The sequence below is a fragment of the Hippopotamus amphibius genome, chromosome 15, assembly GCF_030028045.1.
Source record: "Hippopotamus amphibius kiboko isolate mHipAmp2 chromosome 15, mHipAmp2.hap2, whole genome shotgun sequence".
Taxonomy (NCBI): Eukaryota; Metazoa; Chordata; class Mammalia; order Artiodactyla; family Hippopotamidae; genus Hippopotamus; species Hippopotamus amphibius.
Window position 1 is genome coordinate 25,967,925 of NC_080200.1, and position 142,770 is coordinate 26,110,694.

The following is a 142,770-nucleotide window of genomic DNA, read 5'->3' on the forward strand; positions in this document are numbered from 1 at the left end:
CATGGAAGGTGAAGCCTGGCTGCCACTGAGTTCCTGAGCAGGTTTCCAAGCTGGAGGCCCTGTGGCTCTACAAGCTCGAGAGTCCTGCCTAGGACTTGCCTCTGGCAACAGAGTGGGGGCCAAGGGCCTGTGGGCTGCAGGGTGCTCGGAAGCCGCAGGGGAGGCTTTGGGCACCCAGTGCTCTGTGATGGACAACGCTGCAGGCCTGAGCCTCCAGGAACTCCTGCAGGGCTTTGGAGTGGGAAAGCTGTCCTTAGCAGAAGGCTCCCTGCCCAGGGCTGCAGGCCTTTGTGGCTGGCACAGCTGCAGCTTCCTTGCAGGCTGCTGGTCCAGGGGCGTGTGTGCCCTGGTCCAGAGTGCTGTAGGAGGAGGTCCTAGCAAGGGGCGAGCAAGCCCCTTGTTCCCTTGGCAGAGACTGGGCTGTGCACACAGAGGCCTGCCAGCAGTGAAGACAGTGCGGGCAGCAAGGGGGTGTGGCAGGCAGCACAGAGGTGGCAGGAGTCCTGCTTGAGAGTGGGGTCCTGACGGTTTTGTGCTCAGGCCCCAGTGACCCCGGGCACACACAGCCTCTGGACCTGCAGCTTCCCAGCAGTGCAAGAGACACACAGGCAACCCCTGGGGCCTACTCGAATGAACTGTGCTCTGTTGAGGCCCTGCTGGCTGGCAGTGGCCTAGGCCAGAACAGGCCCTAGAGCTGGCTTTGGCCTGCCATCCACGTTCCTCACTCGGGCCGTTCTGCCTGTCAGACCCACACTCCCTCGAAGTGTGCTCCTGAGGCCCTTGGACAGTTGGGGGAAGTGGAGGCTCTCCCAGCATGGGAGGCCTGCCTAGCACATTGCTCTGGGTCCAAAGAGGATTCCCTGCACCGCGGGCACCGGGGCTACATTTTCTGCACACAGGAGACACTTGGCACACACAGTGTTAGCCCATGGAAAGCGGGGTGCCAGGGAGGCACCCACCTGGGATGTATGGCCCTCTCCCATAGACGCCCTTCATGCAGCAGGCTGTCGTGGATTCGGCTGCAGGCCTTTGTGGCTGGAGAGACAGCAGCTCTTCTGGAGGCTCTGGGTCAGTGTGCACTCCCGTTCGAGGAAACGAGGCCTGTGGGGTGAGGTCCTTGCAAAGAATGGCAAGCAGCCTGCTCCTTTCGATGAGATGCACGTGCGGTGAGAGAGGCTTGGCAGCAGCGAAGAAGCAAGAGGGGCATCCAGGGAGGGGATGTGCATGCAGCTCGGAGGCCCCAGATCTCCTGCTTCCCAACCAGGGAAGGCCGGCTATGCCCACCAGGCCCCATTCTCAAGTGCACACCCAGCTTCTGGATCGGCCCTTTCCCAGCCCTGAAAACACACACAGGCCATACCCTGAGCCATGCCGAGGGGGACCTTTGCTCCCCGGGTGGGCCGAATGGCACGACTGTGTGAGGGCAGAGAAGGCGCCAGGAGGCTTTCAGGGAGCTGCCAGAGCAGAGCAGTGCTCAGGAAAAGGCACTCTTCTTTCTGCAGGCTGGATGCACCCTGGAGTTTCTGCTTGAGGCAGAGAGAGCTGAGCTAGGCGATTCCCTGGCTGAAGGCAAAGCAGAGAGTTTTTCGGTGGAGCGAGGGCTCCATCTGCTAGCCGACAAGCATGGAAGGTGAAGCCTGGCTGCCACTGAGTTCCTGAGCAGGTTTCCAAGCTGGAGGCCCTGTGGCTCTACAAGCTCGAGAGTCCTGCCTAGGACTTGCCTCTGGCAACAGAGTGGGGGCCAAGGGCGTGTGGGCTGCAGGGTGCTCGGAAGCCGCAGGGGAGGCTTTGGGCACCCAGTGCTCTGTGATGGACAACGCTGCAGGCCTGAGCCTCCAGGAACTCCTGCAGGGCTTTGGAGTGGGAAAGCTGTCCTTAGCAGAAGGCTCCCTGCCCAGGGCTGCAGGCCTTTGTGGCTGGCTCAGCTGCAGCTTCCTTGCAGGCTGCTGGTCCAGGGGCGTGTGTGCCCTGGTCCAGAGTGCTGTAGGAGGAGGTCCTAGCAAGGGGCGAGCAAGCCCCTTGTTCCCTTGGCAGAGACTGGGCTGTGCACACAGAGGCCTGCCAGCAGTGAAGACAGTGCGGGCAGCAAGGGGGTGTGGCAGGCAGCACAGAGGTGGCAGGAGTCCTGCTTGACAGTGGGGTCCTGACGGTTTTGTGCTCAGGCCCCAGTGGCCCCGGGCACACACAGCCTCTGGACCTGCAGCTTCCCAGCAGTGCAAGAGACACACAGGCAACCCGTGGGGCCTACTCGAATTAACTGTGCTCTGTTGAGGCCCTGCTGGCTGGCAGTGGCCTAGGCCAGAACAGGCCCTAGAGCTGGCTTTGGCCTGCCATCCACGTTCCTCACTCGGGCCGTTCTGCCTGTCAGACCCACACTCCCTCGAAGTGTGCTCCTGAGGCCCTTGGACAGTTGGGGGAAGTGGAGGCTCTCCCAGCATGGGAGGCCTGCCTAGCACATTGCTCTGGGTCCAAAGAGGATTCCCTGCACCGCGGGCACCGGGGCTACATTTTCTGCACACAGGAGACACTTGGCACACACAGTGTTAGCCCATGGAAAGCGGGGTGCCAGGGAGGCACCCACCTGGGATGTATGGCCCTCTCCCATAGACGCCCTCCATGCAGCAGGCTGTCGTGGATTCGGCTGCAGGCCTTTGTGGCTGGACAGACAGCAGCTCCTCTGGAGGCTCTGGGTCAGTGTGCACTCCCGTTCGAGGAAACGAGGCCTGTGGGGTGAGGTCCTTGCAAAGAAGGGCAAGCAGCCTGCTCCTTTCGATTAGACGCACGTGGGGTGAGAGAGGCTTGGCAGCAGCGAAGAAGCAAGAGGGGCATCCAGGGAGGGGATGTGCATGCAGCTCGGAGGCCCCAGATCTCCTGCTTCCCAACCAGGGAAGGCCGGCTATGCCCACCAGGCCCCATTCCCAAGTGCACACCCAGCTTCTGAATCGGCCCTTTCCCAGCCCTGAAAACACACACAGGCCATACCCTGAGCCATGCCGAGGGGGACCTTTGCTCCCCGGGTGGGCCGAATGGCACGACTGTGTGAGGGCAGAGAAGGCCCCAGGAGGCTTTCAGGGAGCTGCCAGAGCAGAGCAGTGCTCAGGAAAAGGCACTCTTCTTTCTGCAGGCTGGATGCACCCTGGAGTTTCTGCTTGAGGCAGAGAGAGCTGAGCTAGGCGATTCCCTGGCTGAAGGCAAAGCAGAGAGTTTTTCAGTGGAGCGAGGGCTCCATCTGCTAGCTGACAAGCATGGAAGGTGAAGCCTGGCTGCCACTGAGTTCCTGAGCAGGTTTCCAAGCTGGAGGCCCTGTGGCTCTACAAGCTCGAGAGTCCTGCCTAGGACTTGCCTCTGGCAACAGAGTGGGGGCCAAGGGCCTGTGGGCTGCAGGGTGCTTGGAAGCTGCAGGGGAGGCTTTGGGCACCCAGTGCTCTGTGATGGACAACGCTGCAGGCCTGAGCCTCCAGGAACTCCTGCAGGGCTTTGGAGTGGGAAAGCTGTCCTTAGCAGAAGGCTCCCTGCCCAGGGCTGCAGGCCTTTGTGGCTGGCTCAGCTGCAGCTTCCTTGCAGGCTGCTGGTCCAGGGGCGTGTGTGCCCTGGTCCAGAGTGCTGTAGGAGGAGGTCCTAGCAAGGGGCGAGCAAGCCCCTTGTTCCCTTGGCAGAGACTGGGCTGTGCACACAGAGGCCTGCCAGCAGTGAAGACAGTGCGGGCAGCAAGGGGGTGTGGCAGGCAGCACAGAGGTGGCAGGAGTCCTGCTTGACAGTGGGGTCCTGACTGTTTTGTGCTCAGGCCCCAGTGGCCCCGGGCACACACAGCCTCTGGACCTGCAGCTTCCCAGCAGTGCAAGAGACACACAGGCAACCCCTGGGGCCTACTCGAATGAACTGTGCTCTGTTGAGGCCCTGCTGGCTGGCAGTGGCCTAGGCCAGAACAGGCCCTAGAGCTGGCTTTGGCCTGCCATCCACGTTCCTCACTCGGGCCGTTCTGCCTGTCAGACCCACACTCCCTCGAAGTGTGCTCCTGAGGCCCTTGGACAGTTGGGGGAAGTGGAGGCTCTCCCAGCATGGGAGGCCTGCCTAGCACATTGCTCTGGGTCCAAAGAGGATTCCCTGCACCGCGGGCACCGGGGCTACATTTTCTGCACACAGGAGACACTTGGCACACACAGTGTTTGCCCATGGAAAGCGGGGTGCCAGAGAGGCACCCACCTGGGATGTATGGCCCTCTCCCATAGACGCCCTCCATGCAGCAGGCTGTCGTGGATTCAGCTGCAGGCCTTTGTGGCTGGAGAGACAGCAGCTCCTCTGGAGGCTCTGGGTCGGTGTGCACTCCCGTTCGAGGAAACGAGGCCTGTGGGGTGAGGTCCTTGCAAAGAATGGCAAGCAGCCTGCTCCTTTCGATGAGACACACCTGGGGTGAGAGAGGCTTGGCAGCAGCGAAGAAGCAAGAGGGGCATCCAGGGAGGGGATGTGCATGCAGCTCGGAGGCCCCAGATCTCCTGCTTCCCAACCAGGGAAGGCCGGCTAGGCCCACCAGGCCCCATTCCCAAGTGCACACCCAGCTTCTGGATCGGCCCTTTCCCAGCCCTGAAAACACACACAGGCCATACCCTGAGCCATGCCGAGGGGGACCTTTGCTCCCCGGGTGGGCCGAATGGCACGACTGTGTGAGGGCAGAGAAGGCCCCAGGAGGCTTTCAGGGAGCTGCCAGAGCAGAGCAGTGCTCAGGAAAAGGCACTCTTCTTTCTGCAGGCTGGATGCACCCTGGAGTTTCTGCTTGAGGCAGAGAGAGCTGAGCTAGGCGATTCCCTGGCTGAAGGCAAAGCAGAGAGTTTTTCGGTGGAGCGAGGGCTCCATCTGCTAGCCGACAAGCATGGAAGGTGAAGCCTGGCTGCCACTGAGTTCCTGAGCAGGTTTCCAAGCTGGAGGCCCTGTGGCTCTACAAGCTCGAGAGTCCTGCCTAGGACTTGCCTCTGGCAACAGAGTGGGGGCCAAGGGCGTGTGGGCTGCAGGGTGCTCGGAAGCCGCAGGGGAGGCTTTGGGCACCCAGTGCTCTGTGATGGACAACGCTGCAGGCCTGAGCCTCCAGGAACTCCTGCAGGCCTTTGGAGTGGGAAAGCTGTCCTTAGCAGAAGGCTCCCTGCCCAGGGCTGCAGGCCTTTGTGGCTGGCTCAGCTGCAGCTTCCTTGCAGGCTGCTGGTCCAGGGGCGTGTGTGCCCTGGTCCAGAGTGCTGTAGGAGGAGGTCCTAGCAAGGGGCGAGCAAGCCCCTTGTTCCCTTGGCAGAGACTGGGCTGTGCACACAGAGGCCTGCCAGCAGTGAAGACAGTGCGGGCAGCAAGGGGGTGTGGCAGGCAGCACAGAGGTGGCAGGAGTCCTGCTTGACAGTGGGGTCCTGACTGTTTTGTGCTCAGGCCCCAGTGGCCCCGGGCACACACAGCCTCTGGACCTGCAGCTTCCCAGCAGTGCAAGAGACACACAGGCAACCGCCTGGGGCCTACTCGAATGAACTGTGCTCTGTCGAGGCCCTGCTGGCTGGCAGTGGCCTAGGCCAGCACAGGCCCTAGGGCTGGCTTTGGCCTGCCATCCACGTTCCTCACTCGGGCCGTTCTGCCTGTCAGACCCACACTCCCTCGAAGTGTGCTCCTGAGGCCCTTGGACAGTTGGGGGAAGTGGAGGCTCTCCCAGCATGGGAGGCCTGCCTAGCACATTGCTCTGGGTCCAAAGAGGATTCCCTGCACCGCGGGCACCGGGGCTACATTTTCTGCACACAGGAGACACTTGGCACACACAGTGTTTGCCCATGGAAAGCGGGGTGCCAGAGAGGCACCCACCTGGGATGTATGGCCCTCTCCCATAGACGCCCTCCATGCAGCAGGCTGTCGTGGATTCAGCTGCAGGCCTTTGTGGCTGGAGAGACAGCAGCTCCTCTGGAGGCTCTGGGTCAGTGTGCACTCCCGTTCGAGGAAACGAGGCCTGTGGGGTGAGGTCCTTGCAAAGAATGGCAAGCAGCCTGCTCCTTTCGATGAGACACACCTGGGGTGAGAGAGGCTTGGCAGCAGCGAAGAAGCAAGAGGGGCATCCAGGGAGGGGATGTGCATGCAGCTCGGAGGCCCCAGATCTCCTGCTTCCCAACCAGGGAAGGCCGGCTATGCCCACCAGGCCCCATTCCCAAGTGCACACCCAGCTTCTGGATCGGCCCTTTCCCAGCCCTGAAAACACACACAGGCCATACCCTGAGCCATGCCGAGGGGGACCTTTGCTCCCCAGGTGGGCCGAATGGCACGACTGTGTGAGGGCAGAGAAGGCCCCAGGAGGCCTTCAGGGAGCTGCCAGAGCAGAGCAGTGCTCAGGAAAAGGCACTCTTCTTTCTGCAGGCTGGATGCACCCTCGAGTTTCTGCTTGAGGCAGAGAGAGCTTAGCTAGGCAATTCCCTGGCTGAAGGCAAAGCAGAGAGTTTTTCGGTGGAGCGAGGGCTCCATCTCCTAACCGACAAGCATGGAAGGTGAAGCCTGGCTGCCACTGAGTTCCTGAGCAGGTTTCCAAGCTGGAGGTCCTGTGGCTCTACAAGCTCGAGAGTCCTGCCTAGGACTTGCCTCTGGCAACAGAGTGGGGGCCAAGGGCCTGTGGGCTGCAGGGTGTTCGGAAGCCGCAGGGGAGGCTTTGGGCACCCAGTGCTCTGTGATGGACAACGCTGCAGGCCTGAGCCTCCAGGAACTCCTGCAGGGCTTTGGAGTGGGAAAGCTGTCCTTAGCAGAAGGCTCCCTGCCCAGGGCTGCAGGCCTTTGTGGCTGGCTCAGCTGCAGCTTCCTTGCAGGCTGCTGGTCCAGGGGCGTGTGTGCCCTGGTCCAGAGTGCTGTAGGAGAAGGTCCTAGCAAGGGGCGAGCAAGCCCCTTGTTCCCTTGGCAGGGACTGGGCTGTGCACACAGAGGCCTGCCAGCAGTGAAGACAGTGCGGGCAGCAAGGGGGTGTGGCAGGCAGCACAGAGGTGGCAGGAGTCCTGCTTGAGAGTGGGGTCCTGACTGTTTTGTGCTCAGGCCCCAGTGGCCCCGGGCACACACAGCCTCTGGACCTGCAGCTTCCCAGCAGTGCAAGAGACACACAGGCAACCGCCTGGGGCCTACTCGAATGAACTGTGCTCTGTCGAGGCCCTGCTGGCTGGCAGTGGCCTAGGCCAGCACAGGCCCTAGGGCTGGCTTTGGCCTGCCATCCACGTTCCTCACTCGGGCCGTTCTGCCTGTCAGACCCACACTCCCTCGAAGTGTGCTCCTGAGGCCCTTGGACAGTTGGGGGAAGTGGAGGCTCTCCCAGCATGGGAGGCCTGCCTAGCACATTGCTCTGGGTCCAAAGAGGATTCCCTGCACCGCGGGCACCGGGGCTACATTTTCTGCACACAGGAGACACTTGGCACACACAGTGTTTGCCCATGGAAAGCGGGGTGCCAGAGAGGCACCCACCTGGGATGTATGGCCCTCTCCCATAGACGCCCTCCATGCAGCAGGCTGTCGTGGATTCAGCTGCAGGCCTTTGTGGCTGGAGAGACAGCAGCTCCTCTGGAGGCTCTGGGTCAGTGTGCACTCCCGTTCGAGGAAACGAGGCCTGTGGGGTGAGGTCCTTGCAAAGAATGGCAAGCAGCCTGCTCCTTTCGATGAGACGCACGTGGGGTGAGAGAGGCTTGGCAGCAGCGAAGAAGCAAGAGGGGCATCCAGGGAGGGGATGTGCATGCAGCTCGGAGGCCCCAGATCTCCTGCTTCCCAACCAGGGAAGGCCGGCTATGCCCACCAGGCCCCATTCCCAAGTGCACACCCAGCTTCTGGATCGGCCCTTTCCCAGCCCTGAAAACACACACAGGCCATACCCTGAGCCCTGCCGAGGGGGACCTTTGCTCCCCGGGTGGGCCGAATGGCACGACTGTGTGAGGGCAGAGAAGGCGCCAGGAGGCCTTCAGGGAGCTGCCAGAGCAGAGCAGTGCTCAGGAAAAGGCACTCTTCTTTCTGCAGGCTGGATGCACCCTGGAGTTTCTGCTTGAGGCAGAGAGAGCTGAGCTAGGCGATTCCCTGGCTGAAGGCAAAGCAGAGAGTTTTTCGGTGGAGCGAGGGCTCCATCTGCTAGCCGCCAAGCATGGAAGGTGAAGCCTGGCTGCCACTGAGTTCCTGAGCAGGTTTCCAAGCTGGAGGCCCTGTGGCTCTACAAGCTCGAGAGTCCTGCCTAGGACTTGCCTCTGGCAACAGAGTGGGGGCCAAGGGCCTGTGGGCTGCAGGGTGCTCGGAAGCCGCAGGGGAGGCTTTGGGCACCCAGTGCTCTGTGATGGACAACGCTGCAGGCCTGAGCCTCCAGGAACTCCTGTAGGGCTTTGGAGTGGGAAAGCTGTCCTTAGCAGAAGGCTCCCTGCCCAGGGCTGCAGGCCTTTGTGGCTGGCTCAGCTGCAGCTTCCTTGCAGGCTGCTGGTCCAGGGGCGTGTGTGCCCTGGTCCAGAGTGCTGTAGGAGAAGGTCCTAGCAAGGGGCGAGCAAGCCCCTTGTTCCCTTGGCAGGGACTGGGCTGTGCACACAGAGGCCTGCCAGCAGTGAAGACAGTGCGGGCAGCAAGGGGGTGTGGCAGGCAGCACAGAGGTGGCAGGAGTCCTGCTTGAGAGTGGGGTCCTGACTGTTTTGTGCTCAGGCCCCAGTGGCCCCGGGCACACACAGCCTCTGGACCTGCAGCTTCCCAGCAGTGCAAGAGACACACAGGCAACCGCCTGGGGCCTACTCGAATGAACTGTGCTCTGTCGAGGCCCTGCTGGCTGGCAGTGGCCTAGGCCAGCAGAGGCCCTAGCGCTGGCTTTGGCCTGCCATCCACGTTCCTCACTCGGGCCGTTCTGCCTGTCAGACCCACACTCCCTCGAAGTGTGCTCCTGAGGCCCTTGGACAGTTGGGGGAAGTGGAGGCTCTCCCAGCATGGGAGGCCTGCCTAGCACATTGCTCTGGGTCCAAAGAGGATTCCCTGCACCGCGGGCACCGGGGCTACATTTTCTGCACACAGGAGACACTTGGCACACACAGTGTTTGCCCATGGAAAGCGGGGTGCCAGAGAGGCACCCACCTGGGATGTATGGCCCTCTCCCATAGACGCCCTCCATGCAGCAGGCTGTCGTGGATTCGGCTGCAGGCCTTTGTGGCTGGAGAGACAGCAGCTCCTCTGGAGGCTCTGGGTCAGTGTGCACTCCCGTTCGAGGAAACGAGGCCTGTGGGGTGAGGTCCTTGCAAAGAATGGCAAGCAGCCTGCTCCTTTCGATGAGACTCACGTTGGGTGAGAGAGGCTTGGCAGCAGCGAAGAAGCAAGAGAGGCATCCAGGGAGGGGATGTGCATGCAGCTCGGAGGCCCCAGATCCCCTGCTTCCCAACCAGGGTAGGCCGGCTATGCCCATCAGGCTGTCAAAAATAATCATTAGACATATCAGTCTAGAGCTCCCAGTAGAAATTATGACTGAAGATAGGAAATAGAATCCATTGCATCTATCTGGCCTTTTAAACAATGAAAGCATATAACTTTTGTTAAGCCACTATCTTATCTACTCAATTTATCTTTTAAGCCTAAAATTATTCTTTAAAAAATGCCTACACGTTTCTTTCAAAAAGGAATATTTAAGGGAAAAAAAGGAAAGATACAGGACAAAGGAGATCCAATCTCTAGTTCCGGAGAACCCCAATATTTGAAAGTCTTGATAAACAGGATGACTCCCAGCAAAGGAGAAAACAAAACAAAACAAAACAACAACAATAAACAGCATTGTGGGAGGGACCAGAAAATACTCCCCCACCAAAATTGAGAGAGAAAATGTGTTGAGGGAGTGGCCAGCTGAGAAGTAGGGTGAGAAGACGACAGAAAAATGACCCTGAAAAAGTTGGCAAGTGTGATCAATGAAGGGAGATGCTGCCCACGGAAATAACTATGTAGAAATTTTCAGAATTATCTTTATTAGGCTGAGCTAAAAATTGGAGAGTAGGAAATTAAGGAAAGTTTTTGCTTTGGTTTGGTTTGCTTTGAATTTAAGGGGAAAGGTCATAGGGCACATTTGTTGCCTAAAAGGAATGAGCCACTGTGATGAGAGATGAAGCCTGCAGGGATGATGGAAATGAGCAAAGAGAACAATTAGCAGAGGAAATTGTCTATGGCTGTGGGTGGGTTAAGACACAGGTCTGAGCTGTGCAGAGAGAAATAAGAATAGTGTGAATACTGTGGGATAGGAGTCCAGCGGGACTGCACAGACTCCTCTGTTAGATCCCCAGAGGCTCCTGCAGCTTTTAACTTTGTCCTAAGGGACATTACGGAGAATGGTTGCTAGGGAAGGGTTATAATGGTCCATAAGCAAAGAACCTGCACCGGCCAAGAAGAGAAGAAAAATGAAAATGGTGGAGGGATGATGAATGGATGGATATAGGATGCATTAGAGCTGGTGGTGAGAATGTCAGCAAGGGGTGACATGGAAATCAAAGGATTCGTCTTCATGATATTGATGTTGTCAAAGATACTGATGAGGATACAAAATGGCAACACTTTGGGGATGGTGTGGCAGTTGATTATTTACATTTAATACATTTAAATGTTCAGTTATCCTGTGACCCTTGAATTTTATCCTAGGCATACCCTAGACAACGTATTCCCACAGAAAAACCAGGACAAGAATGTTCTTAGTGGCCTTGTCCATAACGGCTAAACCTGAGCACAATCCAATTGTCCATCCGATGTCGTTCATGAGATAAACAATGGGATGCTATTTAGCCATTTGAAAATAATGACAAGAGCAAACTAATCAGAAAAAGCCATAAGTGGGGCAGTTGGAAAAATCTGGGTAGGATCTGGGGTTGTGATGTGGTTATTAAATAGTTTTCTATGAATCTTACTTTTCTGGTTTGATCCTATGCATTTCTTTATGCCATTTTGCAACTTCTTTGCAAGTCTGGAACTATTTTTGTCATGTGAATTGTTTTAATGACAAAAGGGTTTGGAATACATGAGCTAGGCTAATTGGCCAGCCAGGGAGTCGTTGTTTGATCATAATGGAGATGCAACGTGGGTGAGCTCCATCCCCACAGCCTGGACTCTACGGGGAAGGGGTTTGGGTGCAGGAGACCAGGGAGAAGGTGGGAAAGCAGCCTTGAGAGTTTTGAGGGAAAACAGACAAATAGTCTTTGTTAGAAATCTAACAGGAGCAGGGTTCCACTCCAGGAAGGAGGAAAAGAGACGTTTGGGGAGAAATCTGGGGCTTTGATAGTAGAACATGGATTCTATCAAGCTGATGCGGACAGTAGTTCAGGAAACATGAATGACTGGGAAATCCCAGTGGAGACCCAAGCAAACAACAGTGTATGGGGCTTTAGAATGGACAAGGGTGGGCTCTGGCTCCAGTGCTGGGGCCAAGTTGAAAACACAGCTTCTAGAACAGCTGGGCATCCAGCTGGTCCCCAAATGCCCTCCCTACCTCTCTTAGGGAGCCCAGGTGTAGACAGACCCTCCACTCATGTCACATGCTGGGGTCCTGAGAGTGTAACTGATCAGGAACAGATGGATCCTTCTAGGGACAGACATCCTCACCCCAAGTTCCCTGCCTGTCTCTTGTTTGTAGAAAACCTTTAGCATCCTAGGTCTTCCCCAAGTTTCAAAGAATAAATTAAATGAAAGTGAGAAAATGCAGAAACAAAGGAAAATAATCAATCAAGACAAAATAATAATAGTTTAGCCATTAAACAAAGTCTAGGACCCTTAGTTCCTCCTCAAGGGCTATAGATAATATTCTGAGCCATATCCTTTAAAATGTTTTGCAGATACTGAAACCCCCACCAGGTAGAAGAAGTTAACTACATGATAACCAGACTGTAGCCATGACATAAGCCTCTCCATCGTGCACAACTCCAAGAACTGCCCTCAAGAAAATGGGAACAAACCGACCCTGGAGTGAAGATTCACTATACCTAAAACAATCCAGGTGACACTGACCAGAATACCATGTGACCAGTTTCAAGATGATTGAGCTGACTGTGCTATTCTGCACATAGAACACCCCCCCCCCACAACCTGTACACTCCTGAAACTCCCCCTTAAAATCTCTTGCCTCCTGATTGAAAATAGGGAGTTGGGTTCTTAGGACATGAGTCCGTCTTCTCTCCAAGGTTGCCAGCTTCCTCAATAAAGTTATATTTCCTTTTATCCAACACTTGTCTCTCAGTATGGGATCCTTGAGCTACGAGCAGCCAAACTGGAGTTCAGTAACAAGAGCATCTAGAGGGACAGTGCTCCAGGCAGGAAAGAAGTGATCTGTTTGGGAAAATATTTGTCTCAGCATTGGGGTTGTTAAGATCTCTCTCTCTCTCTCTCTCTCTCTCTCTCTCTCTCTGGGTTTCCCCAATGGGATTCCTTAATGGTTGATACCACAGCTGTCAAGCATCACTCACATCGATGCACATGTGGTACCATTTGGTGTCCTGCCATACATTTCCATTTCTGCACAAGTCATCCCATGACCTCCCAAGTACCATTGTGTCCTCCTAGGTTCTCCAATGTCTTCCTGTGTCTCTGTCTCTCCTTCTGTCTGTCTCTCTCTGTTTCTCCCTGTCTCTCTCTCCCTCTCTTCCTCTCTATGTCTGTCTCTGTCTCTCTGTATCTCTCCATCTCTCTATCCTTGCTTATCCCTGTATCACTCTATGACTCTCTCTTACTGTTTCTTACTGTCACTTCCTCTGTCACACACACACACACACACACACACACACTTGGAGCTGCAACACTGGGCAATGAGCAGACCATGCAATGCACATGTTGTGTCTCCTTATTCCCAGGAGTCAGGCCCAGGCTCCCACCTGGAGTTGCCTTGCCTGTTCTGGGATGCACTGTTTGCATGGGGTTCCTGGCAGAAAACAGGGACAGCCAAAAAGAAAAAATATTCCCAGCGTGACTGTGGCTCCACCTACCCCAGAGACTTCCAAGTGCCCTCCATATGGAAATGTCAGGGGTTCAAACCCCTAAACCTGACCCTCTCCTCCTTCATTCCTGGACCCTGGCACCACAAACTCTCCATGTCTGAGGAAGGAAAGCGTGTCACATAGCTGCTCCTTGAGCAGGAACAGACCCACAACCCCAACAGATTTGACCAGGACCCTTGTATACTAGGCTGGGAGTGGTTCCCCTCCAGGAGATAGTACTGAGAGGTCCAAGTGAGGTATGAGAAGGCCTAGAACACAGGCACGTGTCTGGAGAGATTAGGTTGAAAGGGAATGATCCCTAAAGCCCACCAGCATGAACTCTGGGCCTTGTACAAGAAGGTGCTCTGGGCCCTCATCTTCCCGAAGGTTCACCTCCACCCTTCAGAGCCCCTGTGTCAGGTGGGCATTCTCCTGGACTGTGACTCGGGCAAGATCTCCTTCCACAGAGTGGCTGGCACATTCCTCATCTACTTGTCCTCTGGACTCTCTTTCTCCGCCCCCTGTGGCTGTTCCTCTGTCTCTGGACACATGACCCCAGTCCTCTAACCATCTGATCTGGATACTGGTACCCAGAGGCCATGGACTATCCCCAGGATGAGGGACAGGATGAGGATAGGCAGTCTCCTCTGATGGGGCACCATTCTCCCCAGCCCAGCTCAGCTCTGTGGCAAATATTTCCTAAATCCCCTAAATGTGTGGGAAATACTTCCTAAATTTCCTAAATCCCAGCTGGGCCATGTACAAGGATGCAACTTTGTGTATTATCCTGCCATCTTCTTTTTCCTCCTCTACAAAATGATGACAATATATTATGGGCTGAATTTTTTCCCCTGCCAAAATGCATATGTTGGAGCCCTAATCTCTAGAACCTCCTTATGTGATTATATTTAGAGAGAGAGACTTTAAAGTAGTTATCAAGGTAAAATGAGGTCACCATGGTCAGTGCTAATTCAATGTGACTGATGTCCTTATACAAAGAGGAAATTAGGGCACAGACACACACAGATTGATGACCGTGAGAGGACACAGAGAGAAGATGGCCATCTACACACCAAGGAGAAGGGCCTCAGGAGGAACCAACCCTGCTGACACCTTGATCTCATGCTTCCAGCTTCCAGAACTAAGAAAAAATTTTCTTGTTTAAACCTCTCAGTCTGTGGTATTTGTTATAAAGCCCTAGCTGACTGATACACCATATTATTATACACCATTGGGTGATTTTGTGAAGTGTACTTGGAAACACATGTAACATTGAGCTCATGGCCAGACATGTAGCAATTGTTCAGGAAATGCCAGCCTTCCTCCTCTTCCTCCACCACCTTCTCACAACCACCCAGATATCTGATCTACCTTGAGTCCCTCTCTCTTCCTCCATCACCATGACAGGTTAGCACAGGGTCAGGTGGAGCCAAATATTTCAGGGCTCCCAGGCTTGCCCTTGGCATCAGTCAGGGTCCAGTTGGGGCAGAGACCACACCGGTAGTTCCAAGAGAGACTACACTAGATGTAAGTGTTAACCAGGAACTGAAGGGCTCAGAAGATAGGAGGAAACACTGAGGGATGGCAGAGCTCATGCTGCCAGAAGTCACTTCCATCCCTGTGTCTGGGGTCAGAGGGGAGATGGGAGGAAGAGCATGGGAGCTTCTGAGGTCACTGTTCAGAGGGCCCAGTGTGGCTGGTTCCACAGAGTGCTGAAAATATGCAAATTGAGGCAGAACTGTGAGGACAGATGGTCCTAGAGGGACAGAATTGGGGCTGGTCCCCAGTCTCTGTGCTCCCCATTGCTGCCCATTGCCTGAGGTAATGCAGAGAAGTGGATCAGAGTTTTGTAGAGTCAGGGTCCCCACCCCAGACTGAAGCACTGGGGGTCTTGTAGTAGTGCCCTGGGGCTGACCTAACAAAGTACCCCCCACTGCAGGACTTAAAACCACAGGAATGTATTCTCTCACAGTTCTGGAGACCAGATATCAGAAATCAAGATGGCAGCAGTGTTGGTTTCTTCTGGATGCCTCTGAGGGAGAATCTATTCCTCTCTCCTGGCTCCTGGTGCTCCAGGCCTTCCTGAGATGGTGGCAACATCACACCAATCTCTGCCTCTGTCATCATGTGGCCATCTCCATGTGTCTCCATGTCTCAAATCTCCCTCTCCTTTCCCTTACAAAGATACTGGATTCAGTGCCCACCCCAACCCAGGGTGATCTCCTCTCAAGATCCTTAATTACATCTGCAAAACACTATTTGCAGAGAAGTTCCCACTCACAGGTGCAGGGGTTAGGGCTTGAACACATCTCTTGGGGGCCCTTGTTCATCTCGCCACAGGGGGTGTGGAGTTGGGACACAAGGGCTCAAGGACAAGCACACCTTCCTGCATGGCAGTGCCCTTTCAGAGTAGGATGAACTCAGAATACAAGGACCCTACAGGAATCTACAAATATTTTGCATAGTCAAGTTCCTCATGCACAGATGAGGTCAGTTTTATAAAAGTGCTTCCAAACAGATGATTGAACTTGGTGTACCCCCAAAAAAATAAAAAAATTAAAAAAAAAAAAAAGTGCTTCCATATCCAGCAGTTTGGAATTTAGAATCAGGAGCATAAGGTAGTCAGTGAGTGAAATGGTCAGGGCATGCCATGGAAGCGCCTCTTTTATTAAGGTAAGATTTACCTGTGACGAAACAAATTATTTTTAAGGCAGGACAAGAAAAATTGAAACAAATTTCTCTCTGAAGTGTGGGTCACTATCCCCTCCCCTGTAGGGTGCATTGTGCCTCTGCATTATACACGAACCAGATGTCCTTAGAAGATACAGGAGTGCCTGCTTGGTCGGAAAGAGCAATATTCTCCTGCACCAGCAAGGTTAACTCCCTAGGAGATAACATGCCTTTCTCAAACCTCTCAGGGGTCACATGCAGATGTGGACTGTGTAAACTATCAATACTGTGCTTTTGTTGCAGGAAGGGGGACCCTTTCCAGGGCCCCGAGACAGGGCTCTCGTCTAATACTCGGATGAATTGTCAGAGGATACACATGTGCTGACAAAGCAAGAGACTTTATTGGGAAGGGGCGCCCGGGCGGAGAACAGTGGGGTAAGGGAACCTGGAGAACTGCTCTTCCACATGGTTCGCAGTCTCGCGTTTTATGGTGATGCGATCAGTTTCCGGGTTGTCTCTGGCCAATCATTCTGACTCAGGGCCCTTTCCGGTGGTGCGTGCATCATCTCGCATCCAAGATGCACTTCAGTGAGGAGGATTCTGGGAGGTGGATAAGACACGTGGACTGGCATCTCTTTTTGACCTTTCCTGTATTCTTCCGGTTAGTGGTGGCTTGTTATTTCTGTGTTCCTTAGCAGGATTTCCTGTTGTAAAATAACTCATGCAAGTTGTTACTGTCTGCCTGGCCAGGGGAGCCAGTTTCAGTCTGTGTTTCCCCTAACACTTTGACCTCTACCTGGCAGAACAGTCCCCAGAGCTTTCTGAAAAGCTGTCTCCCAGGATATAATCCTCAGATTGATGCAAATTAAATTTTTCATTTCTTTCTTATATAGACTATTGATTAATTTTTTTCATTGACAGACATCTTTGGGGGACAAAATTCAACCCACTACAGTATCAATTTATGATATTTTATTCCATGATCCATTCAATAAAGATTTAGGATGGCTAAAAATGTGCACTGTTGGGGAGGAAGAAGTTTTCCTCTACCCTTCTAGGTTTTCTGGCTGCTAATTAAATTTACAAGAGACAGATTAACAGGAGAAAATCAATCAAAAGTTTAACAACATGTACATATAGGAGAGACGCAAGAAAACTAACTCACCAAAATGGCTGAAACCCTCACCTTAAATACCTTCTTCAGCTAAAGATGAAAGAGGATATTGGGGGGGGGGGGGGGGTTGGGACTTCAAAGGGGAGGAAGACAATTCACATGAAGGTGGAAAAGCAAATGTTTGGTAAATAAATGTTTGCTGTGCCCTGCAGGGACAATGGGACAGAGAGTAACTTTAACAAGCTAACTTAGCTTGGTTCCTCCCTGTCAACCACATTCCATTCATATTATATGTATCTATGGCAATAGTTCCCTCCCTATAATAGGCTCTCTACCAAAATTCTTTAGGCAGTTAAGGAAAGGTCAGTGTTTCTTCCTGAGTCTCTTGGGCCTAGATGATTTCAACACAAAATAATCCACATGCCAGAGACAGTTTGGGGTGGCAAATTTTGTTCCCCTACAAAGCTCATCTCCATCTCCCAGGTGGCATAGAGGAGGCCATGTGTGTCCAAGGGCAGAGCAGTGAGCTCTCCATACATCTGTGTGGTTAACAGAGAAATGAGATCCTGCCTCATTGTTCCAGTCTGCTTCCCTTGAAGATACACCACCTGCACCATCTTCTCTGGTGCAGGAAAGAAAAAGTGATGCTGTCACCTCACTGTGCCATTTTTATTTTGATACTTATGGAATGAGCATTTTTAGGCTTGGCATGTATTTGTATTATAAGGTCAAAGGCTAACTAATTCTCTTTCCAGTCCCACAAGCCAGGAATGTTTGCTTCAAGGAGCCATTTCCTTGAAATGTAGCAAGGAAAATAACACCTGTAGAGAGGGGGAAAAGTTTTTTTCCTCCCCCCGTTTTAGGCCCTCCTCTACCTAAGACCCTGTAAATTCACGCAGAGGCAGATTAACAAAGGAAAAACAAACAGAAGTTGATAAACATGTGCATCATGAATATGGGAACACTCATGGGAAAAGATTAGGGCTACTCTGGAGGGCATTTATGGCATGAATTTTGGGGGGAGGCTCTGCTTTAGACAGATAAGGGATTTCAAAGCCTCAAATGCTTTCATCTCAAAATAATTTTTATGCCAAAGTGGCATATTTTCTTGTGGGATGTCCTGATCCCTTTCATGTTCCCTCTCCCCACATCGATGGAGGAGACAGGGCTAACTTCAGTTCTTATCTGAATCCAAATTATAAACTCCATTCCCAAGTGTAGAGAAAATTAACACTTCATCTTGAAAACATGAATATAATGGCATGAAATTTATAAGAAATATGTATTTGCTCATTCAGATCACTAAAATATATTCCGCATTTATACTTGGTCTTTGTCCACAGTTCCTGGCCCACAGCTCCCAAAACCCTTGGAATTTCCTGCACAGTGAGAGCAATGGGAGCATCTTTTCTTATTAATATTTGGTCTCTCATCCTGAAAAGCATTTCAGTTCCTGAAAATGCTTCAGAGACACAAAGGTAAAGTGGGTGTCTTGTTACTCATAACTCACTTTACACCACAACTGGGTTTATGTTAACGGAGTGACTTTTGGAAATGCCCTAAAGATGGGGGCTTGTTGCCTGGGGAACTGATTTCCAGTGACCTTGGCCCGCAGGGGATTGAAGCAGGGTTTTGGTTCCCAGCCAGTGACTGAGGTTGAGTCTTGGTGGTGAGAGCACCGAATCATAGCCACTAGACCAGTGGTCAGTGACAAGGCCCTGGCCCTATGGCTTTGCAGAAAAGAATTCCCACAAAGATGGAAAGTAGTTAAACAAGTAGAGTATTTATTAGGAAAAAAAAAAAAGAGTACATTTAGATAGACACACGGACGGGCTTAGAGAGAGAGTCACACACTCATGGTAGTTTGAATCACTTTATGGGTCATTTCTTCTGTGTTTCCTTTGATCAATCATTTTGATTTGCCTGGTTCAGAGTCCATATTTGGTGTATCTCAGGATTTCCCTGTGTGTGCATGCACATCTCTTAGCCAAGATGGATTCCAATGAAGAGGCCTATGGGTAGGTTTGGCCTTTTGACGTCACACCCTTTTGACCTTCCAGCAGCCTTTCTGTGCATGTGTAGTTGGGTGGGTGTCTCCTGACTTCAAAAATGAGGAATATGTTGTCTCTCATCTTCTATCTGGTCAGGGCCCAGCATCCTCTCCCAATTGTCCTGTTATTCCTGTCTTAGAATATCGGTCCACAGGGAATGAACTCAGACTGTTTACCCTGGGGACCCATTTGTCTCCTACCTCAGAACCAACCTAGAATAACAGTTTGGGGCTTTCAGTCCCAGTTCCTGATTTCCAGGGAGGGGAGAGGGGTTAAACCCTAATCAATTACCAGGTGACAATAATTTAATCAATCACACCTACATAGTGAAACATCCATAAAAACCCCAAAGGACCAGTTTAGACAAAGCTGCTTTGTTCGGGACCTCACCCTATGCATCTCTTCATCTGGCTGTCGATTCATACCCTTTAACATCCTTTGTAATAAACTGGTAATATAGTGAGTATATATAGGCTTCCTGAGATTTGTGAGCTGCTCTAGGAAATTTATCAAGGGGGCCATGGGAACTTCTGATTTCTAGCCAGTTGTTCAAAAGTACAAGTAACAACCTGGACTTTCAACTGGTGTCTGAAGCTCAGGGAGGGGATCATGGGAACCTCTGATTTAGAGCTGTTTTTTCAGAAGCACAGGTAACTACCTGGCCTTGTGATTGGTACCTGAAGCAGGAGAAGGGAGCAGTCTTATAGGACTGAGGCCTTAACTTGTGGAATCTGATGCTATCTTCAGGAAAATAGTGTCAGAATTGAGTTCAATTGTAGGACATCTAACTGGTGTCAGAACATTGCTTGGTGCTATGGAGAAACCCCTTCAACACATTGAAAATTGGAGGCAGAACTTTAAATGAGTTTCGTCCACCCAGCTTTATAAAAGGGTGAGATTTCTTTCTGTCTTTGCAATTTCTTTAGGGGGTTGCCTGTGGTGCACATCACATTCTGCTTTACTGTATATTCAAATAGAACTATTTGCTTTCTCTTCCACCTTTGTGGGGGAATTTTCTGAGATGGGAGGAGATTTTGTTTGTAATTCTCCAGCATTCCTAGGGCTGAAGCCACAAGAACTGGATTCAGTCAACTACCTCAGTGATTCTGGGAGCAGATTCTCCCCAGAGCCTTCCAGAAAGAGCTAGCTCACCAAGACACCTTGACTTTGGCCTTGTGGAACCTAAGCAGAGCCCACTTGGACTTCTGACCCACAGAACTGTGAGATAATAAACAGATGTTCTTTTAAACCACTAAAGTTGTGATATTTTATTATACAACAATAAAGAGCTAATTCATAAAAGAAGAAAATATTACAATTAAAGGGCAGAGATTGTCAGACTGGGTTTAAAAAAAGAAAAGCTGTGACTATATGCTGCTTACAATAAACATATTTTAGATATAAAGACACAGATAAGTTAAAAGGAAAAGGATAAAGACATATCATGTTACACTCATGAAAAGGACACTGGAGTGACTACATTTCAGAGCAAAGGATATTACCAGAGTTAGAGGTTATTTTATGATAATTCACCAGAAGGATATAGCAATCTTAAATATCTATACAGCCAATAACAGAACTTTAAAATACATAAAGCAAAAACTGATAACACTGCAGGAAGAAATGCACATACCCACAATTACAGTTAGAGATTTATATACCCCTCTTCCAATAATTGGTAAATAAATAGGTAGCAAATTAATCAGCAAACATACAGAGAACCTTTGACAGACTATCAATCACGATTGAGTGATTTGACCAAACTGACATTTACAGAAGAGTGAATCCAACAGCAGAAGACACATCTTTTTCAAACACAAACAGAACATTTACTAAGACAGACCATGTTCTTAACCATAAAACAATTCTCACTGAATCTGAAAGGATTCAAATCATACTATGTTTTCTGATCACAATCAAATTCAATTAGAAATAATAACAGAGAGAGCTCTGGAAAATTCAAAAATCTTTGGATATTAAATAACATGTTTCTAAATAACCCATGTGTTAAATAGGAAATCAAAATGAAAATTAGAAAGAATTTTGAACTATAAAGTTAGGAAAATACAACTTATCAAGATTTGTGCGAAGCTACTAAAGAATTATCTAGGAAAACAATTATAGCACAAAATTTCCTATATTAGAAAAGAAGGAAGGTTTCAGATCAGTGACCTCAGCTTTTACTTTAAGAAACCAGAAAAGGAAGAGCAAATTAACCCAAAGTAGACAGAAAAACAATAATAACTGTCATAGTGGGAATTGATGTAACATGAAACAGAAAAAAAATAGGAAAAAAATTAGTGAAACCAAGAGTTGATTCTTTGACAAGATCAATAAATTTGATAAAAGTCTAGCCAGACTGGTCAAGAGAGAAATAAGTCCTACATTACTAATATCAACAATAAGAGAGGTGACATCAGGAAAGAGTCTACAGGTATTAAAAGGATAATAGTAGATCATTCTAATAAACATTTCTATATTGAAATAAATGAACTACCCAAATTCACTCCAAAAAGTATAAATAAAAGGAATAAACATTCATTTATTAAATAAATTGAATTTATAATAAAAAAATCTTTCCCACAAAGAAAACCAAGCTCTGGTGGCTTCCTTGGCAAACTCTGTCAAACATTTAAGAAAGAAACAATCCAATTCTGCACAAATTCTTCGTGAAACTTGAAGAGGAGGCAATGCCTCCCAATTCACTCTACCAGGTCGGCATTACCATGATATAAAAAAAAAAGATATAATCAGAAAAGAAAACTACAGACCAATACCCCTAACACACATAGATGTAAGCATTCTTAGCAATACATTAGCAAGTTACATCCAATAACATATAAAAATTAAAACACAGGACCCAGTGAAATTTCTTCTGGAAATAAAATGTTGGCCTAACTTCCAAAATCGATAGTTCAGCATATTAACAGAGAGGGAAAAGAGAAAAGAAAAGAGAAAGAAAAACCATACACTTACCTCATAAACACACAGCTTTTTTTTTTTTTTTTTGACAAAACCCAACATTATTCTGAATAAAACTCTCAGCAAGTTAAAAGAAAATTTACTTTACCCGATTAAGGGTGTCTATGAAAAACCTATGGCTCTTATCACATTTAGTGGTGAAAGATTGCATTATTTTTTTCTCAAATATCAGCTATAGGACAAAGACATCTGCTCTCACCACTTATATTCAGTGTTGTACCGAAGGTACTAGCCAATGCAATAAGGAAAGAAAGAGAAACAGAAGTCATCCAGATAGGAAAGGCAGTAAAACTGTCTTTATTTACAGATGATCTGATGGTCTATGTGGAAAATCCAACAGAATATACAAAAAAGCTACTTGAACTAATATATGAGTCAGAATGGTTGTAGGATATAAGATCAATATTTTTAAAATATATCGTATTTTTGTAAGCTTGTACACAATCAGAAATTGACATTTTAAAAACTGTATCACTTACAATGGCATAAAAAGTGTCAAATCCATAGGAATGAAAAGATGTGTAATACATGGACACTGAAAACTAACAAACATTGCTGAGAGAAATTAAAGAGAACCTAAATACATAAAGAGATGCATCTTATTCATGAAAACTTCTCCCCAAATTGACTTGTAATTTCAAGGCAATCCCAATGCAAACCCCAGGTAGCTTTTTGTCTGGAAGTTGAAAAGCTGATTCTAAATTCATTTGGAACTGCAAAGGACTTATAAGACCCAAAACAACTTAGAAAAGAAGGTCTAAATTTACATGACTTCAAGATTTATTATAAAGCTGCAGTAATCAAGACAGTGTGGTATTGATACAAAGATAAACTTAAAAATCAATGGGACAAAATAGAGAGTCTAGAAATAGAGCCACATATATGCATATTCAACTGATCTTGGACATAGAAGGAAGGATAGTCCTTCCAGAAAATGATGCTGGAATGATTTGATAAAATATATCCCCCAAACTTTGAATCTATAATTCATGTCATACACAAAATTTAACTCAAAACAGATCATAAAAATAATGTCAAATCTAGAACTATAAAACTCCTAAAAGAAAACATAGAAGAATTCTCAAAACTCAGTAAGGAAACTAAGAACTATATTTTTTAAATTAGCAAAAGATTTGAAGAGATGCTCTCCAATGATGATATACAGAGGCAAATAAGTACATGAAAAGAGGCTCATGGTTAGTTATTTGGGAAGTGGAAATTAAAACCACCATGCAGCAACATGCCACAACTATTAGGATGCCTAAAATGTAGAAGATAGCCCCGCCAGTGGTGGCAAGATGTGAGGTTACCAGAACACTCATACACTGCAGGTCAGAACCTAAAATGGTTCAACTACTTTTGAAAACACTGATAGTTTCTTTAAAAGTTAAACATATGCCTAACAGAAGGACTAGGCATTCCACTCCTTGGCACTCATCCTAGAGAAAGGAAAGCATAGGTCTACAGAAAGACTCACAAACATTTATAGCAGCTTTATTTGTAATAGCAAAACACTTGGAAACAACCCAAATGTCCATCCACAAGTGAATGGATAAACAAATCTTGGTATCGACACCAGTGAAAGGGATTAAGCTTCTGATAGATGCTGCAATATGGATAAATCTTGGAAAAATCAAGCTGAATGAAAGAAAGCAGACTAAAACTTGTATACGCTGAAGAACTCTATTTATAAAGAACTCTAGAAAATGCAAACTAATCAATATGGGGAAAAAAGTAGATCAGTGGTTTCCTGGAGGCCTGGAGTTGGGGGGTGATATTGTAGTTTATAATAAATACGTATTTAGGCTTCATCCTTATTCTTTACACAGATCCCTGAAATCTTTGAGATTTTCTATAATGGGAGCCATAAATGTGTATTTGGTTAGTCATAATGAGTCCTTGTCAAACACGCCTGAGTTATGTTAATGAGGTAACTTTTGGAAAACCCCTAAGGATGCAGGCTGGTTGCTAGGGGAACCAAACCTATGTTTAGATGGTTGGAACTTTCAGTCCCAGCCCTGATTTCCAAAGAGGAACTGGAGGTTGAATCAATCACCAAAGGCCTGTGACTTAATCAACCATACCTATGTAATAAAACCTCCATAAAAATCCAAAAGTGCTGGGTTGGGAGAGCTTCCCAGGTCAGTGAAAGTGTGAAGATTTGGAGAGAGTGGCATGCTTAGAGAGGGAATGGAATCTCTATGCCTCTTCCTACAAACCACGCCCTATGCATCTCTTCCATCTGGCTGTTCCTGAGTTACATCCTTTAACAATAAACTCATAATCTACTAAGTAAAATGTTGCCCTGAATGCTGGAGACACTCTTGCAAATTAATCAAACCCAAGGAGAGGGTTGTGGGAACCTCTGATCTACAGCCCATTGGCGAAAAGCACAGGTGACAACCCAGACTTGCAATTGGCACCTGAAGTTGGGGGACAGATTTGTAGGACTGAGCCCTTAACCTGTGAGGTCTGATGCTATATCCAAGCAGATAGCGTCAGAATTGAGTTAATTGCTTGGTGGTTTTGGAAAACACACACAGTGTAGGGGGTCTAAAGGGAGGGATGATGAAAGGACAAGAAGAAGCTTGGGACTGGTAAACACCTTAACTATCTTAACTGTAGTGACAGTTTCACAAGTATATATGTATGTTAAAATTTGTCAGAAAGTGCATTTCAAATGTGCAGTTTACTACACTCAGTCACCTCAATACAGTGGTGAAAACAGTAGTGAAAGCCCACATAACATCTGAAAGGAAATGAGTATGTGCACTGAGGCTCAGCAGAGGAGCCAGCTCACTGCAAGGGGTAGTAGAGAAAGTTTCCACTTAGACCTGGGATCCTCCAGCTTCTTGCTCTCTAGCTTGGGCAACTCATGCAGTCTCCTCATGCTTCAGTTTCTCCATGCATAAAGCATGCATGTAAATTAAGGCTCACATCTTCTAGGTCAGCTATGAGCATGAGGCAGAAAGAACAGGCAAGATGCTGGCCATCAGGCCTCTGATAAATGTTTGAAACAATTAATAGTTGAGGGATGGTAATGGCAAACACAAGATCTGCCATTGCCAGTTTTGTATATTGTACTCACATGTTCAACCCACTTAAATTCTGCTCTCAGGTAAGAACTATCATGACTGCTGTGTCAGTCAGCTCAGGCTGCATAACAAATACCACAGACTGGGCAGTTTAAACAACAGACATTTATTCTCTCACACTCTTGGAGACTTGAAGTCTAAGATCAAGGTGAGGGCAGAGCTGGCTTCTACTGAGGCCTCTCTCCTTGGCCTGTAGATGACCATCTTCTCTCTGTGTCTTCACATGGTCAAACTTCTGTGTGTGTCTATGTCCTAATTTCCTCTTCCTATAAGGACATCAGTAGTATAAGATTAAGGCCTTCCCCAATGACCTTATTTCAACTGATACTGTCTCCAAACAGAGTCATACTCTGAAGTCCTGGGGGGTTGAAATTCCAACATATGAATTTGAGGGGACATGAATCAGTCCATAACAACAGCCATGTTGTAGATGAGCAAACTCATGTCCAGATCTGTTGAGTAACATGCAGGAGGCCTTGAAGATAGTGACCATCAGGCTGGAATTTTATTTTTGGGCAGATGCTTGAGATGACCACTGCAGGGGCCATTCCTGGCCCCAGGTGAATAGCTTGGCATTCTCCCCCTCCTGGTGGAATAGGGATTTAAGTCCAAAGGAGAGAATGGTAGACCTCTCCTGGTCAAAGGGAGTGGGGGAAGGGGGGATTGAGGGGATAGGCAGAGGCCAAAAGAAGTAAGCCCAGTTGGGCACTCCCTGGCAGGTCAGGTGGCAGGATGGAGGGTCCCGCTTAAGCACCCAGACACTTCTCCAGGTTTGCACCTCCTCCCTTTCACCCCTGGGAACCCAGTTACTTGCAATTGACATGGGATCTGCCAGATGGGTCCTGTTGATAAAAAGAAACAATTGCAGCCAGTGGAGAGGCAGAGGTTGTGGTGCACTTCCTTGAATTCAGCAACAACCGACATCTACAGCATCCATCACAGCTCTTTGCCAGGCAGAGTGTGGATGAAGAGAGGGACAGACCTTTGTAAACATATACAACACTTTATCCATTCATCCATTGACAGATACTTATTTCTCCATGTCTTGGCTATTGTAAATAATTATGTTATGAATTATGTTATGAACATGGGGATGCAAATCTCTCTCTAACATAGTGTTTTCATTTCCTTAGGATATATTCCAGAAGTGGAATTTCAGGATGACATGGCAGTTATATTTTTTAATATTTTGAAGAACCTCTATACTGGTTTCCATACTAACTGCACTAATTTTCAACCCCACCAACAGTGCACATGGATTCCCTTTTCTTCACATCCTCACTAGCACTTGTTATCTATTATTTTTTTGATAGTTATTCTAACAGGTGTGAGAGGATTTCTCATTGTGGTTCTGATTTGCATTTCCCTGATGATTAGTGATGCTGTGTATCTTTTCATATACCTGTAGGCCATTTTTATGTCTTTGGAAAAATGTCTATTCACTTCCCTTGCCCACTTTTTAATTGGGTTATTAGTTTTTGCTATTGAGGTGTTTTATCAGCCTTCAAAAAGATGGAAATCCTGCCATTTGTGACAATACAGATGGACCTGGAAGACATTATGTTAAATGAAATAAGCCGAACACAGAAGGACAAACATTCCAGAATTCATCTTATTTGAGGCACCTAAAACAGTCAAAAATATAGCAGTCAACAATAGGACGATGATTACTAGGTGACAGGGGGACAGGGAAATGAGGAATTGCTCTTCAATAGCTATAAACTTTCAGTTACACAAGATGAGTAAGTTCCAGAAATCTGATGTCCAGCATAGTGTCTACAATTTACAGTACAATCAGCATAGTGAATTATGCACCTAAAAACCTATTAAAAGGATAGAGCTCATGTTATTTGTTCTTACCACAACTTTAAACATACACACACAACACAGGGACAAAAGAAAACTTTTGGATATGATGGATATGTCTATTACTTTGACTGTGGTGATGGTTTCAGTCCAAACTCACCAAATTGTATACATTAATTATGCATACTTTGTTTTCAGATTTTTTTTTTGATGTGGACCATTTTTAAAGTCTTTATTGTATTTGTTACAATATTGCTTCTGTTTTGTGTTTTGGTTTTTTAGTCGCGAGGCATGTGGGATCTTAGCTCCTTGACCAGGGATCAAACCTGCACCCCCCAGCACTGGAAGGCAGAGTCTTAACCACTGGACCACCAGGGAAGTCACTGAAGTTTTTTGAATATCAATTTTACCTCAGTAAAGCTCAAGGGTGGGCCGTATTTGACCACGGGATCTTTTCTTCATGTAAAGCCTAATAAACATGTCCTGAACCTGGTTTTCTATGAATCTTCTCATGGGAAACATGGCCTTAGCCAACAAAGAGGACTTTCAATTTCTTGAAGAGCAAAATGAAGAACAGTGCTTGAGGAATATACATCTTGGCAGAATTACGGAAAAGCTAGTGCAGTCAGCTGAGAATGGAGAGTCAGATCTGGTGGTGACTTCCATGACAGGAAAAAAAGGAAGGAAGAGGAACTCTGTTGGGGACATTTTAATTATGATGGTCAATGGAACAGATTCTAAAGTCAACTGCCTTACTAACTAATCATGTGATGTTGGACAAATGATGGAACCTCTCTGAGCCTTAGCAGCTGCATCCATAAAAAGGAAGGAAAAATTAGAAATTACTTATTGACCAGTTGTAGGATCAAACAAAATAATCTGAGTAAAATTGTGCATGAAATGTAGTGAGAATTCAATCACTAAAAATTATTGTGACTTTACCAACCATAATAATTATGATCACCCATGTGGGGATATTCTCAAACTACTGGGTATATAAATCTGATATTCAGGGGAAATGTGAATTAAAATTTTGCAAATCCTAAGGATGTGCCTCCTCTTTGCTCATGCCGTGTGTGTCCATCCATGGCCATCACATGGCACCAGTGTCCCTCTCATTCCAAATTCCAGTATGGCTCCCACCCTCAGGAAATAACCCAACACATATCCCTGGGCAGGGAACCCTATTTCTTTTAGGTCCATAACATTCTGTTTTTCCATCTTCAGCTCCTTATTATGTCATTGACAGCCTTCTCCACATCCTGTTCATGCATTATGTATTTCGCTACCTGGTTTATGACATTTCTTCACCTATGGATTCTTCTATGCAACTTCATTCTACCCATTGTTTACTTTGTTCAATAATTTTTTTCATCACCTGATACATTTTTACTTTGGAAGTATATAATAAGCTCCTTCACCAAGACCAACATGTCTCAAATTGCATCATTTTGTATCTTCTATTCAGGGTCATCACCATCAACTCAATCACTCAAGCTAAAAAGGTTGAAGTCACTCTTGCCACATTTCTCTCCTTCATTCATTCACATCAAGTAAATGACCAACCATACTCACTTTATCTCCAAAGTATATGGGTATATATATTAAATGCTTCACTTATAAATCAATATAGACACTTGTAAACATGATCTTTAAATGTATAAATTGTATATTCAAATTCTCCTTCCCCTGTTACTACCACAGTTCAAGTTCCATCTTTTCTCAACTGAACTTCTTAAATATTCTCCCTTTCACCTCCCTGTCCCTGGGTATATCCCCTTTAAACCCCCCTGCCCCAGAATCTAAAACACAAACCTGAGCCATCACGTTTTCACTTGACACATTTCAGTCCTGTCCCGCTGACCACAAAGGAGTTAAAGTCTCTGGTCCTGGCCCTAAGAACATTCTTTGCAGCCCCCAGCACATCCCCAGCCACTTCCTTCTTCACAATTCACTGCAGGGCTCTCAATTCCATGGGTCAATGAACATGAGGAGAAAAAAAGTAAACTTTTCAAGTTCACTAACCTGTAATAAAATTTAGCACTTCTTTGGTTATGATCGTAAGCAACAAACTGCAATACGATTAGCAATACCTGTGACTTTGTCACCCACAGAAACCACAGACATTTTCATACATGATTTAAAATATAGTTCCTACTGATATCTAAAAATCTCAGTCACACATATTTCTGCTGCAAATCATGGTGATAATCAGGGCTGAAATACACTGCACATGACTGAGTCTTTCTGTCTTTGGCAGCACATGTAACACAGAAGGCCAGCCAGGGGAAGAGTTGTGCCCACCAGATGTGAAATTACATGTTCTCAATTGCATGGCAAGTCTATGCTTTCTGATGTTCCCTGTCTATGAAGTTCTTTGTCCATATATTTGAAAGGGAAGTTTTGTAAATACTTGGAAACACCTCAGGACTCTGAAAAGTTATTTCTGTCTTGATGGCATTGACATTGTGCCATGAACCTGCAGTGCTTTTATTTGGCACACAGTATTGATGATGCTGACAGAATCAGAGGTGAATTCCTCAGTCTCAGGGCTGAATTCTTACTGCTACTGGAGTTCAACATTTGTAACCATCAAATCAAAATATGAACTTGATGGACAGGCAACATGACATGAGCATGGATTGTCAGCATGACCCTCCCCCCAAAGCACGTTGATATTCTTTTTCAAGCTAAGCAGCAATTGTTTTCACACTCTTTTAAAATGTGAATTTTAAATTGCCTATATTTTAAATGTATCACTTTGTTATTTAATGAGGTAAACAAAAGCCCATATATTATCATATTACAAAACTTTTAAAATATATTGCTGGTGAGAATGTATTTCAATACAATTGGTTTCTCTGAAAACACCATTTATTGATATGATTTCAGTTTTCTTAAATTTTCTGGGGTTTGTTTTGTGGCCCGGCATGAGATCTTTCCTGGATGATGTTCCATGTACACTTGAAAAGAATGTGTATTCTGCTGCTACTGGATGGAATGCTCTATAAATATCAATTAAGCCCCATCTGGTCTAATGTGTCATTTAAGGCCTGTGTTTCCTCATTGATTTTCTGCCTCAATGATCTGTCCATGTGTGTAAATAGGGTGTTAAAGTCCGCCATTGTTGCTGTGTTACTGTCAATTTCTCAGTTTATGTCTGTTAATAGTTGCCTTATATATTAAGGTGCTCTATGTTGATTGCATACATATTACAATTGTTATATCTTCTTCTGGTAACACTTTTTATTTGAAAGTCTATTTTGTTTGATATAGTATGCTACTCCAGCTTTCCTTTGATTTCCATTTTCATGGGATACCTTTCTCCATCCCCTCACTTTCAGTCTGTATGTGAAATCATATCTTGAAATCATTTCAAGCATCTTTTCTGAAAATAACACTATGAGATTAGAAATCAACTACAACAAAAAAACTGAAAAACCCACAGATATCTGGAGGCTAAACAATATGCTACTAAACATATCAAAGAGGAAATCAAAAATTACTTAGAAACAAATGAAAATGAAAACACAGTGATCCAAAATCTATGGGATAATTGATACAGCCACTATTAAAAACAGTAAATGGAGGTTCCTTGAAAAACTAAACATAGAAATACAATATGACCCAGAAATCCCACTACTGGGCATATACCCAGAGAAAACCATAATTCAAAAAGACACATGCACCCCAATGTTCATTGCAGCACTATTTACAATAGCCAGGTCATGGAAGCAACCTAAATGTCCACAACAGATGAATGGATAAAGGAGATGTGGTACATCTATACAATGGAATATTACTCAGCTGTAAAAAGGAATGAAACTGGTACATTTGTAGAGACATGGATAGACCTAGAGACTGTCATACAGAATGAAGTAAGTCAGAAAGAGAAAAACAAATATTGTATATTAATGCATATATGCAGAATATAGAAAAATGGTACAGATCAACATGTTTGCAAGGCAGAATTAGAGACACAGATGTAGAGAACAAATATATGGACACCAAGTGGGGAAAGCAGGGGGTGGGGGTTAGGGTGGGATGAAAAAAAGAAAAAGCAGATATTAGAAGAGTCCAAGAAAAAAAAAAATCTATGGGACATAGCAAAAGCAGTTCTAAGAGGGAAGTTTATAGTGATACAAACTTACCTCAGGAAAGAAGAAAAATCTCAAATAAAGAACCTAACCTTATGCCTAATAAACTAGAGAAAGAAGAACAAATAAGACCAAAAGTTAGTAGAAGGAAAGGAATCATAAAGATCAGAGCAGAAATAAATAAAATAGAGACCAAAAAAAAAAAAAGGAAAAAGAAACTATCAATGAAACCAAAAGGTGGTTCTTTAAAAAGATAAACAAAATTGATAAACCTTTAGCCAAACTCATCAACAGGAAAAGGAAGAAGTCCCAAATCAATTAAATTATAAATGAAAAAGAAGTTACAACTGACACCACAGAAATACAAAGGATCATGAAAGACTACTAGAGGCAACTATATGCCAATAACAGGACAACCTAAAAGAAATGGACAAATTCTTAGAAAGGTACAATCTCCCAAGACTGAATCAGGAAGAAGTAGGAAATATGAACAAACCAATCACTAGAAGTGAAATAGAATCTGTAATTTAAAAAAACCCCAACAAGCAAAAGTCCAGGACCAGATGGCATCACAGTCAAATTCTACCAAACATTTAGAGAAGAATTAACACCTATCCTTCTGAAACTTTTTCCAAAAATTGTAGAGGGAGGAACACTTTTGAACTCATTAAATGAGGCCACCATCACCCTGATACCAAAACCAGACAAAGCTATCACAAAAAAAGAAAATTACAGGCAAACATCACTGATGAACATAGATGCAAAAATCCTCAACAAGGATTCTTCAATATACAGAAATCATTCAATATGATACACCATGTTAACAAATTGAAGAATAAAAACCATCTGATCATCTCAATAGATGCAGAAAAATTTTGGTAAAATTTGACATCCATTTATGACAAAAACTATTCAGAAATTGGACAGAGGGAACATGCCTCAATATAATAAAGGCCATGTATGACAAACCCATAGCTAACATCATACTCAGTGGTGAAAAGCTGAAAGCCTTTCCTGTGGGAAGACATTCAGGAGCCTTTCTGAAACCTTGAAAATGTTAAAGTATGTGGGCCGAGCGATGGGATTCAGAATGTCCTGCTTGAGCAGTGGAGGAGCTGAGGGTGCGGGGCATGGAGACTAATATCACCCTGTTTGGTCCTGAAGGATGGCTGGTTAGCCAAAGATGGGTAAGATTCCTCAGAGGAGGAACAACCTAAGACAGGCACAGCCGCAGAGGGGCCAACAGGGGTGGTGCATAGAGCCTTCCTTATATCACCCTGTTTGGCCCTGGAGGATGACTGGTTAGCCAGAGATGGGTAAGATTCCTCAAGGGATGAACAACCTAAGACAGGCACAGTCGCAGAGGGGCCAACAGGGGTGGAGCACAGACCCCTAATATCTGAGAGAGGTCTCCTGCCCCCAGGGCTGTTTTGCTCTCCACGCCCAGCTCAAATCCACACCTGCTCAACTCGGACCCAGGAAGCAAACAAAGATAATTGCCTCAGTCATGTGAGGCCTTTGATTGTTTATGGGTGTAACCTGAGAATGTTAGTGGAAGAACTCAATAAAAGCAACGTGGGATGAGTCAGCAGCGCTCTTGATCAGAGAGGTCTTGAGCCCCCCCGGTCCCACTTTTCTCTTCAGTCTGTGTCTGTGTCTTCTTCAAGCTTGCGGCACCCGTCACTCACCTCGAGTCGCCGAGCTGGTCTCGGCAAGTGGCGCCCAACGTGGGGCACAAAAGGCTTGAGTGACGAAGGCTCACGGAAAGTGAAATTGATAAAAGTAAAGAATTGGGAAGTGCCGTGAAGCCCCCAAGAGGAGAGTAAGAGGCCTCTGAAAAAATCCTGCCAGTAAGTAAATCTCTTGGGTAGTTTGTGTTCGGGGTAAAATATGGGAAATAAAGTTCAGATTAATATTGACCAGATGTATGCCTGTTATGGTAGCTCCTAAGGGCAGGTAGAGTAAAAAGCAAGTGAAGGTCTTGTAAAAAGCAAATGAAGGTCGATTGTTAGAAATTCTGTAAATAATTGAGAATATTGTACGTGGTTTCCTTCTTCAGGCTAACACTGGATTTATGTACTTAGGGATAAGGTTGGGAATGAACTTAAAAAACTGCATTCTAATGGGACTCCCATACCTGTTTCTGTTTGGTCAATGTGGTCTCTGATTAAGTCAGTATTAGAGCCTCTATGGGCTCCTCAGGGCTCAGATGATAGCTTTGATGAAGAAGCCGGTCCATCAGAGGACCGATGGGCATGTGCGGTGCTGGACAAAACTAAAAACAAAAGGGAATGCAAATGGCTGAGGAATTAAGACTCTCAGCTCCCTCCCTTGTGGAAGAGGGCAAACTTCCTATACTGCCCCCTCCTCCACCCTCTTTAATGCTGCCTGGGGGAGCTTATGCCTTTCCTGTGTCTAAAGGACACTCAGTTTTATCACACTTACAGAAGGGCATTTTGCAGGCTAGACAAGAGGGAGATCTGGAAGCTATGCAAATGGCATTTCCAGTAACTATTCATGAAAGTGTGGCACCTGGAGTGGATCCTAATAATCCCAATGGAATTTATGAGGCAGTACATGAGCTGATACCCTTCAAAATATTGAAAGAATTAAAACAAGCAGTACAAAATTATGGAGTAAATTCTCCATTCACCATAGGTATCATACAGGGAGTAGCCGAAGGCTCTCATTTGATTCCAGCTGATTGGGCAACGTTGGCTCGTGCAGTACTAGCCCCAGGAGAATTTTTACAATTCAAAGCCTGGTGGTATGATCATGCTGAAACTATGGCAAACCAGAACCAAGCAAGGCAGATTCCTATCTCCTTGGATCAATTGATAGGTAGTGGAAATTGGGGCGGAATTCAAGATCAGATTCTGATGGAAGATCAGGCCATAGAACAGGTGAGACATTGTTGCTTAAGAGCCTGGGAGAAAATAGAAGCTAAAGGGCAAGCTCCTGTCTCTTTTCAAAAGATCATGCAGGGGGCAAGAGAGCCCTATACTGAATTTATTGCCCGATTACAGGAGGCTATCAAGCGGCAGATCAGTAATGCTGAGGCTGCTGATACTATTTTGCAATTATTGGCTTTTGAAAATGCAAACACAGATTGTAAGAAGGCCATTGGACCTATGAAAGGAAAGGGAACATTAAGTGATTATATTAGAGTGTGTCAGGGAGTGGGAACTAAGAGCTTTAAAGCAACAATGATGGCACAAGCTATGGCTGGACTGAAAATAAATAACAAATTTCCAGGGAAATGCTTTAACTGTGGTAAACAAGGACATACAAAGAAACAATGTAGGAAGAGAGTGGATAGAAGGGCTGTTAATTTTCAAGATAATGTAATCAAATGGCAAAAACAGCCTGGACTTTATCCAAGATGTGGAAAAGGATTTCACTGGTCAAGCCAGTGTAAATCTAACTTCCATAAGGATGGAACCCCCTTGTCGGGAAACTATCAACAGGGCTCGCTCCTGGCCCCGCAACCAAAGGGAGCCTATCAGATCTAGAAACAGGCAGAAATGGCCTAATACTCCGCAGTGCCATGGAGTTATCACCAGCCACAGCAGGCAGCGCAGCCTTAGACCTTCCTTGTGCAGAATCTATTATTATACTGCCTGGAGAAACTCCAACATTGGTCAGAACAGGAATTACTGGACCTTTGCCAAAAGAAACCTTTGGCTTAATACTAGGAAGGTCTGGTTTAACATCAAAAGGAATTAGAATTCATACTGGAGTGATTGATAATGATTATACTGGAGAAATTAAAGTGATGATATCAACTTCAGTTCCATGGAAAGCCCATCCAGGTGATAGAATAGCACAGTTGCTTATTCTGCCATATTATAAGATTGGCAATAGTACAAAAGTGAGGGGAATGAAAGGCTCCTGAATGTCTTCCCACACTTTCCTCTAAGATCAAGAACAAGATAAGGATGCCCACTCACAACGCTTTTATTCAATACAGTTTTGGAACTCCTAGCCACGGAAGTAAGAGAAGAAAAAGAAATAAAAAGAAGTCCAAATTGGAAAGGAAGAAGTAAAAATATCAGTTTGCAGATGACATGATAGTATACATAAAAGTGATTCACTTTGTTGTACAGCAGAAACTAACACAATACTGTAAAGCAATTATGCTCCAATAAAGATAAAAATAAATAAATAAATAAATAAAATTACAAAAAGAAAAAAAAAGAAATTACTAAAGACACTACCAGAAAATTACTAAGGCTCATCAATGAATTTGCTAAAGGTGCAAGATACAAAATTAATATACAGAAATCTTTTGCATTTCTATAACAAAGAAATAGCAGAGAGAGAAAGAAAGAAAAGAGTTTCATTTACCATCATATCAAAAACAAAAAAAACAAAAAACACCTAGGAATGAACCTACCTAAGGAGGTAAAAATCCCTGTACTCCCAAAATTATAAGACAGTGATGAAAGAAATTGAAGACCACACAAACAGATGGAAAGGTGCACTGTGATCTTGGGTTGGAAGAATCAAAATTGTCAAAATGACTATGCTACCCAAGGTGATATACAGATTCAGTGCAACCCGTATCAAAATATCAAGGGCATTTTTCACAGATGTAGTACAAAAAAATTTTAAATTTGCATTGAAACACAAAATACATCAAATAGCCAAAACAACCTTGAGAAAGAAGAATGGAGTCAGAGGAATCGGGTTCCCTGACTTCAGACTATACTACAAAGTTACAGTCATCAAAACAGTATGGTACTAGCACAAAAACAGACACATAGGTCAATGGAACAGCATAGAAGGCCCAGAAATAAACCTCAACACTTACAGTCAATTAATCTTTGACAAAGGAGACAAGAGTATACAATGGAGAAAAGACTGTCTCTTCAATAAGTGGTTCTGGGAAAATTACATAGCTGCAAGTAAAATAATGAAATTAGAACATTCTCTAACACCATATACAAAAATATACTAAAAATGGATTAAAGACCTAAATGTAAGACCAGATACTATAAAACTACTAGAGGAAAACACAGACAGAACACTCTTTGACATAAAGTGAAGGAATTTTTTTTTGGCTCTGTCTTCTAGAGTAATGAAATTAGAAACAAACAAACAAAAATGAATCTAAACTTAAAAGTTTTTGCACAGAAAATAAATCATAAACAAAATGAGAAGATAACTTATGGACTGGGAGAAAATATTTGCAAATGATGCTACTTGTAAATGATTAATTTCCAAAATATACAAACAACTCACACAGCTTAACTTCAAAACAAAAAAACAAAAAAAACAACACAATCAAAAAATGGGTAGAGGACCTAAATAGACATTTCTCCAAAGAAGACATACAGATGGCCAACAGGCACATGAAAAGATGCTCAATATCACTAATTATTAGAGAAATTCAAATCAAAACTACAATGAGGTAACACCTCACACCAGTCAGAATGGCCATCATCAAAAAGTATAGAATAAGAAATGCTGGAGAGGTTGTGGAGAAAAAAGAATTCTCCTGCACTGTTGGTGGGAATGTAAATTGGAGCAGCCACTATGGAGAATATTATGGGGGTTCCTTAAAAATCTAAAAATAGAGCTACCATGTACTCCTGCAATCCCATTCCTGGGCATATATGCAGAAAAGATGAAAACTTTAATTCAAAAAGATACATGCACCTCAACATTCACAGCAGCACTATTTACAACAGCCAGTACTTGGAAGCAACCTAAATGTCCACTAACAGATAAATGGATAAAGATGTGGTATATATATACAATGTAATATTACTCAGCCATAAAAAAGAATGAAATAATGCCATTTGCAGCAACATGGACAGACCTAGAGATTATCATAGTGTGTGAAGTAACTCAGAGAAAGACAACTATGATATGATATCACTTATATGTGGAATCTAAAAAAAAATGATACAAATGAACTTATTTACAAAACAAAAATAGACTCTCAGACAGAAAACGAACTTATGGTTATCAAAGGGGAAAGGGGGCAATGGATAAATTAGGAATTTGGGATTAACAGATACACACTGCTATATATAAAATAAACAATGAGGACCTACTATAAAGAACAGGGAAATATATTCAATATCTTGTAATAACCTATAATGGAAAGTAATCTAAAAAAGAATATATATGTATATATAATAGGTATTTGTATAACTGAATCACTTTGCTGTATACCTAAAATATTGTAGATCAACTATACTTCAGTTAAAAAACACACACAGTGAGATATAACTTCTCACCCACTAAGATTGCTGTAATGAAAAAAAAAAAAAAAAAAACAGAAAATTACAAGTGTTGTTAAGGATGTGAAGAAATTGTATCCCCATGCATTGCTGGTAGGAACGTAAATGATGCAAATTCCAGGACCAGCATGTTGTCAGTTCCTCAAAAAGTTAAACATACAATTACCATATAACCAATGCTTACACATGCTTCAACATGGATGAATTTGTGCTCAGTGAAAGGAGCTATACATAAAATGCCATATATTTATGATTCCATTTAAGTTAAATGTCCAATATAAGCAAATTCATAGAGTTAGAAAGTAGACCAATTATTACCAGGGGCTACAAAGAGGGAGGAATGGGAAGCACCTTATTCAGCTCAGGCTGCTATAATGAATTTTCATAAACAACAACAAAAATTTATTTCCCACATTTCTGAAGGCTAGAAGTCTGAAATCAGGGTACCAGCATGATTGGGTTCTTGGTGAGTGCCCAATTTCTGCTTTTTAGAGGTCATCTTTTAGCTGTGTCCTCACATGGTGGAAAGAGAGTGAACTACCTTTCTAGTCTCTTCTTATAAGGGCACTGATTGCACTTATGAAGACTCTACCCTTATGAAATGCAAATCAAAACTACAATGAGGTTTTATCACCTCACAGCAGTCAGAATGGCCATCATCAGAAAAGTCTACACATGATAAATGTTGGAGAGGGTGTGGAGAAAAAAGAATCCTTATACACTGTTGGTGGGAATGTAAATTGTTACAACCACTATGGAGAACAGTATGGAGGTTCCTTAAAAAACTAAAAATAGAACTACCATATGATCCAGCAATTACTCTCCTGGGCATATATCCAGAGAAAACCATAATTTGAAAAGACACATTTATTTATCTCAATATTCATTGCAGCACAATTTATAATAGCTAAGATATGGAAGTAACCCAGATGTCCACTGACAGAGGAAAGGGTAAAGAAGATGTGGTACATATGTACAATGGAATATTACTCAGCCATAAAAAAGAATGCAATAATGTTATTTGCAGCAACATGGATGGACCTGGAGATTATCATACTAAGTGAAGTAAGTCATGCAGAGAAAGACAAATATCATATGATATCACTCATATGTTGATCCCCCCAAAATGATATAAATCAACTTATTTACAAAACAGAAACAGAGTCACAGACTTTGAAAACAAACTTATGGTTACCAAAAGGGGAAAAGAAGGAGAGGGGGATAAATTAGGATTTGGGGATTAACAAATACACACTAATAAATAAATAAATAAATAAATAAATAATCAACAAGAACCTACTGTATAGCACAGGGAACTCTACTCAATATTCTGCAATACCCTATATAGGCAAAGAATCTGAAAAAGAATGGATATATATGTATATATGAATCACTTTAGTGTATTCTTGAAACTACCACAACATTGTAAATAAACTATACTCTAATACAAAATAAAATTTAAAAAAACATATATCCCAAAAGGACTCATATGTAGGATATAAAGAGAACCCTCAGATGTTAACAGAGAAAAATCAAATAATCCAATTAGAAAATGAGAAAAAGACATGAAAAGATGTTTCACTAGAGAGGATTTACAGAGGGCAAATTAGAACATCATAAGATTTCAACTCCATTAGGTGTTGGGAAATTCATATTAAAATCCTAAGGAGATATTACCATAAATACCAAAATAATTGAAATAAGAAATAGGGAGACTTCCCTGGTGGCACAGTGGTTAAGAATCTGCCTGCAGGGGACACAGGTTGGATCCCTGGTCTGGGAAGATCCCACATGCTGTGGAGCAACTAAGCCTGTGTGCCACAACTACTGAGCCTACACTCTAGAGCCCACAAGCCACAACTACTGAGCCGAAGCACTACTACTCGAGCACACACACTCTAGGGCCTGTGTGTCACAACTACTGAGCCCTCATGCTGCAACTACTGAGGCCTGCATGCCTGTGCTCCACAACAAGAGAAGCTACCACACTGAGAAGCCTGGGCACTGCAACAAAGAGTATCCCCCACTCAACGCAACTAGAGAAAGCCTGCACACAGCAACAAAGACCCAACACAGCCAAAAAAAAAAAAAAAAATAGGAACAATGACAAATGATACTAGCAAGGATGCAGAGAAAGTTGATCATGCACACATTACTGAAGGACATGTAAAATGCTATGGTCATTCTGTAAAACAGATGGGAAATATCTTATAAAACTAAATATGCAATTGTGGTAGGAAAAATAATGACCCTTCCAGACAGAGATGTAAAGAGATGAGCTTTTGTATGTGAATGAAGTTAAGTTGTTAAAAATTTAAAGTACATTGTTAAAAATGCAAAAAAATTATGTACTCCCCATGGTAACCACAAAGAAAATAACAACAGAAGATACAAAGAAAATGAAGAAGGAATCAAAGCCTATTAAAACAATCAATGAAATATAAAGAAAGGCAGCAAGAGAGGTAGAGAGACAAAGTAGCTATAAGACACCCAGAAAACAGTTAACAAAACAGCATAGCAAATCCTTCTCTATCAGTAATTACACTAGACATAAATGTATTAAATTACCCAATCAAAAGACACAGATTGGCTGAATGGGTAAAAAGACAAGATTCATTTGTAAGCTATCTACTAGAGACTCTATTTAGATCTAATGACATACATAGGCTGAAAGTGAAAGGGTGGAAAAAGGTATTCTATACAAATGTTAACCAAAAGAGATCAGGGGTAGCCATACTTAAATCAGACAAAATGGACTTTAAGTAAAAAATCATCATAAGAGACAAAGTAGGACATTATAGAAAAATAAAAAGGTCAGTTGAAGAGAGAAATAGACAGCTCCACAATAATAGTAGGAATATTCAATGTCCTACTTTCAATAATGGATAGAACAACCGGACAGATAATCAATAAGGAGAAAAAAATCTTGAACAACATTACAGAATAATTGAATTTAACAAACATACAGAACACTGATCTAACAACAGAAGAATACACATTTTCTGAAGGGCACATGGAATATTCTCAAGAATATTCCATTTGTGGCCATATGTTAGGCCATGAAACAAGTCTTAGCGAATTTTAAAAGATTGAAAATCATACAAACTATCATTTCTAATCACAATGAAATGAAACATACTCAGCAGGCAAAATAAAAACTGAAAAAAACACATGTAGGTGGAAATTAAACAGCACACTCTTAAACAGGCAATGGACCACAGAAGAAAGACCAAGGAAAATTAATAAGTATCTGGATATAAGTGAAAATGAAAACACAAAATACCAAAATTTACAGGATACAGCAAAAATAGCATTAAGAGAAAAATTTACGTCTGTAAATTTTACACTAAAAAGGGAGAGATCTCAAATCTACAACTTTATTTTACACCTCAAGGAATGAGAAAAGAAAGACAAACTAAACCTGGATCTAGCAGAAGGAAGGAAATAACGAAATTAGAACAGTGATAAATGAAATAAAGAACAGAAAAGCAATATAGAAAAACAACAAAAGTAAGAGTTCATTCTTTGAAAAGAACAATGAAATTGATTACTGAACTAACCATGATAAAAGGGAGAAAACTCAGATAATTAAAATCGGAAATGAAAGAGGAGACATTACAACTGATTCTACAGAAATAAAAAGTATTATGAGAGAATATTATGAACAATTGTATGCAAAAAATTGGATAACTTAGAATAAATGAACAAATTCCTAGAAACACAGAACCTACCAAGACTAAATCATGAGGAAATTAAAAAAAAAATGTGAACAGAACTATAACTAGTAAGGAGATTGAATCATTAATCAAAAACCTCCCAACAAAGAAAATCCCAGGACAGATAGCTTCACTGGTAAATTCTATCAACATTTAAAGAAGAATTAACATGAATCCTCCTCAAACCCCAAAAAATTAAAGAGGAGGGAACACTCCCAAACTGATTTTATGAGCCAGCATTACCCTGAAACCAAAGGAAACAGACCACAAGGAAAAAAAAAAAATACAAACTAAAATTCTTAATGAATACTCATGTAAAAGTTTGCAACAAAATACTAGCAAACAGAATTCAACAGCACATGAAAAGGATTATACATCATGACCAAATTGGATTTATTCCTGGAATGCAAGGATGGCTCAACATACAAAAATCAATTAATGTAATACAGAACATAACAGAATAGTGAAAAAAAACCCACACGATCATCTCAAGGAATGAAGAAAAGTCCTTTGAAAAAATTCAAACCCTTAAAAAAAAACTTCTCAATAAACTAGAAAGAGAAAGAAAGTACTGCAACAAAATAAAGGCCATATATAAAGCCCATAGGTACAAATCAACAAGGATTGAAAGGTTTTCTCTTAAGATCAGAAACAAGGAAGGCAAAGGTGCTTAATTTCACCACTTGCATTCTGTATAGTACTGTAAGTCCTAATCAGAGCAGTTCAGCAAAAAAAGAAATAAAAGGCATCTAAACTAGAAAGGAAAATGGACAATTATCTAATTTCACAGACAATATAATCTTATACGAAGAAATCCCTAAAGGTTGCACGCACACGTGCACACACACACACACACCCCTAACAAATGAATTCAGCAAAGTTGCAGAATACAAAATCATCACACGAAAATCTGTTGCATTACCACACACTAACAATGAAGAATCTGTAAAGAAAATTAAGAAAACGATCCCATTTAAAATAGCATTAAAAAGAACAAAATACTTATAAATAAACTTATCTAAAGAGGTAAAAGTCTTGCACACTAAAACTACAAGTCTTGTACTACAAAACTCACTAACAACAAATTATCTGAGATAGACATAAAGAAAATGACCCTATTTACAATAGCAGCAAAAACAATAAAGTACTTAGGAAAAATGTAACCAAGGAGTTAAAAGATCTCTACAATGAAAGATATGGAGAAGTATTCTGTGTTCATGGATTGAAAAAATTAATATTGTTAAAATGTCCATACTACCCAAAGCCAACTGTATCAAAATTCCAGAGGAATTTTTTTTACAGAAATGGAAAAACATCCTAAAATTTATATAGAACCACAAAAGACTCCAAAGAGCCAAAGAAATTCTGAGAAAGAAAAAACAAACCTGGACACACCACATATCCTGGATTCAATCTATATTACAAAGCTATAGTAATAAAACAGTATGGTACTGAATTAAAAACAGCAATGGAACATAATCAAGATTTCAGAAATAAACCCATGCAAATATGGTTAACTAATACTTGACAAGGGAGTCAAGAAAACTCTGGAGAAAAAACAGTTTCTTCAATAAATGGTACTGGGAAAAGTGGATATGCACATATAAAAGAATGAAACTAGACCCCTATGTTATACTACTCACAAAAATTAACTAAAAATTGATTAAAGACTTAAATTTAAGACCTGAAATCATAAATATTCCAGAAGAAAAAATAAGGGAAAAGCTTCTTGACACAGGTCTTGGTAATGATTTTTTATGAATATAACACCAAAGCAACAAATAAAAAAAAAGTGATACTACATCAAACTAAAAAACTTCTGCACAGCAAAAGAAACAATCAACAATGTGAAAAGACAACTTATGGAATGAGAAAACATATTTGCAAAACTATATATCTGATAAAGGATTAATATCCAAAACATATAAAGAGCTCTTACAAAACTCAATAGCAGGTAAATAATCCAATTTAGAAATGCGCAAAGACCTGAATAAATATTTTTCCAAAGAAGATATTCAAATGATGAACAGCTACATGAAAAGGTGCTCAACATCATTTATCAGTAGTAAAATACAAATCAAAATTACAATGAGATATAACCTGATATTTTTTAAAATGTCTATTATCAAAAAGATGAGATAACAAATGCTGGTGAGGATGTGTAGAAAAAGGAACCCTTGTGCACTGTTATGGGGAATGTAAATTGATACAGCCACTATGGAAAACAGCATGAAGCTTCCTCAGAAATTAAAAATAGAACTACCATATGATCCAGTAGTTCAACTTTGGTATGTATCCAAAGAAAGCAATATCACTATGTTGAAGAGATATCTGCACCCCCATGTTCACTGCATTATTTACAACAGCCAAGACATGGAAACAACTTAAGTGTTTTTTGACAGATGAATGGACAAAAAAAAGTGGTAATATGTACACACACACACACACACACACACACACACACACACACACACAGGAGGGGAGAGTAAATGAGTAAATGGAGCCACAATAAGCAAACGTTTCCACTTTTTACTGGAGTTAAGTAAGTTTGATCTGAAGTACTGTGATAAATTAAGATACATATTGCACCCCCTAAAGCAACCACTAAGAATGCCCTAATTTAAAAAAAAGGATTAAAGTGGACTGCTGGAAAATATTTATTTAACATAAAAGAAAGTGGTAAAGAATTACACTATAACACAAAAGACATGTGATAGAAAATAAATAGCATAGTGACAGACCTACAGCAAGCCATATAAAATAATAGTACACTAAATACTCCAGTCAAAAGGCAGAGATCATCACTGGGGAAAAAAAGCAAAAATAAATAAATAAGTGGTGTTTACAAGAGACACACTTTAGATTAAAAGACACACATAGATTGAAATTAAAAGGACAAGAAATGATATACCTTCTAAAGTCATTATACTAATAAAATAGAAAATAAACAAAATATTATAAACAAAGAGGGACATTTTATGATTAAAGGCCAATTAATTCATCAGAAAGATATAACAATTATAAACGTATATACACCTGAAATCAGAGCCTCAAAACCCATGAAGTAAAAATTGTCAGAATTAAAGAGACACTTCAACAAAAATAGTTTGAGATTTCAATAGCTCCCTCTCAATAACGAACAGAATAACTAGAAAAAATCAGCAAGAATATAGAAGACATGAAACACCATCAGCCAACTTGAGAAAACTGATATCCATAGTTTTTACTATGCGTTCTTAAGTTCCAGATTTGTCTATTTGGCCTCTGTGTGGGAAAAAAAAAACTCATTCTCCTCCTGTGTTTCTCCTTTACTCTCAGACTACTACCACATTCACAGCACTCTTCACACTAGATGTGTGAGTTTTCCCCCACAAAGCAATTGTGACATCAGTTGGGTGTCCTACAACTTAACTCAATTCTGCTGCTGCTACTATCTACCTGGAGATAGCATAAGATCCCACAGGAGCTCAGCATCTCCTCAAACACCAATAAAAAGTAGTGGGTACCCAGGTTACCCACAACTTCTCTCCAACTTGACTACAAATTGGAGATTTCCATGACTTCCTCCCCATGGATTCAGTTATTGGCTAGAACAGCTCATAGAACTCAGGGAAACTATTTACTTACTGTTATGAGTTTATTATAAAAGGATATAAAAAAGGATACAGATGAACATCCAGATAGAAGAAATGTGTAGGGCAAGGTATGTCTTGGTTCACCACTCTCCCATCATCTCCATGTGTTTACTAACCCAGAAGCTCCCCAAACTCCATTCTATTGGGATTTTTATGGAGACTTCATCACATAGGCATGATCAATTATTAAATCCATTTCCACTCCCTCTCCGCTCTCTGGAGAATTGGGAGTGGAGCTGAAAATTCCCTGCTTCTAATCATGGTTTGGTCTTTCTGGTGACCAGCCCCTATACAAGGGCCATCATGGAACCCACCAAGAGTCACTTCATTAGAAAAAAAAAATGCTGCTATCACTCAGGACATTGCAAGGAATTTAGGAACTTGGTGTCAGGAACCAGGGTCAAAGACCAAACATTAGAACAAAAGATGCTCCTAGTGCTGTTATCACTTTGGAATTTGCAAGGGTTTTTAGGAGCTCTGTGTAGGAACTGGGGTAGCTCATAGCATCCATTTATCACAGTGCCAATTATACTGACAAATTTCTTATTTTCTGTATTTTTAATGCTCTGGCATTTGTATCCTTACTGACTGGGGAGAAACTGCCCCTTCAAGGGCTCATCAATTTTTAGTGATAGCTAGGGCTCTTGGGAGCACATCTTTCATATGCACACTAACCAATCCAGAGACCACAAACCCAAACAACTTTTATATCTAACTCTCACAGACTAAGCCAAGATTTCCCTGCCCAAATCTACCTAGAGCCAGGTACCAGACAATGAGGGACAGCCTCTATGCCCCAAAGGCCACCAGAATTATTCAAACTAGTCAATCCTAAATGCTTTATTCTCTTCTGCTTCATCTTTCCCATAGAAACCCAAATAAAAGCTCTGGCTCTCTCCCATCATTCCTTTCTGCCTCCTGACTAAAACTGGTCCTTCCCCCATGTGGCCCTGTGTGGCATGGCATGCCTCATTCTCTTGAGAAATATAAAAGTAATACATTCTTTTTTCAAGGGTGTAGTTACTCAGTCACCTCCATAAATTAAAATCCCATGGGTACAATTATGGATACAATAGAAGACTCCACTGAACAGCTGTAGAATGAACATTCTTCTCAAGTAGATCTGGAGCATTCTCCAAGACAGGGCTACAAAACAACTAACATCATACTAAGTATGTGTTCTGACTACAATAGAGTTTAATCAGAATTCAACAACAGAAGGAAATTTGAGAAAGTCACAAATACTTGGAAATTAAACAACACAATTACAAATAATCTATGTGTCAAAGAAGAAATCATAAAGATAACTGGAAAGTGTTTTGAGCTAGATGAAAATGAAAACAGAATAACAAAAGCAATGGAATGCAGCTACAGCAGTGTGTAAAGGGAAATTCATAGCTACAAATGCCTCTGTTAGAACAAAATGATCTGAAATCAATAATTTAAGCTTCATCTTTAAGAAAAATAGAAAAAGAAGAGCAACCTGAGCCCAAAGCAAGCAAAAAGAAGGAAGTAATAAAGATGATTGTGGAAATCAGTGAAATTGAAAAAAAAATAGAAAAAATAGAGACTATCAAATGAATCAAGTTATTCTTTGAAACGATAAAAATAATTTTTGACAAAATGTTAGTTTTACTGACCAAGAAAAAAAAGCACAAATTGCCAAAATGAAAAATGAAAGAGGAAACATTATTACCAACTTTTTAATAATTAAAAGGATAGGGACTTCCTTGGTGGTCCAGTGGTAAAGAATCCACCTTCCAATGTAGGGGACGTGGGTTCGATCCCTTGTCAGGAAACTAAGATCCCACATGCCGTGGGGCAACTAAGCCCACGAGCCACAACTATTGAGCTTGCGCGCCTCAGTGAGAGAGCCCGTGAGATGCAAACTACAGAGTCTATGCACTCTGGAGCTCAGGTGCCACAACTATAGAGGTCACGAGCCCTAGAGCCTGCATGCCACAACTGTAGAGAGAAAATCCACATGCCGCAACTAGAGAGAAGCCTAAGTGCTGCAATCAAGAGACCGTGCACTGTAATGAAAGATTCTGCATGCCTCAATGAAGATCCCGTGTGCTGCAACTAAGACCAGATGCAGCCAAAAAGATAAGAAAAATAAAGTAAGTAAATATTAAAAATATAAAAGGATAGCAAGGGAATACCTTGAACAACTATGCCAGAAAATTAGACAACTTAGATGAAGTGGGCAAATTCCTAGAAAGACAAAAATCACTTAAGGTATGGAAAATCTGAACAAGCCCTAACAAATAAAGAAATTAAAATATAATTTAAAATCTTCCCAGAAAGAGAAGCCTAGAATCAGATGGCTTCACTGGAGAATTCCACAAAATATTGAACACGGAAACATCAGCAATCTTTCACAAACTCTTTCAGAAAAGCATGGAGGGAACAAAGACACCATAAGAAAACTACAGACCAATAGCCCTCTTAAGTATGGATGTAAAAATCCTGAATAAAACATTAGCGAGTGGAATCCAGCAACATATTAAAAGAATCAGATGGGATTTATCCTAGGAATGTAAGGTTGGTTTGATAACTGAAAATCAGTTATGTAATACATAGAATAGAAATAGGCAGGAGGGGTCTTTCTGAGGTGATGGAAATGCTCTCATCGTCGATTGTGGTGATGGATTTAGTAGAAATCATTGAACTGCACATTTGAAGCAGCTTAATTTTATAGCATGAAAATTACACCACAATAAGGTTGTTACAAAAAATGAGTGATAGGACCCACTGGGCTGCGTAGGGTCCATTGCAGACATCCTGGGCAGGGACAGGGTAGAGGGTCAGGGGCAGAGGGTGAGGTGGGCTCACAGGTGGCTCTGTGCCACCTCTGTCAGGAGGCATGGGGTGTGAGACGGGGAGGTGGGAGGATGTGGGGAAACACAGAGGGAAGGTGGCCGTGGAGCACACAGACTTCCGGGCTCAGAAGGGTGTGGGGTGCAGCACAAGGGACGTGGAGGACAGGGCCGAAGCAGGGATGTGAGGACGCAGGAGGGCCTTCAGCGCACGGAGAGGCAGAGGGCTCAGGGGACGTGAAGGATGTGTGGGGCGCAATGGGGGAGCGTGGAGGGACATGAGATGCACATGGAGGAGTGCTAGGCGCAAATGGTAAAGGGGTGGAGGTGAGGGTTGTGGGCAGGAAGGGCACACGGAGGGGGCAGGGGGGGAGGCGGGCACGGGGCTCCATGGGGGAGCGCAAGAGCCTGGGGACTCTCGGGGTTCCGGGTGTGTGTGGGGGAGGGGGGCAGTGCAGGGAATCAAGAAGCACCCAGCAGTCGCACCCAGCGCTAAGACTGGGCAGCCCTAGACCCTCGCAGCTCCACACGCCCAGGTGCAGGTGGGGCGGATCCTACCTGAGATGCCTTCGGAACCGCCGGCTGGGACATAGTTCTCAGGACTTTCGAATACTGGGGGCACTGCTGCGGTAGGGCAGGCGAGCAGGTGCCTCTGAAGATATGCGTGCCGGCTGGGAGGTCTCGCCCTGCAGGTCACTGGCCAGGCCCCACTCCGGGAATGATTCCAACATGCACCAAGAGAGACGGGATGCACAGGGCACATTCTCGGCCAGGAATTTAATGAAAATCACTGAATTGCACATTTACAACAAGCAAGTTGGGGATATGAAAAATAGGCCTCTGTTAAAAATCCCAGCTCTGTTCTGGACACTTAGCCCTCCCCTCCTGCTGTCTCAGGTGTGAAATGCGATGTTACCACACAGACTTGCTGTCACATGTGATGAGTTAATGTGGAGGAAATCAGTGAAAAAGGACCCTCTGTCTTTTAATACAATCTTGTGTATACATCACATGCCTAAGAGAGGTACAGATGGGGAAGCAAAAGGGACTGAAAGAGACTGACCACCCACATAGACCCGGGAGGGCTGTTTTTATTTTTCTAATATTCTTTTGGCCATCCTTACTAATGCCTTAAGTATTGTAGTAGCCACTCCCTCCTTCTGAGGTCTCTATCATACCACCCTGAATATCTGCTTCTTAGCACTGATCAACCCAGAATGCTTTTTATCTTCACAGTTTCTTTCCTGTCTCATTGGTCTGCTGAGTCACCTGGGCGAAGGGGTTCCGGGCATTTTAAAGCTTGATAGGCAATAGTCGTGGTTGTTTTGGAAGCCCCAAGAATGGCTGACCACATCCTACACTGTCCCGGCTTACTATATCCATCCAGCTTTATTTTCCTCCAGAATGCTCATCAACTATGCAAGTAGGAGTGCACCCACTGATAACTTTTGAGCTCAGCTGCTGCGAGTGTAGGAGATCAATTGCTAGTGTAAATCATCTATTGCTAGCGTAGCAATCACCAACTGTTAGCACTGACTGCCAACACAAGAGCTGCTCTCATGTTGTGCCAGTGTAGTTCACCTCCGCGAGTGTAGGGGCTCACCCACTGCAGGGTATGTCATAGATTGTTACCCATCACTCACAAAGATATCAGGGCACATGCAGGAGCCTGCATGTTCTTGTGGTCTCTCTGAGCCTAGAACATTGGGTGGTACCCTGGGGATGCAGGAGTAACATTTGTAAAGTAGGAGTAACATTTGTAAAGCTGAAAATCAGTCTGTTTGCCAACAGGTGTCACTGAAGCTCTTTTTTTTTCTCTCTCTCTCTCAACTGGTGAAGGGTAGCAGAATGTCACCGGAAAACATATCATTTGGCATAAAGATTATGTAACCAAGCAGGACCCTATGGGGCTTTCCCAGGACAGACCTCTCCCCCCATATCCTCTACTGTAGCTCCTCTCTGAAGTACCTAGATAATAGTATCTGATGCACATTTCCTGAGTTGTTTCAGATGCTAGAACCACCACCAAACGGAAGAAATTACTTGATGATCATGAGTTCCCCAGACCTGCTGGAGCCTGAGGTTGACAGTGTTGACCACCCTGTTACCTCCCCAATAACCAATCAGAGAATTGTCCAGGAGCTGATCACATACCCTGAGATCCCTCCTCCCTCACCTGGCCTTTAAAAATGCCTTGCGGAAACCCTTCAGGGGAGTTCAGGGTTTTAGAGCCACATGTCCTCCTTGTATTGGTGCCTTTACAATAGATGCTGCATTTTCCTTCACCACAACCCCGTGTTAGTGGATTGGCTGTACTACACGTGGGCGAACGAACCCAAGTTTGGTTTGGTAACTATTTTGAGCTGGAGGTGGTTGAGAAGCAAATACAAGCTCCCTGCCTTTCCCCTTCTGTCCAAAAGACACACATTTACAGAGGTATAGCTGTCCCCTCTCCACAGGAAAGATGGGGAGACAACTCTAGATCTTATCAGTCTGGAGATGGCATGGGGCTGGGGGTGGGTGGGGTAGGATCTACGTAAAACAAACCTTACTAACTAGCATTAGCTACCATTTACCTGCTCTGCTCATTTTACCACCCTTGGAAGCCTAAAACTGCTTTCCCTCCTGTCATTTCTCCATAAACACTGTTCTTTGTTGAAGATGCTATCTAAGCCAGAGACCTAAGCTGCTGCTGAGTTACTCATTTTCCTGGGGTTCCTCCCATGCATACCTGAAGTATATGTGTCAATAAACATCTTTTTCTCTTATCCTTTACTGCAGGGTCTCAGCCAAGAACTCAGAAGGGTTGAGGGAAGAATGATTTTTCCTCCCCTACACTTGTTCTAAAGCCACAGCCAGAGGTGTCTTGGCGTCCTGGGGGTGGCTGTGTGCTCATTCATTAAACCCAAGAAGCTGTCCCACAGGTTAGGTTTCCCGTGGCCACTGTGGAAGTCCCAAACCTTAAAGTCCAAATCTTGTTCCAGGCAGGAACCAAAGAGTACGCTCAGATTCTCAAGAGGAAGTAAAGCAGTGGACCCAGTGCCTGGGAAATCATATGGGAATAATTCCCCAGACAAAAAAAATGGCCAGACCCCTGACTCAACTGAGAAAATACTTCCCCCGTGTACATAATTTGAAGGAATTGTTAAAGATATTCAAAAGTGGTGTATACAGAGCAACAATAACAAAAATCCCAAGAATGGGAGAATGAGTAATCAAGTAAATGAAAAATTACTGGCTATTGAACACAGTGGAACATGGGAAATGTTTATCAGGTTATCCGAAAAAAGAAAAAATTCCCACAGTACCTGCATGAAATGAACACGTGTTAAGCCAAAGAACATGGGGACCATATCTGAGAGTTGCTGTGCTTATGTGGGCAGCAGCTGCATCCCTGACTTTGCCTGTGCACATCTTGCTTCTGTATCCCGTCCCTAAGGGCAGGCCCTCTGGAGGATTTCCCCACCGCCCCCAACCTTAAAGATAAGGGGACAACAGACAACTGTTAGTTTATTTACTGTGAGAATGGTCCTTACAATTAATAAAAATCTAGGGGTGCAGAGACGCTGCATCACACCTTCTTGAGAAGGGTGAAGAAATGTCAACACTTAAAGCAAAAACAAATCCTGGATTCTGTAAGCCAGGGCTGTCTGTGACCTCACCCCCTCCCCCAGGCGGGAGTGAGACTCTGGGTTCTGAGTTCAGGAATAGTCCCATATGCCACTGAAGAGACACCTGGGACGGCAACGGCAGCTTGCTGTTCTCAGTGCTGCTCAGATGGAAACTGTGCGCTTGTGTTATTTCCGAGCCTCACACTCACCTCCAGGCCCTCAGACCTCCCAGAACTGAACCTCTGCACTGGGGACCAGGGAAGGAGCTTTTCCAGGAAGCCCCGAGTGGGCCACACTCAGGGGGACTCGAGGGCATCTGTGTGTCCTCAGTTAATCAACCCCTTTGTTCAGTGACTTGCTCCCAGTTCCCTTCCTGTTGCCTTTCGCACAGCACTTGTCACCTGAGGATTCTGCTACACCCCAATTAACCTTAGGCAACTACATCCAGACTCACACCGCCCCCCACCAGTTTGGAACAGACCCCAAGAAAGGCTGGTGGGCTTTGAGCCACCCCTCAGCCAGCAGTCTCAAAAGACTGTAGCTTTCTCAAGTTGTGGCCCCAGGGTTTGGGGAAGGGGTGGGGCTCCGACTGTAGCCTGAAAAAGTTCTGCAGGCCCTGGTGTCTCACCCCAGGCAGAGGCTGGATGGGGCCGGCTGGTGAGGCTCCTGGAACCAGAGCTACCAGGGCCCTAGGCTCAGGGCTCTGCAAAGGACCGTGGGTGATGCACTGGTGAATGGGGTCTCAGCACCTGATGACCTTGGAGGGTCCCCAGGGGGAAGGACAGCCCAGCCCGCACACACTCACACATGGATTCCTGGGAGTGGCAGTGACAGAGTTCAGTTTGCTACACGTATCCGAGTGGTACTATGAGTGCTCTCCATAGCTCAGAGGACACGCACCCTCCTCTCAGGTTTTCCAAGTGTCTCAAAGACTCAGAAGGTAGGACAAGGGGCTATGAGAGGCCTGCTCACTGGGGAGCCAGCACGTCCCCAGGCCCGCTTTTCAGCCTGCAGATGGTCATAGGGGTCGGGCTGCTGGACAGAGGTGAGAAGAGAGCCCGCAGGGTCCCCGAGAAGGGCGTTTCAGGAAAGGTGTACAACAGCGACCCATCGTTGGCACTGTAGAAGGACAGATGTCCAGCCTCGTAGTCCAGAAAGATGCCCACGCGCCGGGGTGGGTCTCGGAGAGGGGCGAAAGCCCGCTCGGAGGAGTTGTAGTAGCTTCCCAGGAACACCAGGATCCAGAACCCGTTCCCAGCGAACAGCTCGCCCTTCTCCTTGCGGTTGGCGTTTTCTCTGCAGACGCCCAGGGCCCAGCTGGCCCGCTCCCCCACCTCCACCTCCCAGTAGTGGCGGCCCGAGGTCAGGGGCTCCCGGCCCAGCACACAAGGCCCGGGGTCGAACCGCTCAGGGCTGTCCGGCAGGGCCTGCCGCAGGTCCCCCCGCCGCACGCTCCTCCTGTCCTCCGACAGGACCAGCTCAGGGTTGGCGGTGTCCGGATCCAGGGTCATGTCCCCTGCAGACAGAGTAGTGGTCAACCCTTGAGGCTGTCTGCCCCAGGCCCATACACCCTTGCAATGTGTGAGAGCCCACAAACTGACCACGCTCCTTCCCGCTCGAAAAGATTACCTAACCACTTCTAGTTGCATCTTGGAAGGTTCCAGAAAGCAGTCCATGCTTCCTTGGGATTCATCACCCTTTAGAGGACAGAAGGAAACCCTGACTGCTTTCCGTGTCCATTCTTTCAGTCCCCAGAGACAAGTGTATGTGTTCCTGGACAGCTTTCATCCCAGGCTCCCCAAGCCTGGTGGCCACACAGGTGGACCCCAGGAGGGTGGTCCCACCTCTGCTTTTCCTAAATGCATCAGTGAAAAGCTTGGACCTGGCCTTCCCTTAGCTGCTATCTTCTGCCCGATGGCCCCAATCCCTCCTACTTGTTCATCCATGAACTGGGAGCCTGGGTGTTGCTCCTACCACAGACCCCAGCCCACCAGCAGAAGCTCAGGACTGGTACTTCCTCTGGACTGGAGACAGTGGGTGGGATCACTGCACAACACTCACCTCGGAACCTCCGCAAGGCCTCCACCAGCCCTGGGACCCTGCACACCGTCCTCATCTCCATAGGCACCACCTCGGGGGGCTGCAGCTTCACATCCTGGACTCTGGAGGGGCGACATAGGTGTCACCCCCACGCTGGGACCACCTTGAACCCTGCCCACCCTCCCTGGGGATAGTCCAAAGCTCCTACCTGCGCAGGGTGTCTCTGATATCCTGTGGGAGAGACACACGGCGTCAGCACCCATCCCCCGGGAGAAGGGCATGAAATGCAGCCAGGCCAGCTGAGACCACTCCCTCACTGGGACATCTCAGCTGAGACCCCAAACTGCATTTCATATAAACCTGTGGTTCTCATCTCACTTCCTAGGCCCACCCGTCCTCCTTCTAGAACCCCTGCTTCCTGCAGCTTCTCCAGCAACATTCACTCATCCTTGAGGGCTGCTGCCTTCCTAGCTGCCTGCCTAGCCCCCACTTTACTGACTACAGCCCACTTCTGCTGATTTCCCTCAATCCCTGCCACACACCTGCCAGGGGTTCTTCCTGCTTCCCAGGCTTAAAATCACCTGATGGCTCAGCAAAGGCCAAAGGACCAAATTTTAGCCCCAGGATGGTGGCTGGGAGCCTCTCACTGGTCCCAAGTCCACTCAGCTCTGAGGCTCCAAGGAGGGTCACCTCCCACAGGAAGCCCCCCGGGCTGCACATGCAGTGTCCTCGCTCCTGCCTGGGGGCACAAATTGCTGGGGCCAGGAGCTGAGCAGATTCTCAGCAGCAGCACTGGACCCATGCGGGAATCCCTACGGGAGACCTGCGAGCTTTTTCTCTCAGCCCAGAGGGCCCAAACCTTCTGAGAGTTGGGTGGTGACCCACAGGCCCTGGATCCTGGAATGCCACCCACTCTGTGGCCTAGCCAGTCCCCCGTGGGCTCCCAGACAAGCACTAATAGCAGTTGGTGCAGTTCAGCATTGGTGTCCACCCTCCACGTTTCACAGGAAGGAGACGAGCTGGTGAGGACCTGAGAGGTCCAGGTGACCACCAAAGTCAGTCAGCCTGCTCTGCACAGTGCTCTCCATCCCCATGCCTGGCCTTCCCCTGAGCCCCCCACATGCCCACCACCAGGAATGGGTGCCAGCTCACCTGCAACAGCCCCAGTGCTGGCAGCTGACAGCGGCCCTCCAGCTCGGTGATGAGCTCGGCCAGCTGGGCGCTCTGCTGTCCCAGCCGGGCCGCACTCTCCCGCAAGGGGGGCAGCACCTCCAGCTCCTCCTCCTCCAGCCTCTGCAGCAGCCGCTGTTCCTCCTCCACAAGAAGACGGCGCAGCCTCTCAAACTCCGTCAGCACATTCTGCCGCTGGGTCTCCACCATCTTCTGTGGGGGCCAAGGAGGACAGCTGAGGGCCTAGGACCTGGAGCCACCCTAACCCCCAATCCAGGGTCCCCCAGATCCATCCCTCCCTGATCCCCAAACCACTGCACCCAGGGCCCCCCATGCCTGGTCCTCCCTGACCCCCATTCCCAACCCCCAAACCCACCCTGAGGTGGGCTACACATGGGGTGTGGAGCAGTGGTGCTGCCCAGAAGTATGAAGGCTGAATGTGAACTGCTGCAACCTGCGTGAGGGCCCTTGTGCCCCCCGCCCCCACCCACACTGGGCACCTGGCCACCTGCCTGCCACAAGGAGCAGGTCTCCTCCGCCTGGGCCTGGAACAGCAGCGCATCCTCCATTTGCTTCCGCAGATGCTCCAGGGATTTCTCCAGCTTGCCCTGCAGGGAAGTGAGGCCAGAGTGACCCCAGCCAAGCCAGGCCTCCTCCAGGCTGGGCCTTACACCTGCTCCCACCTGCCCAACCCCAGCTAAGCCTGACTCAGCTGGTAAGGACTACTCGTGGAAAACTGGGTCTAGGACATGAAAGATGGAGCAAACTCATATTTGCTGGGAGATGCCCTCTAAGTGACGTGACCCTCCCACTGCTGCCCTAACCAGCATGGCTCATGGGCTACCGCCCCTTGACTGAATTTCCTTTCTTCTGTTGTTCCCACGCCTCCCTCATCTCAGGGAAACGTTCCCACAACCCAAATTCCCACTGCATCACCACCTTCTTTCTTCCAAACCCCTTCACTTCTCTGTGCCTGAACTGGGCTTGCTGGGTTTCAGAAATGAGCTTCAGGACGGGCACATTTGTATCCAGCTCCTTGGTCCTGATTTCAGGCCTGTGCCTGACATTTGCTTCAACCCTGTTTACAACACACTTGGCATCTGGGAAAGTCAGGAAGCCTGAGATGCAGGAGGGTCTGAAGGACCATCACGAGAGGGACAGCAGTGCTTGTGGGGATTTCACTATTCTCTCCATCCATGTTCTAGATGCACCAGGGCCCTGGGAGGTTGTGTTTTATAGAGCCAGCACTCCCAGGTTGTGCAAATACCAGCCACAGCCCACTGATGGAGGTAAGAGCAGTTTGCTGGGGCATCTTCTCCAGCACTAAGACAAAATAAGCACCAGTACAGTGAAGGGTCATGCCACCCCAAAACATGCCACTGTGGCATTAAGATTATTTAGAACTGAGGTGACTGAGGAACAGCAGATGCAGGAAGAGCTCTCTGCTCTCCTCCTTTCTGCTGAAAGGCGGGGCATAAATTTTCCATGAGAAAGATGCCTACTCTGTACCAGGAAGGGGAGAGCACTCATCACGCAGAGACGAGTTGTTGATATTGAGATAAGTCTATCTAAACAAACCTTACTCAAATAACCCTGATCCTCCATTAGTTCCCCTCAATACAGTTCCTTGTTCCTTTCCCACAAGTTATTGTCCCTAGAATCCCAAATCCCCTTTCCTTTGCCTAGTTGCTTCTCCACAATTTATCATCCTTTGTTATTAGTAAAATGGACTATAAGCCCGTGTCTAACCACTTGAGTTTTTCACTTCTTTTCTGTGAAACCCTTGTGCCATGTACAATTTAAATTAATTTATATGTTTCTTCAGGGACTTCCCTGGTGGTGCAGTGGTTAGGAATCCACCTGCCAATGCAGGGGACACGGGTTCCATCCCTGGGCCAGGAAGATCCCACATGCTGTAAAGCAACTAAGCCCTTGTGCTACAACTACTGAGCCTGTGCTCTAGAGCCTGCAAGCCACAACTATTGAGCCCACATGCCACAACTGCTGAAGCCCACAAGCCTAGAGCCTGTGCTCCGCAGCAAGATGAGAAGCCCGCGCAACTGCAATGAGGAGCGGCCCCCATTTGCCACAACTAGAGAAAGCCCGCATGTACCAGCAAAGACCCAACACAGCCAATTAAAAAAAAAAAAAAAAAAAAGGCATATGTCTTTCCATCTGTTGATCTCTTTTGTCACTTTAATTTGCAAGCCTCAGTTACAGGACATGACATGGTAGAAGAAAAGGCTTCTCCTCCCCTATGATAGAGAGGGTTAAGGGCTACCACATGGGAGTTTATCAGCTCAGCTGGGAGAGGCCTCTTGAGAGCTGCTGGTCATTCTCTGCTCTTTTGGTCACATTCCACATCCTGACTGGGGTACTCAGTGACAGGAGTGCAAATCTGCTAGACTGACATAAGGAGTGGGTGTTAAACCTCAAAGTTAGAAGAAAACCACAAGAATTGTGTCAGGACAAGCCTAGTGATGTGGATCGGGTATAGGTTTATTCTGTTGTCCCAGAAGCTTGTTCAATGATACTGACAGAGCACTGATTCTAACATTGACTAAACCATGTATCTGATGCACCTCAGCAGACACACACCACTGGCCATAAAGCAAAATGCAAACCACAGTCAAAAAGTTTGCAAGATGCTACCCATGTACTTAATATCTTGGGTTTCAGGAGCAAATCCACCCGCAGGCCAGTGAAGACTGTAGTAGACAGCTGGCCAGGTGGGCCAGATAACTGTTTGCCCTGAGGTTCTCAGCAAAGAGGGGAGTGCCGGTGTTGGTTTGGATTTTAAGGAAATGCATTTCCAGAACAGAGAAACAAGGCATCTCGGCCTGGGCTCAAAGCAGGGCTGAGCCCTGGCTCTTCAGCGGGCAGAGGAAAAAGCCTACTGGGAAAGCCTGGTGGGCCCTGGTGTCTGCCTCCCAGGTCAATCGCTCTGTCCCTGCATGGACCCCAACCTGGGACTCTGTAGCTGCTTCCTGGCTGTCTTCCCGGCTGCCTTACCATCTCTTCTCACCAGAACTTCTGCACTGGCATCCGCCCCATGGCCCTCCCCTGCCCACAACCCTTTGAGGGCTCAGAGTCCTCACCCATGCACGTCCACCTGGAACCAGCCACCTCTGAGGTTCCTTTCCCACTTTCTCCTGCTTCCGGCTCCATCTCTGCCAATGGTCAGTCCAACCTGCCCAGTCCCCGCCCCAGACAGCCCTCCCACCGTCTTGGTGGGACCTAGACTTCAGAAAGCACGCCCCCTCCCCCCGACCAGTCCCCAGGCTAGCGCCTCACTGGTGGGCAGTGCCCCAGTCCCTCCAGGGTACCGGTGTGGGACAGGTTGCATCCCCCTAAACACCCCCGAGACCCGGGTCAGGCTGGGACCCGAGCCTACACCCTGGGCCGGGATGCACCCCAACCCACCAGGCCCCGCCCCCCAACCCAGGCCGCGGCGACCCCCTGCTAGGCCGTGCTCTGCCCCGGACCTGCCCACACCTTGAGATCGTCGGCTGCGTCCTGCAGCGGGCGCACTCGGTGCGCCCAGTGCTCCCCCGAGCGCTCGCAGGCCGCGCACAGCAGACGCAGCTCATCGCCGCAGAAGGCGGCCAGTGGCTCGCGGTGCGCGGCGCACACGCCCTGCGGGACAGGCGACGGAGGGTGCAGGAGCCGCGCCATTTCAGCCATCTTGGCGAGCGGGCGATTGGGTCGCAGGTTCCTCTGCGGGGACAGCTCGCGGCACTCGGGGCACGCGTACGGACCCTCGGGCTGGCCCCAGCAGCGCCGGATGCACTCGCGGCAGAAGTTGTGGCCGCAGTCGGTCATCACCGGATCCGTGAAGTAGTCGAGGCAGATGGCGCAGGTGGCCTCCTCTTGGAGGTTGGTGGACAGGTCGGGGGCGGCCATGGCACCGGTGCAACGGAGGAGGGCAGCGTTCTCCGCCGGCTCGGGCGGTGTCCGGCCGCTGCCTGGACTTTGGGGAGCGCGCGGGGACGCGCGGGCTTCGGGGACGCGAGGTACAGGGTACCGGGGGACTCGGGGAGCTTCGGCGCGCAGGGGATCAGGGGTCCGAGGCTGCACGACTCCGGGGATGCGGAGCGTACAGCCTCGGGACTGCGGTAGCTCCGGGAACGTAGAGCCCAGGGATCCCGTACACAGGCAGGAAGAGAAGTACAAGCAGGGGCGGAAGCAGGAAGCAGCTGGGGTTTTTTTCTTCCCCTTTTGGAACAACCCACTTTAGCTCCGGATTGGCCATGGCCTGTCACGCGCTCCGCGGGCCGGACAGAATTGGAGGCTGCTCACCCTCTGACCTTGCGTCGCCGCCGCCACCTACGCGGGCGTGCGCCGCTTCCTCCAGGCTGCCCCGGGGTTGCAGTGCCAGGCCTCTCTGTCGGGCCCAGGGGTACCTGAGATGCAGGGGCCGGGGCCAGCCGGGTGCCCCGCACGGTCACTGGGTTCTCTGCGAAGCGCAGAGACCGCGAGGACAAGGGGAGGCCGAGGCTGTGTCGAAGTGTCGGGGAGCCCCAAGTCGTTCCCGGTGCGCTCCTGGGTGTCCTCGGGTGTCCTCGGGTGTCCCAGGGCTGGGAACGGTCAGAACTTGGGGGATGAGGGGCTCGGCCCGCAGGGACTTTGGCTTTGTTCGAGTACGAACACATTGACTAGAATTCTGGGGTTCTGCAACTGTTACCTGGCTGCTAACGCGTCTGCAACCGCGGGGGTCGGGGATAGGGGGTGGGGTGGGCGGTGGAGAGTGAGTGAAAGGAAAGGACCCTCTCTGATCCTCACTCTTTGAATTTTGACCCTGCAACTTCCCTGGGGTCGGAGGGATGGAGGTGGGCAGCTCTGAGACTTTTAGGAGTTCATCTTGAAAAGTCTTTTCACTTTTTCATTTTCCTTCTGTGAAGGACCCAAATACGGAGTTTGCAGAGGACAGAAAAGGTAAGACACTTGAGGCCTTGACTCTACATATAAAAACCTGAACCTTGATGAGCCAGTGAATGGCAGGCAGCATCTCTAAGTGGAGAGTAGGGGATGTGGCTAAAGAAGACTGCACCACACTGTGCCTGGTACATGCAAATGTATGGATTTAGAAACTGACCCACTATGAAAGGTTTCTCTATGAAGCATCTGTAAATATAGCCTTTTAATGTTTAACTGCTTTAATCATGATACGTTTCTGCTTTGTGAGACCACCTGCACGGCTGATGACTGTCACAGGGAAATAAGCCGGGCAGGTGGGCTTGCTGAGCTGGACCACCTCACCTTCTGGAGAAATCAGGGCTGCCCAGGCTCCCCCTGCTCGTGCCTCTATCCCTTCACCCATAGGGTCACTGTAGAAATGACCATCTGGCCTGATTTGGGGGCCCCAAGGCAGAAGAAGGGCTGCAGGGGGCCTGGGAAGGTGGGCTGGGAGTAGGTATGCAGGTGGGACCCATTGTTCACATTGTAGAAGGACACCTCTCCAGCCTCGAAATCCAGGAAGATGCCCACGTGGCTGGGGGGCTCGGTCACCGTGACGGGGATTAGGGCCGACGTGGCAGGTGCATACCTCTTTCCCTTGCATAGCTGCACCACCCAGAACCCATTTTCTGGGGACTTGAGGACCCTGCCCCTCCGGCTCACGTTGTCCCTGCACACGCCCAGGGCCCACAGTGCATCACCGGTGAGGTTCATGCCCACCTCCCAGTAGTGCCTCCCCGAGGAGAAGGTCTCTTGGCCCACCGCACAGGGGTAGGCTAGGAACCTGTCCTTGCCACAGGGTGTGCCATCCATCGGGGTGCTCAGGTAGCGCCTCTGGCGGCTCTCATACAAGAGGAGATAAGGGTATGCCGTGGAGGGGTCGGGTACCACGTCCTCTGGAGACAGGCCCAGGGTGGAGGGGAGAGGGAGACCTTTCAGGGTCAGGGTGGGGAGGGCAAGGCCCTAGCAGGGGCCGAATAATCCCCTGTTCATCCTAACCCCCACTCAGGCCTCCCTTTGGCTGAGTTCAGCTGTGAACCTGGAGTTACTACATGATCCCATACCCCAGCTGTGGATATTGGAGGTGCCAAGGAGGTGGAGCTGGGGAACCATCTGGGCATTGGGCAGTGTGGTTGAGACCTCTCCCCGCATTGGTGGCTCTTGCCTTGAGCGGCTAGGAGTAGGGTGGGGCATTGCCAGGAGCACCTGGGTCTCCACTGCTTACCTTGGAAACTCTTGAGCACCTCTATCTGCCCTGGGACCCTGCAGACGGTCTTCAGAATGGTGGGGGTGGCCTCTGGGTACTGCACGCTCAGGCTGTTCTTCCTCCAGTGGACACAGGTCTCACTGTCCCCTCTGGCCCCACTCGCAGTCCTCCCTGCACCCATCACCTCCTCCACTGCAGGTGGTTACGTACCTGCTGAGGAGGTCCTTCTTATCCTTCAAAAGACACGGAAGGAGGAAGAGAGATTGGCAAGGCCCCATTAGGGATCTGTGGCATTCCCAAGCACCCTGTGTCAACATTTGGCCAGTAGAGCTAGAAGGGCTTTAGGATGTTTTCCCATGGCCCTGTTTCCAGTTTCCAGAGTGTAACCCTGACTTTAGGCTATACACAGTAATCATATATCTGACTTGCCCAGGCCTCCTGTTCTTCCCCATCACAATGAATGAGGACACAGGGAAGCTGTCCTGCTCATGACAGACCATGAAGGTATGGGAGACCAAATGGTGTTTTCACCCTGTGGGCTTCAGGCCTTGAGTGGGTCAGGAGTCGGTTTAGTGGGTTGCAAACAGATTGATTTTTGATAGAAGACAAAGCAGTGCCCCAAAGGTAGAGTGAGGGCGTAGTCTGTTGTCTACACCAGGACACTTACTGGGGACAAAACTCACAGGATGCCAGGATAACAGGCATAAAATTGGACTGACCCAGGCACACTGGGAGATACCCTGCATGTGGCATTTGCTTCAGTTGTATAAACATGTTCCTGTGAATGTGTGTAAAACGGCTCTCAGTGTGAAATGTATTTTTTTTTGCTATGGATCCCATCACTCCGCATGCTCAGTTGATGAGTCCCTGGCAGGCCAGCTGCACGTTCTCCCCACTTCCATAGCGGGCAGGTGTCATCACGTGACTTGCTCTTGCCTGTGGTGTCACAGGTGCCTGTCTGGGCCAGTGTGTCCGTGCCCGGTATCACTGTGGACAACAGCTGCCTTCAGGCCACATCCCTGAGCTATGAAGGGAATGAACACAGGTCTCTAGGATTGGAGCTGGGCTGAGTTGGCCCCCTCCCCAAATTCATCTGTGGTGGATCCCTAACCCCCAGTACCTCAGAATGTGACTGTATTTGGAGATAGGGTCTTAAAGATGTGATGAAGATAAAATCAGGTCATTAGGCTGGGCAATCCAATCTGACAACGTCCTTGTAGGAAGAAGCTATCAGGGCACAGACACAGGGACGACCGTGTGAGGACACAGGGAGAAATGGCTGTCTATAAGCCCAGGAGAGAAGCCTCAGGAGAAACCAACGTTGCCCACAGCTTGAGCTCAGACTTCAAGCCTCAAGGAGTGTGAAGAATAAATGTCTGCTGTTTAAACCACCCAGTCTGTGATATTTGTTACGCAGCCCTAGCTAAGACAGAGCCTTCCCTGTTGGCCTGAATCTGTTGCCACAGGTCAGTCCACCCTGATCACACCTGAGCCAGAGCTCATGCCCCCATCCCCCACTCCCAGCCAGGGGAATAGGTGTGCCCTCCTCACCTGCAGCATCTGCAGTGGTGGGTGCTCATTCCTGTCCTCCAACTGCAGTAGCAGCATCTCCAAGGAGCGACTCTGCTGCTGCAGTGAGGCCACGCTCTTCTGCAGCTTTTCCACTGTCTCCTCCTCCTCCTCCTTCAGGGCCTGGAGGAGGCGCTGCTTCTCCTCCAACAAGAAGAGGCCAATCTTCTCAAACTCAGCCCCGATGCGCTCCCTCCGCTCCTTCACCTTCTCCTGTGGGGGTGGGGGGTGGGGTCCTGGAGGTGAGGTACCACCCCAAGTGCCCCGTTTTCAGACCCCATCTACCAACTGAACCCACCAGCTTGGAAGGGCTGCTATGGGGGCAATGGCACATCTCCCCTGGATCCCAGTGAGTCACAGAAAACCAGCAAACCTGGCAGGGGTGGAAGCCAGGGCCCCAATTAGGTCCTCAGCATAATTTTACTCTAAGCCCCAGATGGCAACTTCCAAGCATCCGTGTGCCCTTGCTCTCTGCATCTCTGAAATGGCTAGTCTATGCTGAGCACACCATTCTCAGTCCTGATTTGGCAGGAATTCTGTGACCTGGGAAATCCTTGCCTTTCTGGGGTCCCATGTTCTCATCCACACAGGACAGTGAGTCCCATCTCAAAGGGTTCCACAGGTGCAGGAGACCCTGTGGGTGCTCTAGGGCCTGGCTGGGCCTTCCCCACCCTGCTCAGCTGCTGAGCATGGTCCCCAGGACCTACCTGCCACTCAGCCAAGGTCTCTTCCTCCTTGGCCTGCAACTTCCCGGTCTTCATCATTTCCTCTCGCAGGTACCCCATGTCCTCCTCCAACTTCAACTGTGGGGCACCCGAACCATGGGATTTAGGGTCAGTGGGTCTGCATGCCCCACATCTAGATGGTACCCTCTGAAGCTGCATCCACCCCAGACCATCCTAAAGGGGTGCAGGGGATGCAACTATGCCAGCCCCGATTCTGCCCCTTTGGCTTCAGGACTATTTTGAGCAGGAGGCAACTGAGAATCAACAGATGCCAAAAGATGCCTTCCAGGGGCTCCCGCTATCTCACCAAAAGCACCTCGCTGGGGATGTTTTATGCCCATGAAGAAGATGGAAAGTTGGTGTCAAGATGGACCAGCACTAATAACCCTTATCTTCCTTTAGTTTCGCCTATATATTTACTTTCTGCTACGGTCTGAAAGTTTGTGTCCCTTCCTGCCAAATACATATACTGAAGCCTTAACCTCCATTGTGATGGTAGGAGTGGGGCCTTTGGGAGGTGATGAGGTCATGAGGATGGAGCCCACATAAATGGGATTAGTGCCATTATGAAAGTGACCCCACAGAGCTCCCTTGCCCCTTCTTCCAGGTGAGGACACAGCAAGAAGTTGGCCATGTATGAACCAGGAGGGGGCTCACCTGACTATGCTGGTGCCCTGATCTCGGACTTCCAGCCTCCAACTGCGAGCAGTACATTTCTGCTGATAAGCCACCCAATCTGTTTTATTCTGTTATAACAGCCCAAGCAGACTGAGACACTTTCCCCATAGTCTGCCACCCTTGGGAGCCTGAAACCTTTGCCTTTGTCTTGCTGCTTTTCTCAAAATGTACTATTCTTTGTTAAGATGCTAGATGAGCCCAAGTTCTAACTGACTGTTTTTTACTGTTGCTGCAGTTTCTCCCAAGTGACTTGCCTCGCACGTGTGTGTCAGTAAACAGTGTGCATTTGTCTTTGCTCAATCTAAGTTATGGGCCCCCAGCAAAGGAGCCTCAGGTGGATGGAGGAGAAAGGCTCCCCTCCCCTTGCCTAGCAGAGGGTTGCCAGGCCTGCCCGCACAGATGGCTGCACAAGGACCAGGGAATGTGGATGGGAATGTGGTGGGGACTTTGTCAGTCTGGACACCTGCATAACCAGAGTTGGCATCACAATCACCAGCCTGTTTTGTTGTGGGAGTGTGGGGACACTTGGACCTCCCTGTCCCCCTGCCCTGCCCCCAGCCCGGGCCCACCTTGTACTCCTGCACAGCCTCCTCAATAGGTACCACACTATGGGGCCGGTGTTCCTGGGACTCCCTGCAGATGACACAGATGGGGCTCTGGTCGTCCTCACAGAAGAGTTTGAGCATCTCCTGGTGCACCTGGCACAGGTCCCTGCTCCGTAGGCTGGGGTGCTGCCGTGCCATCTCGGCCACCTTGGTCAGCAGACGGTTGGGCCGCAGATTCCTCTGGGGGGATAGCTCGCGGCACTCGGGGCAGGGAAAGGAGCCCTTCCCCTTTCTTCTCCTTTTCTGGCCTTTGGCCTTTTCCCAGGTCAGCTGGATGCACTCTCGGCAGAAGTTGTGACCACAGGTGGTCATCACAGGGTCTGTGAAGTAGTCGAGACAGATGGAGCACGTGGCCTCCTCCTGTAATTTTCTGGCAAGTTCTACAGCATCCATGGCTCCTGGGGAAGGAACAGAATGTCCTGCACATCCTCTGCCTGGAGCTCTGGGCTCTCCACAGCACTCTCTCAGCATCCTTGTGCAGATGGAGTCTGAACACGGGGTTGTTAGGGTACTCTGACTTATCTTCAATAAGAGGCACAAATGCCTCACTGAAAGCTGACAAACACCCTCTCCTTCACCAACCCCAGTCAGCGCTCTCTAAGCTGTAGGCCTGTCTTTGCCCGGCCTTACCCAGTTTTAGTGAGACTTTCACAGTATTCCCACTGTGATATATGATCTACAAGGTACGTCAAAAATTATCCACACTCTGGCTGTAGAATTTAACTAACGTTTAGGAAAGACAAATACATCATTTTTCGACATAATCTCCTTGTTTTTCAATACACTTTGTCCATCTGTCAACAAGCTTTTGTAGTCCCTCAGAAAATGTTTTAGGCTGAGCTGCAAGCTCCGAATGCATGGCCATCTTCACTTCTTCATCAGAAGTGAATCTTCATCCTTATAGGGCTGATTTCAGGGGACCAAACAGGTGAAAGTCCAATGAAGCAAGATCAGGACTCTAGGGATGATACTTTAACACCTCAAAGTAATCCATGACAGACTTAGGCTTTGAAAAGTTTGTGCGAGATGGGTACCAAAACAACTCACGGAAGAGGATAAACAGAAGCATTTGGTTATCTGCAAACAAAATTTGGACCGATAACTCTAAGAAAGGTGAAAGTTTCTTAAAGAGAATCATTACTGGTGACAAGACATGGATTCATCACTATGAGCCTGAGAGTAAACGGCAGAGTATGGAATGGAAACGTCCTCAATTGCCGACCAAGAAAAAGTTCAATAGTCAACCATCAGCTGGAAAATTGGTACTTAAAGTTTTCTGGAATTCTCAAGGGCCAGTATTGGAACATTATCAGGAGAAAGTTCAACAGTCAACAGTGCTCATGACAGTGAGGTGCATATTGAAGAGCTGAAGCCCAAACTTCGGATTAAACGCAGAGGACTGCTATCCAAGGGTGCTGTGATCTTGCGTGACAATGCATGTCTGCACACTTCTGCCCACACTGTTGACACTCTGCAAAAACTTTGTTTTGCAGTGTTAAAGCATCCTCCCTAGAGTCCTAATTTTGCTCCATTGGACCTTCACCTGTTTGGTCCCCTAAAAGCAGCCCTATGAGGACAAAGATTCACTTCTGATGAAGAGGTGAAGACAGCGGTGCATTCGTGGCTTGCAGCCCATCCTAAAACATTTTTTAATGAGGGACTACGAAATCTTGTTGACAGATGGACAGAATGTATTGAAAAGCAAGGAGATTATGTCAAAAGATGATGCATTTGTCTTTTCTAAAAGTTAATTAAAATAAATTCTACAGCCAGAGTGTGGCTAATTTTTGACTCATCCTCGTAGTTCCTCATCCGCTACATTTAATGAATATATGTCCTTGACCCTCCTTAGGCAAGAATCCTGTTAGGCCAGTTTAGCAAGAAGCCCCTTCCTCATGGCGCCTCTTAGTGATTTTCCAACACTGAACCCCATCACCCTGCTCCTTGGCTACAGATCCACAGCTGTCTCAGCTGCAATCAGAGATGACCATCCCCACCCCCTGCTACTGCAATAGTCTTGACTAAAGTCTTGCTTACTGTTTTAACAAGCATCATAAACTTCTCTAACAGAACACCTGCAGAACAAAGGAAAAAGGGAGTTTAAGAGGAAAACTGTCTCTTCCATTAGGGAGCAGGGTTGACAAAGTTTCTGTCTTTAACCAAGCTCTTGCTCAGGCTCCCTGAGCTTTCCATCCAGGCCTTGGGCTTCCATGTTGGTCTCTGCATTGTTCAAGTTTAGCAAGAATCCCACTAGGTGGGTTTAACCAGACCCCCACACCCCCTGCTACTAAGATGTTTCCCCTTAGTAATTTCCCATAACTGACCCCCAGCCTACTCCTTGGCCATATATCCCCAGTGGCCCATGCTGTATTCAAAATTGAGCTTCACATGGGGTTCTATATAGGGATCTATGCTGATCACTTTCTTCCTATTTCAGTAGTCCTGAATAAAATCTGTTTTTACCCTTCTAAGTGCCATCCAGCTTCCTTGACAAGGTGCAGTACAGAAAACAAAAAAGAGGGCCACTGCATCCACACATGAACACAAACACACAGGCACACAAACACACGTACACATGTACGCATGCATGTTTACACAGGGGTGCACACACACACACAAAGGCACATGCAGAGGCACCTACACATGTGCACATTTGAACACACACACATACTTTGGGGTTGGAATACCCATGGCCTTACGTAGTGGAGATCCAAGTCTTCCCCTGTGCACTTCACAGGGTAGCTGTTAGGGCCAAGTTAAAGACTGAATTTATACATAATTTCTGAATTGCAGACACTGCCCAGGTTCCCTTTTGTGCAATCTGAAACTATGGCGGCTGGATTCCGCAGATTCCGGAGTCCCTGACTTTGGTTCACTTTGTCTGGAGCTGTCTCTGTTAAGAGCCTTAGGGATCAGTCTCTCCCTCTGCTCTCAGCTGCCCTTAGGCTCACCTGCTGCCCACCCAACAGAAGCTGGGTGAGAGTGGGGCAGTCTGATGGGCTGGGGCTCTGGCTCAGGTTCTGGGGGATGCTATCCAAGGGCTCTGGGTCAGTGATGGTGGACCAGCCTCCTTTGACTCCGGAACGTTCGTGGGGCTAAAATAGTTGGCTCCTCTGGTTCCAAATTACAACCACCTTCCAAGCTGGGACAGCCAGTCTACCAGAGGCAGGGGTACACAAGGTCCCAACCTGAGCCTCAGCGCCAACAGGGTGACACCTGCCCACTCCCTTAAGGGGCTGGTACTCACTGGGGAAAGGGGTGCACACTGCACCTCGCCAGGAGCGCTCAGCCACGCCTGCAAACACGGCCCAGGAAAGCCTGCGTTTGCGAGATGGAGACCATCCGGGTGGATTGCTAGGGCGCCAGGGCTGCTGGGCTTTGTGACGTCAGCGTCAGCGGGAGCCAGGGCGGTGCCCGTTATCAGGGTGGCGGGCGGGGAGGTTTCCTTGGCGAGAGCTTGTCAGCAGCCTGAGGAAGGGGGCAGCATCCTCTTGACAGGCAAGGAGCCCGTAAAGAGTTGGCCGGGGGGGGGGGGGGGGGGGGGGCGGGGGGGGAGGGGAATGGGAGGGAACGGAGCCGGGCAGGGCAGGGGGGTTGGTAGCCAGGCGGCGAAAGGGAGGGGTAGATGGGGATGGGAGTCCGTGGAGGGGGCGAAGACCAGTGGGGAGGAAGGGGGCGGATCCCGTGTTGGGAGGGAAGTGAGGAAGGAAGAGGCAGCAGGGGTCAGGCACCCCTTTGGGGAAGATGGAGAGGGTCGCTGGTTCGCAGGAGGTCTCCCAAGTCTCCCGCAGCTCCGCTCTCCCCCATACCACCCCACCACGCGTGGCTGGCTGAAGGGTGTTTCTTGTTTTTTGTAATGTCCCTAGGATAGAGGCTGGTGGTTCATGGTTCTGCCCTGTGTGTGCCAGGGCGGTGAATGGGGGTGGGGACCAGACAGCTTGTTGAATGAGGGAATACTGGTTGCTAATTCGAATTCCCTGGAAGTTCCTGAACCTCTTCTGCATGTAAGGTGATTCTGGGATGATGGTTTCTTTCAATTTAGAAAATGGAATCACAGAATTTTTAAAACGTTTCTTCCTCTGTCCTTTTCAAATGTGTGTAAATCTTTTTACTGGCTAAATAAGCCTGTTAGTTCATCTCACATAATCAGGAATGATTCAAGGACCTGGGAGCATCTCTGAAATGTAATCTTTTCCCAGAATCCTGGGAGGAGATGGGCCTAACTTGTCATCTGGCTTCAAATCACTTTTGATCATAATTGTAGGAGAAAATTAGCAACATTATTGTGAAGACATGAAAGTAATAGGTTGTATCCACTTAGCCACAAAAAAAGATAAGGTTCCCTTCCATCTTTGTGATCCCTTTAGCTTGTGATTAGTATCACATTCTGGTTGAATGCTCATTAAATAACAAATTTTTTTTTTTCTTTTCTGTCTTTGTGGAGAGGTTTTCTGGGTTGGGAGCAGATTCTGTTGTACATTATATCTCCCCAACATTAATGTGCAGCAAAAGTTGAGAACTAACGGTGATCAGATTCAGACTCACATGTCTTCACCAAGAATATTGTGCACAGGTGTAGGTGCGGTTGCAGGTGCTGCATATTCAAAGTTTTAATGAACTGGGAAGATTGTTAAACCTGCAACAGGGCTGGAGACCCTCGGGTCACTATTGAGAATTGGAGGCAGGGAGAGTGTGGCCTATGGTGCAGCATCACCTGTGCAGCTTGTTGGAGGCCCAGAGAGAGGCTGCTAGTACCTTAGCAGCTTCTACTACTGGCTGTGGCAGCATGGCACTTGCTCAGAAGGACACATGGACCCAAATGGTCCAGGTAACAGCATAGAACATGAATCCCCCTAGAGGCAGCTTCTGTCCCACAACACCCCCTATTCTCTTTCCAATGTGGAAGTAAATGGAAACAACCCAAATGAAAGTAAGCAGAGGGTATTTATTCATAGCTCTCTGCAGCAAGGGAGATGGCCACCATCCCTTGGCAGAAATTCAGAGGCAGTCAGTGGGGTGCAAGAAATTTCTCATTGAAAAAGAGAAGGTTTCAGGTGTTCCCTGATGGAGGTTGTGGGCCTGGGGAACTGGAGCAGCTGACTAAAAGTGGAGTGTCCTGGACTGTCACTGGAGATAGCAGCCTGATGTCCCACAGGTCTGACTGGCAGCAGGCTGGCTTCCTGGGCTGGTTAGTATAGAGGGTATGTTGATTTCCTGGACAGGTTTACTGTAGACTGAATGTGTGCCCCTAAAATTCATATGTTGAGACCTAGCCCCTGTGAGGTGGGGCCTTTAGGAGGTTGATTAGGTCATGAGAGTGGAACCCTCATCAATGGGATAAGTGCCCTTATAGAAGAGACACCAGAGAGCTCCTTTGCCCCTACTATCAGGTAAGGACACAGCAAGAAGATGGTTGTCTGTAAACAAGGATGCAGGCCCTCACCAGACACCACAAATCTGTTGGTGCCTTGATCTTGGACTTCCATCTTCCAGAACTGTAAGCAATAAAGGTCTGTGGTTTATAAGCCACCCTGTCATGGTATTTTGTTATAGCAGTCAGAGCAGATAAAGACAAGACTGCTGCACATTGTGGGTCAGAGTTCTATTTTTATACATGGTCTGACCATTGTTTGTATGTTCAGTCTCCCACTGGAATGAAGCTGCTGTTAGATCAGGGCTTGTTGGACCCTGAGAGAGCCTGTCTTCTCCCCTCAGTGGTTTCCAGAGGAACATTTTGAGACCACATGTGGGGCAGTGATTTCCTGCCCACCCCAAAGCTGTCTGGGGTGATTCCCTCACCCTGCCTGTGTGGAGAGCTCAACCTGGCAGGACAGCTAGCTACAGAGAATCAGCGCAGGCTAGGATGCCTGGAGACAGCAGAGGAAGGCTGTGGATCTGGAGGAAGTTGGATGGAAAACCTATGGGTAAGATGAAGGAGTGCTTGTTTAAGGGAACCATTGACTGAAACTACCCACCCTGGCCAGGCAGGATAATAACTGCCTGCATGAGTTATCTCACAACAGGAGGTCCCATTAAGGAACACAGAACTAACAAGCTACAGCCAGCCAGAAGAATTAGGGAGGGGCCAAAAGGAGGGAGGACATGCCAGCCCATAATATTCCTGCCAACCTCCCAGAAACCTTCATGCGGGCATCCATCTTGGCTGAGAATGCATGCACCACCAGGAAGGACCCTGAGTCAGATCATGTATAGGCACAAGCAAGATGACTGGCCAGAGACAACCTGTAAGACTAAACCCATCACCATAAAACATGAGACTGCAAGCCACATGGCAGAAAGGTTCTCCTGTGTTCTCTTACCCCACTGTTCTCCACCCAGGCGCCACTTTCCAATAAAGTCTGTTGCTTTGTCAGCACCTGTGACTCCTCGGACAGTTCATTTCTGAGTGTTAGACAAGAGCCCACTCTTGGGCCCTGGAAGGGGTCCCTCTTCCTGCAACACGTAGGTATCTGAGCCTGGCCTTCAAAGCCTCACCTCACTTCATGCCTGATGACATGGACTTACAATTTCATTTCTAGCTCTTTTTTCTACTTACCTTTGTAAAGTTTGAATCATTTTATTTTGAGTTTTTTGTTGCCATCCACATTTGCCACTTTTATTAAGAGGGACAGAAAAAATATTAAAAAAATCAAACAGACTTTTTTTGTGAAATCTACAAAACTAAGTATAAAAGGAAATATAAACTTTCAAATGATGCTGTTGACGTGTTTGTAGCATTTATTCTTCTGAGGTGTAGGGGAGGAAAATTGTTTCCTCTACCATCTTAGGGGCATGTGAAGTAAACTGATAAAAGAGAGAATAACAAGAAAAGCATACACATTTTATTTGATGTTGATTTTTTAAAAATTTATGTGCATGGGGGCTTCACAGACAGAAACTGAAACATCCCCCCAAAACAACAATAACAAGAACAACAACAACAAAAACAGACTCAAGGGCTTATATTGTTGACTGAAAAAAATCACGATGTGAGAGTTGTGAGTTAAGTTTTATTTGGGACAAAATGAGGACTATAGCCTGGGAGACAGTGTCTCAGCTCTGAGGAACTGCTCCAAAGAGGAGGGGTGGGGGAGTCAGAATATATGTGATTTTGGTGGAGGGTGATACATGCAAAAAAGCACGTATTTTTGCAGAAGGTTGCTGCTAGTTACGAGGAAAGGATGTCTCTGTCAATGATTTTAGTGCTTTTCTAGGTATGAAATGCAAGAATTTGGGCTCATCATCTTCTCCTGAAAATATCTAACTGTCCAAAGGTCTATTTTGCCAGTTTTTCCCAAAGTATAGAGTGCCTCATTCCTGATCTCCACCCTGAACTCCTTTCGGGGTGTGTTGGAGGCCAGCCACTGCATTGGCAAGTGACAATCTTTGTATAGGCAAATGGCACTTGCCAATTTTTAGTTGGTGATGTCAATTTTAACAAGCTGATAAACCGTGGAGAAGTAACAAGGAAAAAGAAGGGAGCTTGAACTTCTTGGCGTGGCGAGTTGTGGGAAGGTAAATATATGCGGAAACTGACGATAGGTAGGGGTTATTTACCAAGTTTTGCTTACGCAGACTCATCTCAGACTTGTGTCCCTCTTTGGTGATCGCCTTTTTCTGGTACAAGGGTAGGGGGACACCTACACAAGGGGGATTTATGCCCTGCTTTTAGGTGGAAGAGAGAGGGCAGAGAGCTCATTCTGTGTCTGTTTTATCTCAGTTGACTTCAGCTCAAAATAATCCTATGGCAAGGAAGCATTATGGTATAAGCTCTGACAGTTATTGTTTCTTTTTATAATGTAAGTGCCTGGCAAATTTTGATTGCTGAGACGCCCACTTCCAAGGGACATTCTGAAGCCTATCTCAAATAGATATACTGCCAGCCACATGACTAGATAAAAAGCCAGGACTTGAGCGTGTACCTCCTAACCACCCCCTCCCCTCCAAGAGGCTTCTTTGTTTTAGAGATCCTGGTTGGTTTAGTCAACCAGTGATTTGGGCTTCTTGGTTTTTATGTTTTTTTTCCTTTTCTTTCTTTTTTCTCTTCCTATGGCTAAATTCTTGCTCTTACATTTTAACTTTACCAATAAAAAATGAGCTAATAAAATACTAGGCCCCTACTCTTGACCCCAATAAAAGCAGAGCAAGGCCACCAGGCCATTTGTGTTCTCTCTCTCTCCCTCCCCCCCCCCACCTTGCTGTGTGCCCCCTGGCATGCTTTCTATGCTCCAAGAACTATAAGTAAAAAAGTTTTTTTCTTCAATATTGCCTAATTATTGCTGAAGAGCATCTTGCAAAATCCTAATAAAACCCACAAGGATTGGTCCAGTTGTAACACTGGTTTGGAAAGGGCTCTGTGGGAAGCTCACTGGGCTCAGGGGAGTGCCCCCTCCCCAGGCATTTCTAGGCAATAGTGTTACTATTGTCAGGCTGAGACTGGCACAAAGCAGGCATATGTTGGATGACATATTCAAATCCATTTCAAAGGTTATTGTCAAAGATAAAGCTGGACACGAGCTAAAGGTGGTAAAGACAGATTTCATCCAGTACTATTGCAAGAGGGGAAAGAGACCTCAACTCTGAATACAGCAAAGACAGCTGGGATTTGTAGCCAGTGAGTGGAGAGAGGTGGTCAGTGAACAGAAAATTACTAAGAGCAAACATCAGTGAGAAGGGGGTATTGACAGAAATAATCAATAAACAACCTATAATAAGAATAGAAAAGAGTTTTACTTCAGCCAGACTGAGGACTATAACCTGGGAGATAGCCTCTCAGGTAGCTCTGAGGAACTGTTCTGGAGAAGCATGTTTTTCTGCATAGTTTTATGTCATGTCAGAACAAAGAACCTCCAACAGATAGGGGGACATTCATTCAAGGTTTAAAAAAGGAAACCAGATCAGCAGTGAGTCAGTATGGCCTTGGTGCCTGGGAAGGGAGTCTTACAATCAAGGGAGTACTTTACCGGCATCCTAAGGAAGACATTTAATCTTTATCTTTAAAATAGACATTCTTTACTTCTGATCAATGTACCTTTTTCTTTAATGATTGAAGCAGATGTACAATGTATGTTTGATAGGCCACAAACAGGCTGTTCTAGTCAGCATAAAATTCAAGTTAAATCATGTATAAGCCAAAATGACTTCTCCATACATCAGTATGTGAAAATTCCATCCACCAGGGGGATTCTTGCTTAAATGAATGTCTTAGTCTGTTCAGTCGCTGTAATAGGATACCATGCAGGGGGTGACTTATAAACAACAGACACTTATTTCTCACAGTTCTGGAGGCTGGAAGTCTAAGATCAAGGTGTTGGCAGTTTTGGTGTCTGGTGAGACCCTACCTCATGGTTCATGGACTCGCTTCTCACTGTGTCCCCACATGGTTGTACTGATGGAGGAGCTCTCTGGGGTCTCTTTTATAAGATCAGTAATCCCATTCATGAGAGCTCCACCCTTCTGACCTAATCACCTCCCGCAAAGGCACCACCTCCTCATACCAACTCCTTGGGGGTTAGATTTCAATATATGAATTTTGAGAGGCCATTAAGCGGTCTATAGCACTGGCCTAACAGGATTCTTGCTCAAGGCAGGTCAAGGATATACGTATACACCAAAGGTGAAAGGTGAAGAAGAAGATCAGACATCATGGGTTGGAGGGGTGGGGTGCGGCATAGCTCTTACTAAACTGACTTAGCATGATCCTTGCTAAGGGCACTGCCAGGATGAACACAAGCCCAAGGTCCAGGCCTTGTTGAGAGGAGGGCTCAGAGGAGCCTGCCTGGAGTTTGGTCAAGGAGAGTCTTTGTCATTAACAAAGCTTGAACTTGCTTTAAGACTTTGGGGACGCTGCAAGTTGCCCTCTGGTTTGTGGGAGCTGATGAGCATTTGCATACTTTGCAGTGATGTCCAAAATGAGCAGGAGAACCATCAGCATTCCTATAAACTTTAAAGTTGGCATTTTTGGGATATAATATAGGGGAAATTTGAAATACATTCAGTATTGCTTTGGGGAGTCATTTCCACAGGGCTGTGGGATCTTGGTGTCATATGGGACCCTGATGGTCTACCCACCTTGCAAAAGTGGAATCCTTTATGCAATTATTCTCAAGACAGGTACCCACTTCCTCGTGAACAAGATGTGTGCCTGTCCTTCAGGAATCTGGTGGGAATGGGCTTAGGTCAAGTGTCTGCATCCCTGCAACTTCCAGGCCTGGTTCCAGTTTTACCCTTTGAAATAACTGAGCAATTCTCTCCTTCCTCTGTCTCATGTAGCCAGCCCTTCAAATATCTGGAGGAATCCATTTTGTTATCCACCCCACACCTTTCCCACTGGCCCCTCTCCAACAGGTTGTCCATTCTTCAGCCATAAAACCTGCACTGCTGCCACCATTCTTACTTGGCCTGGTCTCCAGACAGCTCACTAACATGATTGCTTTTCTCTGTAGTTACCACAGAGCCTGCTGTATCTGTCGGGATTTTGTCATCATAACAAACAGCCCCATATCCTGAGGACACACCACAGCAAAAGTTATTTCTCATGTCCACTACATGTGCATCATGGGCCTTGTCGGGGAGGGGAAAAAACTTTCCCCCCATCCTCTTATGTTTTCCTGAGGCCTATGAATTAAGCTGACACCAGATAGATGAATAGGAGAAAAAGCATACTAATTTTCTTATGTTTTTAATTCTATGTGTATGGGAAATTCCTAGAAAGAATTGAAAACACAAATTGGTGGTTAGACTCTGACACAATTCGACCATTTAAACAAAGGACAATAAATTGTGGAGAAGTGACCAGACAAAGGAAAGGGGCTCTGGACTTCTGGGGGAGGCGGATTGTGGGAAGATAACTCAGGAAATATGTGGGAGAAACTAATGATAGATGTGGGTTGCTTATGCAGACTCATCTCAGTCTCATCTTAGTTGATAAGTCCCTCTCCTTTTTTTGGTACAAGAAAGGGGCACCTTTACAGAAGGAAATTTTCTTTAAAAATGGGAAACTTTTGCCCTGCTTATAGACAGAGAGAGGACAGAGGGCTCCTCCTGTGTCTGCTCTTTCTCAATTGCCTCCAGCTCAAAATCATCAATATGCCAAAGGAGCATATTTTGGGGTAGCATGTCCCAATCCCCTTCAGCCTCCTGGGGATTTTACTGCACTGTGTCCTCCCTCAGGAGGGCAGTTCATGGCCTCTACCATCTGGAACATTGCCAATTGCCAGGATGTAGGTCACCAGCTCTTAAAGCCAGTTATTCCAGAAAATGCCAGGAGGTCACCCTCTGGCTTAACAAAGCCCTTAATTATTTTGGGCCACAGGGACCCGAGACTCGGTGCTCTTTAGATGTCCGGCAGCATCTGTTGGGGCCTCAGCTACCTTAAGAAGTGGTGGCAACCCAGCGGACATCCTAGCCAGGCAGCCTGAGAACATGGAGCTTGCCTGGGTTCCCCTGCTGGGTTTGTGGGCTCATTGCAACAGCCAACTCCCAGCAGAGGGGCTGTGCAGGGTCTCTCAGGAGAAAGGAAAAGACACCAAGATGATACACAAACCTTCAGTTCATGATGGTCCAGAGTTGTTTTTATTAGACAGTGGATTTTCCTGTTTAGGGATCTGGTGTTACCCACTGCTGGAGGCCCTTCTTCATAGCCGAGAGCCAATCCACCCCTCTGTCCAGTGTGCACCCTCTGTACCTGAATATGAGTCAGGGCTCCTGACTCTGCTTTGTTCTAATTTCTACCTGCATTCCTTCTCAAGGACCAGGCAGGTGGGCTATCAGAGAGTTCCTGGTAGGGTCAATTGGGCAGGCAACCTGCATGTCCTCATACAGAGTGGGCAGGCAGGCAGTGACCCATTGGAAAAACTCTGTTCTGCCTAAATCACAGTTCCCAGCTTTCTGGGCCCAGCTCCTGTGGAGAGGGAAAAAGAGTTGCCCATAATGTTTTGTAAGGGGAGATGCTGTTTAAGGTATAAACTTGTAAACAGTAGATAAATAAGTTCTAGAGGTCTAATGCACAGTGTAGTGATTACGGTCAACAGTTGTGTATTATAAATTTGAAGTTGCTAAGAGATTAGGTCTTTTTTTTTTCTTAAGTTTTTTGTTTTTATTTTTTGGCTGTGTCATATGGCATGTGGGATCTTAGTTCCCCCACCAGGAATCAAACCCTCACCCCCTGCACTGGAAATACAAAGTCTTTTTTTTTTTTTCCTTTGGTTGTGCCAGGTCTTAGTTGCAGCAGGCAGGCTCCTTAGTTGTGGCATGCATGTGTGATCTAGTTCCCTAACCAGGGATTGAACCTGGGCCCCCTGAATTGGGAGAGCAGAGTCCAAACCACTGGACCACCAGGGAAGTCCCAAGAGATTAGCTCTAAATTGTTCCTTCCACAAATAAGAACTGCTAATTATGTGATAAGAGGTGTTAACTAGTGCTACAGTGGTAATTATATTGCAAGATATAAATGTATCAAATCAACACATTGTATACCTTACACTTATGCACTGTTATATGCCAATTATATCTCAATAAAAATAAATTTAGAAGAAGGTTCTATGAAGTCTCTTTGAAGTAAAAAGGAAGGAACAGGTCTTGACACTGGGCAGCGTGTAACTCAGGAGAAGAACCTCAGATTTTGGCCCCAAACTTGGTTTGAAGGAGAGCTTCATGGTGTAAATCATGCCTGTTATTCTGTGGCCTCGGGGCACGAGTCTTGTCCAGGTGCCATGGAGGAGAAGTGGTGTGTGAAAGCTCAGGAAGGCCTGCTGGCTGAGTAACCACTGGTGACAGTGTCAGCTACAATTGGCATTTGCCATGGGCATTTGTCATCTGCCTCTACAAAGATTAAATCATGTGCTGCTGCAGCTGCTGACTGCCAATGCCCCCCTGAAAGCTGTTCAAGGTGGAGGGCTGAAATGAGGCACTCTGTGCTCTGTAAAAAACTGGCAGAACGGGTCTTTAGATAGACATTTTCAGGGAGCCAACTTTATGGGCCCAATTCTTGTATCTCCTCACATCTAGAAAAACACTAAAATCCTTCATGGTGATGACTGCTCCTTGTGACTAGCAGTAACCTTCTGTAAACAATATGTGTTGATTGCATGTTTTTCCCTTTCACCAAAACCCCATATATATATTGAGCTTCCCCCCTGCCTCTTTGGAACAGTTTCTCAGAGCTATCTGGGATGCTGTCTGCTGGGCTACAGTCCTAATTTTGCCCCAGATAAAACTTAACCAGCAACTTTCACGTTGTGCATTTTTTTTAAAGTAGACAACAGTAAGGGGAAAGTTGATTTTTATTTTAAGTAACTTCATGATGTTATCTGTTAAACATAAAACAGGAAAAGAAGGAACATCTGAAAAGGCAGACATTGACCTTTTGTTTAAAAATGTACCTGGATCGGTTTTATTCAGGTAAAGAGTTCTGTAATTTTGAGTGATACTTACCTTGTAATAGTAGAAATAAGGCATGTTTCAGAATTTACATGGGTGATGTTACTTAAATATTTATTTTCAGAAAGGGAACCAGGGTAATGGTATAAAACTTACGCATTCCAAAAGGTTTACAGTGAAATTTGAGTCTCCCTCAATTAGGGGTTTTCTCAGTTCCTAGTTTCCCTTTTGAGATTGAATTCCTAGTGTATTCTTCAAGAGGTGCATATTCAATCATCTAATTATCATTTTTATCTAAATGATGGCATATCATTTAGATACAACTTGCCTTTTGTTAAACCTAACAATTTATCAGGAAATGTAAGAGCTATCTGATTCTTCCTAATGACTTCACAGTCTTCCCTTTTGAAGATATTGATTGTTTCTAATGAGTTTATCATGAAGGTGATATACTTCTCAGCCCAATAACCTAGGGCATCCAAATAGGGCATTAATAATGAATGTCTGAGGCTGATGTAGCATTTTTACAAATATTTCTTAAATATCCCACATCACACAGGTATGGGGGCAACAGTCAGAGACCCGATGTATAAGGGAAAATACAAATTAAAAATAAGAGGATTAATTCTCCTTGTTGAAATTAAAGGGACCCTTGCTCCCCTTCTCCCTTTTCTTTCATAATTTCTTCCTTTGTCCTTTTCAAATGTATGTAAACCTTTCTAGTGGCTAAACTTGCCAGTCTTACATCACAGCAATGTTTACCCAAGCACCAGAAACTACCTCTGAAATGTAATTGTAGGGGAGGAAAAATTTTTTTCCTCTACCCTCTTAGATTCTGTACCGGTGGCCTGCAAATTAACATGACAAAAGACAGATTAACGGGGGAAAAGGCATACAAATTCTATTGATGTTAATATTTTTATATGCTTGGGGGGATTCACAGAAAAGAAGTGAAAATCCAAGAAATGGTTAGACCCAGAAACTTATATACCATTTTACCAAAAGGTGTTAAATTGTGAGACGGTGAGTAGGAAATGTATGGCAGATAAGTGTTGTTTAATAAGGTCTGTTTGTGTGCTCATCTTGGTGCTAACTTTCCATCTTCTCCATGCACATAAAATTCCCCAGGGAGTGTGGGAAAACATTCAGAAATCTTTCTGAAGCCTTGAAAATGTTACAGAATATATGGCTAAAAGTAAAAAAAGTCTGTGGGCCGAGCAACTGGGTGCAGGATGTCCTGCCTGAGCAGTGGAGAAGCTAGGGGTGTGGACTTCGGAAAACCGGGTCAGTGCAAGTCAGAAAACTGCATGCACACGCGGGGCACAGCCATCAGGGGCAGGTGCTGGGCGTGGAGGCCATGGGGGCATAGGCTACCGAGGAGACACAGAACTGACCCTCTCTGGGGGCGCTGCCCCTCCTTCACTTGCACACCTCACATCACCCTGCTTGGCCCCGGAGGATGGCTGGCTAGCCAGAGACGGGTAAGATTCCTCAGGGAAGGAACAACCTAAGACAGGCACAGTCGCAGAGGGGCCAGCAAAGGTGGGGCACAGACCCTCATCCCTTCTGAGGGAGGTCTCCTGCCCCCATGGCTGCTCTGCTTCCCTCTCCCAGCTCAGATGGGGACCCAAGAGGCAAACAGAGACCTGGCCAATAGCAGCTGCCCTCTCACCACAGCAAGGATCTGTACAAGCGCACGCACTGGTGGTTCTTCTGCTGTTCTTGCAAAAGTCCACTGCCCCCAATCATGTGAGGCCCTTTGCGCAAAAAGACATACAAAAGGAAGTTTAGTTACTTCAAAGAAAACCTTGATTGTGGGACGGAACTGGGAGTGTGAGAACCTTATGCTATCTTGCTTCCTGAATGCGGAGAGCACAATAAAAGCAACGTGGGATGAATCAGTGGGGCTGTTGATCCTAGAGGTCTTGAGTCTCCCTGGTCCCATCTTTCTCTTAAATCTGTGTCTGTGTTTTTTTAAGCTTGCAGCACCCGTCATTGCCCCGAGTCTCAGAGCTGGTCTTGGCAAGGGAGGGGCTTTATGACAGTCCTAATTTCTGAGAAGTTTCTGCTTTTAGTTAGATAAGGGAAACTCTGAGATGGTGTCTTTCTGCATCTATTGAATCTCAACTGCTATCAGCTCAAAATAATCCACATGCCAAACTGGCATATTTTGGGATGGCATATTCTGATCCTCTTCAAAATCTTCAATGAAAATAATGCCCCATCTCCCAACTACCCCAACTACCAGCTATCACCTGGCTCCAAATTGCAAAATGTACCTAAAGAATTGAATGGGTTGCATCTATTCCCCTCTGTAAAAGTGAGGTAGGAGATAGATGGGTTCCAGGCTAGGCATTTACAACCGGCCTCCTGTTCACACCTCCTGGGGTGAGAAGATGAGCTCCAGGCTGGACATTCATCATTAGCTCCTTGTTTACATTTCCTGAGGCAAGAGACAAATGCTCCAGGACTAAGTATTTATGACTGGACTCCTGTCTATATTTTGATATCTGCACTTTGATATAAGAAACAACAACAGGAATAGGGTAGATAACTGGACATTGGGCACTTTTATGGCAGGGACAGAGAGGGGCTAAACCCTGTTAAGAGATCAAGAGGTCATACACTCCCCATCCTTGAGGCAAGGGAGACAATACACATGCACAGAAAGTCTCCTTGGGGGTCAAAAAGGAGGGGGCACCACCCCATAATATATGATGCTAAGGCCTTCCCATAGGCCTCTGGGCTGAAATCCATCTTGGAAAAAAGTTGTTCACGCATAATGGGGAGGGTCCTAGGGCAGATCAGGTATGGAAAAAGAAACCAGATAATTGGCCAAAGGTAAACAAAGACCCGGAAGAACTTTGCTATATAAATGTCTTAGCTGCCTCCTTACTGTGTTCCTCCTCATTAGAGAGGATGCCCACACCCTTTCTCTCTGGGTGTGCATCTCTGCTTTGTTTCTATCTTAACTAGATAAACTGTTCATTGGTGTGCTCTCCCACTTGTTGTGCTATGTCTCTAATAATAAACTTTGTACCTGCTTTTACAGTTTTTGCCTCTGTGAGAAATGCATTTTTCACTGGGGGGCAAGAGCCAGGGTAAAATAGCTTCTAGCCTCTCGCCCTGGCTGGTCTGGTGGCTAGAATTCCTGGTTTTCATCCAGGCTACCCAGGTTCGGTTCCTGGGCGGGGAATTAAGATCTCGCCTTCACACCACCGCTCACTGCTGCCTGTCTGAGATCAAAAGAATGAGATTCCTTTCCAAAGACTTTCTAAAGGCAGTCTCTTAGGTTGCTGGTGATGTACACCACATTCTGCTTTTGTGCTTACTGAATAATAAGCTGTTTTCCTTTTCACTTCAAATTTGTCTTTAGTTATATTTCTCCAACAGGTGCAGGTGTGCATGTAATCAGTGGGCTCCTAGCACCACCACTGCCCTTCCTTCTATGGGGCCTTCTAGGTACTGGCCACCAGTGCTCGCTGTACTAAAGGGCTCACATTTTAAGTCCTTTATCTCCTGTAGTTGTGAATCATTAGAGTAAACCAGTCACTGTATGTCACAACAAGGACAGTGTTATATTTCTTAGGACTCTTGGTGACAAATGACAAACCCCAAGTCGAACTGGTTTAAAAGTATGGCACATTTATTAAAGGATATCAGGGCTCTCAGCAAGCAGGCCCCCAGGAACAATGAGATCACAGTCCCTAGCTCCAGCCTTCTCTGTCTTTCATCTCCCATCTCTTCTATTTCAGTGCCCACTGTTCTATTCTGGTTTTTTCCATGTGATGATAAAAGCTGTGACCAACAGCTCCAGAGTCTCATGCTTTTTCAGCTCTATCCACTCGAGCAAGAGTAAAGAAAATCTCTTTTGTCCCCAAAGCCAAAAATCCACCACTGAGTGGGAGAAAGAGAAATAACCAATGCTAATGCTAATTTTAATTGTAATTATTATAATTTATTAGCCAGCTCAAGCCATGTAACAAATACCCCAGACAGGGCAGCTCAAACAGCAGACATTTATTGTCTCCCTGCCTTGGAGGCTGGAGGTTTGAGATACAAGTGTTGGCAGCCCTGGTTTCTCCTGAGGCCTCTCTCCTTGGTGTGTAGACAGTGGGTTGCTGTGGAAAAACACACTTCTGTGTGTTTCCTTTACTATCAATTCTCTAGTTCACCTCTGACACTTCTGATCACTAAATGTGTGTGTGTGTGTGTGTGTGTGTGTGTGTGTGTGTGTGTGTGTGTTGGAGTGGTGTTTCCCCAAATCACCAAGCAATCCTCGACACCAGCTAGTGTCCTATAATTCAACTCAATTCTGATGCTATCCACCTGGAGATAGCATCAGACCCCCCCCCCCACACACACACACACACACACAGGTTAAGGGCTTAGTTGTAAAAGACTCCTCCCCCTTCAGATGCCAATCAAAAGTCCAAGTTGTCACCTGTACTTCTGACCAGCCCATGAAGATTCCCAAGACCCCTCTTTGGGTTCAATTAATTTGTTAGAATTGCTCACAGAACTCAGGAAACCCATTTACTCACTAGATTACCGGTTTATTATAAAAGATATTAAAGGATACACATCAACCGCTAGATAAAGAGATACATAGAGTTAGGTCCCAAATGCAGGACCTTCTGTTCCCATGGAGTTGTGGTGCACCACCCTCCTGGCACGTGTATGAGTTCTTATTAACCAATCTGGAAGCTCTCCAATCATACTACAGGGATTATCATGGGCTTCATTCCATAGGCACAGTTGATCGAATCATTGGCTATTGGTGATTGAACTCAACCTCCAGCTGCTGTCCCCTTCCTGGAAGTCAAAGGTGGCAATGAAAGTTTCAAACCTCTAATCACAGGGTTGATTCCGCTGTGCAATTAGCCCTTATCCTTTCCAAAATCACCTCATTAACATAAACTGTCGTGATTGAAAAGGGCTTGTTACGATTAACTAAAGACACCATTATCACTCTAGTCACTTAAGAAGTTTCAAAGGTTTTAGGATCTATGTACTAGAAATGGGGATGAAGACCACATATATATTTCTAATTGTAAATCACAATATTACAACTGTTTTCTCCCTGTGTGCTCACATGGCCCTCTGCATGTCATAATCTCCTCTTCTTATAAGCATGCCAGTCACATGACATTAGGGCCCAGCCCACCCTAGTGACCTCCTTTTAACTTGCTGACCTGAAACAAATAAACTGGTTTTTTCCAGCAAAGATGGGTTTATTCCTGATCAGCAGAGAATTGCAATTCTGGGTCTAGCAACCATGGTGAGCTTTGTGCAAGTCTCCCACCAGATAAGGGGGGAAAGAGAATGCTTTAATGGAGAGGAAAAGGAAGTTGGAAGGGTTATAGTGAAAACAAACAAACAAAAACCAACAACAAAACAAAGTCTATGTCTTTTCATTGTCTGAGTCATTGCTGGGAAAGATGAGTCTTTCTTTTCCCTGTTGGGCTCTGCTATCAGCTCAGGGCATGAGAGATCCTTGTTCTGGTCTCCTAACCCTATTTAACTGAGGTTTCGGTGTATTAATTTTTTACATTACTCCCTTTTGATTAAGATCTTTGAAATCAGCACTGATCAAGAGTCGGATTTTTTAGTTTCAGTGACTTTCTATCTCAATGTCAGGAAGGATCGTTCCTGGGTCCTTTCTTTCACATTAGAAAGAAAGTTGCACAGATTGGAAATCTATTAGGCTCACATTTGAGTAACAAGGAGGGGTAGGAGGGAGAACTCCCAGGAACTTTTAATCTGAAATCCATGTTACCAATATCATAGACATTGGAGATAATCTACGGTTTTAGGTCACCACCAAAGGCTTGGCAACAAAACTGCAACAGGCCTGGTCTGGATATCTTGGGAAAGCTTCAATTCCAAATGTCATTCAAGGAAATCTTTACTTTCAAGTCACCAGGTGGTGTGCAGATCCAGTCAAGAGTTCAGTGCTTTCTTTAGTTGTGTCATATGAATTCAAGAATCTATTCCCTGCAAGATAAAGACTTCATAAAGCACACACACACAAAAGCAAAAACAGAGTGCAGATTTGGATTTATTTAAATGCAGTCTAGTATTGAAGGCTAGAACTGACTTCAGAACCAAAACACAGCTGTCCCTGGACACTCTTGGCTTTTTAGATGGCCCTTCAAGGACTAGTCACCCATTAACTTACATATACTCTCTAAAGATACCAGTTTCAAACTTCAGAAGTTTTGTGTGCACTACTTTAACCGATGAAGATTTTGAACCTTAAGTCTACCGGATAACAAACGGAATCAACGAAACTTCAAAAACCCACTCTTGCATACTGGTAACATTGAGCTATCACTGGACTGAAGCACACCGCGCTGTTTTTACAGACTTCCTTCACTCAGCTCTAAGCATTCTGAAAGTGCAGACCAAACAGGGACAGTAGGGATGGATTTTATCGCTATTGACTATAGTGACTTGGCAGTGCTTGCCTAATTAACTTACCAGAGCCTCAATAAAAGCTCCCAAGCAGTGCCAGTAGAGAAAAAAAAGTCCTTACACTTTTTCTCTAACCCATAGCTCAAGTTATCTCCACACAGCTCCTGTTAGGAATGTTTGATTAACCACCCCGGTTACAGAATTTCTTAACCATTCTATGGGGTTATGAAACTTGTTACCAGATACACACACAAAGGTTGCTTAATGTCTTAGAGATTAACTTTCAAAGCAAGATAGTTTTAAGCACTAGGGACCAAACAGTGACTTCATACAGATAAACCCCAGTAAGTCACCACGCTATCACGTAGACAGCTACGTCTTTGAGCAATCACGAAGTAAAAACACCCAACTAGCTGAGCTCAGTGCACAGTCCCTTTTGTGAAGAAGAAGTGGCTCTGAAAAGAGCCTTTGGGGTGAAATAAAGATTAGCGTGCAAACAGCCTACACACGCTCTCCGCGGATACGGCGTGCCAGCTGAATATCCTTCGGCATGATAGTAACACGCTTGGCATGTATGGCACACAAGTTGGTGTCTTCAAAAAGACAGACCAGATACGCCTCACAAGCTTCCTGCATTGCCATCACAGCGGAGCTCTGGAAGCGCAAGTCGGTCTTGAAGTCCTGCGCAATCTCGCGTACCAGGCGCTGGAACGGCAGCTTGCGGATCAGAAGCTCCGTGGACTTCTGGAAGCGACGAATCTCTCGCAGTGCTACAGTGCCCGGACGGTACCGGTGAGGTTTCTTCACACCCCCGGTAGCTGGCGCGCTCTTACGAGCTACTTTGGTAGCCAGCTGCTTCCGTGGCGCCTTGCCGCCAGTGGACTTCCGCGCGGTCTGTTTCGTTCGTGCCATGCCTCTGCTGTCCCGAGAACTCTGGAGATGTTACAGCCTTCTCCGACGCTCGCAGGATGCCTAAGCGCGCCAGCCTGCCTACTTTTATACAGGCTGCCGCCCTCCCATTGGCCAGTTGCCGGGTGGCGTGATGGCAGGCTAGGCTCTGATTGGCCCGTGGGGCATTCCGCTTCGGCGCCTGCCCCTTATTTTCGGGTTGTGTGGGCTTGGTCCCACAGTCAGGCTGGCGCACTGGGGCTCCCGCGTCAGCTCGCAGACCAAGCCGGTCTGGGTCTGGGTGGGCCTTGGGTCTACGTTCCAGTGTGTCGTTGTTGGTGTTTCATCTCCGTGCACAGCTCTTTTGTTTTTCCTCAGCACTCTCCTCCTCCCTGTGAGCCAAGGAGGGAGGAAACTTCTAGAAGCTTGCCCTCCACTTTTGGCCTGTAGGTGGTGTCAATTTGAATTTTCCCCACAGATAGTTAAAGGAATTCCCTCACCCCTTGTGCCCTGTAGAGAACCATCTTCCCCATATGACTTGGATAAGACTCATGATGCCTGCTTGTTGACCCATGATGAGGCCAGGCACAGACCCTGCAAATCCCTGTCCTTGCCTCATGTATGATTACCTGAACTGCTGGTCCTTACTGATGGTCCTGAACAAGATGCTCATTTGCTCAACTTCGGCTCAGGGTCTGTCCTTCCCCTGGGCTCTAACCTTTGGCCTTTCCTAAGGACTGGCCAACCTCAGGGTCAAGCCGTTCCTGACCCACCATCCCTGCAACCACTCTGGCATCCCACTTTTTCTAGTCTTGTTCTCTTCTCCAAATAAAAGAGAACCCCTCATTGCCTAACTCTGTGAGATGCTTGCAGACCTTAAGGCCACAGCAGAATGTGCTATCCCAAAATATGGTACTTCAGCGGGAAAGATTATTTAAGTTAAAGTCACTTGAAAACCAGCAGATGCAAAAAGAGGCTTCTGATTTCTCCTTTTTCTTCCTGAAAACAGGAGTTAAAACTCCCGTGTGAAAGATGCCTACCCTGTACCAGGAGAAGAAACATTCTATCACCAAGGATGGGAAGACCAAAGAGGATTCTGCACAAACTAACCTTGTTAATTCTTAACTTTAGACCCTTGTATATTTTAGTTATTTTTCCATAATTACCTTTCTTTGTTCCATCTAACATAAAAGCATTTAAGTTTTGCTGTGTCTGTGGGTCATTTTCTTATGAGTGCTCTTGAGTCACAGTAAAACTTAAATGCTTTTCTCTTGTTAATATACCTTTTGTTACAAAATCCCAGCCAAGACCTAAGATGGGTAGAACAAAGAATTTTCCTTTTCCATTGTAATAGCCCTTTCCCTTCCCTTGCAATGATCCTTTCAGATAAAAGACTCTGCTTACTAAATCTGGATTTGTTTTTTATTTGACAGTAGTTGTTACACAGAAGCCCTGCCAGCCCTCCGCCCCCAAAGTTAGGTCTGGTTGGCTAGGAGAGAGGTAGAGAAACCAGAGGGACCAGCCTAAGCTTGCCCTGGTGTATATGACGTAGGTCTGACCCGGTGCAAACTCTTCATCTCACTGGGACACTTTGGTTAATCTTCTCAAAGCTGTCACTCCTTCAGAACAGGCAGTGTCAGAATCTCTGGGTGTCGCCAGGGTTAAAGGGACAATAATGGATGGATGGATGGGTGGATGGGTGGATGGATGGATGGATGGATGGATGGATTTCAGGTACCAGCTGTGACCTCTGCAGGAGCACCACAAAAAGAGCCCTTTGGGGCTCATGAGTAGAGCTACATAGGGGCCTCCGGAGGGGCAACTACTCAGTTGGCTCTTTGAGATTATTTGGGCGCATGTCCAAGGCCTCGCTTTTCTGGCCATGAGAGCTTTAGTTTTGGTTTTAGATTCTCAGGGGCCTTGAGCCCCAGCACCACCTGGACATAGGGCAGAATGTTACCTCATTCTATGTCTGAGCAAACAAACATACAAAACATGGAATTGGGGGCTGCCTAATGCACAGCAAGATTTGAAACCATAATCTACATTTACATGTAAAACCTCCTGTCTCAGCTGACAGTTTTCATGATCTCAAAACTGAGTTCCATGTGGTTCCTACTCCCTTAGAGGGACCAAAGCCCTGAGAAAAACATCTCCTAAAAAATCTTCCCAAGAGGAGAGATGTCATCTACAAACTGAAGAGAACTTCAGATGCAGACAGTCCCTGGAGGGATTGACTTATCTAGGATTCCCGCATTTCATAGATCAGGGTGTGTTTGCTTTGTGTATATACACAGGACCAATTACTAGCTTCTGTGCTGTATCTGAGGGAAGCCCTCCTTAATCTAGAAAGCCCTTTTTCTTGCTCTCCTGCTTGTAGTATTTGCATGTACAACTAAGGAAATAAAGGGTGTTGCATAATATTTTGTTGTAGGTTCTTTGAGATTTTGGGGGCGCAGCTGGTTAATCTTGTTTATCATCACTGTAAGATCCTTCTCCAATTAAAAAACTCCTTGTTCTTCATAGCCTGAGTGACAGCAAGCCTGGAGCCATCTGGACTTTCATGAGCTCACTGTAAAGGCAGAGTGGGGTTCTCAAAGGGGTAGGTGGTCCTGGGTAAACAGTGTATGAAGTGATGATGTGCTCTCCCAAGGCCCTTTCAGAACTGATGAGGAAAAACTGTTAGGAAGAACCCATTCTGAAACCCCAACTGAGACTCCATTTCTTTGGCTTCGTTTTCAGGAAACTCCTCAAAAGTCTTGTTTGTACCAACTATCTTCAAATCCTGCCTTCTCATTCTCTGGGCCTGGAGAATAGCAAGTATTCAGTCAAGATGACAAGGATCCCAGGAGGAGATGACACTCACTATAGGGGGATGGGGTCCACCCTGGACCCGCACATCATCATCCACCTTAAAGCATCCACAGAATGCATGAAGCATGAAAATGCCTCTGAAGCCACTACCCATTCTCCAATTTAAAAACTCTCCAATCCAAGTTCCTTATAACAGGGTCTCCATTGTGTTTATATCCATTTTATGAGGTTCGGCTTGAGGTTGTCTCCACCGTAGTGAACCCCCACTGCCTCAATGGTAAGAAAGAATTCTGCCACATCTAATGATCCTTTGTAACTTTTTGTTTTTTTGGGGGGTTCACTTTTGTTTAGTTTGAATAGATGGCAAGAATTTTAATCTTTTTTTTTTCTCGGTTCTATGAACCACTCTGGTAGTTTGGTAAAAGCTCAGAATACTTAAAAATATTTTTTAATGCATAAAGTAAAATGCCTTAGAATGTTTTTAAATGCATAAAATAAAAAAATTGCAAAGAATCAAAGTTATCAAAACATATACAAATTATCAAAATATATATAAATTTGTCATATAGTTATAAATGTGCACTTTTATCAATGCATTAAATAACAACTTCTAAATGGGGAAGATTTGTAACTACTATCATTTGAAAGTGGTTATGGGCATTAAGGATGTTTAGAAATCTCTGTCATGGCCGTACTGTGATATGATTCTATACCCTATCCTCTATTTAGCATATCAATGATACTTCTTTTTAAGCTTCTTTAAGTGATATCACTAGAATTTGAAATGTAGATTTATAACCAATCTCAGCCCACTTTCAAATGACACTATTTCACTTCATGGGTAATGCAGGTAACTTATAAACATGAATAACATACTATTACCATTTCTTCCCTTCCATCCTTTATAATAGGGGTCCCCAAACCCTGGGACCTACTGCCTGGTGATCTGAGGCGGAGCTGATGTAATAATAATAGAAATAAAGTGCACAATAAATGTAATGAATCGAATTATCCTGAAACCATCCCCTTCCACCCTGGTCCCTGGAAAAATTGTCTTCCACAGAACCGGTCCCTGATGCCAAAAAGGTTGGGGACTGCTGCCTTATAACACCACTGTCATTATCCAATATATTATTGCTGTTACCATCTGAACAGTTATCAGTTTTTAAGAATAGAGAAGTGAAGGATTTTATTTTACCCTTACTTATTCTTTCTCTAACGCTCTTCCTTTCTTTATGTAGATCTGTGTTTCTGAGCTTCATCATTTTCCTTCTCTTTGAAGAACTCCTTTTACCATTTCTTGCAAAGCAGGTCTACTGGTGAAATTCCATCCATTATTGTTTGTCTGAGAAAGTCTTTATTTCTTCTTCACTTTTGAAGAATAACTTTGCTGGATGGAGAATTCTAGGTTGGTGACTTTTTTTTTATATCATCATTTTACATATTTCATGCCATACTTTTTTCATTTTCATGATTTCCAATGAGAAGTCTTATCCTTGCTTCTCTATAGTTAAAGTGTTTTTTCCTCCTCTGGTTCTTTCAAGATATTTTCATCTTTTATTTTCTGTAGTTGAATATGATATGCCTTGGTGTAGATTTTTTTTTTTTTGCTCTTTTTCCTGCTTGGTTTTGTCTGAATCTCCTGGATCTATGGTTTAGTCTCCATCATTAATTTTGGAAATTTCTCAGCCATTATTCAAATATTTCTTCTACTCCCTCCTCTTCTTCTTCTTCTATTCTTATATGCTGTATACTTTATCCATTAGAGCCCTTAACATCTTAATCACAATTTTAAAATTCTAGTCTGATAGATAATTCCAAAACCTGTGTCATATGTGAGTCTGGTTCTATGCTTGTTTATGAATTTGGACTGGGTCTTTTTTTGCCTTCTGAAATGTCTAGTGTTTCTGGTTGAAAGCTGGACATGATGTACTGGGTAATAAGAACTATGGTTAATTGGCTTTGAGTGTGAGAATTTATGTTATTCTGGACTGGAGCTGGGCTGGGCTGTGTTTAGTGTTGATTTTAGCTTGAGGCACCAGAAGCTTCAAATTCTCCTGAGATCCTTATTTTTGTCTGTCTTGTTGTCTTTGAGCCTCTCTAAGAACTCTGTCTCAGATACAGTCTGCCTCTTACAGCTCTCTCAGACATGATCTGCCGTTATTCTACCGGAGCCCTGTTAGGGTGGTGGTAGGCTATGAGCAGGGGGAGTGTGCCCTAAGGCTGTGATGAAATCTCAATCTCTTGGTGATCTTGTGTCCCTGGGATATGACCTTCACAGGTGTTTCTTAGCTGTTTTGCTTTCTGTAGGTGAGGCAGGAGGGTTAGAGGGGCTGGAGTAAGAGGCATACCCTTCCCTGGTGGGCTAAAGCTGTGCTGAAATGTTCCCTTGTTGTGGAGAACACTCTGAGTGTATTTCACAATGGTTGCTTTTCTCCTCCCTTGGCCAGAACCAGGAGGGGAGTTTTCTCTTATTTTCACAAAGAGCAATTGGTGGGGTCGCTGAAATTGAAATAATGAAAGTGTGTGTGATCTTATGATTTATTGTAAAAGGTACATATTTGGTTTTTGTTCCTGTTTCTGGCACAGAGCTCCTAAAATGCCTAGAATTTCCTGTGATAAGAGCAATAAAGGTGTCTTTTGTTATCTTTATGAAGTGATTTTGGGAAGCCCCTAAGGATGGGGGCTGGTTGCCAGGGCAACCAACCATGTAATTAGAGGGACCCACTCCCCCCACCTCCAAGGAAGGGAGGGGGCTGGAGGTTGAATCAGGTGCCAATGGCCAGTGGTCTAATCAATCACACCTAGTAATGAAGCCTCCATAGAAACCCAAAAGGACAGTTCCAAGAGCTTCAGGGTTGGTGAACATGTGGAGATTTGGGGAGAGTGGTACACTAGGAAAGGGTGTGGAAACTTCACATGCTTTCTCTCATGCCTTGCCATCTGGCTGTTCTAAGTTATATTCTTTCATAATACACTGGTAATCTAGTAAGCAAGATGTTCCTGTGAGCTCTGTCAGCTGCTCTAGAAATTAACTGAATCTGAGGAGAGAGTCATGGAACCCTCTGATCTATAACCAGTCAGTCAGAAGCACAGGTGATATCCTGGGGTTGTGATTGGTGTCTGAAGGGGAGGAAGTCTCTTTTAAGAGAGAAAGATTCTTTTATGAATGACATCTCCTTCTGAGCACGTTCCTGCCTGGTGCCTTAGTAATAGGTGCTTGACCATCACTTCCAGAAAGGTGCAGGCAGCATGCACCTGGCTCTTGCCCAGCAAGCTGGCCAAATACATGGTGTCTGAGGGCACCAAGTGCACCAGCTCCAAGCAAGCATCAGAACCAATGGCTGTCTTCAGAGCTCCCTCTACTGTCAGGAAAAGAGCTGTGGCATCCATCAACTTTCACTCCAGTTTCCAGCAGGAAACATATCACCATAGGATACTGATTCAGAAAACAAGTTTAAAATTGCTTATTAATTCCTCCTCCATTATGGGTTGAATTGTGTTTCCTCCCAAATTCATATGTCAGAGACCTGACCCCCAGTACCTCAGAATGTGACTGTATTTGGAGACAGGGTCTTTACAGAGGTGATTAAGATAAAATGAGGTCATTAGGGTGGGCCCTAATTTAATATTACTGATGTTCTTTTGTAAAGCAGAAATATGGACACCTAGACACGCACAGAGGAAAGACAATGTGAGGAGAGACGGAGAAGATGGCTGTCTATAAAGGAGAGAGGCCTGAAACAGACACTTTCCTTGTAGCCCTGGGAGGAAGTGACACTTCAGACACTTTGATTTTGAACTTTGGGCCTCCAGATCTATGGGACAATAAATTTCTACTGTTTAAGCCACACAGTATGTGGCGTTCATTATCAGCCCTAGAAAACGAATACACTGCTTTATAAATTTCTACTTTAATGTGTCTCCTTTCTTATATATTGCCCATGGCCATCACCCTTCATCCCCAAAGGGATGTAAAATGGCCTCATCCAACACACTGGCCAACGCCGTTTATGCAGTTTCCAATTCCAATTTGTCACTGTCATTCTTTTAATGTATTGGAATCAGTTTGCTAATATTTAAGGTAGAATTTCTGTTTCCTTATTTATAAGTGAGTATGGTCTGAATTTTTTTTTCCTTTGGTGGATCATCATTCATTTTAATATCAACATTATATTTTCTTTAGAAGGAAAAAAAAGATTTTCTTTCATCCTTTATTTTGGAAGAATTTGTTTATCAGTAGAATTTTATATTTCTTAATTGTTCATCAGTAATTTGCCTGGAGGCCTGGCATTTCTTCAATACTTTAGGCCTTAAAAATTTCTAACTCATTTAAAACAACAATTTAGTTATGAGAAGTTTTATTACATATATAATATAAAATATACATATAAAATATAATAAACATATATATAATATAAAAGTTTTATTACAATCTTCCAGAAAGGGATAGGCTATATCACAAGGCAATTAAGGAATTTTCTTTTAAGAGAGATACCAGAAAAAAATGATAGAGGACACCATTAGCCTAGATTAGAAACAAACAGTTTAGTGACAGTCCCTAGGATTTTAAGTATAAGAGAACATCCAGACTGGAAAGGAAGAAATGAAATCATCTCAAATCACATGATCTTGTATACAGAAAATTCTTATATTTTAAGAGAATTTTCCCGCCTTCTCTCTATTTCCTTCTACAGAAATTTTATGACATTGTTTTTCAAATAACAAAGAAAATATTAATGGGATTATGTTGAATTTATAGATCAATTTAGGGGAAAATGGATATTTTCTTCAAACTTGTTTTAATAGCCAAGGAAGCAGGTCCCTCTGTTTTATTTAAACCTTCTCTATAAACTTCATATTTTTTGAGATTATCTTTGTTTACTGTATTTAGTATAATGAGTGAAATTTTCCCATTAGATTTTCTATCAACCCTCATCTGGAGACAGGAAAGATAATGTACTTGTCTGAATTTCTGAGTGAACCCTTCTGTTTGTGTTTGAATTGTTTCTCTAGGACACTGGCTCTCAAATGTTAACATTCATCCAAACACCTGAAGAACTTTGCAAAGCAGATGGCTAGGGCTCATCCTGTTCCTGACTCAGTTGGTCTGGGGTGGACCCAAGAGTTTACATCCTTAACAAGTTCACATATGACATCGATGATGCTGCCTCAGACCACACTTTGGATACACTGCTCTAGGATTTCCAGGTTTTAAATACTTTCAAATGCTTTGAAGTGTATACCACTTGCATAAAAAACCAAACAACCAAATCTCTTTTACTACGTTCTGTAATATTCTAGAATAAAGGTAATACTGGACTTCCTTGTCACTCAGGATGTATTTCACCATCACACATTATTCTGGGACTTGGAGAGCTACTTGTTTTATAAAAATAAGAAATCATGAATTTATTATTTTACTAAATGTTTACTATTTATTAAAAAAGGTAAGTATCCAATACTAGTAAATATTTATTTTCAAGAGAGAACTACCCAATATTAGAAAAATACTTTTAGTAATATTAAAAAGCAAAATTCAACTGAGTAAACTTGAAGATCTAATTAGCATAGATTCATGCATCAGGCAGCATTCCATCTTAGCAGATAGGAAAGAACTCCAAAGAGCTGTACAAATTGGAAGGCTATTATAGGCAGAAGCAGGCGGGACAACGAAGTTATTCTAGCAAAGAGCTGACTGTTTCAGAAAGGTCACCTTCCTTTAGACAAGGAGTGGGGGGTTGTCTATCACGGAAGTTACCTCACTAGCGCTGACCAGATAATTCTACATTGACTGGTTAAACTTGGGGTTTATTATTTCTTTTTAATGGTAATGATTATTAACTTTTTTCATCTATCAACATCATTTATGAGTCATAGTTACAGATTTCCCCACGTCGAAAATTCCCCGCATTCTTCTGAGCTTCAGTCTCATGACAAGAGGGCCAGGCAGGGGCGCTATTTGAAGGGCCTCTGGAAGTATCTGTGTTCTGATTGGCTGACATGCCTAACTGTTGTATCCAATTGGAGAGCAGAACTGCTCCTGCTTATTTAAATATTCTCTCAAATCCAATCAGATGTTGGATTTACCCAAGTCCTCATTTGAATGTAAAGCATATAAATAGACCTTCCGTGCCGTACACTTTTTCAAGGAACTGTGCTGTCTCCACTAGACGCACATTTCTGCACGGTAGTAAGGCTTAACAGTGAGATGTGACTGATGTTCAGAGGAATGAAAAGAGTGAGGCCCAGTGACTTTGTATCCCAAAGTGCTCAGATCTCCACCGGTTCACCAACTGCAAGGGGACACTTATTTCTAAAGCAAAGTGAATTCCAGGAGCCTCTCTATTAACACAAACTCTCCTAGTTATCTTTAAAACAGACTGCATATTAGTTTTCTATTGCTGCCATAACAAATCACCTCTAATGCAGTGACTTAAAACCCATTTTTTATCCTGAGGTTCTGCAGGTTGGAAGTGCAGGCACAGCTGAGCCATCTGTTGAGTCTCATTAGCTCAATTCAAGGAGCCTGCATGTTCCTCCCTGGGGGGTAATCGTGCCTCCAGGCTCACTGGGATTGTCCATTTGTCAGGCAGTTTCTTGTGACTGTAGGACGAGGTTCATTTCCCAGCTGACTGTGAGTGCTGGGCTGTCTTTTCCGCTAGAACCTGCCCACATTCCTTCTCCTGCTCTCCGGGTGATCCTTTTCACCACGGCAGGTCAGGTCCCTCTCCAGCTTCCAAATCTTTCTGACTTCAGTGCTGTATCTTTCTTTACCACAGCTAGAGAAATGTCTCTGCTTTTAAGGGCTCCTGAAATTGAACTGGAAAATCCAGATAATGTTTTTATGTTAAGGTTTGTAACTTTTAATGACAGCTGCAAAGTCTTGTTGGCTGTGTGACAGAACTTATCTACAGGTCCTTGGGACGAGGACATGGAAATCTTGGGAAGTAGGAGGTTGCAGTCTGCCTACCACAGACTTCTAGAGTCAGATTTCCCTTAGGACCTATTTAGTTGTCCATTATTCAAATCACTGAGGATATGTAGTAAAAATGAAGCTCACTCATCCACAGGTGGTAGGGTTTACATTCTCATCAGGGACATTCACCGATTGGCTCAACAAAAGGGGATTTAATAAAGCTGGACGTTTCTTTTTGAAAAAAAATCACACATTGAAACTGGGGGGTTCCAGAGAACCCTAATGAGATGCAGAATGTACTATTATTTCTCTGAGTTTTTTAAGGTCAGGGGATTTTTGCCTGTTTGTGTAAATGAACATGGCCATCATTGGAGACCTGTGGGAGGCTGGAGTGAGCGAATATTATGGTTGTACAGGGTTACAAAATGTGTTCAAGGCAGACCTCATCTACTCTCAGTAAAGAGAAATGGGGACAATAATAAAATTACACCTTCCTAGAACACATGCTAAACATATAGATAGCTATGACTTTGGTTATGACCATATGATTAGGGTCAGGCCAAATAAGGTGACCTCAAAGTCTTTGTGGTTGAGACTCAAGAGGAACCAAAATCATGTGTTAAATAACAGTTCTTTTCTTTAAAAAATTGAGAAATTTCAAATGTATACAAAGGTAGACAAAATAGTAAAATGAAGTGGACTTCAGCAATTATCAGCCTAAAACCAGTTTTGCCTCATTTATACCTCTGCCCTCCTCTTGCTTAGATTATTTCAAAAAAAAAAAAAAATCCAAAATGTTGTATCATTTCATGCATACATATTCCCCAGAGTTCTTAGACTGTCCCAGTTAGCTGAAAGAATTTGGTTTAATATTTCAGGTACATAATTAATCACACTCATCAATGAAAGACAGATCCTGTTCTTCTAGCTGTTTATCACCAACAAAACTTCTCAAGAGTATAATGCACAGAACACATAAGCATGAGTGTTTTCAAAATGGCAATCGCAAAGCAATTTTCTGAAACTGTTACCAGGAGGAGAGCATTTACCCAGAGTCCTGGTATATTAATTTACTAGGACTGACAAAACAAAGTACCATAAACTGGGTGGTTTAAACAATAGAAATTTATAGTCCCACAGTTCTGGAGGCCAGAAGCCTGAGATCAAGGTGTGGACAGGGCTGCTTTGCCCTGAGGCCTCTCTCGTTGGCCTGTAGACTCCTTTTTCACCTTGGGTCCTTACATGGTCATCCTTCTGTGGGAGTCTGTGTCTTAATTTCCCCCTTTTCATAAAGATACCAATCATACTGGATTAGCCCACCCTAAAGACCTCAGACTTCCTTGAGACTGGACCTGCAACACCAACTCTTCCCTGGTCTCCAGACCACCCTTCAGATTTCAGATTTGCCAGCCCCACAAACATGTGAGTCAACTCAAAATAAATCTCTCTCTTATGAAACAATGGACAAAGGATTAACCTCCAAAATATACAAGCAGCTCATGCAGTTTAATACCAAAAAAGCAAATAACCCAATCCACAAATGGGCGGAAGACCTAAATAGACATTTCTCCAAAGAAGACATACAGATGGCCAACAAACACATGAAAAGATGCTCAACATCACTCATCATCAGAGAAATGCAAGTCAAAGCCACACCAATCAGAATGGCCATCATCACAAAATCTGGAAACAACAAATGTTGGAGAGGGTGTGGAGAAAAGGGAACTCTCCTGGACTGTTGGTGGGAATGTAAGTTGGTACAGCCACTATGGAAAACAATTTGGAGGTTCCTTAAAAAACTACAAATAGAACTACCATATGATCCAGTAATTCCACTTCTGGGCATATACCCAAAGAAAACCATAATCCCAAAAGAAACATGTACCATAATGTTTATTGCAGCACTATTTAGAATAGCCAGGACATGGAAGCAACCTAAATGTCCATCAACAAATGAATGGATAAAGAAGATGTGGCATATATATACAATGGAATATTACTCAGCTATAAAAAGGGATGAGATGGAGCTATATGTCATGAGGTGGATAGACCTACAGTCTGTCATACAGAGTGAAGTAAGTCAGAAAGAGAAAGACAAATATTGTATGCTAACTCACATATACAGAATCTAAAAATGGTACTGATGAACTCAGTGACAAGAACAAGGACGCAGATGTAGAGAATGGACTGGAGAACTCAAGGTTTGGGGGGGCGGGAGGTGAAGGGGAAGCTGAGACGAAGCGAGAGAGTAGCACAGACATATATATAGTACCAATTGTTAAATAGATAGCCAGTGGGAAGTTGTTGTATAACAAAGGGAGTCCAACTCGAGGATGGATGATGCCTTAGAGGACTGGGATGGGGAGGGTGGGGGGGACTCGAGGGAGGGTGGGGGGGGAGTTGAGGGAGGGAGGGAATATGGGGATATGTGTATAAAAACAGATGATTGAACTTGGTGTACCCCCCAAAAAATAATAAATAAAACAGAAAAAAAAAATCTCTCCCTTTATATATGCCTTTGGTTCTGTTTCTCTGGAGAATCCTGCTTGGTAAAACCTGGTATCAGCATTCTCTCTTTTCTCTTTCATTCCTAGTTGTAAATGAGCTAAGTTCTTTTCTAAGCTTATCTTTTTATTTATTTATTTTTGGTAATACCTTATTGAATGCAGCTAACAACAATCACTTGTGCTATTAACACTCTATAACAAAACAGGCAATGATATCACTGCACAAGGAGAAGTGCAAGTTTCCAGCCTCCGTGAAGTTTCCTGCCATATGATAGGGAACACTCTCCCTGCTCACCATTTCTTCTGTGATAATATCAGCTGCATAAAGACAGCCTCAGTGACTTTCAGCAGCAAGCTCCAGGGCTGCTGGGCACCGTGGCTGTTGGCTCCAGGTTGCAGTTCCCACTCACCTGTTCTCTTTCTGGACTCAGGAAGCAGCTCCACTCTGGGATGTGCAGGTCTCAGGGTGCAGGATAGAACTGCAAGGCTGGCGGTAACTCATTGCACCAGAGGCCCTCGCTCCATAAGTGGGCACTGTCCCTTCTACCCAGCTGCCATCGGCCAATGAGGGTCCATGATGTGCCAACTTCCTGAGGCTACCCTGACAAACTACCACAGATGGGGGGCTCACTGCAGGAATTTACTCTCCCAGTTCTGGAGACCAGAAGTCTGAGATCAAGATTTTGGCAGGGCATCATTCCCTCCAGGAACTCTAAGGGTGGGTTCTTCCTGCCTCCCTCAGCTCCTGGTGGCTTTAGGCATCCCTTAGTTTGTGGCCAAATCCCTTGAGTTTCTGCCTCCATGGTCATCTTCTCCCTGTGTATGTCAATAATCCCTCTGCTTCTCTCCTATATAGAGACATGTAGAGCACGCTTGGATAATCTAGGATAAGCTCTTCCTCTCAAGATCCTTGATTTACTCACATCTTTCCCAAACAAGGTAATATTTATAGGTTCTGGGATGAGAAAGAGAATATTTCATTGAGTGGCCATTTTTTGAGCCACATGTGGCTGTACCCAAGGTCATGGGACAAGGCAGTTTACCCCTGGAAGTGAGGAGTGGGGCACACGACTGGGGCTGAACTCAAACTAGCATAAGCAGATTTAGTGCAAGGCAAACCCACCTAGTATCATGACCAGAAACTAAAAGAAGGAAATAGCACATTGTTGTCCTTTCTTAAATCTGTGTTGCTAAATGGAGTAACTTGGGTGAAAAAAAAAAATGCATGTAACCCAGCTGGCTGTGCCAAAGAGAAAGGCTATATGAGAGTTATGTGGAAGAAAGGAATGTTCTTATCAGTGGTGACACCGCAAGCCACAGTTTTACCCAGTGTCAGTCCATGTTGGGTAAAACCACATGGATGGCAGAAAAACCGCCAAAGTTGCAGTGGTTTTCATGAAATAATGTTAACATATTCTCTCCTTTGAATGGTTTGTTATTCACATGTGGGACAGTCGCCAGAACCACTAGGCAGAGTCAAGCACATGCTTTTAGAAATATTTCTCCTTTGTTTCTACAAAGTCCTCACTGAGACAATCAAAAGCCTGGAAATTGTGGAAGACTGCCAGTGACTGAAGAACAATCTGTCTCCACAGGATGGACACCTACATACCACTGAAAGAGAGAACAGTGAAGAAGAGAAACAAGAGGTGGAGTCCCAGCTCTCCACACACAAATATCACAGAGAAAACAGAAGCAGCATTTTCTCCCCTTCTCCTACAACCAAGGTCATGTGTGTGCCTAGCTCTTTAATTCTGTCCATTCTGGCAATACTAATTTTCATGAAAAGCAAAACAAAGTATCTATGGCTTGAGTGCAAAGAACAAAAACAAAATAGCTAATTCATGTCTTAAGTCAAGAAAACAAAATCTGATGCCTGCTTGCTAAGGTCACCAAGCAGTTCTCCAGTTCTCAGTGTGAGGTAGGAGATAGATGGGCCCCTGGGCTGGACAGCTGGTGTTTGTCAAGTAGAGTACAATTGAAGCTTTGTTCTCACCCGGACCCTCCGAGGACAAAGCTAGTGGCAGAAGCTGAGCTCTGGTAAAGTAAAGAGATAAGGTGCCCACTCCTGAGGTCAAGGAAAACTTCTCTGTCTGCCCATGCATTAGAAGGCTCCTTGGGGGTCAAAAAGGGAGGGGGCACCACCCCATAATGTGTGGACATACCTCCCACGGGCCTTTTCAGTGAGATCCATCTTAGCAAAAGTTGGGTGCACACATCTTGGGGAGGGTCCTAGGACAAGTCAGGTGTGAAAAAAGAAATGAGATACATTGGCCAAATGTAAACAAAGACCTGGAAGGATTGTCCTATATAAGTGATTTAAGTCACCTCTTTCCTGCTCACCTCCTCATTAGAGAGGACATCTATACCCTTTCTCTCTGGGTGTGTGTTTCTGCCCTGCTTCTGTCTTAAGCAAACTGCTTCTCTGTGTGCTCTCCCATAAGTTGTGCTGTGTCGCTAATAAACTTTGTACCTGTTTTTACAGTTTTTGCCTCCTTGAAACATTCTTGCTTTCAAACAGGGGAAAGAGCTAGGGCCACTCTGCTTGTAGCGTCTAGCCCCTGGTGGTCTGGTGGCTAGGATTCCTGGTTTTCATCCAGGCTACCCAGGTTTAGTCCCTGGGCAGGGAACTAAGATCTCTTTCTGGGACCGTTCACTGCTGTCCTTCCGAGATCAAGTGGACACTGAGTGTCCTACAAATTTAACTCAGTTTTAACACCATCTACCTGGAGAAAGTGTCAGACCCCACAGATTAAGGGCTCAGATGAAATTAAAAATTAATCAACAGTCAACCCAAGAAAGAAACAGAGAATTTTATTTGAACCAACCTGAGGATTATAATGTGGGAGATAGTCTCTCAGAAAACGCTGAAAACTGTTCCACCCATTAGAGGTCAAAGCACAATTATATATGTTTTTGAGGCAAAGTGTTATACATTAAAGGGTTACACATCAAAGTAATACACTGACAGTTTGTACAGTTCAACAAGGCACATTGTGGGTCATCATGACCCCTTATAGGATTAAGGAAGGAATATTATCTCCTAAGGAGTTACCTTGCTGGCACCAGGAGGAAATTGGTTTTGTTTTGTTTTTCTTTGTTTGTTTTGATGAGTAGGCATTCCTGTGTCTTCTAATTGGATCTAGTTAATGTATAATGCAGATGCATAATGCACACTAAAGGGGAGAGAACAGTGGCTCAAATGGCAGAGAAATTTTTATGTTAAATTTTTCTTGTCCTGTCTCAAAGTAATTATGTTTTATCACTGCCCTCACTTCAGAAGCCAATGGCAAGTCCAGGATGTCACCTGTGCTCTGACTGGTGGGTTATAGATCAGAGGTTCCAAGGTCTCTCTTTTGGGTTTGATTGCAAAAGCAGCTCACAGAACTCAGAGAAACACCTTACTTACTAGAGTACTGGTTTATTTTTAAAGGATATAACTCAGGGACAGACAGATGGAAGAGATGTACAGGGCAAGGCATGTGGGAAGAAACACTGAGCTTCCATACTTGCTCTGGGCACACCAAACCTCCACATATTCACCAACCTGGAAGCTCTCTGAACTCATCCTCTTGTTTTTATGGAGGCTCCATTACTAGGCATGACTGAGCAACTCCTTGGTCACCGGATATTGAGTCAACCTCCAGCCCCTCTCCCCTCCCTGGAGGCGGGGGTGGGAGAACTGAAAATTCCAACCCTGTAATCACTTGCTTGGTTCTCCTGGCAACCAGCCCCCATCTCAACGAGTTTCTAAAAGTCATCTCATTAATGTAACCAAAGACACCTTTATGGCTTTCATCACAGGAAATCCTACGCATTTTAGGAGCTCTGTGCCAGGAACAGGGAAAAGACCAAATATGTAATTTCTTATTAATGTCACAATATCACACAAAACAAAACAAAAAATCATATCAAAATTCCTTGATGAATCTGAAATAACTTGTTGCTGTCAGAAGGCAAAGATGCTGTCAACAACATCAGGGGCTACCCTTAAAGGCAAAATAGCCATTTTATTTTAAAGGGTCTCTCCAGGGCCACAGTGGAAAATTTGAGAATCACACAACAATAATAATGGTTAGATTAGTTTATAAAAAGAAGAAAAGTTAGCATATGCAATTACAACCATAGGAAAATCAAACGATGTAAACAATATTGTGTTGAATTTTTATGGATTTTGGTTAAAGAAGAAAGCCGTTGACATATACGGGTATTTGGTCTTAAGCATATGTCTGTTTTAGATATGGACGTGTGTGTGTATCCCTTTAAGCAGGAAAGAGCAAACAAAAACTTGAGGCACAGCCCAAAACAGAGACCGCTAGGGCTCCCAACAGCGAGGAGGCGGAGATAAATGCCCTAGGGAGAGCGCGAGAGGAGAGAGCACGCTTTGCGGGCGGTGCTGAGTGGGGTACCTGGGGTGTTCCATTCCAGCGCGCACCGGAACAGCGGCATCAAGTAAACCATCACGGTCAAGAGAGAAAAGCCTTACCTTTCAGGAAGAATACGCCGTAGCCTTTACGTCTCGGGAATGAGCGACCCTGCGAGAAATCGGTGACATCAAGTGTGCAAAATCCGGAGAGTGTCCGAGCCTCTGAGCCCACGGTAGGCCGCAACCGGAGGCCAAGAGGGCGGATGCGCGACCGATGGCGTCAGGCGGACGGTCTTTGAACTGGAGCCAGGGTCTCCATATCCACCATCTTCCCCACCGCGGGCACCAGAAGCCGCCACCGGTTGTTCCCAGAACCCTCCACTTCTCGCATCGCGGTATCCCCACACTTCCTCCCGCATGCTCTTGCACCCCTGTATCTCCGCCCCCAGCCCCTATAATCCCCTCCTCCGTATCCCTGCACCCCTGCGCCCAGGAAATCCCCACCTCCACCCCGTACCGCCATATCCCTGCACCCCCATGCTCCTGAATCCCGCACTCCTTTATCTCTGCACTTATGTGCAGCCAGTATCCCAGGCACTCCATCCCTGTACCCCTGCACCCTTACGTCTGCACTCCTGCGCACATGCACCCCTGTATCTCCACCGCTCCTCCCCCTAGCTCCGGCCATCCCCCCACCCCCACCTCCCAAGTCGGCAGAGTCTCCCTCTCGCGCGCTGTCCTCCCAGGGCCAGCAGCATCCCATCATTTGGGACCCAAAGACCGAGCCCAGCTGCAGTGACGCCGCGGGAGGGGCGCTGCAGTGACGCCGCGGGAGGGGCTCTGCAGAAACCCGGCTTGTGCATCACCCTTCTCGGCGCGTCCCCTTCACGCCCAGGGACCCCCAGCTCACTCGCCGCATCCTCAGGGAACTGGCCGGAAATGGCGACCGGAGCTTCCAAAGACATCAAGCCCACGTCCCTTTATTACGTTTCCACAAAAAACAACTCTCTTCCGGGATAGTCTCTGAAGACCCCGCACCTTGAAAGTCCCTGCGGGAGTGCGACCCTCATCTTAGGTTCCTAATTTTCTTTTCTTGGTAACTTCCCCCCAACCAAACGCAAAGTCTGCTCAACTACTGTTACGGAAAACGAACCAGTGAGGCAGCGGGTGGCGCCCAGCGGTGGGATGACACACTTTCTCCCTGCTCTTTGGTTGTGTGGCCTTTGGAGCTCAATTTCATTCTTTTTCTGCCTCCGCTGACTAGAGGCAGAAGCACTCCTTAGGTTTTCTTCTCTCCTTTCATTCATCATATATTCACTTAGCACCTACTATGTGCCTGGCATATCTCTGAGCATTTGGGAGAAAGTGCCTTCCTGGAGTTACATCTAGCTGGGGAGGTGATGACCAGTAAAGGGGAGATAGTGTCATAGAGGTTTACACGCTGAGCAGAAATAGAGCACCATTGGCTTGGGGCATGTTGCCCAGGAGCGTGGAGACTTGAGAGGAAACCTGGAGGACTTTGGAGTGGGAACCTGCTGCTCTGGGGATGGTGGGACCCCTGGGTTTGGAGGGACAGAGACCAGCAGAGGCTAGGAGGAGCTGGGCAGGGAAGGAGGAGTGGTCAGAGGTAAATGGAAGAGCGGCTGCTGCTGTGCTCTAAAAAGACTGAGGCTTTTACTTGGAGGGCACCTCGCAGACGCTGCAGGGCCTGCTAGAAGTGACTGCCTTCAAGGGCTGTGCGACCCTGTAACTAACGCATCTCAGGCCACACATGTGACGTTTAAAGGTGGAATTTTACCAATAGGAGGGTGGTGAGTGTACCACACACAGTGTTTACTTGTCATCAGACTCAAGGAACCTGGTGTCCAGTACACCTGTATGGGTGCTGGCTAGACTGAGCCATTCCAAGTGTACACGTGTCCTTGGCGAATCAGGCCAGTCAGGGTTTCTCTTGCCCTCCAGGAGCTCCACTGGAGTGTCACTCCCCAATACCCAGTGGTGAGAGGAAGAAAGGGAGCTGTCCCATGGAAAGTATCCTGACTGGCTCACCTTCCTGGGGGTAGCATCCTACAGCTCTCCGCTGTGGACACTGGAGGCAAATACACCCTCCAAGTGCACTACCGGTCATGGTGCAAAAGGGCTCACAGGCCACAACAGAAAGCTCGAACCATGTGGTTTATTAAATTGATTTAAAACACGCAACAAGAAGTAAGGGGGTAAGCTGACAAACTTAGGATGGATGTCAGTGAGGAGAAAAGCTGCGCCGTCTGATCCTGGGCACACATGGACATGTGTGTGTCCTGTTCTCCCTGCCACCTAGCCTCCTTGCTGATCGTGAGGTTATGAGAAACAGGGTCCAGGCGACACCAGGGGTCCCAGGCCAATGCATACAGGTGCAGCCCACAGGGAGAGGCTCTCCTGTGGAGAGTCCCAGCAGTGGCTGCTTAAGATCTGTGAAAATCAAGTGTCTCAGGGGTTCTGAATGCTTAGTACCTATTGTATACTTAGTGATCATGAATATTTAATGCCTCTTGTATACTTAACGATCACAAATATTTAGTGACCAGATGCCTCACATTAATTACTTCACCTGTGTCTTGGCCCGCGGATCCATCCATCAATTTGCAGATAATTAGCTTCATTGCTGTTGTGTCTTCCAATCCACAAACACTGTTTCTCCATTTATTTAGATCCTCTTTGATTTCTTTCATCATCATTTTGTAATTGTCAACAGCAAGTCCTGTACATGTTTTGTTAGATTTATACCTGTTTCATTTTCTTTGATTTCATATGGCAATGTGTTTTTAATTTTGGTTTGCACATGCTCAGTGTTTATATACAGAAATGCAATTGATTTTTGTGTTGATCTTGTATCCTGAGACTTCACTGAATTCAGTTATCAGTTTGGGGAGTTGTTTCATAGATGTCTTGGGATTTTCTGTGTAGACAATCATGTCGTCTGCAAATAGTTTTATTTTTTCTGTTGCAATCTGTATGCCTCATCTTCCTTCCTTCTGTCCCTCTCTCCCTCCTTCCCTCCCTCCCTCCTTCCCTCCCCCATCTCTATTTCTTCTTTTCCTTTCCTTTCTTTTCTCTTCTCTGCTCGTCTTTTTTTCTCTTTTTCTTCCTTCCTTCTTACCTTCCTGCCTCCTCTTTCTCTTTCTTTTCTTTCTGGATTATTGAACCAGCTAGAACTTCCAACAATAATACCAAATGAGTGGCTAGGCAGACATCCTTTCCTTGTTCCTGATCTTAGAGAGAAAGCATCTAGTGTTTCACCATTAATTGTATTGTTAGCTGTCAAATACTTTTTCTATGCTTTTTCTGCATCAATGGAGATGATTTCATGATTTTTCTCCTTTTTTCCCTACCTGTTGATGTGGTGGATTCCATTGAGTGACTTTTGGTAGATTTTATCCCCAAGGAGGGAAACTGAATTTTTACAAATCTCACTTATGTTGTAGTGTTGGTAGCAAGAGATTAGTACAGAGGCAACTGAAGTAGTTAGGGTAAGAAATGATGGTGTATGAGTTTCCTGTGGCTGCTATAACAAACTACCATGAGCTGGGGGTAAGAAGGGGATGCTAAGACAACAGAAATGTTTTTCCTCCCATTTCTGGAAACCAGAGGTCAGGGTGTTGGCAGGGCTGTGCTCCCTCTGGAAAAGACAGGAAGCGAAGGATCCTTCCTGCTTCTTCCAGTTCCTAACACTCCAGGTATCACTTAGCTTGTGGCTACTTCACCCCAGTCTCTGCCTCTGTTGTCTTGTGGCCATCTCCCTGTGTCTCTGTGTCTTCTCCCCTTCTGTCTCTTGTAAGAATAGTTATCACTGAATTTAGGGTCCACACTAATCCAGGATGACCTCCTCATTGCAAGATCCTTGATTAAATGACACCTGCAAAGACTTTTCCCAAATAAGGTCACAGTTGCAGGATTCAGGCCTTAGGATGTGAACATACCTATTTTTTTTTGGTGGGGGAGGGTACAGTAGAGGGGAGCAACCTTCAGCCTACTACAGGTAGAATCCAGGACTAGGGTGGTAGAAGCTGACATAGAATGATCCCTCTTCCTGATGTTTACCAACTTGCTGTTGGTCTCCATGTGGGCAACCATGGAAAAGAATGAATTAAAGGCAGCTTTGTTTGTGTATTTAGTTTACTTGAGTTGCTCTAGAATGGCAGAACCGTCTGCCCCACTGGGGAATAGTGAGGAGGTGGTAGTATGGGGGCAGTGTACGAGGCTCAGAGTGCACTCCAGCCACGAGTGGGTGGAAATCCCCAGCAGGAGCACCAAGCCTGGCACTCTGGGAAGACATCTGCCATCGATGATGTTTGGGGTGTCACTGAAGCCCGTCTCATCCATGACCTGGATGAGATAGTGAGAAAGAGGAAGCCTCCGGTCAAGCCACAGCACCTGTGGTGGATGGCAACATGGCCATTGCCGCTCCTAGCATTCAGAGTGGGGGCTGTTGGAGGCCTCCACTGTTGGTCCACACATGGGGTCCCGCAGGCCTTGTGATTTAGACTGAGGCCTGAGTGACAGTGTGCGGGCCAGGCCTTAGGGGTCCTGAGCACTCTTTGTCTCCTTGGGACTGTGTAAGGAAGCTTAAACTAGCCATGGGGAAAGATGGTGAGAAGAACCAAAGCGTTCAGTTATGTGAGAGAGACTGCCAGACCAGAGCCTTCCCAGGGACCCTCCTCCCCCCTCACTGACCCATGACTGATCGACCAGCTGACCCCCCAGCTGGCCCCAAATGCGTATGAGCCAGCCTTCAGCATGTTCACTAACTACCAGCTTTCTTGGGGAGTGTGGCTCAAACTGCTGAGCCCCAGGCCCACTAGGACATTTGGGGCTGATCTGCCATCCTGTAGGAGAGAACTGGAAGGACATGACCCAAAGGGGGCAGCACGTGGCTGGGAGTGAGCTGAAGACAGGCAGTGGGAGACAGAGATGGCCTGGAGCCCCAAGGGCAGCGCTCACAGGAGGGGCTGCTGGGTCCAAAGCTTAGAGGAAGGAGAAAAGCACCAGGACTTGGGTGTCCCCAGAGACCTGTGCAGGAGTCAGTAGAACTGAGCTGACGAGGAGGTGTGAGGGAGGGGAGTGGGCAGAGAAAAGGATGCAGTTTTAGAGCTTTTGCTGGACATGCATTGGAGAAAATCAAAGCCTTCATGAGTCTTTATAAGCAATATATAGAAACAAGACCCTGGCTGGGGATGGGGGGGGCGGGAGGGCAGGGCACTAGGTAGATACTGATGACCAGGGCTGGGGCAGCCATGTAACAGGGCGACATAGGGGGAGAACAGCTCAGCTCAGCCCAGATCCAATGGCACTGGGAGCCGGCTGACCCAAGTCCTCTAAGTTCTAATCCAGGATCTGGGAGAGCACAGAAACTTGGGGAGAAGGAGAGGAGTCCATTTGCTTTTTCACTTGGAAGATTCTCAAATATGTTGGTGAACGTACAAAAAGAACTGATGGAGTAGGAAGGAGAGACAAGATGTGCAGCAGTGGCTGGGTACAGGCCACACCCAGGAGAGAAGTGAGGTGGGCTTTCAGACTTGGGCCAGGCTAAGCTGAGAATTCCAGAAACTGGGGACACCTCAGCTTAGCCTGGCCCAAGTCCAAAAGCCCACCTCACCTCTCTCCTGGGTGTGGCCTGTACCCAGCCACTGCTGGGTACTGATAAAAATTCCAGAAACTGGGGACACTTTATCTATAGCAGGCATGGATGTTTCTGAGGCTGCCCAAACTGCATTCTTCCTCTGGGATCTCCCACCTCCTTTCCTCATCTTTCTTAATAAAGTGTCCCCCCATAGGGACATGGGGAGAATGACCGAGAAAATTCCAGTGAAGGGAATGTGTGACACGTGGCAGTTGGCTGGGGAAAGGGCTTGAAGCTCCACCGCGGCAGGCAGAGGGAAAGGCTGTGGCCATCCAAAGGGACGGCATGCCCCTCTTCCCACATGGTCTCTGAGGGATGCTATTGTGCAGCCAGGCCGGCCCCGGTCCATCCACACTCCACCTACTGGATAGAAGTGATGGAGACATCCGGTCTCTTCCTCTTCTTTTTAGCACATATGAGTGTGTTATGTTCACATTTCTTTTTAAATCGAGTTGAAAGTCACATAAACATAAACCATTCTATACGGATTAATTCAGTGACATTCAGTGCATTCACAATCACCTCTTTCTAGCTCTGAAACATTTTCATCACCCCAAAAGTGAACACTCCGTATTCCTTCCTCTATCCCCCAGCCACTGACAACCACTCATCTACTTTCTGTCTCTATGGATTTGTCTGTTCTCGATGTTTCATATAAATGAGATCCTGCAATATGTGACTTTTGTGTCTGGCTTCTTTAACTTAGCACGATGTTTTTGAGGTTTATCCATCTTCTAGCATGTGCCACTCCTTTTTATGGCTGAATAGTATTCCACTATATGGATAGACCACATTTTGTTTATCCATTCATCTGTTATGGACATTTGGTCAGTTTCCACCTTTGGGATGTTATGAATAACGCTGTTCTGAATATGACATGGGTGTATGCATATCTAAGTCTTTATATGTATCTGGGGGTGGAATTGCTGGGCCATGTGGTGCTTTGTTTTTTAAGCATGAGTCTGATGAGTTTCTCTACCAAGGCAGGCAGCTCTGCATACTTTATCATGTTTCTGAAGCTGATAACCCTGATAGTCAGATTTTAGACCAGAGCTGCCCAACAGAACTTTCTGTAATGATAGAGACCTTCTATATCTGTTCTGTCCACGTGTGGCTAGGGTGACTGAGAAAATGTGCCTTTGTATTTTAATTAATTGAAAATTAAATAGGCCCTGTGGTTGAATAAGCTCAGCCTTAGAAATGACAAAAGAAGGGCTGCCCCGTAGAGCACCTCCCACCTCAAGCCTCCCTCTTAACTCTCCACTTGAGGAATTGAAAATCTGGAGCTCTATGATGATACTTGGAAGACCCAAACTCCCTGCTTCTGAGAAACCTTTCTTTCTTAAATACCAGTGAAGGGGTTGAAGATATACAACGACCTACATGAGTATCAATGCAAAACTCAAATTTAAGCTAGAATTGAAGGTTGTCACTGGAAACAATGTACAGATCTCCAGAAAGCTCTATAATCTCTTGCATAATCCTTGCAGTTTGTTTCACTGAAATGGGTCCCACTGGGCAATGTTGGCCCTGCTATCTACCTACACTGCAGGGGAGTCTGATGTTGTTTCCATCTACACTGATAGTTCCTATCAATTTTTGGTGCAGTCTCATAGTGCTAGAATATTTTCTAAAGATTAGCAAATATGTGGTTTGCTCCAGAGAGTGTCTAGGGAGCCCTAGCTTGAGTACATCTAATTTTAGTAAGATAAATATCATATAATATTCCTAAATTATTTTACTAGCTTGTATTTATTGTTATAATAAAAAAAATTAATAGAACCAGTAAGGATAATGATAGCAGGAATAAACAACATTTACTGAGCTCTTACACTGTGCTAGGGATTTTTAAACAAGGGAATTATTGTGGATTAACTCTAATCCATTCACCCCATGAAGAATGTGCTATTAACATTCTCATTTCTCAGCTGACTTTGCAGGAGCATCTCTGGGACCACTCCAACCGGTTTGTAACAGAATATGGAATTCATGAACAGTCATCTTCTAAAATAGCCACATGTATGTTAATCTGTTCTTAACGTTCACTTTAAATTTACTAAATTCACAAACGTAGTTTTCCTTATCAAATTGCATCTACAAACTATTTTATTCTGATTTTAGGTATCAATTTAAGGGGATCTCTAACGTTTGAGCTACTGAAACAACAATTTAAATTCCTTTATTCTATTTACAATGAGATTTCCTTTAAAAATTTATACCTACTTTAAAAATATAACTTGAAACCTTTCAAATGCTGAAAATACTTCTAGCAAAAAAACCCTTCCTTAGAATTCCCAATACAATAAACAATTCTGATCCATGCTCTCTAAAAAACTCACACATTCAAACATTTTAAACTGGAAATTATGTTTACCTATCAGAACCTCAAGCAGTAAGTTTTCTTGTAAGATTATTTTCAATACCAGATCTACCAGGTTTTCCCCTAGAATAGTAAAACAGTCCGTACTTGGTGTTTAAATGTCACGGAATAATAACACTTTCTGGAGCCCAAAGTAGTTTGTCACCAGAATAACGTAGACACCTTCAAGATAAGTGGGATTGAAAACCCAGGAGTCTGTGGCCAAGATTCAAAAGGGCCACGTGTCAGACAACATTCCCCGCAGCAAACGACCACGCAGCCCACTGTGCCCCTAAGCGTACCCAAATCATGCCTCCACTTCGGTTTCCCGCGAGCCCTGTCTCGCGCAGGTTCGCACAGAAACGCGCTCAGAAAGACACAGCCCTTGGCCAGTGCGGCTCTTTTCTAGAAACTATGGGTGGCTCTGAAAAGAGCCTTTGGTGTCACGGGGCCCCCTGGGCGTACGGTCGTTTCCGGCCCGCCTCCGCGGCCTCACTTGCCCTTGGCCTTGTGGTGGCTTTCCGTCTTCTTGGGCAGCAGCACGGCCTGGATGTTGGGCAGGACGCCGCCCTGCGCGATGGTCACGCGGCCCAGCAGCTTGTTGAGCTCTTCGTCGTTACGAATAGCCAACTGCAGGTGGCGCGGGATGATGCGCGTCTTCTTGTTGTCGCGCGCTGCGTTGCCCGCCAGCTCCAGGATCTCAGCCGTAAGATACTCCAGGACGGCCGCCAGATACACAGGCGCACCAGCACCCACGCGCTCAGAATAGTTACCCTTACGGAGCAACCGATGCACTCGACCCACAGGAAACTGCAGGCCCGCGCGCGACGACCGAGACTTTGCTTTAGCGCGAGCCTTGCCTCCCTGTTTGCCTCTGCCGGACATCTCCCAGTCAAGCACAGGCCAAAAAGAAAACCGAGAAACAGAACCCCGAGTAACGAAGCAGCGATGCTCAGTGAGGCCTTATATATGGTCTTGAGGGAGTGGAGCCGGCACCTTCCGATTGGGTAGCTATGGTAGCCAATCAGAAAAGGAAACCGCCATCCCCTAATTTGCATGTGTCTTTCCAGTGATGACGTCCAGCAGCGCTTGATCCTATCAGAAAGCAGACGCTCTTGATCCTTCATTTGAATACAGGATGTATAAGTTGAGTTGGTACGCGCTTAGAATTTTTTTGTTTGGAAAGATCCGCTATCATGCCTGATCCGTCCAAATCAGCTCCCGCACCCAAGAAGGGTTCTAAGAAGGCTGTTACCAAGGCGCAGAAAAAAGATGGCAAAAAGCGCAAGCGCAGCCGCAAGGAGAGTTATTCTATCTACGTGTACAAAGTGTTGAAGCAGGTGCATCCGGACACCGGCATCTCTTCCAAGGCTATGGGCATCATGAACTCCTTCGTGAACGACATCTTTGAGCGCATCGCCAGCGAGGCTTCCCGGTTGGCGCACTACAACAAGCGCTCTACTATCACGTCCCGGGAGGTGCAGACGGCTGTGCGCTTGCTATTGCCTGGTGAGCTGGCCAAACACGCGGTATCCGAAGGTACCAAGGCTGTCACCAAGTATACCAGCTCCAAGTGAGGCGCGCCCGGGCGCCCGGGAACCCAAAGGCTCTTTTCAGAGCCACCCACAAGCTCGAGAAAGGGTTTCGAACACGTGAAGGATCGTTCTGTAAATGAACCCCATGTTTGCTCAGAAGCGGTTCAGTGGTTATTGGGAGGGCGCCCCCATTCCCTCCTTGCCCCAGAGAGGTGTGCGCGCGTGTGTATGTGAGCTGAATGAGAGAATGCATTTGCATATTAGAGGTTGGGTGTGGAATAGCGAGACGAAATAACTGAATAATTTTGGAGGCAGTCAAAGACCGGGTGTCCACCCTCGCTAAACAAAGTAAGATCCTTGGATTCAGGTGTCGGTTAGTGTCTGGAGAGTGTCATTTTTAGGGCTTGCGGGCATTTGACTTTGGGTCGTTTTGTGTGCGCGTGGTGTTAGCTAGTGGGTAAGGGGCGCGGGGTCACCTCCCCCCAGAGGAACCTCGTGCGAGTCCCTTCACTTTTATGTTTCTGATGGGTGAGCCCGGAGGTGAATTAAAGGACACACTTGGTGAGGCCCTCGGTGTTGTCGCGCAGCTCCGGCGGTGGCGTCTGGAGCTGCATTCCCGCCTTGACCAGACTCCTCTATCCTAAGGCAATGAACATTTCCGGAATGGTGTTTGCAAGTCTGAATTCAATGGCTGTATGTTTGACAACCGAAAGGAAAACGGAAGCGTGGCGGAACGCGGCGCCGTGTGCGCGGGAGCCAGTTGTAATAAGCCGACCGCTGCTGCAGGCAGCTTTAGGGCGGGGGCAGGAAAGAAGGCAATTTAAGAGAAAAATAACCCTTTTCTCAACAAATGTAGTTCTCTCCCACTTCAGCCATATTATTTTCTGTGACGCAGTAGTGACGCAGAATTTTCCCTTTTCTCTGAATTCATGGCATTCATTTAGAAAGTGTCTTAACTCAACGCCTTGGCATGAAGGGTCTTCACTCAGAAGACGACATCGCCTACCTTTTTTCTTGCTTTGATTTTTCTCATTTGTAAGAAGGGGATTTCAAATAATCACTTCCCTGAGCCGTTTTGAGAATTACATGTATTGAAAGGTCGTGTCATCATCTCAGGCTAGGAACATTCAACTAAAGGCTAACAATCGTGTTTTTGCAAATCATCTCCAAAGGAAGCGGGTTGCATGCCTGGTCCGGCTAGACAGGTGGGGTTGGGGAGGAAATGTCGCCACCACCACCTAGCGTCCTCAGCCACAGTGGCTGAAAGCCCACCGCCCCGCCTCCCCCCCCCCACCCCCAATTCCTTTTCCAAAGTGGGTCCACTCTAAAAGAATTTCTAAAACCCCACACATATGAAACTTAGTGTCCAAAATATTTTATGGTTAGTTCGAATAGTTATAAAGATGCAAATCCCAAGGTATAGGACGTTTTACAAAACAAAATGGTCTTAAATCAGTGTTTTAAAGGTATCTGTTAAAATAGCAATTCGATACCGTAGTCAATTCACAAAATACACTATTAAGTTATTCGTTAACACTGAGCTATTTTAGATTTTTTTTTTCACCTTGAACTCATATTTCCATTCAATTTCTGCCTCAGTTTCATCCTAGTGATATATATATATGTTTATGTATATATATATACATATTTTTTTACACTCTTTTACCTACTTCTTTTCTGTACAAAAATGGAAACTAAAATTTAAAAACACTTGTAGGTGACCGTAAGTCAGTGTTTAAAAAATTATCTGGACAGTACACAATTGTTTAAACATAAATACGTTTTGACAGGTATATATAAAACCAAAAATAAAACTTTAATGAAACCTACCTCATTTAAAGAGATGGATCGTGGTCTTGCCCTCCCTCTCTCTCCCTATTTTACTTTCTACCTCAATTAGTAGAACACTTATAGTATTGTTATGGTTACAATGATAGCAGTGTGCAGCATCATTTCTTTTCCTTTGTTCTTTGATACATACGAGTTCTGAAACAGTATTAACCAAAATAAATACCTCAAAATGGAAATTTTGTCACAGCAGTTTTACTCATTTCTTTGCCTTCCTAGTTGTAATACAAAAGCAATGATGTCACCAAAAATCCACACCTTTAATCTTCTCAATAGATATCTGATTCATATTAAAAACTACAAAATTCAGTCCTCCACCTTGAAATAGGGGTATGCTGACTGAGTCCAAGCCCTCAGCCTCCCACAAAAGTAGATTGGGAGTCAGTGTCTTAATGAAAACTTATAGTTGCATGAAAGTCTCACAGATCCATGTGATTCCTTAATGAGCTTAAACCAAAGGCCTAATAAATGAAAACTGTCTCCAGCATAGAATGTGATAGTGCTAGCAGTAGACAACAGCACTGCTTAGTACCAAAAATAAAATCAAGAAGCAAAATGAATGTTTTACAATAGTTTGCAAGTACAACTCTTTAAAAAATATTTTTTTCTGTGAATAATGCAAAACATCAATGGATTTCTCAATACTTTCGACTCTTCTGGCACACAGAATTAGCTTGAAGTTAAAAAAAGCCTGCCTGTATTTGCTGAACAGTCCAGTGGAGGCTGTACACACAGCCCCAGGTGCAGAGTGGGCCCAATTTGGCCCTCTCCTAGGAGGGGAGTCTGTTAAGGAAGAGGCAAGGTGATACAGAGTTCCTGCTATAGAGATCTTACGATTAAGAGAATTGAGGGAAAATTGTATACAGAAACTATGTCTATCATATTATTACAACAGGGAAAATATATGTTCTAAGTTGAAAGTTAAACTAGGATAGTTAACCAAGTACTTGATAATACAATAGAGGCGAGCAGAACTAGGACTCGGCACAATAGAATCATTCTCTGCATCTGAAATAATAAAGTGTTTAAGGATCTGGAAGGAACTGGAGGAATTTTGCAGGTATACAATCTGAAATGCATTTAGGAGACTCCGTCTTCATCTCAGAAAATTCAGGTCAAATTTGTTAATTATTATGGAGTAAAGAAAATATTCTGGAGGGGGAAAAACTGTCCCTTTAATAAGAAATTACAAATGCAAAACAGAATTTACTGTATAAAAAATTATATATTGACTAATGAGTGGCAGTAACTGGAAATGTGTGCAAGTCCTGAAGGGAGGAGTCAGATGGCCATCGTCCACCTCAGGGAACACAGCTGTGAATTCAAACCTCACATAGCATTTTGGCTCTTGGAGACTGGGTTGTTCTCTGAAGGTGTTCTTTGTAGTTTGAGCATCACTAGCACTATGAGATATTTTTTAGAGTGAGAACAGGATGGGCCCAGTATGAGCTTGCATACCTTAGTTGTTATTAAATGTGTCATACAGGTAACGTATTTATTTTGCATATGGTTTACTGAAATTTTTTTTAAAGTGCTATATTTATTTTATGGAAAAGCCTCTTAAAAGGAGCATAAAGAAGAAGTTATAACAGACATCACAGAATTACAAAAGATCAGCAAAAAAAAAAAAAGAAAAACCTAGAAGAAACAGGTGAATTTCTAGAAATGTACAATCTCCCAAGACTGAGTCAGGAAGAAATAGAAAATATGAACAGGCCAATCACCAAGATTGAAACTGGGTAAGTAATAAACAAAAAGCAAAAACAAACAAAAACATCTCCCAACAAACAAAAAACCCAGGACCAGACAGTTTCACAAGTGAATTCTACCAAACATTTAGAGAAGAGTTAACACGTATCCTTCTCAAACTATTCCAAAAAATTGCATAGTAAGAAATACTTCTGAACTGATTCTATGAGACCAACATCACCCTGACACTAAAACCAAAGATATTACAACAAAAGAAAATTGCAGGCCAATGTCACTGATAAACATAGATGTAAAAATTCCCAACAAAATATTAACAAACTGAGTTCAACAATACATTAAAAAGATCATAACTATGATTAAGTGGGATTTATCCCAGAAATGAAAGGTTGGTTCAAAATCTGCAAATCAATCACTGTGATACATCATATTAACAAACTGAAAAATAAAAATCATATGATCATCTCAATAGATGCAGAAAAAGCTTTTCACAAAAGTCAATATCCATTTATGGTAAAAACTCGTAACAAAGTGGGTATAGAGGGAACATACCTCAACAGAATAAGGGCCACAAACTCACAGCTAACATCACACTCAGCAGTGAAAAGCTGAATGCATTTCCTCTAAGATGAGCAAGACAAAGATGTCTATTCTCACCATTTTTATTCAACATTGTATTGGAAGTCTTAGTGACAGCAATCAGATATGAAGAAGAAATGAAAGGAAGAATTGAATTTCAAATTGAAAAGGAAGAAGTAAAAATGTCATTGTTTGCAGATGACATGATACTAAGAAAATCCTAGAGACACCACTAAAAAAATTACTCAAACTCATCAACGAATTCAGTAAACTTGCAAGACACAAAATTAATATACAGATATCTGTTACATTTCTATATGCTAACAACAAATTATCAGAAAAAGAAATTAAGAATCCCATTCACAATTGCATTGAAAAGAATAAAATACCTGGGAATAAATCTAACCAAGGAGGTAAAAGATCTGTACTTGGAAAACTATAAAACACTGATGAAAGAAATTGAAGATGACACAAACAGATGGAAAGATATACCGTGTTCATGGGTTGGAAGAAATAATATTGTTAAAATGACCAAACTACCTAAGGCAATCTTCAGATTTAATGCAATCCCTATCAAAATACCAATGGCATTTTTTCACAGGACTAGAACAAATAATTCTAGAATTTGTATAGAAACTCAAAAGACCCAGAGAATCCAAAGCCATGTTGAGAAAAAGGGAACAAAGCTGAAGGTATCATACTTCTTATACTTCTTAACTTCAGTTTATAGTAAAAAGTTACAGTAATCAAAACAGCATGGTACTGGCACAAAAACAGACACATAGGTCAATGGAACTGAATGAATAAAGAGCCTAAAAATGAACACACATTCATATGGGCAACTAATCTACAACAAAGGAAGTAAGAATATACATTGAGTAAAAGACAGCCTTTTCAATAAATGGTGTTGGGAAAACTGGACAGCTACATGTAAAAGAATAAAATGGGACTACTTTCTCACACCATATACTAAAATAAATTCAAAATGGATTAAAGACTTAAATGAGTTAAGGCCTGAAACCATAAAACATCTAGAAGAAGGCATAGGTAGTACACTCTTTGACATCAGTCTTAGCAGTATTTTTTTGAATATGTCTCCTCAGGCAAGGGCAACAAAAGCAAAAATAAACAAATGGGACTACATCAAACTAAAAAGTTTTTGAACAGTGAAGTAAACTATCAACAAAATGAAAACACTGCGTACTGAATGGGAGATGTTTGTAAACAATACATCTGCAAGGGGTTAATATCCAAAGTATACAAAAAACTCATACAACTCAACATACACCCCCCCCCCCACCACCAAACCACCCAATTAAAAAATGGGCAGAGAATCTGAATAGCTATTTTTCCAAAGGAGAGGTACAAATGGGCAACTGGCACGTAAAAAGATGCTCAACATCACTAATCATCAGGGATATGCAAATTGAAATCACTATGAGATATCACGTCACAGCTGTCAAATTTGCTATTATCAAAAACAACAAATAACAAGTGTTGGTGAGGATGTGGAGAAAAGGGAACCCTCATACACTGTTGGTGGGAATGTAAATTGGTGCAGCCACTATGGAAAACAGAATGGCAGTTCCTCAAAAAACTTTAAAATATCAATAGAATTACCATGTAATACAGCAATTCCACTTCTGGGTATTTATCTGAAGGAAACAAAAACATAAATTCCAAAACACCCTTATTTTCATTGCGGCATTATTTACAATAGCCATGAGATGGAGGCAACCTAAGTGCTCATCAGTAGATGAATGGATAAAGCAGATATGGTTTATATATACAATGGAATATTACTCAGTCATAAAAAAATAAATGAAATCTTGCCATTTGCAACATGATGGACCTAGAAGGTATTATGCTAAGTGAAATAAATCAGAGAAAGACAAATACAGTATTTCATTTATATGTGGTATGTAAAAAAGAAACCAAATGAACAAACAACCAAATAGAAACAGAGTTACAGATACAGAGAACAAACAGGTGGTTGCCAGAGGGGAGGAGGGTTAGAGAAGGAGAGAAATAGGTGAGGGAGATTAAGACGTACAGACTTTTAGTTACGAAATAAATGAGTCACAGATATGAAATGTACAGCATGGGGAATATAGTCAGTCAATAATTATATAATATTTTGTATGCTGACTGACAACTGGATTATCAGGGTGATCATTTTCAAATGTTTAGAAATATGGAATCACTACGCTGTGTACCAGGAATTAACATAGTGTTGTAGGTCAATTACACTTAAACTCAGAAAAAGAGATCAGAATTGTGGTTATGCAGGGGTGGGGAGAGGATGGGGAACTGGATGAAAGCAGTCAAACAGTACAAACTTCCAATTCCTTAAACTTATGCAGTGCTGTATCTCAATAAGACTGGGGAGGAAAAAAACGGCTATGAGGCACATGTTAAAAAAAAGTATACACTTTTTTTTTTTTTTTTTTGGATAAAAGAATATACCAATCTCCTAGTTTGAAGGATTTTGGCTAAATAAGAGGGTCTAGATCAGTATCTGTGCTCCCACTGTTTTGATATTTCAAACAAGAACAGCGTTAGTGCTTATCAGGAGCTGTTCAAACTCAATGCTGCTTAAATGTTTCGGGCAAGAAGCTCATGATGCTTTGCCGCGGCAAAGACAGAAGGAGGGCCCCAAAAGTCACTGCCTGGTCTGTGTTACAACATCCAGAGCCTCACCCAGTGTCATGTCCAGCGCACCCCAGCCTGACCCACGAAGGGGTATGGGTAGAGAGGGAGGTTGGCACTAAGCCTTAGAAGTGACCCACGCCTCTCACGCGCAGGGCACTCACCACGTGCAGACATAAGGGCCTGGACCGGGTTCAAGGGCTCAAGTGTAAGGGCTGAAGCTAACACAGAAGGTCTTTTTGGTGACATACCATTAAAAAAAAAGAAGCTTAGCTTTATTTCAGGAGCGCACTCCATCTCCCCCATAACCCCAAGTGAACAGCACTTCACAACCACATCAGGTGTCACACTCTTTTTTTGAGCACTGAGAGGTCTGTGAAAAGGGCCTTTGGGTCCCGGAGCACTGCAGCCCGCCTCACTTCGAGCTGGTGTACTTGACAGTCTTGGTACTTTCGGGCACGGCACACGGCTCATGGGGCAACAGCAGGTGTGCAGCCCTCTGCACCCTCCCCAGACATGATGGTAGAGCGCTTGTAGTGCACCAAAGTGGGAGGCCTCGCTGAAGCATGAGCTCGAAGACATCCTTGATCAACGAGTTCATGATACTCCTGGCCTTAGAAGAGATGCCTGTGCTGGCATGCACCTGCTTCAGCACCTTATACACGTTCACGGATTAGCTCTCTTTGTGGCCGTGCTTATTCTCTGGGCCACTCTAAGTCTTCCTGACAGCCTTCTAGGAGCCCTTCTTGGGCTGCGCCTCTGGCATGGAAATGAGGCGGGGCCAAGCCGGTAGAAGGTGGTGGTCATCACTATTTATTACCCCCATATTCAAATGAAGGCTCCAAATCTCTAGAAACAGATTGGACGGCCCTGCCAGCGCTGCCTGATCCACAAAGAATTTATGTAAATAGCAGATGCTGGCTCTTCTTTCCTATTGGACAATAGCCCAGCCAATCCGAAGGCGCGTCTGCGAGTTCAAGGCGTCAGGTCGAGCATTTTTGTTAAACCCTTTGTTGTAACCCGGAGAGCTGTCTTTGTTTAGTTACCTTGTCTCAACCTGATTGAAAAAATGAAGAAGCTAATAAAAACCGGTTGTAATCCTGTGTCTCCATTTTTTTCTGGATAGGAACAAACACTAGGGGACATTTTTTCCTTAGCCCAACAGCTAGGGATGGGAAGCTTGTGCTTATTCAGCAGAGAGGAATGGCAGCTTCTAACTGCCATTCCAGTCATTGATTTTCTATCATTTTTTCCCCTCAAAGGCCAAGGAGGTGATTCCTTTCAGAATTCAACAGTAAATACACACAAGACTGTAAAGCAATTATATTCCAATGAAGAGGTTGAAAAAGAAAAAAAAAAGTAAATACGAACAGTTCTTTCAGAAGTACAGAAAATAGTACTGAAAACATACCATGTACTTACATTGGAAGCAACAGGGCAGATTTTTAACTGGAGGGAGGAAATGAATGAGGTTCAAAAGAAGCATTAGTCCATGTTGTTATTATTCATACTGACTAAAGCCCTTTGAAGTGACAGCTATATGCTAAGTGTTTGATATGTGTGATCTCATGTAGTCTCCTAATAACTCCAAGGGTTAGATACTATTATTGTTCTCTAATTGAGGCAAGAGGCAGATGAGCCCTCAAGGCAAACGGTCTGAGTTCAGTTCCCTATGCACAGGAATAACAGGACAATTGGGAGAGGAGTCTGGGCCCTGCCCAGATAGAAGATAAGAGACCACAAATTCCTCACGAAGTCAGATCTCCCTCCACTACCCATGCACAGGTAGGCTTCTTGGAGGTCAAAAGAGGAGTAATGCCAAGTGCCCAAACCTACCCACAGGCCTCTTCAGTGGAATCCATCTTGGGTAAGAGACACGCACACACACAGGAAAATCCTGAGATACACCAAATATGGACTTTGAGCCAGGCAAATCAAAATAATAGGACAAGGGAAACATGGAAGAAATGCCCCTTGAAAATGATTCAAACTGCCACAAGGGCACAACTCTCTCTCTGAGCCCGCCTGTGTGTCTTCCACACATACTTTTTTTTTTCCTTATAAATACTTTACTTGTTTCACTACTTGCCGTCTTTGTGGGAATTCTTTTCTGCGAAGCTGTAGGGCCAGGGCCTTGTCACTGTCCACTGGTCTAGTGGCTAGGATTCAGTGCCCTCACCACCAAGACCCAACCTCAATCACTGGCCGAGAACTGAAAACTTGCTTCAAGCCACTGTGGGCCGAGGCGACCCGAGATCATAATTACCCATCAGAGCTGTTAAAGGATAAACTGAGGTATATTAAAATTTTACAGAGTTTATTTGAGCAAAACTCGATTCGAATTGGGCAGCATCCAATCTAGCTGATAGAAAGGAGCTCCGAGGGGCTGGACAAAATGAAACACTTTTATATCCAGAAGGGAGCAGAAACAAAGAAGATATACTGGGCAAAAAAGCAGGTTGGTTACTCCAAGGTTATGGCCCTTCAGGGCATGGCAGGGATCTATGAGGCAGATTACCTAACTAGAGCTGATCGGGCAGTTCCTTACTGACTGGTTTAAGATTCTATTTCTAGCAAAGCTGAAACTGTAATTATCAAGTTTTGATTTGGTGATGGGGGGCTTAGCATAAGAGACTCCATTTGGGGCCTGTCTCATTTTTAACTGAAGTCACCAGTCCCCAGGTTGACTCCTTGTTAAATGAATTCCTATATACACAAGGCTAAGTTTCCCTATTATGTTAACTCCCAAGACAGAAACATAAGGACTTACGAATTCACATTTCTCACTTGTTTCAGCACAGGAATACCTGGGGAGCCTGTTAGAAATGCAGATGCTTGGGCCCCACCCCAAATGTATTGAGTCCAAATCTGCATTTTAAACAGATTCCTATATGCACATCACAGTTTTCGAAGCACTGATGTGGAGGTCGTTTACCTGGCAACTTTAACCATCCAGAGCATTATCCAAACAGGCCAGGAAACTTAATGGCACCTACAAAAGACAAAGTGGTTCACTGCTGTTCAGAGCAGTTAGCAAGGTGCTTTCAAGATACCTACACAAGCATATGTTTGAATAAACCCAAATGGGGTACTATTTGCCTTAGAAAGTTTGGGTATGAGGAAAGTGGAGGAGAGATGCCAGGGGCCCACTCTTTAGATAGCCTATGCTTAGCTCGCTACCTGGGGCTAATAATTTACCTTCTCTGCCCCTCTACTTCCTCATCTGTAAAGTGAGGATATCAATGCCTACCTAATGGAATTACTGTGAGTGAATGTATCAGGCAGGTGGCAGGGTGTGAGCATATGTTTAGTGCTCAAGTCCTGTTGGCTCCATTTCATCCTTTCCTTCTCAGAAGAGACCCAGCCACAGCCAGAGCTGCCTCAGCTGAGCTCCCTCTGTGCTATGGGCAGCTCCATCACATAAATACGGAGCATAAGCCTTTCTCTTGCCCACTGGAACATGGAGTTGTAATCTCCAGAGCAAGATATGCGTCTTTCACTTCTGAATCTCCAAGGTTGAACACAGAGCTTGGCACACAGCAGAGATCCAACCAGTGTCTGTTGAATGAGTAAGCCTGTGAACTGAAGCAGTGCCCCCTACTTGCAAGTCTGTCCTTTGAAGTCCATGGGCCATCTTGAGATTGTGGGTCCCCTGAGCTGCTTTGGATATGCTCAGTATTAACTATTTTATCTGTTTACTTTAAAAATATGTAGTTGATTTAACAAACATTTCTAGAGAGCTCATTATGATCTAGGTAAACATTTAATGAATACTTACTTCAATTTAGTGCTTATAACATCCCTTCCATGTATGCACTATTATTAACTCCATTTTGCAGATGGGTAGCAAAAGGCAGAAAAACACGTCTCAAGTGAAACAGCTGATGAAGTGGGGAACTGGCCCTGAATGTCAGGTCAGTGGTACCAATCTCTGCATTAACCACACCTAGATTTTTTTGGTTTTGGATACTGAATTTCATTTTGAAGAGGGAATATACATATGATGTGATGTGTAGGAAAAAATATTATAAAATCAAAATGCATTGCTTTGCATTTAAATTTAAGTTTCTAGGGAAAAACACCAGTCAGATATCTTAAAATTCTTCTGCAGTAGAAAGCTGAAAGTACTGCAGATGAAATTTCACTCAATTCCACAATCTTCAATTCAGTTTTTTTAAAATAGTCTTTGAATACAGGTACCTTAATAAAATAGACAAATGCTTGCTTCTGGATCATTTATTCAGACTGTTTCCGTAACCATTATCTTTTTATACCAGAGACTTAATGACCAATGTATACAAATGGTTGGTCTCCCCCTCACCCCCAGCACCATTGCAAGAGGTCTGAAGTTTGACCTCTGGGTGTCCCTTGGCCTGCAGGCCATGCAGCAGTTTGTACAACCCACAGTTCCCTCACCTTGTCTGGTTGTGCTGCCAGCCTCTGGAAGGCTGGTCCTCCCACTCAGTCCTGGTGAGGTTTCTTGGCTTTCTCATGGCATGGAAAGACCTGGCATGGGATAGGAAGTGAGCATTTCTAGGAAGCAGTTTTGGTAAGAAGTTGTCTTTCCATGTAGGAGCTAAGGTTTAGGAATTGCTCTGCTCCCACATAGAGGCTGATGAATTCCAGGAAATCAGAACCAGAATCTAATGGGCAGAATGTTTGTGTTCCCCCCAAACTCATATGTTGAATGAGAGTGGAGCCCCCCTGAATGGGGTTAGTACCTTTAGGAAGGAGACAGGAAAGAGCTTTCTTCCCCTAGTCCTCCTCCTCCCATTCTCCTCCTTCTGTTCTCCTCCTCACCCCCCTCCCCCTTCCCCCTCTCCTTCTCCTTCTCCCCCTTCTTCTTTCTCTGTTCCAGGTCAGTACACAGAAAGAGGGCAGCCATCTGAAATCTATAAGAGGGCCCTCACCAGAACCCACCGACACTGGCACGCTGATCTCTCTATTCCAAGCTTCCAGAACTATGAGAACTAAAAGTCTGTTGTTTAAGCTCCCCCAGCCTGTGGTATTCTGTCATAGCAGCCCCAATAGACAAGGGACAGTCCTTGGGATCAAGAGTAATATTTTATATTGACAGATGGAACACTATAATGCAAGCTTGAAGTTTTCCAGAAATAAGGAAAGAAAGAGAGAAAGAATGACAGAAGAAAAGAGACGGATGGAGTGGGGCGGGGGGGGGAGAGAGAAAGGCAAAGGAAAAAACAGAAAAAGAAAGAAAAGCAAAGAAACATGGTCTCCAGCTTAGCCACAGGGACAGATAGTGATTGGGAATAACAGGCTGGAAGAGTAATTTAAAAAGCAGTTTGGATGATTTAAAACAAAAAACAAAATAAACATCTTTTTCCCCCCCACTTATTATCCTTTCTAGAGTACAGTGCCTAGATTCCATAAATACATTGAATAAATGGTTGTATGCATTAAATGAGCACGTTTTATCCCTGGATTTTTGTGATGCATGAATGAAGCCATCCTTTTTTCCTAGAGGAATGTGCAGTAAGCTCTCTCCTCACCCAGCCAAGAAGCCAAATCATGTTAAAATTCTCACAAACAAGCATTTCATATAACTGAAACATTGCAATGGCAAACACATAGATTTTTTTCCCCCTCCCTGAATAGAATGCTGATTCTCTCCAGATCGGAATTGCTAAAGTAACACTTGCTACATACAGAGCCTGCTAGGAGGGAGGGAGGGATCTGCCTGGAGATAGCACCCTGCAGGTACAGGAAAAAAAAAAAAAACAAACAAACCAATATAAAGGCTTACTGAAGCAGTTTTAATTCTTTAGGGTTGAGCGCTGCAGGAAAGTGGGTAGTTGAAATTACAAGGCGTTCTGTGGAGCTTTGCAGAGAGGAAGTAAACCTCACAGAATGCTTGCAGGATTGCGAAGAAGAAAAAGACGGTGTAGGCAGCCTTTGTCCTTCAGCACAGATTCCAGCGGACACCCTGCGGACAAAAGCCATCCTCCTGCAACAGCCGAGGCATGCCCCGCATAGCAAGGGGCTGGGGATCCCAGTCTCCAATGCCTTTCTCTCCGCAGCGCTGGTATCCTGGGCCTTTCGGACCACGCGCGCGCAGGACGCGAGACAGGCAAACGCTGGCCCCCATTCTGCGCAAGCTGACTGGGCTGCTTCCTGAAATGGTCTTTTCCAAACGCCTGTGTTGGCCATACGACTTTTATGCCCATTTTATTTCAGCAAATTAGAAAGCAGTAGGGCCGCCATCTAATCCCAGAGTCAGGTGTGAATGAAGGAGAGGCGACCACAGCTGCATAAGTGATACAGGACCGCGAAACGAAATCTGAGAAGCAGCAATGGACGCACAGCTTGCGGACTGTGCCATTTCCATCTCAGCGCCCACGCAGACACACAGAGGCAGGACGCGCTCGTCCGTCGGCTTCTGAGCTGTGACAGTCACATCCGGAATGACCGTGGAGGTGTAGAAGGCACCAGAGGCAAGGCTGGGGTCAACGGGGCACAGAAGGCACCCAAGCGCCCTCCCCATCGCCAGCGCGAAGCTGCACGGGTACAAGGGCGGTTCTGATTGCTTGTGCTTCCAGGGGAATATCACCCCTCCCCATGCATATACAGTGTTTTTCTCTTACTTCCTATCTAACTACATTAATTAAAAGATCTTAAGGGGTGTTGAAAGTGAATCTAGCAGCTTCCAGTAGTATTGATGAAATACAGGAAACAGAAAACACAAGACGAGATTTTATGATAATAATTTTCTATATTTTATTGATATATTTTACATTTTTGGTATTTTCAGGAGACGTAGTCTGCACCTGGGAAGAAAAAGCTGGGGGTGGGCGAGGAGGGCCGTGGAGCCGGGAAGTGGGAGATGGGGGTGGGCTGTGTTCGGGGCTGGGGGCAGAGGTGTCGGGAGGAGGAGCTAGGTGGGAGGAGGGATGGGAATGGTGGGCTTCATAGGAAGGAAAGCTGGGGGCTGAGGGGTGTAGGAAGGGTTCCGGGAGATGGACCCTGTGGGAGTGAAGGGAAGGTGACTGGAGGATGCGTGGGCAGATGGCCTCACCCCTGACAGCGGACACCCGGGGCTCGCCTGGGTGGTTTTGTCCAACCACCACCCCGCCCCCCACGCCCGCCCGCCCCGCCCCGCCCCGCCCCGCCCCAAAGCTGCAGCATTCATGTGTTACGAGTGGAAACCACAAACGAGAGGAAATCACAATAATATCCAAAGACAGGAGTAAAAACATTAAGGCAGAAATGTGCATAAAATACAAGAAATTCCAAACTCAGATAGCAAATTGAAGGACGCTGCAGAGGTGATGGAATAACGGAAAGCCTTGCAAAGCTCTAGGAGGCACCTTAGCCAATAGGTTTGTCGTGGGGGGCGGGCAAGATTGAGTTTGAGCCAATCCAGGTGGGCTCTTTCGGATAAAGACTGGAGGCCGCTGCTCACTCTGATCCTGCGCGGGCAGTCCCCGGATTGTACGTGGCCCGGGGCTCTGCCGGGAAGGTTCCCGCCCCCCACCCCAACCCTTCATGCTATCTGCTCTTTTGCACGGCCTGTGCCGCTTGTCACCCCTTTGCGTCCTGGCACTGAGGCACTCTTGCGCTCTTAAACTCCTCTATCCAGCACCCTTGCAATCCTGTGTCCGCGCGCCCCTGTATCCCGCACCCTTGCACGGCTGCAGCCCCTGAGCCCCGCCGCCCTGCTGCGCGCTACTCTCTGTGTCCGGGAAGCCCCGTCGCGCAGGATTCCCGCGCCAGGCCGGCCTGGAGGGGCTCTGCAGTCACTCTCCAGTGCGCCATCCCAGCCCGTCGCTTTCGGGTCACGCCCAAGGACCCTCTTCGCGCGCGCCGCATCTGCGGGGAACCGGCAGGAGATGGAGACGCTGGCAACGCGACTGGCGGTGTCAAGTGACTCGTGGGGTTTTTCCGAGCGCCCTTGGCTTTTCTTTCGTTGTTTTGGCGGGGGGGGGGGGTCCAGAATTTTGGAAGGGGCGGAGCTTTTACCACACCTTTAGGAGGGGAAGAGTTGGTTGGGGGAGGGGAGCGGAGTGGGGATGATGAGTTCGAGTTTGGAACTCTTCAGTCACCCGCCTGGACAGGGAAATAAGCTCACCGCCGGAACTACCTTAGAGACTTTCTCAAGTCCGGACGCGAGACCCTACGCTCATCTTCCTTTGGTGGTGTCTGCAGTCTTAGATTCTGTGTCCAGCATCCTTCCGAGAGTCCTATGCTGGGACACCAAATAAGTCCTCATACCTAGGCACAAACTCTCCTTTCTAGAGAAGTAATAACCTCCTGTAATTTTTTCCAACGTGGAATGGGCTCGAAAAATGATTTTCCAGGAGGGCTGGGAGTACAGTATCCAGTGGCTGTATTGGGTGGTGGCTTGAGTTAGCTATTTTAAACTCCTTTTCCAGGTACCCACCCCTGCATGGGTTTTATCAAAGGGCATATGCTACTACCTGCCTGTCCCCCTGCTTCTCATTCCACTTCCCTTCCCCATCTAGGGTAAGTTCCATGAATTCTTACTTATTAGTTATACAGGTATTGTTTTTTGTGTAATTGTTTCACAATATGTGATTCTGATATGCACAGATTCACCTGGTCTTTCTTAAGGCCTCCCTTTAGATTTTCTTAGAAAGCTCTAATTCTTTTCCATGACTGCACAACTCCTGGCTGCCCAGCATACACTCTATTGAACTCAACCTTACCCCTGTAGATTGATAATCACTTTATTTCCATGGCTTTGTTTCTCCACAACCAGGTATTGGTTTTGCCTTTAGATTTAAGCAGTTTTATTGCTTTCTGCAACGACCTCAGATTCTAGAAAGGGGCTGGGTGCTTTTGCTCTTGGAAAAATGCCAGATAAACTTGCTCTTAGCTTCCCTTACAACCCTGCATGTGTGCATTGGGACATTATGGAACCTGGTCACATTCCCCTTCTGCGTAAGCCCTGGCTCTGCACACAGCTGCTGATTCCACCCATAATTGGGAGCTTGTCTCCCAGCCATACCCCCTGCTGCCTTTTGCTCTTGGCTTTGTCTCACTTTTAAAATACAGCCAATTAAAAAAATTATTACTGTTGTTATTCGGATATGGTGAGGCCAACAGATCAGGACATGACTGCCATTGAAAAGATAGCTGTTATCTCACAGTTCCCAAGAGGAGGGGCAAATACACCTCACAGGGCCACCCTGAGAAGCACCAGGGTCTGCGAGGAAGCAGAGGGAGCGAGGGAAAACTTGAGCCAGACTTTTGTTGTGGTTTCTACAGGAAAGATGAGATAACGTAGGGCAAGCAGACTCAGAATTGGCTGGTTTGAGTAATTTCAACTGGCTCTGGGGTATAGAGCTGGTCCCTAGTTTTGTGGTACCTCCCCTGGGGTGATGAGAGCAGGTGGACAGTAGCCTCTCCAAGAATATGAGAGGAGATGGTTAGGGTGTGGGCTCTGGATTGGTAAGCTTGCATATGATAGGTGTGGCACTCCTTAGTGAATTGTTTCTGATCTCTAGGAAACATTCCCTTCAGTGCCCTCTCATTCATTCCCTTCAGAGCCCTGGGAAAGAAACTCCTATTTGCTTGGGTTGGGATGACGGAATAACTTATGAGTTGTATATAGTGACAAAAGCTCCTAGAAATATTATTAATATTATTGCTTTAAGCTTAGAAATAACATTGGGATATTTGGATTTTTTAGGACCTTGAATTATTTAAAAGTTTTGGCTAAAGTATCTAAAAAAAATAGCACTATGTTTGCAATTAAAACATTAAAGAGTCATTGGTTTTGACATGATCTTGGAGTTGAAAAAGTTAAAACATTGTCCAAAGTTTGTATTTAATACTGGAGTATTAAAGGAAACTTAACATTTGCTATTTGTAAGTTTAATCATTAACTTTACAAAAGTTATTCCCTTCTCCTGGAGGGTAGAGGCTGCAGCTAGCATATTCTCCAAGAGCATCCTGGCAGTGATATGGGTGCTGGTCCTGGCTCCTGGGTGTGGACAGTGGTCTCTGCTCACCTGGGTTATCTCCTGGAGTTGTGAGGTCATCTCCAAGCCCATCGACTCCCATCCCGGCAGGTAGCTTTGTAGTTCTTCCAGTGTTCTCTTACTCATCTCCTCTCTTTCTTCCCTCGGCCTCCTGGCTAATATGTGGCTCTGTGTGGTTAGGGCTTGCTCAGAATTCACTGCCTTTCTCTGGCTGGTGCTAGTCCCAGCCCTGAACAGGAAGTTTGATCATTCGGTACTCAGGCCCTTTCCCTGATCATGGCGACAATCTCAGTGACCAGCGTGACACCCACTCTATGCGTTGGTTGAGCATTTGGAAGAGAGGGGTTCTGTTTACAAAAGGAGTCTGACTCCAGTTCCAATGTGGGGTGGGATTAATTCTCCATACCACCAAGCAAGTCTGCAACACCAGCTGGGTGTCTTACAATTCAACTCAATTCTGACACCATCTACCTGGGGATAACATTAGAACCCACAGGTTAAGGGCTCAGTCCTACAAGACTGCCCCCCCACCACACACACTTCAGATGCCAATGTCAAGTCCAGTTGTCATCTGTGCTTCTGTCCCACCGGATCAGAGTTTCCTAGGACTCCCTCCTTGGCTTGGATTAATTTGCTACAGCAGCTCACAGAATGCAGAGAAGCACTTCACTTCCTAGGTTACTGGTTTATTATTAAAGGATGTAACTCAGAAATAGCCAGGTGGAAGAGATGCACAGAACAAAGCCTGGGGAAAGGTCTACAGCTTCCATGCCCTTTCTGGTTGTGCCACTCTCCCCAAATCTCTACCAACCCAGACGCTCCCTGGAACTAGTCCTTTTGGGTGTTTTGGAGCCTCCATTACATAGGCATAATTGATTAAATCATTGGATGTTGGCAATTGATTCAGCCTCCAGCCCCTCTTCACTCCCTGGAGGTCAGGGGGTGGTACTGAAAGTTCTAACCCCCTCATGATATGATTGGTTCCCCTGGCAACCAGCCCCCATCCTTAAGGGGTTTCCAAAAGTCACCTCATTAACAGAACAAATGATACCTTTATTGCTTTTATCATAGGAAATTCCAGTGGTTTCAGGAGCTGTGTACCAAGAAAAGGAGGAAGATCAAATACATATTTCTTATTATAGATTACAATAGCACAATTTGCTAGGCTCAGATTGCTTTTAGTAGAAGCTGAAGGCTGCCAATAGGAGACAACTGACTGGGGGACCCCGTCAGAAGGAAGAGTTTGGAGAAAAGAGGTGGCGTATATCCTGAAGACATTCAGCCATTAGGGCTCTGCTGGACAAGAGCTAAACTATTATTTTATCTTGCTTGACTGTTTTCCTTTGTTTCTGCATTTTCTCATTTCTCTGAATAAATTTGTTCTTTGGAACCCCGGGGGAGGCCTAGGAGGCTAAAGCTTTTTTTATAAACAAGAGGCAGAGCACACAGGGGTCAAGTGGTGTCTTTCCCTGGGAAGGCCCCCCACAGAATTCTGCTGGGTTTCCTGAATAGAGTTTGGACACCAGAGGGGGAGCTCTCGTGTGTTGCAATGACATAGAGCCCAGTAGGAAGAAGAAAGAATGCTGCTCTGTTCTGGCAAGGACTCAGCTGATGAAGACATGGACTCTTTGTTTAGTGTAACCCTCCCAACTTTCTTTTCCTCTCTGTAAAAGTGTCCTCCTTCCCTTGCCATGTGGGGATTTGCATGTGGCTCACCAAGGTTGCAGACCCCAAGTTGCAATTCTCTGCTGATCCCGAATAAACTCATCTTTGCTGAAGAAATACTGACAGTCTGTTTGTTTCAGGTTAACAGACTTCAACACTTTTCATGTTTTTGCTGGACTCAATTCAACCCTTAACAAATGGTTACTTCCACTCGCCTGCCTCCACCCCCATAAGTGAGTTTAAAGAAACATTTCCTTTAAGTTTGGCTTATTTGGGTCCCACACATTTTGACATGTAGTAATTTCAATATAAATGATTTCTAGGTATTTCTAATACTTCTCATTTGTTACCATGTTTATATCTTGGGATCAAAAAAAGTATAATTTAAGGTAAAAATGATCATAAATGACAAAGATGGACATTACATTCTGATACAGTGAACACTAGATCAAGTCAACATAATTATTTTAGGCATAAATGCAATTCATATCACTTCAAAATACCAGCTTTGCAATTCATGTGGAACATTGTTAAAGATTTTGAACACCTATCACACACAGACACTGAGAAATCAAATACAAACTAAGCAGTGATTTTAAAGAGCTTAATAATACAGTTAATAACCTTGAGATTTTGGGACTATAACCAGCAAGCAGAGGATTCACTTTCCTTTTGAGCAAACAGGGAACATTTACAAAAATAATGCATCCATTCAGTCATAGAGGAGAGCTCATTAAATTCCAAACCATCATGTTCTATATCTGTAGTGTAGTAAAGTACAAATTATTAACCAAATTGTAGTTACAAATTCTGTATATTTGGAAACTAAATAATACATAGCTAGATAATATTTGGCTTAAAAAAGAGATCAAATGGTGAATTAAAAATATTTAGATCCTAATAGAAAGAAATACTACCTAAAAGAATATATGTAATAGAGTTTAGCTGTACTTAAGAGTGAATACAGGGACTTCCCTGGTGGCACAGTGGTTAAGAATCCGCCTGCCAATTCAGGGGACATATGTTCAATCCCTGGTCCGGGAAGATACCACATGCCATGGAGCAACTAAGCCTATGTGCCACAACTACGGAGCCTAGAGCCTATGCTCGGCAACAAGAGAAGCCACTGCAATGAGAAGCCCGTGCATCGCTGCGAAGAGTAGCCCCTGCTCAACGCAGCTAGATAAAGCCTATGAGCAGCAACAAAGATCCAACGCAGCCAATAAATAAGTTAATTAATTAAAAAAAAGAGTGAATACAGCTTTACATGTGTCAGGAATAAATACAGGTTTAGAAATGAATTTTTGGACTTCCTAGGTGGCGCAGTGGTAAAGAATCCACCTGCCAATGCAGGGGACGTGGGTTTGAGCCCTGCCCTGGGAAGATTCCACATGCCGTGGAGCAACTAAGCCCGTGCACCACAACTATTGAGTCTGTGCTCTAAAGCCCATGAGCCACAACTACTGAGCCCATGTGCCGCAACTATTGAAGCCCACACACCTAGGGCCCATTCTCCACAAGAGAAGCCACTACAATGAGGAGCCTGCGCACCACAATGAAGAGTAGCCCCCACTCGCTGCAACTAGAGAAAGCCCATGTGCAGCAACGAAGACCCAACGCAGCCAATAAATATATAAAATTAATAAATAAATTTTTAAAAAAAGAAATGAATTTTCAAGTGTATTATTATGAAAACCTAGAAAATTCTGGAAAATTATTCTCAGAGATAATACCATAACTGAAATTTATATTTGAGACTCACCTTTTTTCTTTCTTTCTTTTAATCTGTTGTAAACCAAGATATGCCATCTTGATTTTTTTTCCCTCTTGAATTCTAAAATGAGACAATTTTTTTGAAGCAGAAAAATACAAATGAAAATATGAAAGAATCCTTATTTAAGGCAGTCTGGTAATTTTGTCGAAGTACCACCCTGATGTACGTGGCTTTCAGCCTCTTATGTCAGACATGGGATGGGTGGAACCAGCCTGAACACCAGTCTCAGCTTTAACATTCTGTGGCTCTTTTTTCTTTTTCTTTTTTTTTTTATTAGAACATGGAAAATTTGGAGAAATATCATTCCAAATCTAACACCAATTCTGATGTTTGTTTTTTTTCTCACAAGCAATTAACTCAATTCTGTCACTACCTAACTGGAGATAGCATCAAGTCCCACAGGTTAAGAGCTCAGTTCTACAAGTCTGTCTCCACTTCAGACTCCGATAGCAATTTCAGGTTGTCACCTGTGCTTCTGACTGAACTGCTATAGGTCAGAGGTTTCCTTGACTTCGTCCTGGCTTTGATTATTCTGCTAGAATACTTCACAGAACTCTGAGAAACATTTTACTTATTATACCACCAGTTTATCATTAAAGGATATAACTTGAGAACAGCCAGGTAGAAGAGATGCACAGGGCAGGTATGGGGGAAGGGCACAGAGCTTCCATGCCCTCTCTGAGCATGCCACTCTCTCCAAATCTCTAGGTGTTCATTGACCTGGAAGCTCTCCAAACCCCACCCTTCCGGGTTTTTATGGAGGGTGGGACTAAAATTTCCAACCCTCTCTTACTAGATTGGTTCCCTTGGCAACCTGCTCCCATCCTCAAGGACTTTCCAAAAGATACCTCATTAACACAGACCCTGGTGTCACTGACAGAGGTTCATTTTGAATATTGAGTCACCTTTATGAATCTCATCACTTTGGAGATTCCAAGGGTTTCAGGAGCTCTGTGCTAGGAATAGAGAGGAAAACCAAATATATAATTCTTACTATACATCGCAATATCACAACCACAATGACTTCAAATTTGCCTCCTAGTAAGTTGTATTTCTTAGTCCTATTTCTGTCTTTTATGAGAAATAAAATTACTTTCTATTCCTCTTCCACATGCCAGACATGAAATTTCCACGGAAGCTGATCTTCTAAATCTCAGCACCCTCAGATCTTCAATCATTTCTCCTGCAAATGTAGTTGAACATCTCTTTATCATCCCCTTTTGTTTGGGTTGTGAGAACAGAACTGAAAATAGGGTAACTCAAAATGCAATAAAACACACATCAAATCACTAGGTTGATGTAGGATTGCTACTTCCTGTAATGAAAACTTTAGAAGAAAAAAAACTTTTCTCTCTTTTCACCTTGTTTTCATTGGCTGCGGGCCTCATAAATTACACTGACCAAAAAAACCCACCAGATCAACAAGAGAAAAATAGTTTATTAATGCGTGTGGTGCACATCACACAGGAGAAATCTCAGTGATGAGGAACTTGGGCTTGGTTAGAACTTGGGCTTATGTATCACCTTAACAAACACATCTGTAGAGAATTGACAAGAGAAAGGAAAAAGGTTTTAGGCTTCCAAGGGTGTCAAGCTACGGGAAGGTAAATATTTGGGGGGAAGCCAATGGAAAAGTGTCGTTAGTGCAGGTCCATCTTGGCCCTGACTTTCCATCATCTTCACAGCCACAAGACTTCCCCAGAGAGGGCACTTATGGTGGTTTTCATTTTTAGAAGTTTCTTATAGTCAGATAAGGAAACTCTGGGCAGGCATCTTTATGCAACTGTTCATCCTCATTTGCCTCAGGTCAAAATAGTCTTTATGCCAAAGTGACACATTCTGCTACCCTTAGAATCCTTTATTTCTCTTCTAATGGTCTATGTTTTTGTTGGCTTAAAAAAAAAAACTTTGTCACATACTCATAGAAAATATTCAGATTTTCTTCACTGTTGCTAATTTAATCTCAAAATTTTATACTAATCTATTTAAAATACAATATTGAGAAATATCAAATATGGTTCAGAATCAGCAAAACTGGGAGTTCTGCCCTTTCATGGTGAGGCATTCTCTTATCTAGTTCGTTGATGTCAGTGTGATGGAAATTCAAGACCATCAAGATGCCCAGAGCCTGGCAAGTGTCCTACTCTATTGGGGGTGTTTATGAAATGTTATTCTGAGCAATAATCCAGACCATCACCCACTCTGATTCTGCCTCTGACCTGAAAGTGGGAGTCTTCAATTCTCTGGATGGTTCAAGAGGCAGATGAGGGAGAGAATGTACATCTCTTCTTTGCCCTCTCCCCTCCCATCCCTTGTATTCAAATGGCATCTGGCTAAATCTCTCATCTGGAGGGTACAAAGGAAGCAGGAGGGAAAAAATGCCAGTTTGAGTCTGTCTTGGAAAATGAGAATTCTGCACAGTACAATTTGGATTCTGCTGGTCTTAATGAAGGATAATGTGATACTGTGATCAGACCCTTCGATCTATAGACATTCATGTTATTATAGTATCACAGGTGATACTTGGGCTTGTGACTGGCATCTGAAATTGGGGGGCAGTTTTGTAGCACTGAGCCCTTAATCTGTGGGGTTTGATACTCTCTCCAGGTAGACAGTGTCAAAATTAAGTTAAATTGTAAACACAGAGAATTGCCTGGTGTGAGGAAAAATCCACACATTGGAATTGGGAGCAGATCATAGATGGGTTTTAACAATGTTTGCCATTCCTCATTTCCAAAAATCTTTTATGCACACATTTTCAAGTTGATGGCTACTACAATCTGCTGAGTCATTCCCCTATTATTGGACTTCAAGTTTCCCACCCCCAAAATAGTGATACAACAAATATTTCTCCAAACCAAACCAAATGACAAAAGGATTTATTCCATTTGGGGTTATTTTATAGAACATATTTTGAGAAAAGAAAGTCCAAAGGTTATGAAAAATCTGAAATCCTTAATACATATTGCTACATTGTCTCCCAGAAGCACTATCTGCAAAATCAGGGTTTTTTTGTTTTTGGTTGAAACCCAGCAGGAGGGCCCTCCCAGGTACAAAAGCCCCTCTGTGTCTCCCATTTTTTGTTTGCAGAAAAAGGCTTTAGTGTCCTAGGCCTTCCCTGAGTTCCGAAGAGCAAACTCAGGCTGTAATTAGGGAAATGATGGACTGCAGAAACAAAGGAAAAGCATTAAGCAAGATAGCTTGAAAAATAGTTCAGCTATAAAACAGAGTCCTGGTTCCTCCTTGAGGGACACGATAATAACCTGATGCCTATCTTTGAGTTTTTCTGCAGAAACTAAGATCCCTACCCAGGAGGAGGATGGTGACTACATGCTGACCACAAGCAGGTAGACCCAAGACTGGTTGGAACCAGGTTGATAAGGATTCCTGAAACGTCACCTTGCTATTTCACCACCAGACAATCAGAAGAAAGTTTACCAGCTGCTTACCTCAAATGCTGTCTTTAAAAACCTTTCCCTAAAAGTCACTGGGGAGTTTGGGCTTTTTGAGCATGAGCTGCCCATTCTCCTTGCATGGGGCCCTGCAAATAAACAATGTACTTTCCTTCACCACAACTCAGTGTCAGCAGATTGACTGGCTTTGCTCTGAGGCCATGAGTGGACCCAAGTTTGGTTCAGTAACAGGGTCTGTCAACTTAATTGTGGAAAAAAAAAGTCTCATTTTATGTTTTTATTTCTCAGTAATTTGTTAGAGTGTATATCTTTTTCTCCTATTTGTGTTTTTTCTGTGAACTGGCAAATTGTATGCAGCAGTGGGTATTTTTTCATTGTACTTTTCTGTTCCAAATTTTATGAACTTTTCGTATGTTTGCAGCTGACATTTTCCTAGTTTGGCTATTACACTTTAATGATTGTGCCTGATTATTTTTCACACTCACTGGATTATCATGGACTTTGCTTATTGATTTTTTTTTTGTTTCCCTCCCACCTTTCTCTCCACTATGTTCCTAGTTTACCCAACAAATCAGCTAGGCTCGGCTTGAAGTGCTTTTCTCCTTCTGACCATCAATCCATAGAACTAACCTCAGTTTGCCAGTCACACTTCCCAACTGCCCATTTAGTGTATTTTCAAGTCTATGCCAATGTAAACAACGAGAATAGAGAGTGTCACTCATCATTCTCTTATAGAAAGAGGTAAGTTAAAACCCACTGCAGTTGCCCACCGACAGTGTACCCTGAAGGGAATTCAAGGTGGGAAGAACTGGTGAAACATTCTGCAGGCCCCCAGAGTTAAAATCCACATTTAAGGAATAATTTCAATGACCCCATATTCTTGCATCTTCCCATTGATAGAAAAGCACTAAAATCTGTAACTAGAGATAGCTGTTCCTTGTGATTATCAAAATGTATGCTTGACTACAAGTATTTCCCAGCCAAAACGACTCTTACATATACTAGCTCCTCCCCTATCTCCTTGGAGCAGTCCCTTCAGAGATAAGCAGAGGCTGTGTGGATGAAGGCAACAGGCTTGCCTTATCAGTAAACAAAGGATGTTGTAGCACTGCAGCTGCCCCAACTGTGCACCCTGAAGGGATTCAGGAAGGTGAAAAGCAAGATACTGGTCCTAGATAGTTAAGGTCCCTATCAAAGGAATGATTCCAATAAGCCCAGACTATTGCATCTTCCCATACAATTAAAAAAAAAAAACAAAAAAGACTAAATTCATTAACTTAGGATGTTTGGTTTCCTTTAATTAACAGTAATCCTTTGATGTTCTAACCACCTGGTTTTTGTTGCAAAAACTCCTATATACTTGGCTCCTAAGAGGCTCTTTCTGATTAAGTCCTCAGCAAGTCTGCCAAATAAAACTCGCAACCTTTAGATTGTGCATTTTCCTCAATCAATAGCTATTTCGTGGCTATAAGGCCTCAGTAAGGTCCCTGAATAAAACTTAACTTTTACATTATGCGTTTCTCTAAATCAACGACAGGTTAAAAGAAAAACAAACAAAAACCAAAACCTAGGAGGATTTTGCACTTAAACGGAATAAGATTCCATTTTAAAAAATTAAAAGTTACATTTTTTTTTTTAAACCACGTTTCCTTGGTTGTATCAGCGACTCCCCCAACCCCTTCTACGCCTCACCCCGCCCCCGCGACTGCTCCTCTCCTAAACCTTTTTTGTTTGTCTTTTCTAAAAAACTAACAACTTTCCTGGTATGGGCCTGGAGACGGGTAGCCTGGGTCTAATTATACGTCTTCACTTTGAATCCATGAGTTTCCTCGCCGCTGGCTTCCCCGCGCCTGTGGTTCAGGGGAAGAGTCGCCCTAAGGCCTGGGCTCCACGCAGAACGTTGGCTGCCCACGCGGGGTGGCCCTCACAGGACGTGTTCCCCTTAGAGTCCACGCAGGACCTGCGCACGCAGGGGAAGCCCACGCGGTTCGGTGCGTGCAAGAACAATTTCACGCGGGGAGGTGAAGTCCCACGAGAGAGGTCCCACGCAGGCCGTTTTCCAGCCCAGTCCCCACGCCGCGTGGGCGTTGGGCCGGGAGGAGGTGCTTGCAGCTCAGGTCCTAGCAGCTTATAAAATAAAAAGATATTTAAAATGGACTTTTCAAAGAAAACTGTTTTCCTTTCGCACACGAGTCATTTGTGGGAGAAATGACAATCCCTGTAAGATTTCAGCGTGCGAGGACGTGGGTCCGCCCGCGGGCAGGAGAGTGAAGCGCACCACCGCTGATTAGGCGGGGGCGGGGGTGGAGGTGGAATGTACACCGCTGCCAGGACCCAGGCGGAGTCGAGCAGCCTCTGCCAGGACCCAAGAGGGTGAAGTACACCGCTTCCAGGACCCTGCGTGGTGGAGCACACCCCTGCCAGGACCCTGCGCCGGGCGCCTCGCCATCCCAGTCGCCATTCTTGTCCTTAGTCCCTGCTCTCCATCCCCATCCGCGCATTCCCTTCCTCGGCTCTCCGGCCGCGCTTTTCGTGCGTCCCGGTCCCCGGCTTTCCGCCGTGTCTCCGGCCTCGCCCACCCAGCCACCCGTGCGCCTCGGTCCGCGTCCCTGTCTGCGCCCTCCTCGAGGGCCCCGTCGCCGCCGCCCTGGCGCTTCCCGCGGGCCCCGCCGAGGCTGCCTGCGCCCTGTGCCAGCGCGCGCCCCGCGAGCCGGTGCGCGCGGACTGCGGCCATCGCTTCTGCCGGGCGTGCGTGGTGCGATTCTGGGCGGAGGAGGACGGGCCCTTCCCGTGTCCCGAGTGCGCCGACGACTGCTGGCAGCGCGCGGTGGAGCCCGGCCGCCCGCCTCTCAGCCGCCGCCTGCTGGCGCTCGAGGAGGCGGCCGCGGCGCCCGCGCGCGACGGCCCGGCCTCTGAGGCCGCGCTGCAGCTGCTGTGCCGCGCCGACGGGGGCCCGCTTTGTGCCGCTTGCCGCATGGCCGCGGGGCCCGAGCCGCCCGAGTGGGAGCCCCGCTGGAGGAAGGCGCTGCGCGGCAAGGTGCGCGCGGGCGGCGTCCCATGCGCTGCTCTTCCCCGGAGGGTGCCCTGTCCCCCTTCCCATCCCCAGAGGTTGCTCTCTCCCCACTCCACTACCACCGGAAGGTGTCCTGTCCCCCTTTCCCCATCCCTGGATAGTGCCCTTCCTCTCCATCGCCCCCCTCTTCCCCCCAGGATGCCCTTGCCGGATTCCCAGTGTTGTGTGCTCTGCCCCACCCCCCCATAGGCAGAGTCGTGGGCCCCGCCTCCCAGACCTTGCCCCTTTGCGTTGTGCCCTGCCCCCTGGGATGACGTCACGCGATGGTAGCCCAGCCCCCACGGGCAGAGTTCCCCTCGTACTGGGCCGGGCCTGTGGCTCTGGGCCATTCTGTGGTCCTGTGCACCCCTCTCCATTGCGTCTTCTCGCCTGCTCTGGGCCCTCCCGAATCCCTTCATCCACTCTGTTCTGGAACTTTCTCCACTGTGCTTTCAGCCGTTACATGTGGCACTTGACTCTGGATCGGAACCCGCCATCAGAGCCTTGTCACAGCTAGGATCAGGGAATCCCAGGGACCCGGTGTGTGTGTGAGAGAGAGAGAGAGAGAGAGAGAGTCCTGGGGACCCGGGGTGTGTGTGTGTGTGTGTGTACAATATTTCTGAGAGAATAAAGACAGCCAGGCTCCTGGAGTGGAAACAGTCAGTGTGGTCCTTGCCCATCAGAAGCTAGAGGGTAACATGTTTGAGAGTACATGTGCCAGGGGTTGGGTCCTGGGGTCTGCTCGGTAAGCAGTGGACTGTAGCATCCAGGGGCTTCTGGGGGCTGGAGCATGTGGCCAGGGGACCGGAGTTGGTCTCTCCTCCTGGTGAAGGACCCCACCCACCAAGTCAGTGAATGGAGCTGGGCAGGCCCTGGTTGTGGCCATAATCACCCCAAAGGGGCCACCCTCCATCCCTGCGTTGGGGACAGTAACATGAGGAACCCCAATGAATGGTCTTGTGTACAGTTACCCTGTTGGGTTCTTAGCACAAATATTTCTGTCAGACTGGAGAGAGCATAGTGGGTCACTAAGACCCTCTCTAGTGCCTGCAGGGTTTTGAAGTGTCTAGTGGGCCAAGATCATGAGCTGAGGCCTCTGGACTGTCAGGGGATTCTAGTGGTGCAATGTCCCTCTAGACTGGGCTTAGGTGGGCCCCAGAACTTCAGAAGTGGCCACACACCCCATAACCAGCGTTTCTTTCCAGGAGAACAAGGGGTCTGTGGAGATCATGAGGAAAGATCTGAATGATGCTCGGGACCTGCATGGCCAGGCTGAGTCCGCCGCTGCTGTGTGGAAGGCAAGTGGGATGGGGTTGGAGTATACGTGAACAAGGAAACACGGATGCGTACCCTGACCCTGTTTGGCAGGGCCTTGGACCACAGCTGAGCGCTGTATAGTCAGATGGTCAGGGGACTCTCCTCCCTTGAGGTGGTCAGTGGTGGGGCGGGGGGTCTCAGGGCAGCCTGAGGACACGGGTATCCCTCCCTGCCGCCCACCTGTCATGTAGGGACATGTGATGGACCGGAGGAAGAAGGCCCTGACTGACTACAAGAAGCTTCGGGCCTTCTTTGCCGAGGAGGAGGGGCGCTTCCTGCAGGAAGCAGAAAAAGAAGAAGGGTCGCTGGACGACGAGGATGAGGACCCAGCGGAGAGGTTCAGGTCCCTGCTGCAGGCTGTGTCGGAGCTGGAGAGGAGGCATCGCAACCTGGGCCTCAGTATGCTGCTCCAGGTGGGCACCCTGTCCTGGTGGCCTGGGGAGGGCACAGGGGGCGCATATTCAAGAACTGGCAAAGTGGTAACTTACCAAGAGAGAGGCCTTAAGACCACTGCCTGGCTTCCATTTGGGGCTGAATTTCAGGAATGAGTAATCCAGGAGATTCTCTAGCTTCCACGTGGGAGGGGACATTTTGCAGAGAGGGGGGACTTGCGTCCCAATATTGAAGCACTGGGCCCCTGCCCTGTTCTTGGGCTCCACAGGTTGGAGCTGACCATGAGGTCAGGAGAGGTAGGGATCCTGGGAAGGGTGGCGGTTGCCATGCCCTCATCCTGAATGTCCTCCTTACACTCTGCTCCCAGGCTTTGCCTAAACCTGAAGATTCTGGGCTCTTTGCAACCCTGAGTCTGATCCTGGAGCCAGCAGCCTCTGTCCTTCCCTCCTCTGAGCTGAGAGGTGTCATATCACCTCTGGCAATACTGGTTAATCAGCTCCCAGTGGGTGGGGATTGTGGGTGAGGAGATGTGTGGGTCTGGTGGGGCTGGGTTCCCCAGTCACCTGGCTTCCAGGATAGAAGCTCCCTCACTCCTTCCCTCTCTCCCCATGCAGTGATGTGCTGCTTGCCCAGGCACCAGGCAGAGGAAGCTCATTCCATCCCTGGCTTGAAGCAGCTCCTCCATCCGCTTCTTCTGGACCCCCTGTCATCCTTCAAGACACCCCCAATTCTGAATGTCTTCTCCTAGGTGTAGAAGTGGGCTGCGAACTCTAGGTGCCCTGCCTGCCTTGGGTTGCTGAAGACAGTTCCTCAGAAGAGTGTGTTCCCTTTTCCTCTGGGTGTTCATGTTTCCAGGCTGTAAACATTTCACTGTAGAGATCTGTATTGGGGGTAAGTTAAACCAAGTGTATCCTGACTCCATAAAGCTCTTCTCGCTGCCCCAAGTCTGGTCAGATTTGCTGGGGTCTCCAGGAGCCGTGGTCATCATCTCCAGGAGGCCAGGGTTGTCCAGACCTGACACCTGCCCCGTGCAAATGCAGCCCGTAACGGGGCTGCTCCACCAGACATGCACACCCAGGCCCACCGACCCCCATCCGTGCATCGTGCACAGCAGCAGTTAAGGTTAAATTTGGGGTGAGTGTCAAGGGAAAGGAATGTTCAGGGTGCTTGGATGGGGAGGGTGGGCAGGTCAGACTGTCACCTCTGCTGAGGTTCTCCAACAGTGTATGTTGCGTAAATGTACACCGACAGCTCGAGGTCTGTCCGCAGAAACATGAGAATCTTGAGGTCCTTATGGAGTCTGTGTTAGGGGCAGTGGAGCCCCTTGCTAGCCATGTCCTCCATGCTCTGTCCCCCCTCTGCCTCCTAGTTGGTCTACTCAGCCTGCTCTCGTTTCTCTTCTCCATCCTCCATCCCTCTGATGCCAGTGGTTTCCTGGGAAGCTGCCTTAGCATCACCCTCTATCTGCCCTGTCCACCTGCCCACCCCTCACTGACCCAAGAGTTTTTCCTGGGGCAAGAGGAGCAATGTCAGGCTCAGGCCGCCCCACGCTGCACCTTGGTGTTTCATTTCCCTGTACCTCTGGCTTCCCTTCATATTTCCTCCACTGGATAAATTTAGCAAAACCCCTGACTTAGTAGTAGTGTCATTACGTAGATTGCTCCAAGTGACAAAAACGCAGCACGAAGTGACAAGGTCAAGGAGTCCGAGAATTGACACAGACAGGCATTTAGGATGGTGGTTGCAGCTGTGAGTTGCCCCTGAAAGTGCAGCTTTATGATCAATGGCTCGTTTCTGGATGAAGCCTCTCAGACTTGGGAGTCACTGGCCTTTGGCACTGCTGGCCCCTTGTGTTTCTGTGAGCTCAGGGCGGCCTGCCTGGCTGGTAACCAGCACTCACAGAGCCTACTAAAGAGGGCCTACTGAAGAGCTTCCCCAGATCTCCCACTGGAGATCCAGCTGCCCGCTTTCCTCCTCTGCAGAGATCTGCTCGGAGGCCTGCCCATTCTTCTCTCAGTTGGCTGCTTGGAGACTGATGTGCTAGACAAGGCTGGGGTACAGCCCAGAAAGGTGGTACCCCCTGCGTGCCCAGTGCTGGGGAGAGATGGGAGGTCCTGATACTAGCATAGACTTGCTTGCTTTCTGATGGTGTGTGGATAGAATTCTCAGCCAGGGGCTATGTCTCCCTTTCTCTCACATACTGTCTACATAAGAATGACAAGCAGAGGGTAGGAAAAGCTGCCCGGTTGTGTATGGGAGAGTGATGGGTTCATCCTCTTGGCAAGCCATAGGACCTTGGCTCAGTAACCCTAATAGAAAATCCTGACTCCTCAGATCAGGAGTAGCACTAGGGGTGCCTCTGCCCCTCTCCCTGGCTCCAATTTGAGATGTAGCGGGGACATGGGAGAGAGTTGCCAGCCTGTGTGCAGCAGGCCAGGAATGTCTCCAGCATGGATGGCCTTTGAATCCAGTGAGACTTGGCTTCCTGCTTAGCAGCTCCTCTGAATGTCTAGTGGTGAAATTTCTGTGCTGGCCTGCTGGGCTGTGCAACCCACCCCTGCCATTTCCTCACTGAAGTCAGCTCCCACCCTCTGCTCCCTACTGACTGGTCACAGTAGCCTCTCTACTGTGGGCCCTTGTTCTCTGTGGAATAATGTTCCTATACCAGACGTCTCCATGGCTGGTCCCCTCATCCTCACATCTCTGCTGAAATACTTATAGAAACCTCGCACGATGGAGGATCTTTGCAAGCTCCTGCCCTCGAGGACATGGATAAGCAGGGTTCCAGTGAATGGGTAGCTTCTGCACAACCCAGGTTCACTTGGCTAGGTCAGGATCGTGTCAGTCTCTTCATGTCTGAGGTCCGTGCAGAGGGACGAGTCAAGGGAAACCTAGGCTAGGTGGACAAGAAGCAGAGTTTTGTCTGCCAGAAGGTGGGGAGCACATTTTAAAGAAATTGGTGTATTTATTCAATACTTAGATCCCTTTCATTGTAATTCTTATTAGAGCTTCGTAGGAAAGTCATGGATAGTTAGGATCTGTTTTCAGTGTCAGGATCCTTTGTCCAGGGAGAGCAGAGACAAATGCTGAGGGTTGTTTTCATACTCCTAGTTGTGGAAATATTTCATCAGGTTGACAACAAAATAAGAGGAGATCCTTGCACGCTTTGATACACAAAATCTTGCATGTGGAAAGGCCAGTGAGGGTACTGCTCCAGCTGTTAATTTGATGGAAGTTAGAGACCTGGATGACCTCAAGCTTGAGTTGGGATGTCCTGAGAGGGACTGGCGCTGCCCTTTTGGAGAACAGCGTGAGAGAGTCAAACTAAATAAATAAACTGAAGAGAGTCAGGCCAGCTGAGCCCTTAGAGGGAACCAGCGCCCAAGACCTGCCTCCTTAGGCTGGATAATTTGCTAGAAAAGCTCCTAGAGCTCACTGAAGGCCCTCATGCTCATGGCGAAGGTTTATCACTGGGAGAGGAGACAGGTTAACATCAAGCCAAGGGGAAAGGCACATCAGTAAAAGAGCCAGTTCTGCTGTCCTCTCCTCGTGGAGTCAGGACAGTGTCACTTTCCCTCATCTGTGTGTGACCAGTCGAGTGAAGCATGGCCTGTGGGAGGCCAAGGGAGGCTCCTTGAGTCTTGGTGTCCCTAGCCTCCATCGCGTCCATTGTATCTGCACACTGACTCCCCGCATGGCCAGTCTTAGCCTGCGTCCCCACAGGAGATGGAGCTGTGGAACCCAAAGCCTCTGCTCCACATCTAAAGGTCAGACCACCAGTGTGTCCCATGGTCCCAGGCACACAGATACTTCTATCAGGGCAGGGCTCAGAGGTCACTTC

The 142,770-nt window shown here is 45.7% G+C and overlaps 6 protein-coding genes and 1 long non-coding RNA gene across 11 annotated transcripts; 3 read left to right on the forward strand and 4 right to left on the reverse strand.

Moving 5' to 3' along the window:
* Nucleotides 1-50,657: 50,657 nt before the first annotated feature.
* Nucleotides 50,658-58,152, reverse strand: TRIM11 (tripartite motif containing 11). The gene is made up of 6 exons (XM_057708705.1): nt 57,482-58,152; nt 54,499-54,594; nt 53,969-54,199; nt 53,025-53,047; nt 52,838-52,938; nt 50,658-52,292 (listed from the first exon to the last, which is right to left on the reverse strand). Exons 1-6 carry the CDS (start codon nt 57,887-57,889, stop codon nt 51,745-51,747), a joined length of 1,407 nt encoding a protein of 468 aa, XP_057564688.1. The 5' UTR covers nt 57,890-58,152; the 3' UTR covers nt 50,658-51,744.
* Nucleotides 58,153-58,312: 160 nt separating this feature from the next.
* Nucleotides 58,313-101,465, reverse strand: TRIM17 (tripartite motif containing 17). Of its 3 annotated transcripts, none has more exons than XM_057708706.1 (7): nt 101,138-101,465; nt 63,691-64,124; nt 62,426-62,521; nt 61,701-61,931; nt 60,360-60,382; nt 60,168-60,268; nt 58,313-58,563 (listed from the first exon to the last, which is right to left on the reverse strand). In XM_057708706.1, the coding sequence occupies exons 2-7, from the start codon at nt 64,117-64,119 to the stop codon at nt 58,313-58,315; spliced, it is 1,131 nt and encodes a 376-aa protein (XP_057564689.1). In that variant the 5' UTR covers nt 64,120-64,124; nt 101,138-101,465. The 3 variants fall into 3 exon arrangements, with proteins under 3 accessions (XP_057564689.1, XP_057564691.1, XP_057564692.1); XM_057708708.1 differs by lacking the exon at nt 101,138-101,465 and adding an exon at nt 70,283-70,339; XM_057708709.1 differs by lacking the exon at nt 58,313-58,563 and adding an exon at nt 59,005-59,838.
* Nucleotides 58,383-61,535, forward strand: LOC130836523 (uncharacterized). The gene is made up of 3 exons (XR_009049160.1): nt 58,383-58,520; nt 58,888-58,921; nt 61,370-61,535. It is a non-coding gene; the product is annotated as an uncharacterized LOC130836523 (long non-coding RNA).
* Nucleotides 84,025-84,435, reverse strand: H3-4 (H3.4 histone, cluster member). The gene has a single exon (XM_057708710.1). It carries the CDS (start codon nt 84,433-84,435, stop codon nt 84,025-84,027), a length of 411 nt encoding a protein of 136 aa, XP_057564693.1.
* Nucleotides 101,466-105,070: 3,605 nt separating the features above from the next.
* LOC130837089 (histone H2A type 1-H) lies at nt 105,071-109,920 on the reverse strand. 2 transcript variants are annotated; one of them, XR_009049251.1, is made up of 2 exons: nt 109,338-109,920; nt 105,071-105,382 (listed from the first exon to the last, which is right to left on the reverse strand). XR_009049251.1 is itself a non-coding variant. In XM_057709871.1 (2 exons), exons 1-2 carry the CDS (start codon nt 109,918-109,920, stop codon nt 105,372-105,374), a joined length of 396 nt encoding a protein of 131 aa, XP_057565854.1. In that variant the 3' UTR covers nt 105,083-105,371. The 2 variants fall into 2 exon arrangements, 1 of the variants encoding a protein (XP_057565854.1); XM_057709871.1 differs by having other exon boundaries at nt 105,083-105,382; nt 109,536-109,920.
* A 28-nt stretch (nt 109,921-109,948) lies between these two features.
* On the forward strand, nt 109,949-111,863 carry LOC130837088 (histone H2B type 3-B). Of its 2 annotated transcripts, XM_057709869.1 has the most exons (2): nt 109,949-110,544; nt 111,216-111,863. In XM_057709869.1, the coding sequence occupies exons 1-2, from the start codon at nt 110,232-110,234 to the stop codon at nt 111,392-111,394; spliced, it is 492 nt and encodes a 163-aa protein (XP_057565852.1). In that variant the 5' UTR covers nt 109,949-110,231; the 3' UTR covers nt 111,395-111,863. The 2 variants fall into 2 exon arrangements, with proteins under 2 accessions (XP_057565852.1, XP_057565853.1); XM_057709870.1 differs by lacking the exon at nt 111,216-111,863 and having other exon boundaries at nt 109,949-110,717.
* Nucleotides 111,864-124,327: 12,464 nt separating this feature from the next.
* Nucleotides 124,328-139,873, forward strand: RNF187 (ring finger protein 187). The gene is made up of 6 exons (XM_057708441.1): nt 124,328-124,353; nt 124,951-125,212; nt 136,641-137,204; nt 138,425-138,517; nt 138,728-138,949; nt 139,544-139,873. The coding sequence occupies exons 1-6, from the start codon at nt 124,328-124,330 to the stop codon at nt 139,544-139,546; spliced, it is 1,170 nt and encodes a 389-aa protein (XP_057564424.1). The 3' UTR covers nt 139,547-139,873.
* The last annotated feature ends 2,897 nt before the right edge of the window (nt 139,874-142,770 follow it).

Bases quoted from the DNA above. Each gene is read 5' to 3' on its own strand.
- TRIM11 (XM_057708705.1), bottom strand. From the start codon at position 57,889: ATGGCCGCCCCCGACCTGTCCACCAACCTCCAAGAGGAGGCCACCTGC. The intron at 54,595-57,481 runs GTGTGGGCAGGT...ACTTCCCTGCAG, and splicing joins ACGCAGCCGACGATCTCAAG to GGCAAGCTGGAGAAATCCCT. The intron at 52,939-53,024 runs GTAGGAGCTTTG...TCGCCCCTCCAG, and splicing joins ATCAGAGACACCCTGCGCAG to AGTCCAGGATGTGAAGCTGC.
- TRIM17 (XM_057708709.1), bottom strand. From the start codon at position 64,119: ATGGATGCTGTAGAACTTGCCAGAAAATTACAGGAGGAGGCCACGTGC. The intron at 62,522-63,690 runs GTGGGCCCGGGC...GGTGCCCCACAG, and splicing joins AGGCTGTGCAGGAGTACAAG to TTGAAGTTGGAGGAGGACAT. The intron at 60,269-60,359 runs GTACGTAACCAC...TGTCCACTGGAG, and splicing joins AAGAAGGACCTCCTCAGCAG to GAAGAACAGCCTGAGCGTGC.
- H3-4 (XM_057708710.1), bottom strand. From the start codon at position 84,435: ATGGCACGAACGAAACAGACCGCGCGGAAGTCCACTGGCGGCAAGGCG.
- LOC130837089 (XM_057709871.1), bottom strand. From the start codon at position 109,920: ATGTCCGGCAGAGGCAAACAGGGAGGCAAGGCTCGCGCTAAAGCAAAG.
- LOC130837088 (XM_057709869.1), top strand. From the start codon at position 110,232: ATGCCTGATCCGTCCAAATCAGCTCCCGCACCCAAGAAGGGTTCTAAG. The intron at 110,545-111,215 runs GTGAGCTGGCCA...CTCTATCCTAAG, and splicing joins TGTGCGCTTGCTATTGCCTG to GCAATGAACATTTCCGGAAT.
- RNF187 (XM_057708441.1), top strand. From the start codon at position 124,328: ATGGACCCTGTGGGAGTGAAGGGAAG. The intron at 124,354-124,950 runs GTGACTGGAGGA...TCCTCTATCCAG, and splicing joins CCTGTGGGAGTGAAGGGAAG to CACCCTTGCAATCCTGTGTC. The intron at 138,518-138,727 runs GCAAGTGGGATG...CCTGTCATGTAG, and splicing joins CCGCCGCTGCTGTGTGGAAG to GGACATGTGATGGACCGGAG.